General features: G+C 42.6%; 3 protein-coding genes across 10 annotated transcripts; 1 reads left to right on the forward strand and 2 right to left on the reverse strand.

Moving 5' to 3' along the window:
- The first annotated feature begins 9,992 nt into the window (after positions 1 to 9,992).
- On the forward strand, positions 9,993 to 12,344 carry LOC133815098 (disease resistance protein RPV1-like). The gene is made up of 7 exons (XM_062247982.1): positions 9,993 to 10,489; positions 10,588 to 11,158; positions 11,234 to 11,311; positions 11,401 to 11,466; positions 11,568 to 11,636; positions 11,961 to 12,039; positions 12,157 to 12,344. The coding sequence occupies exons 1-7, from the start codon at positions 9,993 to 9,995 to the stop codon at positions 12,342 to 12,344; spliced, it is 1,548 nt and encodes a 515-aa protein (XP_062103966.1).
- An 8,102-nt stretch (positions 12,345 to 20,446) lies between these two features.
- On the reverse strand, positions 20,447 to 116,436 carry LOC133818902 (disease resistance protein RPV1-like). Of its 7 annotated transcripts, none has more exons than XR_009886160.1 (6): positions 115,698 to 116,435; positions 114,352 to 114,922; positions 114,195 to 114,272; positions 113,983 to 114,048; positions 70,722 to 71,331; positions 68,729 to 70,648 (listed from the first exon to the last, which is right to left on the reverse strand). XR_009886160.1 is itself a non-coding variant. In XM_062252015.1 (5 exons), the coding sequence occupies exons 1-5, from the start codon at positions 116,246 to 116,248 to the stop codon at positions 20,586 to 20,588; spliced, it is 1,329 nt and encodes a 442-aa protein (XP_062107999.1). In that variant the 5' UTR covers positions 116,249 to 116,435; the 3' UTR covers positions 20,447 to 20,585. The 7 variants fall into 7 exon arrangements, 5 of the variants coding, with proteins under 5 accessions (XP_062107999.1, XP_062107997.1, XP_062107996.1 ...); XR_009886159.1 differs by lacking the exons at positions 68,729 to 70,648; positions 70,722 to 71,331 and adding exons at positions 95,060 to 95,831; positions 95,916 to 96,514 and having other exon boundaries at positions 115,698 to 116,436; XM_062252015.1 differs by lacking the exons at positions 68,729 to 70,648; positions 70,722 to 71,331 and adding an exon at positions 20,447 to 20,648.
- On the reverse strand, positions 41,757 to 45,820 carry LOC133818901 (uncharacterized). 2 transcript variants are annotated; one of them, XR_009886158.1, is made up of 3 exons: positions 43,994 to 45,820; positions 42,560 to 43,909; positions 41,757 to 42,464 (listed from the first exon to the last, which is right to left on the reverse strand). XR_009886158.1 is itself a non-coding variant. In XM_062252009.1 (2 exons), the coding sequence occupies exons 1-2, from the start codon at positions 42,587 to 42,589 to the stop codon at positions 42,045 to 42,047; spliced, it is 450 nt and encodes a 149-aa protein (XP_062107993.1). In that variant the 5' UTR covers positions 42,590 to 43,092; the 3' UTR covers positions 41,757 to 42,044. The 2 variants fall into 2 exon arrangements, 1 of the variants encoding a protein (XP_062107993.1); XM_062252009.1 differs by lacking the exon at positions 43,994 to 45,820 and having other exon boundaries at positions 42,560 to 43,092.
- Positions 116,437 to 144,179: the final 27,743 nt, after the last annotated feature.

Here is a 144,179-nt window from a genome sequence, read left to right on the forward strand (position 1 = left end):
TAATAGGCGCCCTGCCCACCGGAAAGGGCGGGGTCCGTTACGCCGTGGTAGCCATTGACTACTTCACAAAGTGGGCCGAAGCAGAGCCGTTGGCGACAATAACATCGAAAAAGGTGCTAGACTTCGTGGTTAAAAGCATCGTTTGTTGATTCGGCCTACCCAAAAAGATCGTTTCCGACAATGGCACTCAATTTGACAGCGACCTGTTCACCGAATTTTGCGAAAAGAACGGAATTGTGAAAAGTTTCTCATCCGTGGCCTATCCCCAGGCGAACGGCCAGGTCGAAGCTGTCAATAAAACTCTGAAGGCAAGCCTCAAGAAGAGGTTAGATGAGACAAAGGGGATCTGGCCAGAACAGCTCCCCCAAGTTCTGTGGGCCTATAGGACCTCACATCGGACTCCCACGGGTCACACTCCTTTCTCCCTAACCTTTGGAAGTGAAGCGGTCCTCCCCGTGGAGGTGAAGGTCCTGTCGCACAGGGTCCGGTCCTACGAACAAGACAAGAACCACGAGCTCCTATGCCACTCCTTAGACTTGATGGATGAGAGGCGAGAGGATTCACAACTCCAGCTCGCCCATTATCAACAGAAAATCACTCGCTACTTCAACACTAAGGTCAAAAGACATCCCTTTAGCGTCGGCGATTTGGTCTTGAGGAGAGTTTTCCTGGCCGGGAAAGATCCCAAAGATGGGGTTTTGGGACCAACCTGGGAAGGACCATACCAGGTCATCGAAGTCATCAAAGAAGGGACGTATAAATTAGATCGACTTGGTGGAGGGGCGGTCCCGCGGACTTGGAATGCAATCCACCTAAAGAAATATTATCAATAAACATTTGTAAGACCTAGAAGGTCACCTTCCATGTATAAATAAAAATAAAATGTTTCTCGTTATTTGCAAGGGTAATTTTAAAGTAACAACGAAAGACCCTTTCCCAGTTACTTGGGGGGCATATGGTACCCGGATATATCCAGGTCTCCTTAACGACTTAGGTGTTAATTTTTATCTATGGATAAGAGTTATCAAAAACTAAGTCCTATCCTGGTCTTAACCGGGTCATAAAACTTAGAAGTTGGCTAAAATTTGTTGACCGAGGTTCTTCTTTAAAGAGCCCGGGATACGGATAAAAGTTGACGCGATCTGAGTTTTTTCAAAATAAGTTCCTGGTCTTAACCAGGTCATAAAACTTGGAAGTTAACAAAAATTTGTTGACCGTGGTTCTTCTTTAAAGAGCCCGGGATACGGATAAAAGTTGACGCGATCTGAGTTTTTTCAAAATAAGTTCCTGGTCTTAACCAGGTCATAAAACTTGGAAGTTAACAAAAATTTGTTGACCGTGGTTCTTCTTTAAAGAGCCCGGGATACGGATAAAAGTTGACGCGATCTGAGTTTTTTTTCAAAATAAGCTCCTGGTCTTAACCAGGTCATAAAACTTAGAAGTTAGCTAAAATTTGTTGACCGAGGTTCTTCTTTAAAGAGCCCGGGATACGGATAAAAGTTGACGCGATCTAAGTTTTTTCAAAATAAGTTCCTGGTCTTAACCAGGTCATAAAACTTAGAAGTTAGCTAAAATTTGTTGACCGTGGTTCTTCTTTAGAGAGCCCGGGATACGAATAAAAGTTGACGCGAACTAAGTTTTTTCAAAATAAGTTCCTGGTCTTAACCAGGTCAGAAAACTTAGGAGTGAACTAAAAATTTGTTGAACGCGGATCTTATTTAAAGAGCCCGGGATACGGATAAAGTTAACTCGAACTACGTTCATAAAAATAAAGAGATAAATTATGACCAAATGCATAAAAATATATATGTAAAACTGGTTGAGCAAATTGTCTCGAGGCGGAAACGCCTCACATAAAAAAGAGAATTACAATAAAAAAAGTGTTCAAAATACGAAAACGAGAAGCGTCCTAAGCCCCATCAGCTGGCCCTTTGGAGGTCGCGGTCTCACCCTGCTCCGCCGCGGAAGAGGCCTCTCCAGTCTCCGATGGAGGAGCCTCCTTATTCAGGCGGGCTTGAAGCCGCGGCAACAGGAATGCCCAGAGGTCCGGCGGCATGAAGGAGAAGTCCGCGTCCGGATTGTGGGACCAGCAGTGATAGAATAGGTCCTGTAAGGACTGCTCCGACACGACCCGCTCGTCTTTCAGGGCGGCCTGGGAGGTCTGGACTTCGGCCTTCGCCACCTCAAGGTCTGCCCGCGATGCGGCCAGGGAGTTTTTAAGCTCTAGGTTCTCGGAGCGAAGCTTCTCTAGCTCGGATGCGGCCAGGGAGCGTTTAAGCTCTTGGTTCTCCAAGCGGACCTTCTCTAGCTCGGCTTTGGAGGCCGCCAGGGCGTCTCTCGCCTCCTGAGACTCCTGGAGGGCAGTCTGGCGATCTGCTTTCAAACCCTCGAGCTGGGCCTTGGTCCTAACGATGCCTCTATAGGCGGCAGCCATGCTCTGCAAGAAAAGAATGATAAATTAGCAAACTGGAAGGAGAAAGGCGGCGTGTGAGTGTCAAAGCCTTAGAAGAAGGGGGCACTTTACCGTTAAAGTCATGTCCATAGCAGATTCTATAACTCGGACCGGGCTCGTTGTTTCGATGGCCCGGAGCTCCTTCTCCCTGATATTGTAATAGTGGCTGACGGCGTAGCTGGCCGACTCGTACACCGTACCCCGGAATGCTTCGTGCATCTTCTCCAGAGCCCGGGGGTCGACCAGGATACGCACGTCCGGGGCTGCCGCGGCCAGATTCCCGACCTCTATTACCCCGTCCTGGGCGGCCAGTGGAGATCGTTGGGGTGGCGAATGCATGAGTCCTGTCCTGGCGACAGGGAGGTTCGCCCTCGCGACCTGGGATGACGGGTCTCTCTCCTTCTCCGTAGCTGGGGATTTGGTGGAGACCCCGGTCGAGCTCTTGGACTCGCGAAGCCTCTTTAACCTCGGCCCCGCTGGGGGATTCCCACCAAACACAACGCCCCGCAGACTATTCCCGGGCTGAGACATCTCTTCTGCCAAAGAGCAAAAAACACGGTTATCAGCAATCATATAGAAATAAAGGCAATAAGAAAGCAAATACTAAGGGAGCCCTACCCCCCGAGCTGGAAGAGCCTAGGACGATTATCTCACGAACTGGCGAAGGTTCTAGGTCCGGTTCTGAATCGGGGCTGGACTCTTCTACGTACTGCCTAATCCCCGGAGCGTAGACGCCCCTCTGGAGCGCAGGCCACGTGCGTAAATTGGTCCCGTACTCCTAAAAAATGGCCGACCTAAAGGCTAGGGTATTATCTACTACTACGGTACCCTTGGGCCGACTCTCTTGGTTGTCCAGCACGAGCTGGTCAACGCAGTGGAGCAGAAGCATGTCCAGGTTCGGATTCCTTGGGTGACGATGGACGAGCTGCCTAGGGTTGAACCTAACCAGCCGGGGGTCTGCAGTGGCCCTATCTACGTTCTTAAATAAGTAAGAGTTACCTTGACCGGAAGGACCCGCGGCTGCTCCGGATTGGGCCCTCTCCTCGCTCATCCCCTGGGCGACCTCCAAGCTCCTCTTCCTATTCCTCACCAGAGGAACTTCCTCACCTTCTTCCTCGCCTTCGTCATCTGCGACCTCCTCCGCGACGGTCGGCCTGTTGTCGCGGGCTGGGGGAGGACCCCGGGGCCTTTTCAAATTCAAAGTCTGATTTGGGAAAATCAGCTTGCAGAATACCATCGCCTCGTCTGTCACGAGCACGCGGTAGTCTTTCTCACTGGGGGGCAGGTTCGCCAGTGTATCGTATTGACCTCCGAGGGTCACTGACTTTTCGGTCCTCGAGTAGATGGCTGCAAGGTTGGTTGAAATCAGAATTGGAATAAGGGACGAGCTAAAATAAGATAACCGTTAAAAGGCGAGCTATATGGAGGATTACTTACGAGGGCGGTTGAAATAATGATGATCGCAGTTTCGGAACCCAGTAGACATAAAAAACTGGTCTTTGAAGTCGTTTGGATGGCTCGGCAGCTCGATCACTGCTGCTGTGTTAGGGAAGCGGGTTAAGTAATAGAACCCGTCGCCTCGCCCCCGCTGGTCCGGGCTGGCTTTGAGGCAGAAGAAATATAGGATATCAGCAGGAGTGGGGACCTCCCACTCATGCTTTTGGAACAAATACCTCAGTCCCGCCAGCAGACGGTAGGAATTGGGGGGGAGCTGAAATGGGGCCAACCCCACATAGTTCAGAAAATCAGCAAAATACTGATCCAGGGGGAGGAAGGCCCCTGCCTTGAAGTGTTCCCCGCTCCAGGCCGCGAACGACTCGTCGAGCGGCGTGCAGCTCCTCTCCCCATCCGCATCAGGTCGGGCGATCACGGAGGTCTTCCCCAGAGGAATGTTGTGGTTAAGGAAGATTTTGGTGATCTTTGCCTGGCTGGTTATCTTCGAGACGATTCTCTCCGCCTCGAAAAACGCGTCAGGAGCCACCTCGGCCTGCTTCTCCACCGCCGGCCCAAAGTGAGGAATTGGCGAGCTGGTCACCACCGCCTTTCCTTTATCCTTCTGGGAGGCCGAACTTCCCACATTCTTCTGTGGCAGATTTCTCTTTGGAGCCATCTGGTCGCCTATCGAACCAAAGAAAACACTTTAGAAAAGGCGACCCAAGCAGGAGAGTGAGGCAAGTATTAAGTACACGAGCTGGGGTAAGCCCAGCCCGTGGAGAGTGGTGCCACGCGTTCCAAGGAACACGCGCCTATGCCCTCAACAGATCCCAGATTACTCGGAATTCGTGTGTCAAATGGCTCAGAGTAAAAAAAAAATTGCCTTGGGGGGAAAGTTTCAACAGGCAAGGCGTGGCAAAACCGCTTTTAAGGCGTATTCCCTAAGCTACCCGGTTTTTGCACCCAAAGTTCCTAAGGATCCTACCCAGAAATTGTTCCTAAGAGAGAATCATGGAACCCATGTTCTAAGGAGATGTCCCATGGCAAGTGTGCCCTAATCAAAGAAGGGCCATCACCCTCCATATCCGCGCGACCCAGAAAACCTCTGCATGTGGCTACAGTAAAATTTTTTACCTAGGCTACAGTGGCATGCTTTCAAAAATAAACAGGGACAGAAGACTTACAGTATAGGGTTGGATGGTGAGCGAGGTTGCTGCGCTGGTAGGAGCTTCGTTGGCACAGTAGTCTCCAAGGCCTTGAAGGAACTCGCACGCTTAAGCTTCGTGAACGGAGAAGATGAGAGCAATGGAAATGAGGGTTTTGTTCTTCGGAAGGTCAGAGAGAAAAGAAGGAAATTTGAGAGGTTCTGAATGGTAAGGTGGCCCGTGCGTGGGATGACCACCTCTTTTTTATACAAGGGGGGATCACGTGTAAAAGGCTCCTGGGAGACCCTCCACTCGAAATGTGAAACGACGGCTGGACAGTAGGCTAGGCCATTTAATGCGGTTCTCGTAGAGTGTACCGTCGCCACCCACGGCGTTCCACGTATCAGACGCATGCGAAAAGCATGGAATGCGAAGGGTTGTGGGAGAAGTCTAAAAACTCCTACTGTGGTCTCCCATATCTGACGTCATGGACCACGAGCAGGAGCTTGGGGGGCAGATGTACGCCCTGGCTTTCCCACGGGCTGTTTAGCAGGACGATCCTCGGACTAAACATGATTTAGCCCGAGGCTCCCACAGGCCAGAGGCTTTATCTTCAGGACGGGCCCTTTCTAGCTCGAGGGGATGGAGTTTCCTGCTCCCTCTTGTGGTCCCAGGAGCTGGGAGCAACATCCGGCGACCACTGACGGGTCAGCTCGGGTTATGGATTGTTCCGGCAGCGAGCTTCTCAGGAAGCTCTGACCCTATGGGAAGTCAACACGCAAGATAAACGTGCATAATCCTGCCATCACGTGTCCGATATCCCCCTGACTTCTCGGACACGCAGCAGGAACGTGCGTATTCAGACACCCACGGACGGGTTGGGCCGTGCGGCCCATTTTTTCCTTCCATACTGATTAGACCGCACTTGTGTGTCAGGTTTAGGAATTAATCATGAATATCACAGACTTGATATGACAAATGGAAAGGTCACGGGATGACCTCCCTACCAATTTCCAGGTGCCTTCTCCTATAAATATGGAGACCCTGGGAATTGATAGGGGTTGGAAAAAATAGTCTTGTAAGAACTATATATTTGGTAAACCAATTACCCAGAAAAGATCAATAATATTGACTAGTGGAGTAGAAGGATTTTTAACCTTCGAACCACTTAAAAACGTGTTTAAGGTCACCTAGTTCTTTTCACAAAGATTTCATATCTGCGGCGGTTCTACTTTTAAGTACTAATCTCTTTCTCTTCTTCTCTTAATTACCTGTTGCCGAAGAACCGCGTCAACAGTACCCATACCAAGAATATTACCTTCAATTCCATTGCCAAAAGTAACAGACCCACAATGCATAGGTTTTATGTCTGTAAGAATAGACTTGTCACCTGTCAATGTCTTGAACAACCACTGTCAAAATACCAAAAATATGAAGAAGCAGATCTATCATATTCACTAGTAAAACCAGCAAAACAACTATTTTTTTTATCCATATTTTTTTTATTGAACATTTTCCTTTTTTACTCTTTTGAAATTATCAAAATAATTGAATTTTTCAAAATATTCATTTTTGGCAAAATTCATAAGAGTAAAACACTTGGGATGAATATGACCCTTCCTACCACAAAAATGACAGATTGGAATGAATTTTTCGAACTTACCATTGGATTTACCTGCTGACTGTGTCCTTTCTGTTTGAACAATTCGAGTACCGGATACAACAGATTTCAGTGAGGATGACACAGGAACATCAGACGATAGCATCCCAGCCGAGATAAACACAGTTTTCTTTGATTTTTGAGAACTTGAAGCACCAAGTCCCACATGACTTCTTTGACCTGCATTCTGTATATTCTCAAAAACAGTTGAACCGGGGTTAAGCATTCTAACATTTTTCTCAAGAGTATCCAAATCTTTAGACAACTTATTAATTTCAACATTTTTTGAAATTATTTCTTTTTCAAAATTTTCATTTAAATCAGTAAGTTGTTTAATTTCAAAGGATAATTCTTTATTTTTGCTTACCAATGACCGATTTTCATAACACACTTTCACCCATGAACCATACATCTTTTTGTAAGATTCACTCAAGGACTCATCATTCAATTCAGATTCATCACTATCAGAATTTTCTTCATCTTTTTGAAACATTATTCAAGCAAACAATTTTTTCATTTTCAGATTTAGAAACAGGTAAAATAGAGGTGAGAGCGACATTACCTTCCTCATCTTCACTACTTTCAGAGTCATTATCACTCCAAGTAGCAATCATACCTTTTTTGTTCTTTTTCAAGGTGTTTGCACACTCAGACTGGATATGACCAAATCCCTCACATTCCCTGCACCGAATACCCTTTTTATTAGTTTGAAACGGTTTAAGAGAAGAAGGATTCCCTTTTGACATCTTGCCATTGAATTTCTTGTTTCCTATCTTATTCATATATTTTCGAAAATTCTTTGGAAGCATTGCCATTTCATTATCACCATCTTCATCATCTGAAACTTCCTTTTCAGTGCTCTTGAAAGCTATGGTTTTCTCCTTTTCTTTGGAAGTACTTGGCTTGTCTTTTTGACGAATCTTTTGATTTAACTCAAAGGTACGAAGTGACCCCATCAATTCTTCTACCTTCATAGTACTGAGGTTTTTTGCCTCTTCCATAGCAGTGAGCTTAACATTGAACCTGTCAGGGAGAACTCGAACGATTTTTCTAACAAGAACAGAATCATCAAGTTTCTCACCAAGTGCAAAATACTCATTAGAAATATTAGATAATCTCTCATAAAATTCAGATAGTGTTTCAGAATCAGACATTCTAAGGTCATCAAACCTAGTTTGTAACATAATAAATCTAGACCTTTTAACATCTACAGTTCCTTCAAACTGAGTTTGAAGAATTGTCCAAGCATCTTTAGCCGAGACACATGTGGAAACAAGTTTTATAAAACTTTCTCCAACACCATTAAATATGGCGTGAAGAGCTTTATTATTATAGCTGGATAATTTTTCTTCTTCTGTATCCCAAATAAGTTCAGATTTTACAATTGTGCTTCCATCTTCACCTTTTTCAGTAGGAGGTGACCATCCAAACAAAATTGCTCTCCATGCTTTCTCATCTTGAGCTTTTATGAAAGCTCTCATCGTAACTTTTCAATATGGATAGTTTGAGTCATTTAGCAATGGAGGTCGAGACACCGAACTACCTTCTGCAAAGAAAGACATTTCACACAAAACAAATCAAACGGAAAATAACCACAAGATCTCACTAAGAGTTTAGTGAACCGCTCTGATACCAATTGAAATTCCGTTTTTTATGATTACCAACTTAATTATTCAAATTAAATAATTAATTGTTGAACTGTTACAGAAATGTTTAAAACAGACACAAAGACTGTTTGAACTGAAACCAGATATGTTTAAACAATTTGTGACCAGAAGATAAAAACGAACATAAGGTAAAGAATACACGAAATTTTACGTGGTATCAGCAATCTTTGCAGATTGCTACTAGTCCACGAGGCCACGCCCAGAGAATGAAATTTATTAGAAGAATATCTAAACGATTACAAAACCAAATTGACCTATACAAATAAAGACTCCCTCTTGAATTTGTCGCAACTGTTGTAATCTAAACTCCTAATCAAATTTCTGAAGTGCTAAGATCTTGAACTCCCTTCAAATCATAACACTTGCACTTTTCCTCCCGAAAAGTGACTCACGAACAAGACTTCTCCCGAAGCTTGATGAATAATGTCCAAGTGTGTTCAACCTGCATAATTAACACAAAGACAACAATACAGAAGTACACTGTAATAAACCACTAAGAACTTGCTGGACTCAAGTTCTTCACATAACAAAAAGTCTCTCTAAAACTTGAAAATATTTGGAAAATAATATGGCAAGAGAGATAATCAAAAACCAACGACCTAAGGATGATTATATACCCTTTAGAATCCCTTTAGGTCGTGGAAACCAAATCAGAAACCAATCAGTCAATAAATGGAAAATCTTCCAAATCAGGAAAGTCAGAATTTGTTCAAACAGACTGGCAATTCGTTCAAACAGATTCATTGAACCTGGACAATTTTTTAAACCAGTTTCCCTAGATAAATAAGGAAACTATATATACTTTATCTCTGCAAGCTGTACACGATTTCTGGACAAAATAAATCAGATCAAAAAATAAAATAAATACCAATAATTTCCAATTCAAGAAAAGATATTCTTTTATATATAATAATCTGATTATAAAAAGACACATTTTAACAAAACAGGAAACTACCAATTTCAAAAAAATCTTCTTTAATTAATTTTGTTAATATTGTCAAATATGCCAATAAAAGATTTTACAAATATCAAATACTTAAACTTGCAGACGCACTCCATATCCAACCAACTGATTCACCTGACACTTTTGCACTAGTTTGCAAATAAGATCAAATGAAGTCCAATTCATGATCAAATGTGTGACTAATAATCTTAGTCCTCTTTTGGAATGAGACCAAGTAGGCCTCGTCATGATGCCTACTAATTTTGCAAAAATTATTTGTCGCATAATAATAATAATAATAATAAAAATAAATAAGTATATAGTGATTGCTCAAACGAGAATGAGTAAAAGCTAATTGAGCAATGTGGCTACACAAGTCTAACTATGTAACCAACATAACTAACTTTGGCACGTGGCACAGTTTTGTGAAGCATTATTAACATTGCATCTGAGTCCCAATTTTAGTATATTGCTAAAGAAACAATTACATCTGCCTCTAGTTTCCTATCACAGAATTAGGAGTCAAATTGATATTAGCATTGGTTGATTTACAATTTGTGGATATGCGCCATTGAGGATAGGGTACGTGCATGTGTGTATGATCCATGTTGATTTTTGTTGTTGTAAATTCTTACATTGTGATCCTCATCACCTAAAACAATTGTTGTTTGTGGATATGCAGGGAATGAATATGGTGAATCCCACTTTCACTTCCTCTTCCTCTTCTGATCTCTCTGATTTGATCGAAACTACGCATGATGTCTTCCTTAGTTTCAGAGACGGAGATGATACCATTACTGGGGATCTTCATGCTGGTTTATGCCGTGAACACATCAAATCCTACTTTGATGAGGAATCACGTGAGAGAAGTGACGACGAAATTGGATCTCAACTCATGAGAGTAATTAAATCATCGAAGATCGCAATAATTGTTTTATCACAAAATTATGTATCTTCCAAATGGTGTTTGGATGAACTTGTTCATGCACTCCAATGCAGGGAAATAAATAGACAGATTGTTGTACCTGTTTTCCTCAAAACACCATCAGATGTGCCTGGAAGTTATGACACTGCATTTGCTCAACTCAAAAATAGATTTAAAGGTAAGATGGATAATAAGGTGCAGGCATGGAGGGCTGCTTTGAAAGTAGTCACCAGTCTATCTGGATGGGATTCATGTAGCATAAGGTAATATCTCAATTTGTATTGATTATCATTTGATCTTCTTTTTTGCTGTCGAAATTTATGTATGTTTCTTGACATTCTGTTATGGTGACGAATTTTAGGCTCGAGTCTAAACTTGTCAAAATGATTATTGATGATGTTTTGCATACTAGAATTCCGTCGAATCTGAATGTTTCAATCTATTCGCTTCGACACGATGTTTTCCATGAATATGTAAGTATCTTAGGGTCAGATGATGTTGTGATGGTGGGGATTGTTGGGGAGGCTAAAATGGGGAAGACGATGATGGCGAAAGCCATTTACGATGGACTTGTTGAGCCTTTTGATGGCAGTAGCTTTCTTATAGGTGTGAGAAAGAAATCAAAAGAATTAAATGGCATGGTTCAGTTACAAGAGAAGCTTCTTTTTGATATACTTGGAGAGAGAATTACCTTAGCTAGTGAAACACGAGGTGTGGATGCAATAAGAGAAAGACTATATCAAAAGAAGGTTCTAATTGTTCTCGATGATGTGGATGACTTGTCCCAATTGTTTGCTCTAGTTGGAAGCAGAAAATGGTTTGGTTTGGGAAGCAAAATCATCATAACATCTACTAATTTGCCTCTGCTTTGTATCTTTGAAGTGGATCAATTGTTTTTGGCTCAAGGCCTTCCTCTACCGCTTGATATACAGGTAAATCATCAGTAGTTTTTGGCTAGTGAGATATTTTGGCTACCCAACTAAACTAAATCATTTCTTTTTGGGTAGGAAATCTGCGAGCCGTTCCAACAATGTTGTCGAAAGATTCCTGGACTAAAAGAGTATATAAAGAGGCTCTCTTACTTGGTAAGCAGCAGAATAAAACTGGCTTGCGTAGTGTGCGACTTAACTGATCTCATTCTAGTAAGAACAACTTTTATCTATCTTGAATGTAGACCAATAAGAAGGTGAAGTATCTTGAAGAATGTTTGATCAGTGAGCATCAAAACGACACTCTTCAGGTGTTGGTTCTCATGCATTGAACTAGTCCCAGCAAGAACTTTACGTTCAACAAATAATAATAATAATAATAATAATAATGTCTATATATTATGAGTTGCAGCATGGTCAGGGAGATGGACATGCCTTTAATTCATGCACAATGCTTGAGGAAGATGGAACCGCATCAAGTGTAACTATTTCTAAATTTTACTTGACTTTAATATAATTCTTGCTCTAGTTTGATGTGGGTAAATATTGGAAATACATGGTCTCAAGGCTTTGGTTTCATCCATTATGTAATGTTGTTATTCTCAAAGTCTAATATGATGCACTAGCTTAAACTACTTTGGTTGGCTACATATATAGGATTTTCACTTGACATAGTTTTAACTATAGCAGTACTTTCCTATATATTTTTAAATTCCAATGTGTAGAGCAGATATTATATTTTTACTGTGTCATTGTTCCTTTGGTCAACTATAACTTCTTTTGTTACCTTAATTTGGTTTTTCAGGTTGCAATGAGTTCTTCCTTTGTTGAGTCTTCACCAAAATCCTTGTTAAGATCTCTCTCAGGTGACTTAGAGAATAATGGTAAGTGAAGTCTGGCTTGCAATTGAAGGCAATGAAAAATAGTAAAAATAAGAATATTAACATGAAAATTTAGATGAAGGCCAAGAATCTAATTTGCCAACACTATACTATTAACAGGTTTAAATGGAACCATCACAGATTCAAACGCAGACAAAGGAAGAGTTTCACAAGATGTCGATTTTAACACCATCGCAGTGGATCTTGAAGAAATGGAGGAAGCAATGTCAGTGGACAGTTCAAGAAACACTCTAAAGGAGTCTAATGGCACGTTTAGCCATGTTCTTTGTTGTTTCTGCGCAAAGTAGAAGTTGTGCTTTTAGAAATTAATACTTGTTGTTCACAGAGCATGAAAAATTGTTTGACAAGTTATTTTGTGAACAGTTTTTTCAAAGAGGAAAAGTTGGAGATGATTTTGTGAAGATACTACAACCATCAAATCTGAGATTTTTTTTGTTTTTTATTTCCATAGTTAGAAATGTATCTTCTCTAAGTTGCGACATTTCCATAGATTCATTCCTAGTATGAGAACATGATGATGTCAGACAACCCTCCTAATTACCTGAATCTTTGTCCAACTAATTAATTTTAGATGCACAACAATGAAATTGTTGTTGAAGGATTTTAGTAACAATACAAATATAATGAGAGTTTGAGTTGAATAATGCAAGCACTCAATTAATATAGCATGGTTTATAAAAAGAGAATTGCTAAAGGGCACGAGGGGGGCCAACACCACATAACTGTGTCATACTGTTATTGGTGCAATTAATTATCAGGTCCCACATATTTTGATTTAATAAACAATATAGAAAACCGCTAATCACTTATAAGGCGTCACCTCATGTGTTGTTGGACACCTTATGGTGCCTAATAACAATGCTATTACAAAAATAGGGAAAATACTTAAGTAAAATGTGTGAGCACATTCAAATAAACACAAGAATTTAGAGTGATTCGAGCCAAGTAAATTTTATGTCCTTTGATAAGACTTTGTTCTACCTATTTATAGGATTATAGGTCACTATAACACTGAATTAGCCATCAATGTAGCTCTTACAACGTTTTCTTATGGATTAAATAGTTACAAAAATGAATATAAATGAACATGCATTTATTGTGAAATAACGCTCTAGACATTTCAAACCATGATCGAGCCATTTTTGGCCAGGTCGCAAATGTGTGTTGTTGCTCGCCAAAGCAAGCATGTCACACATTTCCCCTAACATTGCCTCAGATATGTGTGTTGAGATTGATTAAATATAATGGTTAAGTAGTCTTATACGAGGTAGTGTACAACACTTAACGATTCACTTAAGTTAAACTAAAAATATGAGTTTTTTGTTGTATTCATCTATAATTGACGTTCTCGGGTCTAAAGTGGGATAATTAGGTATCCAACCATTCCCTAAAAGTTTGGAATCATTTGGAGGTGTTTGAGGGTGATTTTGGCCACCCTAAGTAGTGGAGAGGCAAGATGTCGCAACCTTGTGGTGACATGTCGCCAGAAGGCTTATAAGCCTTATGCTGAAAAACACACAAGTGACATGTCATCTGGAGCCTTTCGGAAAAGGATAAAATGACTCAATTTGAAGTGCTTAAGTGACCTATTCCTATTGGTTTAACCTAACGAAAAATGGGATTTTTAGAGTTGTAAATCTTTGATCACATTTTTCAACTCTCTCTAGCTTTCTAAGAACATTTATTCTCTTCAAGAAACTCACCAAGAATCGCTTAAGTGTGAGTTTCAAAGGCTTGTTAAATCCACTTCTCATTCCATCTTGGTGAAACTTCAAGCAACTTTGCGAAGGCTTGGAATAGAGATTTTGGATAGTGATACCCCTCGTGTATAAGCCTTTTGATGTTCTCTCAAGTTTGAAGACTCAATTGTTCAATTCAAATGTTGTATCTCTCTAAAATCCCAACTCTTTAAGATAGACTATTTTGATTTTGTTTTTGAGTTTCCCATTATATTTTTTTATTTTATTTTTTATATTTCTATTAAATTTTATGTGAGGATTCCATTTATCTAGGAGGTATAGTTCCACTCTCTATTTTACATCATTTTCTAGATTTTGCTTTAATCATTGAATTTTCAAGATTTGTCTTCATACTATGCATGTGATTCTTGATTAGTCTCTAGGGTTTGTATTATTGAGTTTATTCATATTATTCATTATTCATTTAGAGTGTGTAAGCCATAAATTCCCAACAATGAATGGACTCTACTTTGAGACTACGTTGAGGTTGTTCTCGCTATGTGAGTTAAAAATACCTTATAACAATTGCCCCCAGTTCTTCACATTTTTTTGCACTATCCTGGAGAACTATACATCGATGTCCATTATAGAGAGAACTATGATGAATTTTAATCAATGCATTGATTCTCAAGGCAGCGTGTGATAACTGAGATCGTTCTTTTGCTTTGCATGATACATCGCTCCTAGTTCTTCTAAATGCCTCAAGTTCTTCACAATTGTTTGCACTATCCTAGAGAACTATACAACGTGTCCATTCTAGTGAGAACTATGGCAAATTGTAATCAATGCATTGATTCTCAAGGCGATGTGTGATAGCTGAGATCGTCCTTTTTCTTTGCCTGGTGCGATACTTCAACATGTATGTTCACTTTGCACGTTCCCTAATTTGACATTTACCTTAACAATCACCCCCAATTATTCACAATTGTTTGCATTATCCTGGAGAACTATACATCGATGCTCATTCCAATGAGAACAATGATTAATTGTAATAAATGCATTGATTCTCAAGGCGGTGTGTGACAGTTGAGATCGTCCTTTTGCGTGGCCTGATGCGACACATCAATAGGTCTATTCACTTTGCATGTTCCCTAATTGGACATTTACCTGCCCACATGTTGGGCATCGGATGGAGAAACTTTCGATCTTTTACTGCCACGTGTCCAACGATGTATGAGATGTATCTTATTATAAATAAAACCCTTTGTTTTTTTTTTTTTACATTTCCCTCTCAAAAAGGTCAAATATCTTCCCAAATTTCATCCAAAAGTTCTAGAAAAAGTTACACCAATCTTGCTCCAATTTCTTGCAAACTAAAGGTTTCTAGAGTGTGAGAACTAATTTTCGTGCATGATCAATAACTTCCATAATCGTGAGTCCGCTTTTTTGTTTACTTTCTAACTTCAAAAGTAAGTTAATGTAATTTAAGGTACATTTTAGGTATCTCCTATAGCTTAATAATGCAAATTCTTGTATTTTTGTTGCTTTCTTTTGCATGCTCGACTTTTGGTGATGGAAAACTAGGAATTTAGGCATTTTTGTGAATGTGTGGGAACTTTATCTTGAATGCTCGCAAGTTTCTGTATGAACAATTTGAATGCTTACACCTTAGGATACAAACTGCTTTGAATGATCACAGTTCTTACGATATTAACTATTTTAATGCTGACATGTTGACCTTATGTATTGAGTTTGTATAACAACCTTAGGCTTCACACAAGTACTTGAAATTTAAACTTAGATTTTCAAATCATTACATTGTGGATGAGAACACTTTGTACCTTTTGAGTATACACTGAAGTTATGTTTATCATTTTAAATTTCGAGTGACAATAGCTAGAACCTTAACATAGAAGGTGAAGCCTTCGAGAATCAATCCTCTCAAATCAGTGAGGAAGAGGAGAGGATTACTAGAAGTGTTCCACATGTTCAAATTGATGAAAATGCAAAATGGGATTTGGTTGTCGACCTCCTAGACTGTGGCCTGAGCCATTTTACAACCTCCGAATTTTACATTTCCCCACAAAAACGTCCCAACTCATCCCATTTTAATTTTGTAACTTCCATACACCTAATGACAATCAAAGTCACATCTCCAACAACTATTCAACATTATAGCTCATGAAATACAATTTAGAAATGTGTAACTTTTATTTTACACATTAATAGGTGATCTTTTGAAAGTTACAAATGATTATTGATTTGTAAGATGTGTAACTCCCAAAAGTATGTTACGAATTTGGACAAACACATTTGTCCCACGTGTTTGTAACTCCCAAAATATGTTACAAAATATGACAAAGTCATTTGTCACACTTATCTCTTTATTATTTAATCTATCATTATATTATTTTATAATAATATAACATTCCCCCACTAGACTAAATAATATTTCTTTTGTAACACTTATTTAATCAATCAAACATTATATTAATAATATAATATTACCACACTTGATTAAATAATTACTCTCTCCATAGAAGCCATTGCACTAGCACATAAAGTAAAGTGTTTTTCAACTTGAATTTTATTATAGTGTAATTACGACAAAGTTTGTTGAAAATTTGGTTGCACTAGGCATTGAACCAACTTTCCTTAGTAACAAACTGATGGTAACACACACACTTTTGCTATGTTCACTTGAGAACTCAATGTCTCGTTCTGCACCATTAATGGCCATGTGCACATTCTATTCATAGAATTTCTTGGGAATGACTCCCAATTCTCATAAGGGGTGACACCAACCCTAAGTCTATATAGGTAGAGCTCTTATAGTATTTTGTTACCCTAAAATACTTGTCTTTTCAAGAATGAGCTCTATTAAAAAAACCATTCGGTTTTAACCCTCAATTTGGTAACACATTATGTTGATGCGGTTTTTTTGCCAACCATAGATTTAGAAATCCAATAAGAGTATTAGTGCTTATTTGCAAACCATAATGAACTTATAAGAACCCTTTCGTACACACAATTTTACGTGGTTCAGTGGTTAAAATACACCTAGTCCACGAGACAATATTATTGTTATTCTCTCACAATTTTTTCAGAGTTTCAGTAATTAAAAAAAGACCTCCTTTTCCCTGTCCATTATCCCTAATGTTTATAGTGGATTTTTCGGGACAGGTTTGGGTAACCGTGTGCATAAATATGGTATACATTTAATACATACAATTCTCATTTACATTGGGATATGACCGCATAACATTATGCTCCTACTATCTTGGATAATAAATGATAAATGTGCAATACAACTTAGGTATTAATAAGCGTATAAAGAACTTCCAAGTCTCTCGGTATCCTTCAGTATGCATCATAATCAGGTTTCCACGAGTTGAATATCTTCATCGAGCTGGTGATAAAAGATTATCCGAAGATTATCCTAACCTTAGTTCGGATCAACTAGATGTTCTATTCGTCTGCTTTTACCATATGTTCATCTGTCAACTGTACCCCTAGCTGAGTGACTAAACTCGTGCTAATTTTTAGGTACAACACACTAGTACTCTTATATCAGATGAGATACTTTTGAGTTATACTAATATTCACTTGATTGACTTTTTATTACCTATTAAAACTAATATTAGTCTAATACTAGTTAAGTAACTAGTATTGAGATAGATTACCATCAACCATGAATCTCTTTAGGGAGTTTGAGACCAATCCCTCAAGATGTATGAACCACTAAATCTCTTGTTAGTGACTTAGTAAAAGGATCCACTAAGTTTTCACTTGTTCTCATATAGGATATTGAGATGACTCCTCTTTGAATCAATTCACTTACATATCCATGTCTTAGACTAATGTGTCTGGACTTTCCATTATACACACTATATGTTGAGCCAAGTTGCTTGGCTATCACAATGTATCGATATGGTGGATACATTTTCTTTGATGAGAGGATTATCTATCAAGAGATCTCTTAACCATTCGACCCCCTTTCTAGTGGCAGCTAGAGCTATGAGCTTTGCTTCCATGGTAGAGTAAGATATACATGTTTGTTTCTTAAAACCCCAAGAAATTGCACCTGTCCAAGTTTAAATACCCAACCAGCGGTGGACAAAGTGTCCCCTTGATTGGATATCAAACTTGCTTTTATACACCCTTCAAAGATTGAAGGAAAGCTGGAGTAGTGAAGGCTTAGGTCCTTGGTTTTCTTAAGATAACCTAGGACTCGCCCAATTGCCTTCCAATGACTCACACTTAGATTACTTGTAAACCTACTAAGTTTACTTACTGCAAATACTATTGTAACGCCTTGGATAACTAAGATTGTTACACTGTGTATTTGAAATAGTGCAAGACTTGCGAATCAAGTCATTTGAATAAAAATGTGCTCCTAAGGTCAATCATCAAGTTAGGGTTAAAATATTTTGAACATAAACAGTTAATTTTCAATAAAACGGATGTTTAATACATGGGATCCCAAAAACAAGGTATAAGTGATAATGTACAACTCTCAAGAGTTTTATACAACCAAAAGCCACTCTAATGACAAAATACAAATTTTAAGGCTCTGTCCCTATACTTTCCCTTGACTGTGACAGACGAGCAGCTGGCAATGTACACCTCGCCTTCAGAGCTCTCCAAATCATGGCTGGTCCAACTTCCCTTTACCTGCACCATGTAGCACCCGTGAGCCAAGGCTCAGCAAGAAAACCAAAGAAAAAAGCAGACACATGTAGCAATAGTGGTATTCGATCAAGCTTAACTCATTCAATTCAACCATAAAACATAGTACATATATTCAACTAATCAATGATAAACACATAATCTCAAGTTAAAAAATATTTAGGGTTGGCACACTTAGGCCAAGCCCCCTATTGATCTTGCTGACCCCGGCTCGCTTAGGCCGAGCTGTGTTCAGTACGCTTATCGTCAGCCCAGGGTCTCTTAGGTCGTTCATTCTCGTACATCGCATCAATCTTACAAACACACAATACACGCATTCAATAATTGGGAACCTCACTCCCGTTCACAACCATACAGGGGTGCAGTTTGTTACCTCGAATCTCGAGCGGAGGATACAGAACGATCTCGAGCACAATCCTTAGTCTTGAGCTTTCACAATAAACCTAGTCATAGTATCAACAGGCAATCATCAATTCTAAATCCAAATAAATACTTAGAAAACAATAGCTAGCCTCTGGGACCTCGATTTCTACTAAACCGGGTAGTAGAAATCGTCCCGAGCACTTAGGATCGAATTCCCGAGCCTCCCCGAGCCTTAAACCCCATTTCCCCTTAATTCCCCATTTAGGGCCGCGACTTGCCCTTGACGACCGTGACTTGTCCCTTGGACAGAGGCTCAATCCTCACTGATGGGGGACACAAGCCGCCACTTGCCCTCCTCTGAGTCGCGACACACCTAACAAACAAAGGGTCCCAGCCTAAACAATTCATGCGGGTCGTGACGCCTGAAGAACAAGGCCGCGACTCGAGCCCCTAAACCCAAAAAAACAAACTTTTCCTCAGCATTTTTCCCTAGTTAACTCCTACTAATTCAACCCCAATCACATTCCCAAACCCAAACCAAGCCTAGCAATGAGTCTAGGACCCTTAGTCAAGCATCTTAAGCATAATATATCCTAGAAATTTCTACTGAAACCACCAAACCAACCATCAACAAGTCACCACTAGAGGACCTAAACCAATGGATCATAACACCTGAATTCTTAATAGAAATCAAACAAAATTCTTACCTCAATGGAATCTAAACCCTTAGCTTCAAACCTTCAATTTCTGAGCTTAAATTCCCAAGTTTTCCAGCTGAAGCTCAGCAAAATTCTTAGCTTGATCTCCTTCTATTTCTTCAAGTTCCCTTGGCTTTTCTAGAGAGAGTGAGAAAGAGAATGTGAATTAGAGAGAAAGGGTGAGTGTGGGAAGTTTTCCTAGAGTTTCTGATTACTTTCTACACCTCTAAGTATATCTCTTAACCCCTAAAAGACTTTTTTGCCCTCAAGTTAATTCAACCTTCTAATGATTTCTAAGGGTAGAATAGGCTTTTCCCAAATTCGCGCTAACACATCAAGTGTTCCTAATGTTAACCAATTAACCCTGTCACATATAATTAATTACCAAATATGTATTCATTACTCAATAAATCCCAAAACATTCCCTAAATTCCCAAAAATACCCCTAGGCTTCCCCCGAGCCTGGTATTAAACCCCGCTGTGACTATTTCGCTAATCTGCTCACTAGGGCTGTCTTGAGCCATATACTGCAAATATATCCACATAATAATGTGGTCTCAACCATTTATCACATACAATCACATTTATGCCCTCAACGGGCCAAAATTACAAATATGCCCTTATGAACAGTAAAGGGCCGACATGCATATTCAATAATCATAACACATGCATATAATATACTCACATAATAACATGAATCATGCATGCTACAAAGTCACACATTTAACCAATTAAACACATATATAAACCAATTATGCCCTCCCGACACGCTAATCAAGGTGCTAAACCCTATTAGCAATTTTGGGTCGTTACAGCTATATTGTAGTGACCCAACTAATTCTAAGACTTTGGACCATTAAAACTACTATACATAGACACTTTAAGAAAACATACATACGAAACATTCATAACTTTATTAAAAACTATAATGTTGAAATTCATAAATTTAGAGTATGGGATCCCATTGTCTAAAAAATAAAACATGACTGAAACTTAACTAAAATTTCTTACAAAACCAAGTGCGGAAAAATACATAGAAACATAATTAAAAATACTGAAAATAACTTCGTCCTCGAATCGTTCACGCATTCCATCGAATTCATTCTTCCTCAATACATAACCCCAAGTTGCCATGAATCCTTCCGCCGCCATAACTATTTTTCTGCATACATAAAAATAAAGGAATGAGTCTAATGCCCAACAAGGAAAATCTACTAAAAACATAAAACATACACATAAACTATATCATAAACATAAACATATACTATAACATATGTAATATACTACTACAATGGCCATTATACTACTTGGGGCTTGTAAACTAAACAAGTCATATGCCCAATAGATTGGTGGGGTCTTGCTAGCTAAGCAAGTCATATGCCCATAATTTATTGGGGATTGTTAGCTATACAAGTCATATGCCCAAGGTCTATCCACATACATAATATAACATTACATAGCATAACATAACATAAGATAACATATAAACATATCATATAAACATATAAAATTCTATCCAATTTTCCTTACCAATACCGGGATATGAGAACAAGGATGAAATTCGGAACACTCCTAAAAACCAACAATGAGAAGGTGAGTATTTCTAAAAGAAGGAGATGAAAAAGAAATTAATCTAAACCACTAAGAAGAAGAGCTTACCGAAAGGAAACCTTAAGTTCAAAGAACTTAAATACCTAACCATGAATGGAAAAATAATGAGTTAGGATCTGAATGGAAACTAAAGAAACTAAAGAATTAAACTAAAATGAACTTAAGATTAGGAATACCTTTGAATGTATTAGAAATGAACTACACCTTGATATAGAAAAACACACTATTTATCTTACTTCCCATGTGTTTAATAAGCTTAAGATGATAAAGCTTATAACCCAACCCAAGTGTTTATCACTCTAAAGTAAACCTAGCAACTTGAAGGCTCTGAACACAGCTTGAAGAATGAGAGAAATGGCTAGGTACTAGGTCCTATTTATAGAGTTCCAAGAGTGAAAAGATATTCTTTTAGCTTGAATAAAAATAATGAATATTTAATTGAAAAACATTTGAATATTCGTTCAGCAGAGGCCTAAGACTCGGTCAAAAGGTTTAGAGACTTGCTAAGAGGTTGAGTGTTGAATTGAGCTCGGTTTCAAAAATATTTGAAATATTTTCCCTAGAGCTGATATATCGCCCATAGTAGGCGATATATCGCCTGGGCTTATATCCCGAGGCTCTTCGATGCGTTTGTGCGAAGTTTACATATTTTCGTATTCCCCATGTGGCGATATATCGCCCCTATAGCTGCGATATATCGACATATGCTGAAATATTATACACGTAATTGCACTTTTTCAGCTTAATTTGAATTAGGTAAACAACTTTGATTGAGTCATATAAGGATTTCAAAGCTGCTGGCAGGCTTTGGGGTTTTCAAATATTTCTCTTATAAAACTATTCATCAAAAATGCTTAATTTCTCAATAAACATGCACCCGACAAGTGTCATGATCTTATTGGTCCTATCTAAACCTTATAGTATAATAAATGACATCTTTATGATCAGCTATATTAATCAAACCTTATGTTATAATTAATATTCTTAAACTATAGGTTAAACTTATAAAATCTATAAGTGTTGCTACGAGTGTTCAACTAAGTCCCGACTTGAACCAAAATCCACAGTAATAAACATACTATAACTACTACTAGCGATTATTATATCTAACTAGCTAAGTAAAATTCTGGGACTCTACAATTCTCCCCTACTAAAAAGAATTATTTCCCCGAAATTTACTTACCAAACAAATCCGGATAACGATCTTGCATGTCCTCCTCCAATTCCCACGTCGCCTCTCGTTCAGAACTATTGCTCCATAGGACTTTGACTATCAGAATACTTTTGGACCGTAACTGCTTCATCCCTATATCTAGGATGCTAACCGGTCGTTCCTCATAACTCAAGTCTTTCTGGAGTGCTATTGTATCGTACTTGAGGACGTGAGATGGGTCTGACACATATCTATGTAGCATCGAGATGTGGAACATATTGTGGCTATCTGCTAGAGCTGGCGGTAGGGCTAATCTATATGCAACTACTCCCACTTTGTCCAATATCTCAAAAGGACCTATAAAACAGGGACTAAGCTTGCCTTTCTTTCCAAACCGCTTCACACCTTTCATAGGAGATATCTTTAGGAAGACTTGATCTCCGACTTTGAATTCCACATCCTGCCGCTTGGCATCCGCATAGCTTTTTTGACGACTTTGAGCAGCGAGCATACACATTCTAATTAGCGCTACTGCTTCTTGAGCTTTTCTAACAGCTTCTGGACCAAGAATCTTCCTTTCTCCTACCTCGCCCCAATGTAACAGCGATCGACACCTTCTTCCATAAAGTAACTCATAAAGCGCCATCCCGATCATTGACTGGTAGCTATTGTTGTAGGAGAATTCTATCAGTGGTAAGTACTTAGTCCATGATCCTTCGAAATCAAGTACACAAGTGCGCAACATATCTTCTAAAATCTGTATGGTACGCTCGGATTGACCATCTGTCTGAGGATGAAAAGCCGTACTAAGACTTAGCTTAGTACCCATGGCTTGCTGTAAACTTCCCCAAAATCTCGATGTAAATACCAATCCTTTATTGGATACTATTGTCTGAGGGATTCAATGCAACCGTACTATCTCTTGGACATAGATGTCTGCTTATTGATCTGCTGTGTATGAAGTCTTAACAGGCAGGAAGTGAGTTGACTTGGTTAGTCTATCTATTACTACCCAAGCTGAATCATGCTGCTTACTTGTTCGTGGCAAACCCGTCACAAAATCCATGGCTATATCGTCCCATTTCTATTCTGGTATGCTAAGTGGTTGTAATAAACCTGCAGGCCGCTGATGTTCTACTTTCACTTGCTGACATACTAAACACTTAGACACAAATTCAGCTATATCCTTCTTCATTCCTGGCCACCAATATATTTCCTTGATGTCGTGAGTCATCTTGGTTGACCCTGGGTGAACTGAGTATGGGGTACTTTGCGCTTCTTCTAAGATCGTCCTCTTAATCCTTTGATCATTTGGCACACATACCCGATCTTTATATCTCAATAACCCTTGACCTTATATTGAGAAATCTGTTGCCTTTCCTTCTCTAACTGCATCCATATGTGCTACTAAAGTATCATCATGCCCTTGCCCGATCCGTATATCTTCTAATAGACTTGACTGGATAGACAGGTTAGCCAGCTTACCAATGACTACTTCTATTCCGGCACTGATCAACTCCTGCTATAGTGGCTTTTCTATTCTGGCTAGTGTTGCTATATCTCTATAACTCTTCCTACTTAGTGCATCAGCAACTACGTTTGCCTTTCCCGGGTGGTATAGGATTTCGCAGTCATAGTCCTTCACTAGTTCTAACCACCTGCGCTGCCTCATGTTGAGCTCCTTATGAGTGAAGAAATACTTTAAGCATTTGTGGTCCGTATAAATCTCACACCGTTCTCCGTAAAGATAATGGTGCCAGATTTTCAACACAAATACCACCGCTGCCAACTCCATATCGTGAGTTGGATAGCGTTGCTCGTACTCCTTCAACTGCCTTGAGGCGTCGGCTATTACCTTATCATTCTGCATTAGCACGCATCCCAACCCTTGCTTCGACGCATCGCAGTAGACTACAAACTTTTCGCTGGGTGTCGGTACACAGAGTACTTGTGCTGAGCACAACTTATCTTTAAGCAACTAGAAGCTCTTTTCACACTTATCTGTCCAGTTGAACCTTTGCTGTTTTTTGGTCAGATTGGTGAGCGGAGTGGCTATTTTAGAAAATCCTTCTACAAACCTCCGATAATAACCTGCTAATCCCAGAAAGCTCCTTACCTCTGATGCGTTCTTTGGTCTTGACCAATCCTTCACAGCCTCTACCTTAGATGGGTCTACTGCAACTCCGTCCTTGGATACAATATACCCGAGGAATGCGACTTGCGAAAGCCAAAATTTGCACTTCTTGAACTTGGTGTAGAGTTGATGCTCCTTTAGTTGCAGCAAAACCAACCTTAAATGCTCCTCATGCTCGTTTGCGTCCTTTGAGTATACCAAGATATCGTCGATGAACACTACGATGAATTTATCCAAGTAGTCCTTAAAGACCCTATTCATTAAGTCCATAAATGCGGCTAAAGCGTTGGTAAGACCAAATGACATAACTAAGAACTCGCAATGCCCATAACGAGTTCTAAAAGTTGTCTTGGGAATATCCTCTTCCCGTACCATGAGTTGATGATACCAGGACCATAAATTGATCTTTGAGAACAGGGTCGCTCCTCGGAGTTTATCAAACAAGTTGCCAATCCGGGGCAACGGGTACTTATTCTTAATCGTCACTTTATTTACCTCGCGATAATCTATGCACATCCGCATACTTCCGTCCTTCTTCTTTACAAATAGGACCAGTGCTCCCCATGATGAATGGCTTGGTCTAATGAAACCCAAGTCTAGTAGTTCTTGTAGCTGCGTCTTTAACTCCTTGAGTTTGGTAGGTGCCATCCGGTATGGTGCCTTGGAGATAGGCTCGGTGCTCGATACTAATTCGATTGTGAAGTCAATTTCCCAAGTCGGCGGCAATCCTGGCAAGTCGTTGGGAAATACTTCTGGAAATTCATTCACAATGCGGACGTCTCAAACCTTAAGTGGTGTTTCCTTTTCCACATCTGTGACGCTGGCTAAGTATGCTTAACATCCTTTTTCTATCATCCGCTGGGCTTTGAGAGATGATATAAGCGGTGTGCGTAGTCCTGAAACTGGTCCCAAAAAGCACAATCTCTGGCCGTCAGGAATCTCGAACGTCACTTTCTTGCATTTGCAGTTGATGGTTGCGCCATGCCTTGCTAGCCAGTCCATTCCTAGTATCACGCCGAAGTCTTTGATCTCTAGTTCTATTAGGTCTCCTTCTAGTTCTACGTCCTCAGTCTTGATTGGTACACCTCGTACTATCCGTGATGATAGAACTACTTTCCCCGAAGGAAACTCTGTTACAAACCTAGTTCTAATCTTTCACAAGGTTTGTCTAGTTTTTCTATCATTCCTAACGAGATATACGAATGAGTGGCTCCGGAATCAAATAATACAGAACATATATTATTGAGGATAGAAACCTGACCTGTAACCACTTTATTGCTAGCATCAGCTTCTCCTTGGGTTAAGGCAAATACCCTGGTAGGAACCATCTTGTCTTCCTTTTTCCCCTCTAACTTGAGCTAGGGACAATCTCTCTTCCGGTTTCCTTCTTGACCACAGTTGTAGCATCCCTTGGTGTTTGCCTGGCATTCCCCAGGATGTTTCTTCTGGAATTTAGCACATTGCGGGTATTCTACATAACCCGGTCTATTACTTCCATTATTTGTCCATGCCCTTTTATCGCTATCGGACTGCTTATTGTCAGGATGCCTTCTTTTCTAACCGTTATTGTTGTTTGACTGATTGTTGTTGTTGTTGTGGTTGTTCCGACCATTATGAGGTTGACTTGGCTATTTAGGCTCAGGCTTACTGGTGTAGAGTCCAAGAACTTTACTTAGCTAAGTTAGATAGTAGTATAATAGTAATAATAGTATTATCTTTATGACTGTGGATTTTTGGTTCAGACTGTGATTTATTTGTACACTCATAGTAGTACTTGTAGATTTTCTAAGTTTAACCTATAGTTTAGGAATATTAATTTTAACCTAAGGTTTGATTAATATGACTGATATTGAGGATAATATTTATTATACTATAAAGTTTAGATAAGAACCAATAGGATAATAGCACATGTCATGTATAGGTTTAATGATGATTAAGTATTTTGAGGATTAAATTTATTAAGGTTAAAATTTGAATACCCTAAGGTCAGTCAGCAGCTTTGAAAACGTTAGAGGGCTTAGTCAAGGCTGTTTACTCAATTCAAATTAAGATAAAAATGTGTAATTTCGTGTTTAAATAATCAGCGTATGCCGATATATCGTAGCTATAGGGGGCGATATACGCAGCACGAAGATACGAAAAACACGAAACGTTGCACGATTGCCTCGGGCATACTGGCCCAGGCGATATATCGCCTACAGGGGCGATATATCGCCTCTCTCAGCATATTTTGAAAGTTTTCAAAAATGTTCTCCATTCAAACCTTCAACCTCTTAATAAGTCCAACATCTTTTTGAACGAGTCTTTAGTCTCTGCTGAACTATAATTCTAATGTTTTTCACTTAAAAAGCCATTATTTTTATTCAAGTTAAATGAAGATCTTTTCATTCCTAAACTCTATAAATAGGACCTAGTACCCAACCATTTATTCATCTATTTCTCTAAGTTCAGAGGCTGCAAGTTGCTAGGATAGTGTGAGAGTGTAAACACTTGGGTTGGGAATTATAAGCTTGATCACTACAAGCTTACTAAACACTTGGGAAGTAAGGTTCTATACACATTTCAGTGTAAGGTTTAGATTGATCATAGAAGTACTCAAGGTACCCCAAACTCTAGTCCATTTCTGTATTATATTCTTTAAAGTTCTCATAGTCTTCTACTCATTCTAACCTTATTCCTATTCTTGGTTAGGAAATCCAAGTTCTTAAGCACAAGGTTTTTTGTAAGTATATTTTGATAGTATAGTTCCTTCTTCACTTTCATCCCTTTTCTTCAATATACTCATCATATTATAAATGGCTTTTAGGAGTGTTCCAAGGTCCCAAATCAGTTCTCATATCCCGGTTGATTTGGTAAGGAAAATAGGATAGGATTTATGTGTTATATGATTCTATATGTTATCTTATGATTTTATGTTATGTAATATGCTATGTAAAGTATGTTTGTAGACTTGGGCATATGACCTATACAACTAACAAGCCCCAAATAGATTATGGGCATATGACTTGCTTAGCTAGCAAGCCCCACTAATTTAATGGGAATATGACTTGTTTAGTTTATGGGACCCCAAGTAATAATGGCCATTATAGTATGAATGTGACATAAGTGTTATAGTATGTTTTATGTTACCTTAGGAATTTTATGTATATGGTTATATGTTAGATTTTCCTTGCTGGGCATTAGGCTCACTCCTTTTTGTTTATATGTGCAGGAAAATAGCTTTAGTGGCAGGAAAGATTCTTGGAAGCTTGGGGAATGTGTATTGAGGCGGAATGGATTCATGGAGTCGAGAGTTTCAGTTTCGAGGATGAAGTCTTTATTTATGGTTTATGTGTATTTTTTCCGCACCTATTTATGTAATCTCTTTTCATTACAATTAAGTTATGTTTTTTTAAAACAATGGGATCCCATATCCTGCTTTGAGTTTATGTAAGTATTAACATTTGTTTTTACAAGTTTTAAATAAAGTTATGATCTTTTCACTTGTAAGTTCTATTAAGGATTAGGGTCTATGTGTAGTTTTCATTAATGGTCCAAAGTCTAGAGTAGTTGGGTCATTACAACTGGCATCCTCTTTACTAAAATTCGTGTGTAGCCTTTCTACTTCTATTGTCATTTCCAGAACATTAGCATAGGTTGTATTTCCTGGGTTTGCTAGCTTAACCCCTAGTTCAATCTTCGATCGAAGTCCTCTAACGAACTTGGTCACCCTCAGGAGATCAGTTGGAACCATTTCCGGTGCAAACTTGGCTAATAGGTCGAACTGCCGAACATATTTTGCCACTGATAAACTCCCTTGCTTCAGACAAACGAACTCCTCAACTCTTGAAGCGATGACTGCTGAATTATAGTACTTTTTGTGTAACAGCTCCACAAATCTGGTCCAATTCATGGTGGCAACATCGTGAGTCTACTGAACTAAGTCCCACCATATTCTAGCATCTTTCTTCAGCAAAGACGAAACACAGGATATGCGGTCTGCATTGCCGAGATTCATGTGCATTAGGATTGGCTCCACATTTCTAAGCCATTCTTCCGCCTCGAAGGGGTCTGTTGTCCCTTCAAAGTTCGAAGCGTGTTGCTTATGAAACTGCTCATAAACTGGCTCCATGTGCTGAGCTGGGTATGGCGCATAGTTCGCCATTGGCCATCCCCCATATGGACCAACTTGTTGGGGGTGTTGGAGCCATTTGTTGTGGTTGTGGTTGCAGCGGAGGCGGAGGCTGAGTTTGAGGCTGAGCCTGTTGTCGCTGTTGCTGCAGTAATTCCTCAACTTGCTGTCGCAGTCTGGCAATTTCCGCAGTGTTGTCAACCGTCGGCGGCGGTGCATTGCGGTTGGTAGTAGCACGCACTCCCCTTCAGCGAACCGGAGGGGCTTCATTGCTCTCAGTATTAGCGTTGGAGGCATTAGCATTGGTGCGAGCGGACCTTCTGAGCAACATCTTAGCAGAGTTCTAACAGTTAAGAAAAATATGTTAGAACTTTACCCTAATAGGCTCTAAGGCAAAAACTTAATCTAAACAAACATAACTCTGACCTATTTATTATGATTTCTTATGAAAATTAAATAAGCCTTCTTTATCATTAGAGTGGGTTTCTATACTTAGAAAAATAATCCATCTTTATTATTTTCTAAGTCTATTTCTAATCATCCTATATGACTAAATTCTTAGGCTCGAAACTCATCATTGTTCCAAAGTTAACCATATTGAGGGAGGGCTGGGATCAGTAAAATCGTTCCCACTACTATGGCCCCCTAACTCTCAATATAGAAAGCCTGGTTCATTGATTTATATCCACCCTCACCGAACTTAGTCATTATTCATTAAATTTATTATTTAATATGATTGCAAAATAAAAATCAAACTCATACATGTCATCAAAATAACATTGATATTTATTTGGAAAAAGTATTTTCGCTATGTACAATCATAAAAGAAAACCAATAATAAATAAAATAAATAAAGAAACTAATCTATTCTAAAAATTGGGATCTTCTACATCCGATCCTTCATCTAACATGTCATTGTCTATTTCTTCATAGTCATCATTGTCTTGAGCCTCAAAATACCCCCGAGGAAGGTTCGTAAAAATTCTATGTTTTTGCTCATTGGTAAATTGGAATTCCATCTTAGAGGTGAACCTAAGTATGAGAAAATAATATCTCATAGCTACTGGTAACTCATCTTCATCATCTATCGTCTCCCATATATCTTCTAAGGCTGCAATCATGGTTGGATAGTCTTTAAAAAGTCTAATCACTAAAACGTATTGCTCCGTTGATCTCATCATAGTTTGCTTAGTTTCTTGGAGGTGACCTATCTCCCTGTGAAATAGAAGTAGTCTTCGAGTGATTCTTTCTATTGCTCCTACGAGGTTTGTTGGTTCTCTAATCCTTTTTAAGACCTTAATGGCTCGGATATCCTCATAAGTTAATGCTCCATTCATTCTTAACTGAAAACATAAAGGCTAAAATCGTTAGCTATACATATAAACATAATAACTATAACATAAACACTTACTTGGCGGTTAGATTCGGAGCTTAAGCGTGTGTATCAAGGAGAACTTCATGCGAGTGAACCGTGTCTCTGAATCCAACTATAATCACCCAACTAATTCTAAGACTTTGGACCATTAAAACTAATATGCATAGACACTTTAAGAAAACATACATACGAAACATTCATAACTTTATTAAAAACTATAATGTTGAAATTCATAAATTCAGAGTATGGGATCCCATTGTTTGAAAAATAAAACATGACTGTAACTTAATTAAAATTTCTTACAAAACCAAGTGCGGAAAAATACATAGAAACATAATTAAAATGACTGATAATAACTTCATCCTCGAATCGTTCACGCAGTCCATCGAATCCATTCTTCCTCAATACACAACCCCAAGCTGCCATGAATCCTTTCGCCACCATAACTATTTTCCTGCATACATAAAAATAAAGGAATGAGCCTAATGCCCAGCAAGGAAAATCTACTAAAGACATAAAACATACACATAAACTATATCATAAACATAAACATATACTATAACATATGTCATATACTACTACAATGACCATTATACTACTTGGGGCTTGTAAACTAAACAAGTCATATGCCTAATAGATTGGTGGGGTCTTGCTAGCTAAGCAAGTCATATGCCCATAATTTATTGGGGCTTGTTAGCTATACAAGTCATATGCCCAAGGTCTAACATAGCATAATATAACATAAGATAACATATAAACATATAAAATTCTATCCTATTTTCCTTACCAATACCGGGATATGAGAACAAGGATGAAATTTGGAACACTCCTAAAAACCAACAATGAGAAGGTGAGTATTTCTAAAAGAATGAGATGAAAAAGAAATGAATCTAAACCACTAACAAGAAGAGCTTACCGAAAGGAAACCTTAAGTTCAAAGAACTTAAATACCTAACCATGAATGGAAAAATAATGAGTTAGGATCTGAATGGAAACTAAAGAAACTAAAGAATTAAACTAAAATGAACTTAAGATTAGGAATACCTTTGAATGTATTAGAATTGAACTACACCTTGATATAGAAAAACACACTATTTATCTTACTTCCCATGTGTTTAATAAGCTTAAGATGATAAAACTTATAACCCAACCCAAGTGTTTATCACTCTAAAGTAAACCTAGCAACTTGAAGGCTCTGAACACAGCTTGAAGAATGAGAGAAATGGTTAGGTACTAGGTCCTATTTATAGAGTTCCAAGAGTGAAAAGATATTCTTTTAGCTTGAATAAAAATAATGAATATTTAATTGAAAAACATTTGAATATTCGTTCAGCAGAGGCTTAAGACTCGTTCAAAAGGTTCTGAGACTTGCTAAGAGGTTGAGTGTTGAATTGATCTCGGTTTCAAAAATAGTTGAAATATTTTCCCTAGAGCCGATATATCGCCTGGGCTTATATCCCGAGGCTCGTCGATGCGTTTGTGCGAAGTTTACATATTTTCGTATTCCCCGTGTGGCGATATATCGCCCCTATAGCTGCAATATATCGGCATACACTGAAATATTATACACGTAATTGCACTTTTTCAACTTAATTTGAATTGGGTAAACAACTTTGACTGAGTCATATAACGAGTTCAAAGCTGCTAGCAAGTTCTGGGGTTTTCAAATATTTCTCTTATAAAACTATTCATCAAAAATGCTTAATTTCTCAATAAACATGCACCCGACAAGTGTCATGATCTTATTGGTTCTATCTAAACCTTATAGTATAATAAATGACATCTTTATGATCAGCTATATTAATCAAACTTTATGTTATAATTAATATTCTTAAACTATAGGTTAAACTTATAAAATCTATAAGTGTTGCTACGAGTGTTCAACTAAGTCCCGACTTGAACCAAAATCCACAGTAATAAACATAGTATAACTACTACTAGTTATTATTATATCTAACTAGCTAAGTAAAGTTCTGGGACTCTACATATATTAGGTTTAGTACACTAGGCAACATACATAAGACTCTATAGCACTTGCATACTCTAATTGAGTCACCGCTCTTCCTTCATCGTTCTCTAGTTTTACACTATGATCGAATGGAGCATTAACTTATTTATTCTTAAGATGATTAAATTTTTCCAATACTTTCTCAATATAATGGGCTTGTCCCAAAGCAAAACCCCCCACTATTTTTATCCACTTTTATACCAAGTATGGTATTAACTTCTCCAAGATCTTTCATCTTGGAGGTTGATGATGATAACCTCTTTATTTCTACTATCCCTTTCATGTTATCACTCAAGATTAGCATGTCATCCACATATAGACAAACAATGATCACATAACTCTTTCAAGTTTTTGAATACAAACACTTATCTCCATTGTTATGTCTAAATCCATTAGATAGAATGACTTGATCAAATTTTTCATGCGATTGCCTTAAAGCTTGTTTTAATCCATACAAGGAATTTACAAGTCTACGCACTTTATGTTCATTATTTGGTAGGACAAACCCTTCGAGTTGTTCCATGTAGAACTCCTCATTGAGGTTACCATTAAGGAATACATTTTTGCATCCATTTGATGAACATATAAGCTGTGTGTAGAAGTCAAAATGATCAAAATACTAATTGAAGTTTTTCTTGCAACAAGCGCATAGGTATCAAAATAATTAATACTCTCTTTTTGCCTAAAACTTTAAACTACTAATCTAGCTTTAAAGGTTTGGATAATGCCATCTGTGTGGTATTTCCTCCTAAATAACCACTTAAAGACAATTGGCTTAGGCTCCGGTGGAAGGTCTACCAATTTCCAAGTGTTATTGGAAAGAATAGAGTCCATCTCATCATTGATGACTTCCTTCTAAAATGCACTATCTCTTGATTGCATCCTCAATAAGAATTACAATTGGAATTTTCCTAATATCTTCTCTATTTCCTAGACTTTTATCTTTTCTAATTCTTAGACTTTTTCTAAGTTCAATGAGTTTTTCTAAAATCCTTTGAGTTTTCTCCTCTTAAGAATCTCTTTGGGATGTAGATGCTTGAGAATTATTCTGATATAACAAATTTTGTTATAGAAAGGTAGAAGTTTGAGAATTGTTATCACATAACCCATTCTCAAAAAATTCAACTTCTCACAACATTAGACTCTAGTTCTAATATCCTATAAGCTTTGTTAATGTCGGCATAACCAACAAAAGCACACCATATGGCTCTTGAACCTAACTTTGTTCTATTATGTTCATTTTTCTTGCAATATGCAAGACAACCCCACACTTTGAAGTACCCTATGTTGGGTTTTCTTCCTTTCCATAACTCATATGGAGATATCTCATTTTTCGTCATTGGTATCCGATTAAGAATGTGACAAGTGGTTAACAATGCCTCATCCCATAAGTTAAAATTAAACTTAGAAAACATAAACATAGAATTTATATTCTCTACATAAGTTCAATTTTTTTTTCTTTCGGTAACACCATTGTGTTGTAGTGTATATGGTGCGGTGCATTCAAGAATTATGTCATTTTCTCCACAAAATGCATTAAATTCATTAGAGAAGTACTCACCTCCTCTATCACTTCTTAGCACCTTAATCTTTTTATTAAGTTGATTTTCAACTTTCGATTTATACACTTAAAAAGCATAAAAAGTCTCATCTTTATGCTTTAAAAGAAACACATAGGTATATATATATACTATAATCATCTATAAATGAAAGAAAATACATCTTACCGCCTCTAGTTAGAATACCATTTAACTCACAAAGATCACAATGAACTAACTCAAGTAGATTAGATGATCTTTCTACACGAGGAAATGGTTTCTTTATCATCTTGGCCTCAAGACATATTTCATATTTCCATAATTTTTAATAGGAAAATTTACATGTGGTATTTTTTTAAGATTTTATTCCAAAAATACTGTGTAACATTATTGTACGCCTTGATTTTCCCACGGGCTATTAGCGAGCTGAGATACGGCCTAATCATGTCTACCACGTGGACATCCCCAAGACCGGAGCTGCCATCGTAGGATCCTACCTCCTTAGCTCGAGGTAACCTAAGGGTTCGCCAAGATTACTTAAGGACTGAGTCTGGACTCTGAAGGCCACAGGTCGAGGGAAGCATCTAGCTCGTTATACGAGCTAGAGTTGGAGGCTATGACCTTTTATAAAGTCAACCACGCAAGGTAAACATGCATATATCAGACATCACGTGTCTGATATATCCCTGACTTCTCGGACATGTAGCATGAACATGTGTATTCTGGCACCCACGACTGGGTTGGGTCGTGCGGCCCATTATCCCCCTTACCTATTGATTAGACCACACTTCATGTGTCAGGTTTTAGGAATTAATCATGAATGTCACAGAGTTGACATGATAGGTAAGAAGGTCACGGGATGACCTTCTTACCAACTCCCAGGTGCCCTCTCCTATAAATATGGAGACCGTGGGAGTTGCAAAGGGTTGGATTCTATTGTGTAAGGAAATACCCTGTAAAAGAATACCAAGCATATAGCAATAATATTGACTGGTGGAGTAGAAGGATTTTAACCTTTGAACCACCTAAAAAACGTGATTGTGTCACTTGTCCATTTACAAAGATCATTCATCTCTTTCGGTTCAACATAAGCACTAATCCTTTCCTCTTATTTTCTTAATTACCTGTTGGCGAAGAACCGCGTCAACAGTTTGGTGCTTTCATTGAGAGCTAGTTAGATTGGTGCTATCGCAAACATCCAACTATGGTGACCACTCGATCCAGACACGGTAACGAGACAGAACAGCATGATGGGCAGGAGGCTCATCATATCGCCATCCCCGGTGAACAAATTCCTGAGGTCCAACAGCGGTCGGGCAAACAGCCGGTGGGCCAAGATGACACTGGAAGTTCAGCGCCCTGGCCACATAATCCAAACCCAGATTTTTACACTGCGGTAGAGATGGAAAACGCTCAGCTGAGGAGCCAACTAGTGAAAGCTAATCAGCAGATTAAGGAGGTGTTGGCCCGACTACCCCCTCTTACAACCGACGCTAACGTCGGAAAGAGGCAAGGTGAGACTCATAAGTCCCGCCGGGGTAATCGGTCTAGGCCTAGCTGCTCGAACAGACCGCCGACATCCAAATCTATTCCCTCATCGTACCGTCGAGAGGCAAACTTCGAAGAAATGCCTAGAGCCGAACAACAGTATAGCCGTTCGGTCCGAACTTCAACTCCCAGCTCCCAACCAGCCTCGAGCGCGCCCAGGAGAGCTCTAGGAAATTCCAGAAGGAGATCAGGGTAGGGCTCACAGCATCAGCCCGTCCCCACCAGCCGTCCTGCACCTCGTCCAGATCGCCAGGCGCGGGACTTGCAAGTTGGTAGGGCCGAAAGGCCCCCACCTAACTTGATCCGCCCTGATGGAACCAGGATCGCATCTCCGGTCAGGCATCCTTAGTCTCCAATAAGATATCCGTCTCCTCCTCGGCCCATCCGAGATATTCCAGCCTACGGAAGTAGCAGGAGAAATCCGCTGTCCGCAGGACCTTCCCGACGCAGCAGGGCGCCGAGAGATAGCCCGGATCCTCACCCCCAAAGGCGGACTTCGAGCCTCTCTAACAGGAGCTACTAGACCGGCAGTCACTGGAGTGACCTTTCTGGCGGAGACCTGCATCAGCATTTAAGCTCGGCACGAGGTCCTCCAACCACCCAGGGGGCGACTTGCGAGATCGCCTTAACTCTCATAGAGGGGAACTAGTAGGAGGTGACCGCCATGCTCGCTCAGGGGGAGACCTGTCCGAAGTATGTAACGGCGAGAATGCCCCAAATAACCTATCTCAAGATATGAGGGGCAATAACCCACCAAATATGTACAGTGGATCCGGAGCTGTTGAGCAGCCTCGGAATAACCAAGGAAATCAGGACAAAACCCTTGAGCGCATGGCTCATATGGAGGAGCTAATGAGGAAGCTCCTGTCGGAAAAAGAGAAAGACGAGTATGATTCGGGGGACGAGCTGGAGCTCTTCGCCCCCAGCATAGCAGCAACGACATACCCACCAAGTTTCCGTATGCCGCACCTGTCCAAATTCAACGGAGATGGAGACTCGTTGGATCATCTGGGGATGTTCAACACCCTGATGATGGCCCGCAACATTGGCCCTGAGCTAAGGTGTCTGATCTTTCCCTCCACACTGACTGGACCAGCCAGGCAGTGGTTTAAGCAAAGCAAAAGACAATCAATCAACTCTTGGAAAACTTTCTCGGCTGACTTCAAAAGGGCATTCCGAGCCTCCCAGGCTGCCTGCGTCAAGGCCGACTCTCTGGCTAACGTGAGGCAGCAGCCCGACGAGCCTCTGAAGGCTTACCTGAGCAGGTTCGCAAACGTCACTGCTTGGGCCAGAGACGCAGATGACAGCTCCAAGCTCATGGCCTTGAGAACTGGAATCCTCGTCGGAGGGGGACTCTGGAAAGATATACAAATGAAGGGAGTTAGCTCAGTAAACGAGTTCCTAAATAGGGCCTAGGAATGGATCAACTTGGAGGAGGCTGAAGCCTTAGCTGTAAGAACTAGCCAGGTCCCTGAGCAGCCCGCTGGAGTGGGGACGGAGGTCGCGACTGCGACCCAGAACGTCACACAGAATAACCAATTCGGGGGAGGCAAAAGAAAGGGGAACGGCGAGGGCAACCAGCACAGCCCAAAGAAGAATAAATCCGTAGACAAATTTCAGCCGGTCTACGCGACTTATACAGAGCTCACCCACTCTATGGAGAAAATCTTCCTGGCGAATTCTACTTGCCTCCCCTAGAAGAGGTCGGAGCCGTTGAAGCACCAAAAGGGGAAGAGAGACACCTCCAAGTTTTGTCATTTTCACAACGACGTTGGGCACAATACTGATGATTGTAGGCATTTGAAAGATGAGATAGAGACTTTCATTAGAGGCGGCCCCTTGGCTCAGTACGCGCGGAACAGGGTTCCAGCAAGTCGACCTACTCCAGAAGTCCCGGTCAGTCAGCCGGGTCTCGGATAGATCAAGACGTCCCTCCTCCCGTGATAGGAGGAGAGATATCCACAATATCTGGAGGTCCGCATTTAGCTGGCGCGAGCAGGGGTGCCCAGAAGAGGTACGTAAACGAACTTAAGGCGCATAATGGAGTAGAGTTCGTCCCGGAGCAGCGTCTGCCAAAGCAGCAGCGATTGGATAGGCAACTGATCATTTTTACGGAAGAAGATGCGGGCCATGTCTAGTTCCCTCATAACGACCCTCTGGTCATAGCAGTTCAGCTCGCTAATCGGAGGGTTAGGAGGGTGCTGATCGATAATGGGAGCTCGGTAAACCTTCTATTCCGGTCCACACTGGAGAAGATGGGTTTGACTGTCGCCGAGCTGAAGGTGACCTCCATGATGCTGTATGGTTTTTTGGGAGAAGGATCAGCAGCTATAGGGACAATCGAGCTGGTGATCACCTTAGGAGAAGGACCTCAGACAGTCTCAAAACTCCTCGAGTTCGTGGTCATCGACTTCCCCGCTGCGTACAATGCTATTTTGGGTCAGCCCACACTTGTAGCTTTTGAGGCCATCACTTCTGTTCGCCACCTCGCGATGAAATTCCCTACTTCCACGGGCATATGCACAGTCCGTGGCGATTAGCTCGCTGCCAGGGAATGCTACAACATTTCCATGAAGGGAAAATCGAAACCCGGGAAGCTAGCAATGGCCATCCAAGGTGGTGGAGAGGAATCTCAGGAACCCTTAGCTGATCCTGAGATTGAAAAACCTCAAAGCGCCGAAGGGGAAAATATCGTCTTAAGTGAGGATATTGACCCCCGAATAGGTGAGGACAGGTCCGAGCTCTAGGCTATTGAGGAGCTCGAGGAAGTAAACATCGATCCGCAGAACCCTTCAAGGATGGTCAAGCTCGGGAAAAACCTCGGTAACAAGAGGAAAGCGGAGCTGATCATATTTCTGTGGGATAACCTGGATGTGTTTGCGTGGTCACACGAGGACATGGTGGGAATCAGCCCGAGTGTCATCATGCACACCCTTCATTTGGATAAAAGCGTTCCTGCAAAGTCCCAGAAGCAAAGGCGCCTGGGAACAACCCGGGCTGAGGACTTAGAGGAAGAAGTAGCCTGGCTCAAGAAATGCGGCTTTATCCGTGAAGCCAAGTTTCCAATTTGGGTCGCCAACCTCGTGCTGGTCCCGAAGCCCAACGGGAAATGGCGGACCTGCATCGACTTCTCCGACCTGAATAAAGCCTGCCCCAAAGATTGTTTTCCCTTGCCGAGGATTGACCAATTGGTGGATGCCACGGCGAGGCACGAGCTCATGTCCTTTATGGACGCGTCCTCAGGCTACAATCAAATCACCATGAATCCGGCGGACCAGGAGCACACTAGCTTCATGACCCCGACTAACGTTTATTGTTACAAGGTCATGCCTTTTGGGCTGAAGAACGCCGACGCTACATACCAGAGGTTAGTAAATAGAATGTTCGCCAACCAGATCGGGAAGAACATGGAAGTGTACGTTGATGACATGCTAGTCAAGTCAAAGACTGCCAATAACCATGTTTCCGACCTGGAGGAGTGCTTCAAGATTCTACGGGAGTATGGCATGAGGCTTAATCCACAGAAGTGCACTTTTGGAGTCGCATCTGGAAAGTTCCTGGGTTTCATCGTCAATACCCGAGGAATCGAGGCAAACCCCGACAAGATCAGATCATTGCTCGAGCTTCCCTCACCTAGGTCGCGCAAAGACGTCCAAGGCCTGACAAGAAGGGTGGCAGCCTTCAATCGGTTTATTTCAAAATCCACCGATAAGTGCCTGCCATTCTACAACCTGCTCCGAGGAAATAAGAAGTTCGAATGGACAGAAGAGTGCGAAAGCGCTTTCCTCGACCTGAAGGCACATCTGGCCGAGCCACTCGTATTATCCAAACCAAAAGTAGGAGAGCCCCTTTTTCTCTACCTAGCTGTCACAGAGGATGCAGCCAGTGCCGTATTAGTCCGAGAAGAAGACCGGGTTCAGAAACTTGTCTATTACATCAGCAAGAGACTTCTCGGGGTTGAATCCTGATACCCTTTGATGGAAAAATTGGCGTTCTGCCTCATCACGGCCTACCGAAAGCTCAAGCCGTACTTCCAGTCCCACTCAATACACGTCATGACCGATCAGCCTTTAAGGCAGGTTTGGCAAAAACCTGATGCATCGGGACGTCTGTTAAAGTGGGCTATCAAACTCAGTCAGTTCGAGATTTTATACACCCCACGAACTACTATAAAAAGTCAGGCCCTGGCCGATTTTGTGGCAGAGTGCACAGGATTCCGGGAAGACCCTGTAGAAGACTCACCCCAGCTCACCTCGGCCCGGGCGTCGTGGAGGATCTTCGTGGATGGTTCATCCAATGAGAATGGCTCCGTGGCTGGAATCATTTTAATATCCCCTGAGGGACATAGATTCCACTTGGCGCTGAGATTCGGATTCAAGGCCTCCAACAATGAGGCCGAATACAAAGCTTTGTTGGCCGGGCTAAGAATAGCCGAGGAGCTGAAGGCGAGCTCCGTTCAGTGCTTCAGTGATTCCCAGCTCGTGGTAAACCAGGTGCTGGGCGAATATCAAGCACGAGGACCCAAGATGGCTACCTACCTGGCAAAGGTAAGAGTTGAGCTGTTTGCGTTTGGGCGAGGCTCAATCGAGCAGATACCTCGGGAGCAGAACGCTAACGCAGACGCTCTTGCCAAGCTCGCCACCTCCGGGGAGATGGAGGCGTAGGGGTTAGTTCTAATAGAGTTCTTGGAAAAACCAAGTATAGAAGAAGTCAGGACGGAGGTCGAGATGATCGACGCTAGGCCAACCTGGATGACCCCCATCCTTGAGTATCTCGTCGAAGGGAAGCTACCTGAAGGGCGTAATGATGCGCGGTGGGTACTGTATCAAGCTCCCAGGTTTACAATAGTGGACGGGGTGCTGTACCGACGTGGGCACTCCCTACCTCTCCTACGATGTGTTCTTCCAGGCGAAGCAAAGACCATCCTGCAGGAAGTGCATGAGGGTTTTTGCGGAGATCACACTGGGGGGCAAAGCTTGGCCCTAAAGGTCCTGATGCAAGGATATTACTGGCCCACTCTGTCCAAGGACTCGATCTCGTATGTCAAGAAGTGCGACAAGTGCCAGCGATTCGCCACCGTTGCCCGAGCTCCCCCGGTCAAGCTGAAGATGATCTCTTCCCCATGGCCATTTGCGGTCTGGGGAATCGACTTGGTTGGCGCCCTCCCTACTGGAAAAGGCGGGGTCTGCTACGCCGTGGTGGCCATCAACTACTTTACGAAGTGGGCTGAGGCAGAACCTTTGGCAACGATAACCTCCAAAAAAGTCCTCGACTTCGTGGTTAAGAGCATTATCTGCCGATTCGGGCTGCCCAAGAAGATCGTTTTTGACAATGGGACTCAGTTCGACAGCAAACTCTTCACCGAATTTTGCGAAAGGAACAGAATTGTGAAAAGTTTCTCCTCTGTGGCCTATCCTCAGGCGAATGGCCAGGTCGAGGCTGTCAACAAGACGTTAAAGGCAAGCCTCAAGAAGAGACTAGATGAAGCCAAGGGGGTCTGGCCAGAACAGCTCCCCCAGGTTCTGTGGGCATATCGGACCTCACACCAGACTCCTACGGGTCATACTCCTTTCTCCCTGACTTTTGGGAGTGAGGCGGTACTCCCCGTGGAGATTAAGGTACATTCACATAGAGTCCAGGCATATGACCAGGACCGCAACCACGAGCTACTTTGCGCTTCCCTTGACTTGGTTGACGAACGACGAGAAGATTCGCAACTCCAGCTCACACATTACTAGCAAAAAATCACTCGTTATTTCAACTCAAAAGTCAAAAAGCGCGCCTTTACCATTGGCGACGTGGTCCTCAGGAGGGTTTTCTTAGCCGGTAAGGATCCCAAAGACGGAGTATTGGGACCGAACTGGGAAGGGCCATATCAAGTCATCGAGGTCATTAAAGAGGGAACTTAAAAATTAGCTCGGCTCGATGGAGGGGCAGTCCCACGAGCTTGGAACGCCATCCATTTGAAGAGATATTATCAATGACCCCCCTTGTAAGGCCTAAGGGCCATTTTTTATGTATTAAGAAATGAGAATTAACTTTTCTTTTATGATTGTACATATTTACAAGTGTAATCTAAAGTAACCACGGAAGACCCTTTCCCAGTTACTTGGGGGGCATATGGTACCTGGATATAACCAGGTCGCCTTAAAGACTTAGAAGTTAATTCAAATCGATTGATCGTTGTTTTTCTTAAAAGACACGAGATAATTGATAAAAATTAACGTGAACTAAGTCCTATCCTGGATTTAACCAGGTCGCCTTAAAACTTAGAAGTTAATTTAAATCAATTGATCGTTGTTTTTCTTAAAGAGCATGAGATATTGATAAAAATTAATGCGAACTAAGTTTTCAAACTAAGTTCCTGGACATAACCAGGTCATAAAACTTAGAAGTTAATTTAAATCGACTGATCGTTGCTTTTCTTAAAGAGCACGAGATATTGATAAAAATTAACGCGAACTAAGTTTTCAAACTAAGTTCCTGGACATAACCAGGTCATAAAACTTAGAAGTTAATTTAAATCGATTGATCGTTGCTTTTCTTAAAGAGCACGAGATGTTGATAAAAATTAATGCGAACTAAGTTTTCAAACTAAGCTCCTGAACATAACCAGGTCATAAAACTTAGAAGTTAATTTGAATCGATTGATCGTTGTTTTTCTTAAAGAGCACGAGATATTGATAAAAATTAACACGAACTAAGTTTTCAAATTAAGTTCCTGGATATAACCAGGTCATAAAACTTAGAAGTTAATTTAAATCGATTGATCGTTGTTTTTCTTAAAGAACACGAGATATTGATAAAAATTAACGCGAACTAAGTTTTTCAAAATAGTAACTAAAATGCGTAAAGGCAAAAGGAAATAAACCAATCAAAGGAAAAAATTGATAAAATTGATTGTCTCGAGGTAGAAAAACCTCATGCAAAGTTACACAAAAAAAAAAAAGAATGATAATAAAAGAGTGGGTGCAAAATGGAAAGGCCCTAGGCTCCACCAATCGGCCCCGTGGAGGTCGCCGTCTCGCCCTCCTGCTCGGCTATGACGGAGACTTCCCCGGTCTTAGAAGGTGCCTCTTTCTAGAGGCGAGCTTTAAACCCCTCTAGCAAGGGCTCGCAGACGTCCGCTCCCAAGAAGGAGAAATCATCGTCCGAGTTGTAGACCCAGCAGTGGTAGAGCATGTCCTCCATGGCGGAGTTGGAGGCTGCCTTCTCGGCTTCCAGGGCGGCCTTGGCCTCCTCGGCCCCAGCCTTCGCAGTGTCTAGCTCTGCCTGCGCAGTGGCGAGGGCGTCTTTGGTGGCATCGACCTCTTGAAGCTTAGGACGGGCTTCAGCCAGCTCGGCCTGCACGGCCGCCAAGGCATCCTTGGCTTCCTTTTCCTTCTGTTGGGCCGTCTGCAAGGAAGTCTGATGGGTGGCCAAAGTCGTCTGATGCTCACCCCTCATATCCTCGAGCTGGGCCTTGGCCCTGGCTAAGCTCCGGTGAAGGGCCAAGACGTTCTGCAAAAACAAAGAGGACCCTGCCTTAGAAAAAAAAAGGAGAGGAAAAACGGGGCAAGGCATGATAATCAAAATTAAGGGTAAAGTCAGCTTACCGTTAAGGCCATGCCCAATGACAATTCCATTACGCCCACCGGGCTCCTAGTTTCGATGGCCCGCAACTCCCTCTCATTAAAGCGGTAGAAGTGGCTGACGGCGTAGCTCGCCGTCTCATACACCGTCCCTCGAAAGATATCTGGAATCTTCTCCAGGTCCTGGGGTCCACCGGGATGCGCACCTCGGGAGGCGCAGTTGCCGAAGCCCCGGGCTCCGCTCCTGTGTCCCGGACAAAGGCCGGAGCTCGCGGAGGGGGTGGGGGCATAATCTCCACCCCAGCAGGAGGTGTAGTTTCCTCGGCCTGGGCAGCTGGGGTCTGCTCTTTCCCCTTTGCAGGGGACTTGGTGGGGGTCCCAGCGGCCTTCTTCGCCACCCAGAGCTTCTTCATTTTGGGCCCAGAGGCCCCAGCTGAGGATTTCCCTCCAGTGAACATAGCTCGCAGATTTTTTCCCCCAGGCTGAGACATCTCCTCTGGCAAAACAAAGACAACAACAATATGTCAGTAAGCAGTCATGCAAAAACAAAAACAAAGGGGAAAAAAGAGAAACTCAAGTATATACATATAATAATAGGAATCCTACCCCCCGAGCTAGAGGAGGAATCTATGGTCACGACCATCGGCCCTGGAGCTTCTGCGGGGGAATCTAAGACAATTACTTCTCGAGCTGGTGCGGGTTATGGATCCGAGGCTATCTCAGGACTAGACTCTTCTACGTATTGCCTAAGACCCGGAGCTACGACACCCTCCCAGAGTGATGGCCATGACCGAAGGTTAGTCCCATACTCCTCGAATAGGACCGAACTAAAGACTAGGGTGTTGTCTACAACTATGGTACCCCTAGGGTGGCTACTTTCGTAATCCAACACGAGCTGGTCGACGCAATGAAGCAGGGTTTCGTCAAAGTCTGGGTCACTTCGATGGCGTCGGACGAGCTGTTTGGGATTGAAGCTAGCTAGCCGGGGGTCTGCAGTGGCCCTATCTAAGTTCCTAAACATGTATGGGTTACCTTGGCCGGAGGGACCTGCAGCTGCTCCGGACCAGATCCTCTCCTCGTCCGTTCTTTGGGCGACCTCCAACGCCCGCTTCCTCGTTCTCACGAGGGGCACCTCGTCCTCCTCATCCTCATCCCCCGCTACCTCCTCCACGAGGATAGGCCTCATATCGCGAGCTGGGGGAGGCACCCGGGGCCTCCTCAGGTTCAGAGTCTGGCCTGGGGAGATCAGCTTGCAGGCCAGCATCGTCTCGTCTGTCACGAGCTGGCGATAATCCTTTTCACTGGGGGACAAACCCAACAGTGTCTCGTACTGGCTCCCGAGGATCACATACTTCTCTGTCCTCGCGAAGATAGCTGCAGAATTAATCTAAGTCAGAAATGGATACAGGGGGAGCTAACCGATACTTAACTTACGAGCTAAGGTTGAAAGGTACTTACAAGGACGGTCGAAGTAGTGCAGCTCGCAGTTTCGGAACCCCGTCGACATAAAGAATTGGTCTTTTAAGTCGTTGGGGTGGCTGGGCAGCTCGATGACCGCAGCCGTGTTGGGGAACCGAGTCAAGCAATAGAACCCGTCGCCTTGCCCCCGCTGCTCCGGGCTGGCCTTGAGGCAGAAAAAATACAGAATGTCTGCAGGAGTGGGGACCTCCCACTCCTGTTTCAAGAACAGGTATCTTAACCCCGCCAACAAATGGTAAGAGTTGGGGGGAGCTGGAATGGGGCCAACCTCACATAGTTGAGGAAATCGGTGAAGTACTAGTCTAGCGAGAGGAAGGCCCCCTCCTTGAAATGTTCGTCGCTCCAGGCCGAGAACACCTCATCAAGCGACGCGCAGCTCCGCTCGCCTTCTAAGGGAGGTCAGGCAATCATGGTTCCTCTCCCCAGCTCGATGTTATGGGAGAGGAATATTTTTTTTACCCTCGCCTGGTCAGTGATCTTTGAGACGATCTTCTCCGCCTCGAAGAACGCGTCGGGGGCCACCTCGAGCTCCCATTCCACTGCTGGCCCGAAGTTGGGAATCGGGGATTCAGCCATCACCTCCTTACCCTTGTTTTGTTGGGAGGAGGAGCTGCCTACGGACTTCCTGGGAGCGTTCTTCTTGGGTCCCATCTGGTCGCCTAGCGAACAAAAAGAAGAAATTTTAGAAAAATGCGACCTAAAAATGGAGAAGAATATGAATGTGTTTCATTGGCACGAGCTGAGGTAAGCCCAACCCGTGGAGAGTGAGACCACGCGGTTCTTCTAACACGTGCCTATGCTCCCAACAGATCCCCGATTACTCGGAATTCGTGTGTCAGGAGGGTCAGGATAGAAATTTTCCTTGGAAGGAAAGTTTCAGTAGACGAGAGGTGCAAAACTACCTGTGAAGCGTGTCCCCTAAGCTACCCGGTTTTGCACCCAAAGTACTGGATACTTTAAACCAGCATACCTAAAATCCTACCCAGAAAATCTCCCCAGAAAATGCACCCTATAAACCATGCTCCTAAATGGTTTTCTACTGCAAACGATACCCTAACCTAAAGGGCTTTCACCCTTCATGCCCACAAGAAACCAATAAAACATTGCATGCGACTACAGTAAATATTTACCTAGGCTACAGTGAAAAATAATTTCAAAACATGCACAGTCAGGAGACTTACAAAGTGTTCTGGTTGAGAAGAGGATGAATGGGTCGTCTGGGTTGGGGCTTCGCTGGAGTGGTTGATTCCAAAGCTTCAAGGGAGCCCTTACACCTGAACTTCTTGAGTGCTGGGAATGGCGGTCGAAAAGAAGAGGTTTTTTCTTTTTGAAGATGAAAAAGAGAGAAGAAGAAGAAAAATTATGAAAATTTTCAAATGAACGGGTGGCCCATGCATAAGGTGGCCACCCCTTTTATATACATGAAGGGCCACGTGAGGAGGGCCGTTGGATTGCCCTGATGTGGGATCCAAGTCTCTCCACTCGAAAGTCGAAACGACGGCTGAGTATAGGCTAGGCCATTTAATGCAGTTCTCGGAAGACGTACCGTCACCAACCACGATGTTCCACGTATTTGGCGCCTGCGTAAAATGTGGAATATGAAGAGTTCATGGGGAAGCCTAAAAGCCCCTACTGTGGCCCTACGCGGCATCGTGTACCACGAGCAGGGGCTTGGGGGCAAATGTACGCCCTGATTTTCCCACGGGCTATTAGCGAGCTGAGATACGGCCTAATCATGTCTACCACGTGGACATCCCCAAGACCGGAGCTACCATCGTAGGATCCTACCTCCTTAGCTCGAGGTAACCTAAGGGTTTGCCAAGATTACTTAAGGACTGAATCTGGACTCTGAAGGCCACAGGTCGAGGGAAGCATCCAGCTCGTTGTACGAGCTAGAGTTGGAGGCTATGACCTTTTATAAAGTCAACCACGCAAGGTAAACGTGCATATATCAGACATCACGTGTCTGATATATCCCTGACTTCTCGGACATGCAGCATGAACATGCGTATTCTGGCACCCACGACTGGGTTGGGTCGTGCGGCCCATTATCCCCCTTACCTATTGATTAGACCACACTTCATGTGTCAGGTTTTAGGAATTAATCATGAATGTCACAGAGTTGACATGATAGGTAAGAAGGTCACGGGATGACCTTCTTACCAACTCCCAGGTGCCCTCTCCTATAAATATGGAGACCGTGGGAGTTGCAAATGGTTGGATTCTATTGTGTAAGGAAATACCCTGTAAAAGAATACCAAGCATATAGCAATAATATTGACTGGTGGAGTAGAAGGATTTTAACCTTTGAACCACCTAAAAAACGTGATTGTGTCACCAGTCCATTTACAAAGATCATTCATCTCTTTCGGTTCAACATAAGCACTAATCCTTTCCTCTTATTTTCTTAATTACCTGTTGGCGAAGAACCGCGTCAACAATTATATTTACAAAAATACTGTTTTTTAATACTTTTTTTTTGCATACCGTTGTTTGTGATGCAATTGTACAACTTTATTTTTTTAATTTTATCTTTTAACCACTGTGTAATAAAAGGAATTCTAGACATTTTTTTAACTGATTCTCTCTCCTTTCTCTCTCTTCTTTGTGACTTTAAACAAATTTTTCGGCCACACCGCTAGTCATTTGGTCTCAAGTGGGGTACCATTGCGATCTAGTCTTTGAGGTGGTCATTTTAATATTTGAGAAACATATGTTTTTTCGCCTTCGCTGGAGAAGATGACCGAAGTTAAAAGTAACATTTTAGTTTCTTTTATATTTGGTTTACCAAAAAATTCTTTTTTGCTTTGTTGTATTTAAAAAGTAACTGCGTAGTTGTTTTCTAATTTGGTTAAACAAAAGTTTATAATAAAAAACTAAAATGTGTATTTTTTTATTATAATCTGAAAGTAACTTTTAAGTTTCTTTTTTGTTTGCATAATAAAAGAAACACTATTATTTACATGTAAATAACATTAGTGACTAAAAAATGAATTAAAAATTTTCATGAAAAAAAGTTACTATATAGTATACTACAAATAACTTTTGATGATAAGTTATATAAGAATTTGTTATACTTTATTGTAACTCATTAATTCTTAAAACTAATTTTGAATGTAACATAAATATATCTTAAATAATAAGATACTATAATACATCCTAAAAAATTTAATCAGTATTTTAAGATAAAAAAGTTTCAATAAATTTTTTTTGGAGGTAATCCAAATGTATATGAAATAATATGCTCTAAAAATAAACATTTTTGTGAAAAAGTAACCAATTGGCAACTTATCACCATTATAAGTAACCAAAAGATTACTTTTGAAAACCCATAAAAATGATAAATTCAGGATTTCGGGAATGTTTCCAATTCAAGTATGTTATTTTTGAAATCTGGTATTTTTTGATGATGTGGCAAGGCATTTTGTAAATAAAATTTTGTAGGTAATTTTTGTAATTATTTTATGTTATATGTATATAATTGTAAATATCATTTTTTTATATTGCATGTAGTTATACCACATTTAGCTACTATTTTCATAGTGGAGAAACCTATATGTGCTAGTCTAAGATGCCTTAAAAATAAGGAATCATACTCAACAATATAAGCGGAATGAACATTTTTATTGATAACATTGAAGTTACATCATTGGTGCATGATTTCACCATACCATCACAAGAATAACCATTTCCCAAAAAATACATTGGATTTGGTAAGTATAAGTTTAAAGGACTCAAAAACGGTTTTAATGCCGGGTTTACCTAGTGAATCTCCACTCACCAAATTTCTACTCATTTTGATAATATAAAGCACATTTGTTAATGTGATTTTCTTGCCAGAGGTGAAAAAAACTTCAATGATACATTTTCCAAGTACCTTGGATTTGCTCTCATTGCCCATTTGAATCTCATGGATACCCTTTGACTCTTCAAATGTTTTGAACAATGATTTTCCATAAGTGACATGGACGGTGACACACAAGTGTCATACCACCATCCCTTCACTTTGCCTTGGACTGCATTCACCTCACTAAGGGTTACAACAATATTTTCCTCCTCAGTTGCATTTACCTTAGGTCCTGATTGGTATTTTCTATGTCTACACTCTTTAGCATAGTGACCATTTTTCCAACATACAAAGCAGTGAACTTTCTCGCCCTTACACTTGTTTAGGTTGGTTTTTTGACCAAAAGGATTTACCACACCGTTTTTGGCTTTCCCTTTCTTTTTGGGATGTTTTGGTTGTGACATTGTATTTGTTGTGGAAGTTTTTCCATTAGAACCCTCCACAAGTTTATCTCTACAAATCCATTCCTCCTCGATTCGAATATGTTTTTCAATTTCCTCCAATAAATAATCCTAATTTTTATGAAGGATTCTTTTCCTGTAGCTCTTCCAAGTTAGTGGTAATTTTTCCACTATTGCACCAACTTGAAAGGCCTCGAGAAGCTTAATCTTTAGTACTTTCAATTTGTTAACAATTATTTGAAGCTCATGTATTTGAGAAAGAATAGGATTATCACCAAAAATTTTGAAATAAAAAATTTGTTGGTACATTCCTTTTTCGCCTTGAACTTACTCTCAAAGGCATCCCATATCTCTTTTGCCAATTAGTTTTGGTATAAAGGTCATAGTGTTAGGATTAATGCCCTAAAAACATGTAGAGACATTTTATTGAGTTTGAATAAAATGACAATTTTATTATATTGAATGTTATAATTATTGTTTGAATTAATTATATGCTAATATCAAGAAAATTTCTTATTCATTCATGAGAATATGATATTGTATTAGTACGAGAGAATTAAGAGTATATATATAATGAATAAAATAGTCAGTAACATATTAAAGTATGGAGTTTTTAATGAATAGTTACTAGTACGGTTTGCTAAGCATAATTACTTAGTAAATGTGTTGTATATAATAGAGATTATATATGACAGGACCAATGAGAATTAATTATCTTTATAAACTTGTCATTTGACATAAAGATTTAATTATTGTCATAATAGATGATCATTTGTAGATCAGTCTAAATCATGAGTAATCATGAACTCCTGCTTGTGTTGATTGGATATTTTGATTCACTCGTTAAGGTCTCTTAGTATAATGAGACTAGTGAGTTTTGTTTTGGAGATTCAATATCATGGATGACTGGAAACATGAAATACAAAATGGAATCCATACTTTCCTAACAGATTGGATATTGGTTCCCTTAAGGGTTAATTCTAGAATTGAATAGTTATTGAGCTCAAATCTATAATTTGATTAATTATAAATTAATTAATTAATTAACTATATAGTTTATTTTGAAAAACTATAGGTTAAAATTAATATCAATCTTGTTTGAATTAATATATATAGAGAGAATAATAAATATCTTATTTAGAATATGATATATATTTATTTAATTTAAAACTGATATTTTAAGATAATGTTAATTTTGAATTAACTAATATTTATATTGGGATAAATGTAGTGTCTTAAAAGTTGATTAAACAAACAAATGAGAAAAATTAAGGAAACCTTAATTGATATGGGCAACACACTCACTGTACAGTGAGTGTGTGGCGCCATACACAAGGATTCCCCATCCCTGAGATTTGAATTTTGAATTTCAAAATATTTGTTTAATCAATTATTTAATTATTCTTTTAAAATATGATTTAAATAAATAATTAAATATAAATGTTAGATCAGTTTTAATTTGAATTTTATTTTTCATAAAATAAATATTAATTAATTAGATTAATTTTTTTTTATAAATTTGATAGTACGATACTTTCAGATTAAGGAATTTTTAAGCGATTAAAATTAGACTCTCTCTAAGAAAATCGATAGTTTTCTCAAACCTGAAAACTATTCAATATCTCTTCTCTCGGTCAAACCTCTCTAGATCTCACGTGTTGAGTATATCTAGAGAGTCACATAAATCAACCTTTTGAATCCTACGTGCTCACGCACGTCATTGTGTGTTTGAAGATTGGTTTGAAAGATCAAGGTGTGAGCTTTTAGAACACTTGATAGGGAGATCGTTGATTTTATACAAAAAGATTCAAGGACACTTGATAGACTACAAGATATAATCCCAGATTTTTTTTGTATGTGATTTAATATGTATATATGTGTATGATTCTGGTTGGTATTAATAATTATTAAAAATGGTCCATAGATTCCGCTGCGTACCTCTGATTTGATCATTTAATACCAACACATAGTGTCTTTCAGATAAGGCATTGCGGATATGACATCTACATAGAAGATTGTCCTCCTCCCTCTTGTTCCTAGCTGCCTTCACCTTGGGAGTCTTTGTCAGTTAGCTCCAGTGGAGGCTCTAAGGTGGACTCAAGGATATAGACAATTTTGAGTGTTATCAAGAGGAATCTCACCTTGACTTGCCACCTTGTGAAATTGGATCTATTAAACCTATCCAACCTCACTTGGTCTTGGCTCGTGATTTTGATAGTCTCTCCCTCCATTAAAACAAATAAGGGTTAAGCTTTTAAATATTAGAGAAATATATATTTCAATGGAATATAAAAGAAACCAAGATATTGTTGGTATTGATTGTGTAAATCAGAGTGTGCAGCGGAAGTGTGACAATAAAAATTTAACCAATACCATATCCAAGATCACACATACACCCATACATTAAATCAAGATTAAAAAACATAAAATCATACATTTCGTAGCCTATCAAGATTCTTCTCTATCTTTACATAAATCAACAATGATCATTCAATCCAATGAGATATCTTTGAGATCCACACCAATATCTTTTAAGCCAATCCTCAACACATAAGGATGTGTGTGAGCACGTATGATATAGATGAAATTTTTAGACTCTCTTGATGTACTCAACACATGAGATCAAGAGAGGTTTGGAGAAGACAAAGGCTCTAAGAGTATCGTAGTTTTTCAGGTTTTCTTAAAAGCTGATAAGTCTATCGTTTCTTTTTACGATCTATGATTTAATCTTGTATAAACATGAAATTAATATAACAAACTTAGACTTAGTCAAAACTGATTAGGTTTGTAAAATTTTAAATTATTTCATAAATATTTTAATCAAATTAAAATAAATATTTAATAAATAAATAATTCAAATTCTTAACAATTAAAATTTGAATTGAACAAACTGTGTTGTGACTTGTATCACACGCCACAGTGTTGGGCGTGTAGCACACATGTGCCTACCCAATTTTATATCGTTTATTATTCAATTAATAAGACAATATATTTATGCATTACAATGATATAATATTTCACAAATGCATAAATATGAGTTAGTTCAAAATTAACTTTATCTTATAATTTAAATAATTTATTATCATATAATAATTTAATATTTTTCTCTATCATAATTAATTAAATGAAAGTTAATTAATACAACTAATATATAGTTTTCAAATAAAATATATTAATTTATTTAATTAATTAACTACGCATAATTACAACTTAGCCTCAGAAAATCAATTCTTTGCAACTAAGTTCTTTTCTTCGTTTAATTTGTCAAGTATATCCTTACCGTTGACAATATAGTATAGAGGTGATTTGTAGATCATGGACCTATAATAAATGTGACTTGGGGACCATGGACCTATAATATTAAGCTCCAATAAACAAGAATATTAATTAAATTTTTTAATTAAATAATCTTATTTATTAATTTCATTATTACTCCACTATAGATATGAAATTGCATTCTTAGTAATCATAGAGTTATATTTACAAAATTATATCTATTTGTCAATTGATATAATCACTTCATGTAGGTCTGTCCTCCAATTTATTGGTTCGTTAATTAAAACTAGTCAAAATTATTGTTACCCTTCTATTACCTCTTGTTCCTTAAGTATCATTAACTCACCGGTGAACGGTTAATTTATAATCATATTATAAATTTGAGCTCAATAGCTATTCAGTTCCATAATTAACTCTTAAGAGAACCAAAATTCGATTCGTTAGGAAAGCTAGGATTCAACTATTGTAAGAGCATGTTCCAAGTCATTTATACTATTGAATATCCAAAAGAAAAGTCACCAGTCTCATTATATTAAGAGAGTTTAACGAGTAAATCAAAAGACCCAATAGACATGAACATGAGTTCATGATCACTCAGGATTTATACTAATATACATATGATCATCTTTTGTTAGATGAATTAAATCTTTATGGCAAATGGTATGTTTATAAAAAAAAAATTAATTCACATTGGACTAGTCATATATAATCTAATTATATAAAATACATTTATTAAGATGTCTATCCACATCAGTAATCCAGATTGAGATCACATGCATCATAAAAAATACTTGGTTAACCGTACTAGCAACCATTGACGAAAAATTCTATAATTTAATATGTTGCTAACAATTTTATTTATTATCTATGATCTTAATCCTCTCGTACTCATACAAGATCACACTTTCATTAATGAATATGGAGTTTTATGATATTTATAACTATTCAATAATAATTCATTAAATTATAAAAAATGTACTTTTATTTAATTCTAATAAAAAAATGTCTTTGTTGTTTGTGTTTTAACCCAAGGACACGTGATCATCTGAGTAGGACATGTACTTCTTTTGAAGAGGCCACACCCCGAGGATAAGTCCTTGGGAGGACAGTTCTACAGTCAGAGATCATTCTCCTCAGATAGAGGGAGGACGTCGACATCTCTCCTGGGCCATGTCCCGAGAGCTATGAACGTCTTCCCAAGGTTATATCCCGAGGATGCTTGGCAGTCCGTGGGTTTCCTTGCCATCAGTTATATTCCAGGCTGAGGACCTAGTCCTCGGGATCTAAAGGATAAGCTAGGTGTTAGCCAATGCGGGTTAGCTGCATTAGAGGAAGACCTGACAACCTTTTTTGGGCGATCCACCTACAGTGTTGTCGATGGTACGACTCGACAATTCGCACTCCCACTACGCTGCCTGACACGAAAATACGTACAACATGCCCTGACAACGCCAGGGGTATGTTCCCCATAAAGTGTTTATCTTTCTGCAGTGGGCCCCGCGGATCTCACTTGGGACGTGGTCCTTGTTCAGAGCAGCCCAATGCATTAAATTGGTGTTAATCCCCCACTAACAGGAAGAATGAATATTAATGACGAAGGATTAGCATTAATTACCTCGACCTCTATAAATAGAGTTGGGAGTCTCCTTGTAAAAGGTTGGGTTTTTTAGAGAGAAAAATACCTTGTACTCAGAGCAACCTAAAAACTGCCTAAGAATAGTCCATTGAAGCTTGCCCTCATAAGTTTCCAAACCTTTTAATACTAGAGACCCGTGGACTAGGGTTCTTTTATAACCTGAAGCACGTAAAAATTCTTGTGTTCTATTCGCTTATTTCTTTAATCTTTCTTCTTAGGGTTGATTGCGAAAAAGGCAGTCAAAATTTTGGTGCTTTCATTAAGAGCTTGAAGAAAGCATTCGAAACACTCACAACCATGGTAACTACACAAAGAAATGTTACAGATGACATGCTCCCTCCTACTGGAGTTGAAGGAGGAGAACCCAGTAGGCAACCACCTCAGGACGTGCCTGAGATGATGGAGGACTATGACGAATACGCCAAATATGACGGCGAGGATAATGGTGTCGACCAGAGGTATTATGAGAAATAATACCATCAGCCCATGGTTGCGGAAGAGACACTGGAGGTGGTGGTGCTCCATGAGCAGGTGGCCACCCAGCAACAAAAGATTGATACTCAAGAGGGTAACATCGCCGCACTTCATGAGATGGTACTTGCCATTAAGGCCACTCTTGCAGCCCAGGGGTTGTGAGTGGACCCCAATGATAACGTACCATCTAGGCATCCAACTGGCGTGCCACCTGCGCACCCCGCTGGAGAGTCACCTGTTAATGTGGCTAGGGTGCCTCCCGAGCACCCAGCCACAGAGGCGCGAGATCCACCAGCTGAGATGCCCGCCGGGCACCCGGCAGGAGTTGGAGCCTCGATGCCACCACAGGACTGTGGCAAGGGAAAGGTTGACGATAATCTTGCCCCAAACTAGAAGAAGGCTCGTCAAGAACGCAAGCGCCACTAGGTTCCTTAGTAGGCTAGCAAAGGTAACGACACAGGGGCCCAGGGACACCACTAGGCAATCAGCGCCCATGGGGCTCGGGGCGTTTCGCCCCGATGCACCCATATGGATCGCACGAGCCATGGAGCTGGTGTCCCCTCAGAACTCAACTAGCCCCGTAGGAATAATGGTACAGGGACCTGCCTGAGGAACGCCCCACAAAATTGAGAACGTGGCATCAGTATCTCGGTAAACGAAAACGTCGAGCCTGATGGAGAGACCGAAGTGGCTCATCCAGAGGATAACAGTGTGTTTCGGGGACAGGCCAATCTATGAGACAATCTCAATGCCCAGAGGAGCAATAAGGGAGGAAGACGCGAGCCTGTTGGGAGAGGCCCGTCAGATCTCCAAGATAATCTCAACGCTTGGAGAAGAGATAACCCGGCTCAGTGCGTCAACTGTGATCGCGACTGGCTCTGTGCAGAGTTGGAAGGTTTGAAGCAGATAATGCTCAAGATGGCGTGGCGGCATGGCCATGAGTCTGACTCGAAGGATGAAGAAGTGGAGCTATGTGCCCCTCATCTTGTTGAGGCCCCGCTACCTATAGGCTTCAAAATGCCATTCATACCATCCTATGATGGTGGTTGGGATCCCACGGACTACCTGTCTAAGTTCAACAGGTTAATGTCGGTGCATCGTGTCTCCGACGACACTAAGTGTCATGTGTTCCTGCTTACCCTGACGGGGCCAGCAGAAGAATGGTTTAAAAAGCTCCGACAAGGGTCCATTCAGTCATGGCACCAGTTATCGTCCACCTACCAAAGATAGATCATAGAAGTTTGGAAGGTAAGCTCTGAGGTCAACGATTTGGCCAACATAAAGCAAGGGCCCTTCGAGACCCTTAAGGCCTACATCAAGCGCTTCAAAGAAGAAGCGACTAGAACCAAGAGGGTTGATGATGGCTAGCAATTGATGGCATTACAGACTGGCATCCGCGCGGGGTCCCTACTTTAGGATGATCTCCAACGAAGGGGATACCGGCGTCTCGATGACTTCATTCGTCGAGTACAAGAATACATCAGCTGAGAGGATGCACAGATCGGGGCATTCGGAGCGTCAGCCCTCTTCCCCACATCGGCTGCACCTGGCCCCGTGACCTTGGGGGTCCAATATTCCCCCTATTTTCCCATCCAACTGGGCTCGAGAGGAGTCCAACCCATCCAAAGCGTCACCCCTTCCGGTTACAGCGTCATGTCTGCTCCTGGATTTGGTATGGCTCCGGTAGGGTTCAGGGAAACGCCCACTGGATACAACCTTTTTCAGCCTGCATTCAGTGCTAGAGTTGTTGCCCCCTCACAACCTTTTGAATCCAGTAGAGCTCCCAACGACACAAGGCGCGAAGGGAAGGGTAAAGGCCGCAAACCCAGAGGAAGTGAAACCACACAGCCCGAGCAGGGAGTCACATCAGGCGAGAAGTACGTCTCGCAGTATTCTGAGTACATTGACTTGGTAGACTCCTGAGAGAAAATCTTCGTGGCCATGGCACAGCACGTTCATTACAGGAAGCTACAACCCATTTGAAGAGACAGGGATAGGTGGGACCCTGACAAATTTTTTCGTTTCCACAACGACATAGGGCACCACACAAATGAGTGCCACCAACTCAAGGATGAGATTGAGAATCTCATCAAGCTGGGACACCTCCATCAATATGCTAAGGGAGGAGCGTGTCCAACACATCCTCTCGTGGCAGGAGCGGTGGTACCACCAATTACACCACAGGCTCCAGCAGCAGCTCCAGTAGCCCCCAATATCTAGTGGCCCAAGGACCTCCCCCAGTAAACGGGCGGGTAGGAACCATCTCAGGAGGGCCTCACTTGGGAGAATTCTCGAGGCTCGTAGAATAGGTATGCACGGACTTTGAATCATGATGATGAGGTCATGGATTTGGCCCAGCTACATGCCCAAATGCCACGAATGACTGACCAAGTCATAATATTCTCCGAATACATGGAACAAATTCTAGTAGACAACGGGAGTTTAGTGAATATCCTGTTTAAGTCAGCCTTCGAGATGATAGGGCTGACTATGACAGACTTGTCCTCGTGCGCCTCGACACTCTATGGATTCTCCGGAGAAGCCCTCATCCCGATGGGGCAGATAAAGCTCCCTGTGACGCTTGGAGAGGTACCTCGCCAAACATTCAAATGCTGCACCTTCGTGGTGGTGGATTGTTCCTCGGCATACAACGCCATCTTGGGATGACCTGCATTGGTGGAGTTTGGGGCCATCACCTCCATCTGTCATCTGTGTATGAAGTTCCCCATGGATGCAGGTGTTGCCATAGTCCGTGGTAACTAGAAAGAGGCGAGACAGCGCTACAATGTCTCTCTTAAGGCTCCAATGATGATGGTAAGGAAGGAAGGTCTCGAGAAGTTCGAGGCCTCGCAGGTACAAGTTGTCCAGGAGTCGGGGCCCGACGAGTTAGACCCAAGGGTTCAATATGAGAGGTCCATTTAACCAATAGAGGAGGTGGAGGAGGTAGTTTTTGATGCCTCCAGCCCTGACAGGAAAGAAAAAGTTGGGGGGAAGTTTGAAAACGGAAGTCCGTGAGACATTGGTGAGCTTCCTCCGAGAAAACCAAGACGTGTTCATGTGGTCACATTTCGACATGACTGGTATTGATCCGAATATCATATGCCATGCCTTGAATATCGATCCTAGTTTTGCTTTTGTCCAGCAGAAGCAACGTGCATTTGATCAAACTCGGAAAGAGACCCTCAAGGCTGAAGTGGACAAGCACCTCTCCAACGGGTTTATCCAAAAATCCCAATATCCCAAGTGGCTATCCAACCCTGTCCTCGTGCCAAAGCCGAATGGCATTTGGAGGACATGCATCGATTTCTCGAACCTTGTTAAGGTTTGTCCGAAGGACTGCTTTCCGCTCCCCAAGATAAATGATTGATACCACCTCTGGTTACGAGTTGCTGTCGTTCATGGACACATACTTAGGATATAACTAGATATCCATGCACATCGTCGATCAGGAGTACACTATCTTTCGAACCAACAAGGGTGTCTATTGTTACATTGTGATGCCTTTCGGGTTGAAAAATGTTGGCGCCACCTACCAGAGGCTAGTTACAAGATGTTCAAAAACCAATTGGGTCGGAACATGGAGATCTATGTGGAAGATAGGTTGGTAAAGTCTAGGACCGCCCTAGACCACGTGGGCAACCTGACTGAAGTCTTTGTGGTGCTACGCCAGTTCGGGATGAAGCTCAACCCCCAAAAGTACACATTTGGGGTTGCCTCCTGTAAGTTCCTAGGTTTCATCATAAGTGCTCGGGGGATTGAGGCGAACCCCAAGAAGATCAAGGCTCTAATAAAAATGTCATCTCCCCGGAAACATAAATAAGTTCAAAGTCTGACAGGAAGGATCACAACTTTGAGCCGTTTTGTCCCCAAGGCAACAGACAAGTGCTTCTCTTTCTTCAATGTTCTTTGAGTATGTCAGAGGTTTGAATGGATAGAAGAGTGCAAACAGGCGTACCAAAAGCTCAAGGCACACATTGCATGTAACGCCTTAAACTCCAGGGACCGTTACAGTGCACATTGCAAACGGTGCTAAACTCGCTAATCGAGTCATTTGGCCATAAACGTGTAACTAAGTATGATTAGCGGTTTAGGGATTAAAAATTTCGGTTAAGATATAACGTTTCACTAGAACGTTTACTGTATACATTGGGATCTCAAAAATATAATTTAAAGGTCTATTACAAGAAAATATTTACAACCAGCCGATCTAAGCGGCAAAACAGGATTTAGCCCTAGTTCCTCTCCTTCAAACCTTGGCCATGGCAGTCGAGCAGCTACATATGTACACATCGTCACCTAAGCTCTCCAACTCAAGGATGGTCCAGCTTTCTTTTTCCTTTACCAGCACCACATAGCACCCGTGAGCCGAAGCCCAGCAAGAAAACTTAATATGCTCATGAACATTAATAACATGTCATCAAATCATAAGTTACACGCCTAGCAGATATAGCCCTAGTCAAGCAGGCAAATGAGTCCACGTAATGTTGAGTATAACACATCAACCAATGATCATAATAATCATACAGGGCTTTTAGCCCTAAATAGAAGAGTGACAGTTGTAATAGTCACTTAGGTGGGTTTATTCCCAACAGCCATGTGACGATAGGGTCACCAGGGCTTTATAGATAAGTGAGTCTTTCACTAGCTTAAATAGGATAGGTGCATGATGACTAGTCACCAACATAACCTTCCTCATGACCATAGAGTCATAACCATGGAACTCTATTCCCTAGCCATGTGACAAGCAGTCACCTAGGCCTTAGGCCCTGGCTCTAGTAACTAGTCTTAGACTAGGCAAGCGCTTATAGGATTCATCGACCTTAGGGTCGGTCCAGCGTTAATGCTCCTAGAGTCATTCAACGCTGATATCAGTTAGATCTGATCTTCATTTGGCCCTGCGTTCATGACGCTATGCCATTTCTGACTCTTAGGCCAGTATCCCTGACTAGTCAGTACCATATACAAGTAAGCAATGCCACCAAACATATATCATATGTCAAATATCCAAATAAAGGGCATTCAACATGCTTACTCAATAATTACTAGCACAATTAGGATCATGCATAAACACAGAGGCTCAAGCTCTGAACAATCCCATACCCAAGACTCATGGCATGCCCTAATCACATGTTTCTCGTGCATTACATGTATCACATTTAAACATCCAACATGCATCAAGAATAGCCATGCATGTCACATTTACACAGGGTGAAGTTTTCTTACCTCAGGTCCAAGCACAGGTTACCAATAAATAAGCCACAAGCATGATCCTGATCCCAAGCCCCTAGCGAAAACCTAGTCACAACCATGATATAAAACCTCATCAAAATGGGTAAATAAATACTTCCAAACCCAACCCAAGCCTCTGAGACGTCGAATCCCACTCAACTAGGTAGTAGGATCCATCCTAGGCTCTTAGAGTCAAGTTTCCATCACAAAAACACAATTCTGGGCAACTTTTTCCTTAAGGGCTGCAGCCCTCCATGGACCATGTCGCGACCCGCCCCCTGGCAGAGCCTCCTCCACCTTCATCAAGCTAGGGCCACGGCGCCCTAGAACAAGGCCGCGGCCCAACCTCGCACCAGCCACTTTTCCTCGTTTTTCCACTTTTAAAACCTTCCAAAAACCTATCCAAACATCTCCAAATCCCAAAATCAAAGTTCCCAAACATCCCCATGATCCAAAACCCATAAAACCCAAGTCTCAATTCAATCAAAAACTCATCAAAACACAAAATCCAATTCAAGCTTAAAAACTTTAAAACTTAAAACATAAAACTTGAATTACCTCCAATTGAGTTGTTTCCAACTAAATCCTTCGGCTAATAAGCTTCTAATCTTTCCTAAGATCGCTATGCCTCGATCCTCGCTTAAATCCGAGTCCTAGAACTCAAGTTACCTTCGAAAATACGATCGGGAGACGAAAAGGAAACTTAGAGGGAGAGAGAACGTACATAATGTTCTTTTATTCTTTTAAAATGTTACTTCAAGCTTAAGTAGCCTCAACCAAATCTTAACACTCGGGGTCCCAAAAACACCCCCGGGGACAAAATAGTCAAAACCTCTAGAATTTCCCCCTGATCTTACTAACTCCCAATTTATCACCAAATATTCATTCCCATTACCCAATAACCCGGTAATGCTCTAAATACCCCTTGACTCACTCCGAGTCAAGAATAAATCCCGTTGTGACTTTCCCACTAGCTTACCTCCTAGGATCGTCTTGTACTGAGTAACCCTGGCATAACCAAATAATAATAAAGCACCACACACATATCACATATATGTCAAATATGCCTGAAATGACCAAAATATGTAAATCACCCAATTACTCAAAAATGAGTTCACATGCATATTTAATACACCTAAACATGCATATTATCATTTAATAACATAATAAAGCAATTATGGTCCTCCCGGCCTCCTAATCAAGGTCCTAAACCTTATTAGGAAATTTGGGGCATTACAACTATCCCCTCCTTACAGAAATTTCGTTCTCGAAATTTATCTGAACTGCCGGAATGTCAATTCTGTACAACTGATTCCAGTTTCCCAGGTCGTTCCCTCGACCTTAATGTTTCTGTAACATACCTTAACTCATGGTACACTTTGTTCTTCAGAACCTTTTTCTTTCTATCTCATATCTGGACTAGCTATTCTTTATATGATAACTTAGCCTCAATCCCTTGATTCTCATAACTCAACTCATGAGTTTCTTTCAACCCATGTCCTCAGCATGAAAATACAAAATACACTGTATATACCTGATAGTGCCAAAGATAAGGTCAAACCAAAATCAACCTAACCAGTCCTATCCAGGGTTCAAACTGTCATAACAATACAGGGCTCAACTTGCCCTTAACTCCTCTCCCCTTTCCACGGTGATACTTCTAAGGAAGATACAATCTTCTACCTGGAACTCTATGTTCCTACTTTTCAATTCAACAAAACTTTTCCATTTATTCTGAGAAGTGAGCATCCAAGCTTCACCCTCTAATAATCCCAATAGTCCCTGAATCACCTCAGGATCCAGATATATAACATCTCACCCATCTTATTCCAATGAATGAGTGGCGGACACGCTCTACCATACCTTATCTCATAAGGTACCTTTTCAACACTGGATAACTCTCTTCCTCTCTCGAAGAGATCTGAATACTGATCAGTTGTGTTACTTATCCTTACTGACAAAAATAAACTCACTTGGACTGCTGGTCCATAATGACTCAATGCCAACTCATACTGGCCCACTAACTTGGCAATCCCACCGCGAAACCCATTGCGATACTTTCTTATTTCCATTATAAAATACTCAAAGGCTACAATGGCCTTGCTAATTCCTGATACTCTGTCTTGACCTGCTAACAGGTTAAGAACTTTACCACTTATTCCATTACATCCCTCTCCATCTCAGGCCACCACTATAAAGCTTTCATATCCTGTTACATTTCCATGATGCCTGAATAACATAAGATTCGTCCAAAATTTCCCAATTAATCCCAATGTCCATCGAATTTCAAATCTGATCCTTATACCATAATAAGTTCATACCTGACATTGTACAACTCTTAGCTAATCCAGCTAAGACTTTCCGTTCAATCTTTCTTATTTATGGTTCACTGAGTTATTTTCCTTTTGATCTTCTCTGAGATAATAATCTCAAACATAACACTGGTCACCTGGCCCACCAGAAACTCTACTCTAGTTCTGGTCAGATGCTTTAACCAACATATTGCTTAGGCAATTACTTTTCTCTGTCACTGAGATGTCATAACGACCTACAAACTGATTCTGATCTGTAAGAAGACTCAAAACTCTTTACCAAGGCACCTGTAATATCCTTACCACCCAAGGACACTCCTGCCCCTAAGGCGTTCCTTAGCCTTGGCAAATTTCCGCTGAGAAAACACCACAATACCATCGTCCAAGATGATCACAAATTCCCATTCAAATAAACCTTTGAATGCTCTGCTCATCTGACTTATAAACACTTGGCATTAAACTAATTTTCAAGACATATTCAGCACTCTCAATGCTCGTATCTGATACAAACACAATCTTTTATATAACTTCCTCTCTGATCTCTAACTGGTACTAACCAGATCCAAGATCCACCTTAGAGAATTCCATCTTACTCAATAATTGAACCTTTAATTCTTACAACTCCGCTGGGCCATTCAAAATAGTGCTTACATCTAATTTCATCCCTGGCACTGATCCAATCACCATTCTAGTCTCCTTTCATATAAAATAAACCCTGATAAGTCCCCTGGAAACACATCCAGAAACTCACAGATTAGTCTAGTCTGTCCAGATCTCACTGGCACAATCTAAGTGGTATCCACCACACTAGCTAAGAGTTTCATGCATCTCCCTGCAATAAAACTCCAGCTCTCACTACAGATATCATAAGCATACAGAATCCACGCACATTGTCAACTGCCACAAGGCTTCCCACTCTCAATCTCAAGAGTTACTATACTTTCCTTGCCATTTTAAAATTGCCCCACACTTGGTTAATCAATCCATATCCCAGAATCATACCAAGCCAGTCATAACCAGCTTTACCAAAACCACTGATGAGTCTTTTTTATCATAACCCAACTCATCTCTTAAGTCACCAATACGGTATTGCCTTCCCATCACAACATAACCATGCCATCTACATAATGACTCTATGCTTCTATATACGCAACAAACAAAGGAATAACATGGCACCAAAATCAATCAACATAACTCAAAACTCAGAACTAGAAAACTGACCTGCCACCCCTGAAGAACTAGTCTTAGTCTCAGACTCTAACTGCCCCGGAATAAACACTCGAGTTGGAACCGAGCTGTCTATCCCATTTTGCTCTTCCTCTCTTTGCCTTGGGCAATCCTTCTTGAAGTGCCCAACCATGTCACATAAGAAACATGCCCTTACTCGGCATTCTCCCAAATGATGCCTCCAGCACCGAGCGCATTCTGGGTAAGTCTTCCAGCTCTTCTTCTTGCTTGCTCCAATAAGTGGAGATACCACTATCTGAGCTCCGTGCTCCCTAGCACTCTTCTTCTCATTTCTTATGCTCTCAACAACAAGAGCCTTTTCCACTACCTGGGCATAGGTAGAGACTTCATGCACTGGGGCAACTCTAATGCCCTGAGCTATTCCAAGATTCAATCCCTGAACAAACTTTTCCTTCCGAGCTATATCTGTGGGTACCATGTCCAAAGCGAACTTGGCTAACCCATCAAATTTGCTAACATACTCGGCTACTGTTGCCTCTCCTTGAACGAGATTCAGAAACTCATTCATCTTAGCGGTCTTAGCTGCATCACAGTAATAGTTCTCATTAAACAGCTGCCTAAATTCTTTCCAATCCACCACAGCTGTGTCTCGTGTCTGGGATACTACTTCCCACCACGTCCGGGCATTATCCCGCAGTACATATGTCGTACAAGCCACCCTATCGTGACCTACCAGCCCCATACTATCAAGAATGGAACTGATCATGGCCATCCATTGCTCAGCTCCGAATGGATCAAGACCTCCCTCGAAGACTGGAGGGTAATATTCCTGGAAAATTCCACAGAGAAATTCTCATCTGTTCTCAACCCTAGGCTGAGCCAAAGCTGGTGCTACTCCTGGCATAACAAAGGAAGAAGTGCTCCCCAACAGATTCCGCTGTTGCTTCAAACACCTAATCTCTTCCTCATGCCTCTGCAATCTTGATTGCAAATCTGTGATCATCTGCTGAAAATTCATAGGAGCAGATGAAGAACTGATACCCTGGCTGTAACTCCCAGCCTCTGTATAACCACCACCAGGCCTCATTATCTGCCTTGGCTATAAAACTGCTGATTGAATCTGCAGTCAATAACTTGACTCATTAATCATTATGAGCATATCAAGAGCTTTCCCCACAGGAACAATCTTACCACACCATAACCACAAACCACTTGCAGTGCTAAAAACATGCCCATGGCATTCATACATCAATCATAATCCCTGCTCTTCCAACATTCATACCATGCCTCCAACTCCAGCATGCAAATATTACAATTATATATTCATGGAGCAGGTAATCATATGATCACAATCATATACATAATCACTGAGCATATAATCATATAGTCAAGAGCCATGCTCTATCAAAATCTCATGCTCCCTAATACAATGTGCAGGTAAAGCATTTACATTCTATTTAAGCAGTTAAGCACATAACTACAGAAATAGTTACCATACCCTGAGTGAAGCTATCTTCAGTGACAAGTGTACATGCCCAGCTTGTCTTCAGGAACCATAAACCTTGGCTCACTCTGATACCAAATTGAAATGCCCTAAACTCCAGGAACCGTTACGGTGCACATTGCAAACAGTGCAAAACTCGCTAGTCGAGTCATTTGGCCATAAACGTGTAACTAAGTATAATTAGCAGTTTAGGGATTACAAATTTTGGTTAAGATTTACTGTATACATTGGGATCCCAAAAATATAATTTAAAGGTCTATTACAAGAAAATATTTACAACCAGTCGATCTAAGCGGCAAAACATGATTTAGCCCTAGTTCCTCTCATTCAAACCTCGGTCATGGTGGTCGAGTAGCTACATATGTACACATCGTCACCTAAGCTCTCCAACTCAAGGATGGTCCAACTTTCTTTTGCCTTTACCTGCACCACATAGCACCCGTGAGCCGAAGCCCAGCAAGAAAACTTAATATTCTCATGAACAGTAATAACATGTCATCAAATAAGGCACACGCCTAGCAGATATAGCCTTAGTCAAGCAGGCAAATGAGTCCACGTAATGTTAAGTATAACACATAAACCAATGATCATAATAATCATACAGACTTTTAGCCATAAATAGAAGAGTGACAGTTGTAATAGTCACTAAGGTGGGTTTATTCCCAACAGCCATGTGACGATAGGGTCACCAGGGCTTTATAAATAAGTGAGCCTTTCACTAGCTTAAACAGGATAGGTGCATGATGACTAGTCACCAACATAACCTTCCTCATGACCATAGAGTCATAACAATGGAACCCTGTTCCCTAGCCATGTGACAAGCAGTCACCTAGGCCCTGGCTCTAGTAACTAGTCTTAGACTAGGCAAGTGATTATAAGATTCATCGACCTTAGGGTCGGTCCAGCGTTAATGCTCCTAAAGTCATTCAAGGCTGATATCGATTAGATCTAATCTTCATTTGGCCCTGCGTTCATGACGCTATGCCATTTCTGACTCTTAGGCCAGTATCCCTACTAGTCAGTACCATATACAAGTAAGCAATGCCACCAAACATATATCATATGTCAAATATCCAAATAAAGGGCATTCAACATGCTTACTAAATAATTACTAGCACAATTAGGATCATGCATAAACACAGAGGCTCAAGCTTTGAACAATCCCATACCCAAGACTCGTGGCATGCCCTAATCACATGTTTCTCGTGCATTACATGTATCACATTTAAACATCCAACATGCATCAAGAATAGCCATGCATGTCACATATACACAGGGTGCAGTTTTCTTACCTCGGGTCCAAGCACAGGTTACCAATAAATAAGAAACAAGCACGATCCTGATCCCAAGCCCCTAGTGAAAACCTAGTCACAACCATGATATAAAACCTCATCAAAATGGGTAAATAAATACTTCCAAACCCAACCCAAGCCTCCGGGATGTCGAATCCCACTCAACTAGGTAGTAGGATCGATCTGAGGCTCTTAGAGTCAAGTTTCCATCACAAAAACACAATTCTGGGAAACTTTTTCCTTAAGGGCCGCAGCCCTCCATGGACCATGCCGCGGCCCGCCCCCCTGGCAGAGCCTCCTCCACCTTCATCAAGCTAGGGCCGCGGTGCCCTAGAACAAGGCCGCGGCCCAACCTCGCACCAGCCACTTTTCCTCGTTTTTCCACTTTTAAAACCTTCCAAAAACCTATCCAAACATCTCCAAATCCCAAAATCAAAGTTCCCAAACATCCCTATGATCCAAAACCCATAAAACTCATGTCTCAATTCAATCAAAAACTCATCAAAACACAAAATCCAATTCAAGCTTAAAAGTTTTAAAAACTTAAAACATAAAACTTGAATTACCTCCAATTGAGTTGTTTCTAACTAAATCCTTCGGCTAATAAGCTTCTAATCTTTCCTAGGATCGCTATGCCTCGATCCTCGCTTGAGTTCAAGTCCTAGAACTTAAGTTACCTTCGAAAAGACGATCGGGAGGCGAAAAGGAAACTTAGAGGGAGAGAGAACTTACAGAATGTTCTTTTATTCTTTTAAAAGGTTACTTCAAGCTTAAGTAGCCTCAACCAAATCCTAACACTCGGGGTTCCAAAAACACCCCCGGGGACAAAATAGTCAAAACCTCTAGAATTTCCCCCTGATCTTACTAACTCCCAATTTATCACCAAATATTCATTCCCATTACCCAATAACCCGGTAATGCTCTAAATACCCCTTGACTCACTCCGAGTCAAGAATAAATCTTGTTGTGACTTTCTCACTAGCTTACCTCCTAGGATCGTCTTGTACTGAGTAACCCTGGCATAACCAAATAATAATAAAGCACCACACACATATCACATATGCCAAATATGCCCAAAATGGCCAAAATATGAAAATCACCCAATTACTCAAAAATGAGTTCACATGCATATTTAATACACCTAAACATGAATATTATCATTTAATAACATAATAAAGCAATTATGGTCCTCCCGGCCTCCTAATCAAGGTCCTAAACCTTATTAGGAAATTTGGGGCATTACATTGCAAACCCTCCGATCCTATCCATGCCAGTAGACAGAGAACCTTTCATGCTCTACATGGCTGTTTCGGAAGACGCCATCAGTACCGCGTTGGTAAGGGAAGAAAGTCGTGTTCAGCACCCCGTCTATTATGTCAGCAAAAGACTCCTCAGGGCAGAGTCTAGGTACTCGCTGATGGAGAAGTTAATCTTTTGCTTAGTGGTTGCCTCTCGGAAGCTAAGACCCTACTTCCAGGCGCATCTGATTAAGGTGCTCACAAACCATCCCCTCCGACAAGTCCTTCAGAAGTCTCTTGAAGTGTTCGGTGGAGCTAAGTCAGTTTGACATCACCTATCATTCGATGACTGCCATAAAAGGTCAAGCACTCGCTGATTTCATTATTGAGTGCATCAGAAATTAGGAGAGGACCAAGTTCACCCCAGTGGTCGGACCATCATGGAAGTTGTTCGTGGATGGATCTTCGAACGAAAATGGCATTGGAGCAGGACTTATTTTGGTTTCCCTCGAGGGGCATAGGGTGCATAGTGTTCTCCGCTTTGGGTTTAGCGACTAATAACGATGCGGAATACAAAACCTTAATCGCTGGGCTCCGCGTGGCACTGGAGCTCAAGGCCGAAAGACTCGAAATATTTAGTGATTCCCAACTCGTGGTGAACCAAGTTCTCGGAGAGTACTAGGCCCGGAGAACAAAGATGGCAGCGTACTTGGCAAGAGTTCAAGAAATGTTGCATAACTTTCGAAGATTTACTATTCGGCAAGTACCATGGGAGCAAAATTCTAATGCAGACGCCCTGGCTAAACTTGTCACGACCAAAGATGATGAATTAATCAATGTGGTCCCCATTGACTACTTGGAGTCTCCGAGTATCTCGACTCTAGGTGAGGTGGAGTCAGTACAACCCGGAGATGGGTGGATGAAGCCAATAGTTAAATATCTCATCTTCGGGGAGTTTCCCCAAGAAAAGAAAGCAGCTCAAAAGTTGTTGTACCAAGTACCGAGGTACATAATCATGGATAGTAGGCTTTATAGACGAGGTTATTCTTTGCCCTTGCTTCGGTGTGTGTCCAAGCAAGAAGCCGGTTTAATACTACGAGAGGTACACGAAGGTTTCTGCGGAGATCACGCTGGGAGGCAGAGCCTCTCCAAGAAGATCACGAAGGTTTTTGGCCCACCGTGAACGGAGACACAATGGATCACGTTAAAAAATGTGACAAATGGCAGCACTTCGCCAATATCCCCCAAGCACCTCCAAATGAGCTTACGCAGATTACCAGCCTATGGCCTTTTACTGTCTGGGGCATCGACCTTAATGGGTCCTTGCCTACAGGGAAGGGAGGGGTGAAATATGCCATAGTGGTCATTGACTACTTCATGAAATGGGTTGAGGCTGAGCCGCTCACTACAATCACCTCCAAAAAGACTTTGGATTTCGTCATTAAAAACATCATTTGCCAGTATGGGCTTCCGAGGAAGATAGGCTCTGATAATGGATTGCAGTTTGACAGTGAAGTGTTCACGGACTTTTGTCAATGACATGGTGTCATTAAGAGCTTCTCTTCCATGGCCCATCCGCAAGCCAATGGCCAAGTGGCAGAAGTTAACAAAACACTCAAGTCCACTTTGAAAAAAAAGTTGGAGCATGCAAAATGAGTGTGGCCCGACGAGCTGTCTAGGGCACTATGGAGCTACCGCACCACTGCTCAGACCTCCACCGACCATTCTCTCTTCTCGATGGCCTACGGGTATGAGGCTATGCTCCCGGTTGAAGTAGCAATCTCCACACCGACGGGATACATATGATTCGACCACGAAACATGCTTTACTTTGGGAGTCCCTGGACCTCATGGAGGAGCTACGCGAAGCTTCTTAGCTTTGAGTAGCATCCTACCAGCAGAAGGTGGCCAGATGTTTTAACTCCAAAGTGAAAGATAGGAAATTTGGGGTCGGAGATATGGTGTTGCGAAGCGTCTTCTTAGCCACTCGAGACCTCGGTGCAGGAATGTTGGGACCCAACTGGGAGGGCCCATACCAAGTCGAGAGTGTTGTATGTCCTGGAACATACAAATTAGCCAGACTTAGTGGGGAGCTAATTCCTCACGCCTGGAATGCTGAGCATCTTCGTTGGTATTACCAATAATATGAGCAGTAAACAGTCTATTTCTGTAATACCCCTTGTGGCCTTCGGGTACATGTAATGGAAACCGTGTATATAAAACGCAGTAAGAAATTTATTTTTGTTTTTCTTATGTTCTTTGGTTTCCTTTATATTCTATTAATGTTGTGTAAGAGCACCCGCTTGCTTGGACAAGTGATCGCAGACTAGTCTCCGATCACTTGGGGGGCACGGAGTTAGGGCAGCACTATGCCTCACAAAGAAAATCCTGGGAAACTAGTTGAGTCTAGCCTAGAAGGCAGCTTGTTCTTGGAAGAACTAAGCTTAGCATCTAGGAGCTAGATAACCCAGGTAGCGCGAGAATAGACTATTGTCACCTCCCGTGGACACCGGGCCCTTAGAGCTCTGACCAAGTCTCTTGGTCTCGAGATGCGAACAGAAGGTCGAGTACCCCATACTTGGCCTCGGGAAATCCGTTAGATGGGGAGCTTGGCTAGTCGACGAGCAAATCATCCCTAATGTCACTATCCCATATCTAGAAAACACAGTATAATGCAGACTTAAGAATTTAGGTTACCTCCCGAGGACAGCGCGCACCCGGAGAGTAATAACCAAATTTTGATCTGTGCGATATGGACGAATACCCAGGCAGCCTACGACTAGGCACCTCATTAACATCACCTCCTGAGGGGTTGTAAGATTGTATGGAAGTGATGAGAAGTGCACTCGGAGAGCAGTGTCGAAACACCTGGCCGACCTTCCGAGTTGTGCATACTCGGGGGGCAGGCAGCTTCACATGCTAGGACCCCTGACAGCCTAAATATTTGGATTTTAAGGGTATAGGACGCCGAGTGAGGACCAACAGTAAATTTCACGTCAAAGTCAATTCTAAGACTATGAGCCTACAAGGGACCAACTGTATAAAACAGTTTGAGTTCTTGATCGCGTGACATTCGTGCTACGTTGAATTTACAAAACCAACTAGTTAAAATGGTTTGAGTTCTTGTTCTCGTGACATTCGTGTTACTTTGAATTTGCAGAACCAACTGTATAAAAAGGTTTGAGTTCTTGTTCGCGTGACATTCGTGTTACGTTGAATTTACAAAACCAACTGGTTAAAACAGTTTGAGTTCTTATTCGTGTGACATTCCTATTACGTTGAATTTATAGAACCAGCTGGTTAAAACGGTTTGAGTTCTTGTTCTAGTGACATTCATGTCGCGTTGAAGTTATAGAACCAGCTGGTTAAAATGTTTAAAGTTCTTATTCTCGTGATCATTAAGTTACGTTGAATTTATAGAACCAAGCGTCTAAGATGGTTTGAGTGCTTATTATCATGATCATTAAGTTATGTTGAATTCAGAGAACCAAATCAAGTGAAAGTAAGGAAAGATGCATGGTTAAACAGGAAAATAAGTACAAGTGTGCTCGGGGGCTCGAGCATTGAGTGTTTATACCCCTAAAAATTATGGCACGTAGGTCTGTTCTACCTAAGGATTTACTTGGGGCCTTCGCCTGATGGCACCTATGTCACCAGCTCGACCACTGGGTTGTGCTCAGGAATTCGGCCCGTCGCCGAGCCTTCTCTCTCTTGAGTCGCAAGGGCAATGTCTGCCTCGAGACGCGCCTCAAGTTTGGTCTTCATGTCAGGATCCTCTGTGAAAGAGAGGTCCATGTCCTTGTTGCTCTGCCATGCAATAAAGAGCATGTCCTCAGCCATCACGTCGAGGTCTTTGGCCAATTCCCCGTTTTTTTTTCTAGCTCACCGACACGGGTTTCAAGTTCCACTCGGCTCATCCAAAACTCTTCGCGGACTCGGGCCATTTCCTCCTCCACGGTCCGTGTTTGGACTGCGGCATATTTAAATAACTTGGCGGATGTTTCCTCCAAGGCGGACAACTTTGACATCTTCGTGACCAGTTGATCTTCCACCTCTCGGACGCGGCCCCTGGTGTCCTCCACCTCTTTCTGAAGCCGTGAATGTCCTTCCAAAGGAACTACAGTCTCTTGGGTTTGAGAAAGCTCCACCTAGACACGAGCCAGCTCCTCTCGAGTCTTCTTCAGCTCAAGGGACCGCGTCAGCACCAGGTCCCCAAGTCGTTGATTTAAGGCAGCAACCTGTAAATTCAGGATTACGAATCAACCAAGAAGACAAGATATTCATCAAACTTAAATAGAAATCAGGACTTACCCTAGTGGCAGCATGACGGCTGGTTGCCACCAGAGCCACCTAATTGTCACCACCGCAACGGGTGAAACTGCCTGCGGTCATCTCGCACAAGGAGGTCATTAATCCCTTCAGGAGTTCCGCGCTGAGTGGTATGGCGCTCTCTTCTATTCTCCCCACGAGGAGAGGTTCAAGTTCTTCGTGGGGAGGAGCAGAGACAGGTTCCTTCGGCCAGTCCTCGCGCATAAACTCAGTCAGCAGTCAAACACTCTCGTTGCCTTCACCGATGCGAGCATTGTAGTGTTCAGTGACCTCCCTATGTAGACCTGAGTCGTCGTCATTGTAATACTCTAGAAAGATAACCAACCAGGGATCCTTGGCTTGGGAGGGGTTGGGAGGAATTTCTTTGCCTTTCCCAGAGAACCCCAAATCTTGGGAAGAGGAGGGCTCAAGGTCTATGACCTCGCCGACTACTGTTGCGCTAGAGGTAAGGCCATTGGAGCAGTGACTAAGGGTGCTGGAACAGACGATGAGGGCGTGGGCACTTGTGTCAGGGTCGTCAAGAGGTCGATCTCAGAAGGGTCCAACACCAATTGGCGTTTCGAGCGCACCGAATCTGAAAGACCCATGTTATCTGCACAAAGGAAACACCCTGGTTAGTCCCGATAAATGAAAATAAAACCATAACAGGATAATACATGCATAAAAAAAAAGATAAAACTCCTCGGGAGCCCCCCTACGATCAGGCTCCTCAGAATGGAGGATGGTACTAGCAAATTTGCGTACGAGACGACCCATCTCCCGTGTTAAATTGGTTTCGTACTGACAAAACCAAGATGCATGCATGGCTGTCAATTCGTCAAGAGGTACGAACTCGGGAGGGTGCCTTTTTCTCTTTGGGTTATGGAGGAACGCGTCGGCGAGGTCCTGGTAATCTTGGTACTCTTCCGCAGACTAGCAACGCTCCGAAACTTGGCCACATTCGAGAAGGGAGGAAGAAAACAAGATATGGTTAGGACTAGTTCTCTCCCCTCGCACCTAGCATACTGAAGAATGATCAGAGATTTACCTTGATGGGCGGAGGATGATTTGATCCCCGCTTCTAGCTCCGTCTCAAGCTCCTCGTCTTCTTTCTCCTTCGCGACGACTTTGATAGCAAGAACACTCTCCGCGCGCTACTCACGAAGACACTGTTGGTATTGCTGGAGCGCCTTGGCCGCCATAAAATTCGTGTGTAGCTTCGCTTCCATCCGAGATCTCTTCGAGTCCTGAAACTAGGTAAGGACCTCCGGATTTACACTTTGCCCCACCTGCAGCAGCCCACACTGTCGAAGACGGGCATCAGTGACGAGACGGGGGAGCTTTAGCTCCTCATTGGGGAGAGAGCCTATCGCCCGAAGCCTTTCATCGAAGGAATCAACGAATGGGGTCTGGTGGTACGGACCTGATTAGGACAATATGTACAGAGATCAGTTACGAGCTAAGGGCCATCAGGTTAACTTACGCGAGTTCGATGCTTACCGACGATGGTGAAGTCCAGGAGTAAGATGGGATTAGTCCTCTAGGAGAAACCATCCACCAAAAAGAATTGATTTTTATAAGCCCGAGCATGGTTCTCGTTGCCCCACGGAGCTTTATTGCCTTTCCCCGAACTCGTGTGTTTCATCAGGGTGTAATATCCCCTTTTCACCCCCTTCTTCGAGCATTGCCGAAAACTGTAGATATACAGTATTTCAGTGGGGAACGGAGTAGGCCATTTTTGGGTCTTGTATAAGACGTAGAGTCCGGCCAATATCTGTTAGGAGATAGTTGAAACAGGGCTATGTCGACGTATTTGAAGAAGTCGACATAGCATTGATGCAGCGGCAGGGCTGCACCCGCTTGAAGATGTGAAGCACTCCAAGGCCCGAGCCCGTGAACACTTTCGTGCGCCCTCTCATCCTCCTGAGCCAAGCGCACTAGCATCTTGTTGTCGTCTACCCTGTAGTTGGCGAGTATTTTATTCAAGGCACCCCGATGTCGTAGCTTGCTTGGAAGGTCTTCTGCTTCGAATCCTATGGCGGGATACGGGGTACCTGATAGCATCAGACTAGCGTTGGCCTCCTCCTTCGAGAGGCCAGCTTTGCGAGGTCTCACCGCAGTCAATTCTGAATTCTCCCATACGGTAAGAGCCTAGCTACTGCCAGCCACTTGTTTCCCCTTCTCGGAGCGTTGTTCTACCTATCAGGCCATCTGGAGGATTTCGTTGTCAAAGGTGAGAATCCTTGTTGGTGGAGCTGATAAAGCTCCTCGGACATCTGAAAACAAACACCAAGCAATTAGCACCTCGACCCGAAGGAAGTTGGGCCAAAACGAGAGCCCCTAAGACAACTGCTCGGGGAAGGAGAAAGAAATAGACTAATGGCTCTGGGATGTCCTTGGAGCCAAGTACTTGACACCGGAGAGACCACCGAAAAATATGAACACCATCAAAGATGATGAACATCGTCGAAATCTAGAAATTTTCTAGATTTCGGCCGAGGATGCAGACTAAGGAAAAATGCCTCAGAACACTACAAAACGGTTAAATGGGCTTATGATCGCAAATAAGGAAAAAACAGCCTCAGAAATGCTCAAGAAACAACTCCTAAGCATGCATCCTAAACTCTTAAATACGCATGAAAACGGGAAATCACAATTTAGGGATACTTACTCAAAATGAAGCGTCGGATTGTGCTGAACCGAGTCCGAACTTTGAAGAACAATTGGCCATTCACCCAGAAGTATGAAGCCTTGCGCTAGTCATCCAAAGTGACAAAAAGAACTGGAGAGAAGGCAATGCCAGAAAGTGGTTTAAGAGGTTGAGGGAAGTTGAAAAAGTTTGACGGCACGAGAAATTTGAAATGAGCTAAAGTAACGATGGGGATTTGATTCTCGACCTTTTATAGACCCGGTGCTTGGGGGAGAAGTAGGTTCACCCCAACCGTCGGATTATCTAGGACATGGGTACTCAAGAACGATCCAAGGGCATAAGATCAGAGCGGTGCGGATTATGATTATTAGCATTGTACATGGGTAAATTGTAAGGACGCCTAGGGTACGGAAAAGACGTTTCGGGCCGCGAAATTGACCTTTTATTAATTGCATGGATTGATGGGCCCAACAATGGGGTTGTAGCACGTGGCAGAAAATCTCATAGTGATGTCAGCAGAAGTCCAAACGTTTCCTATCCGATGACCTTTTGAAGTCTTCCTCAGTTATAAGTCTCCACTGTCCAAGTAGGATGTGTGCTTCTTTTGACGAGGCCACGCCCTGATGATAAGTCCTCAGGAGGATGATTACTCGCCATGGGGTGCTCCAGTTTTGTTTGTGAAGAAGAAGGATGGGACATTGAGGATATGTATAGACTACCGGGAATTGAACAAGTTGACTATCAAGAATAAGTATCCCCTACCAAGGATTGACGACTTGTTCGATCAGCTGCAGGGTAAGATGGTGTTCTCGAAGATTGATCTTCAATCTGGTTATCACCAGCTAAGGATCAAGGACGAGGACATACCGAAGACAGCCTTCCGAACGAGGTATGGGCACTATGAATTTCAGGTCATGTCATTTGGTTTGACCAATGCCCCAGCAACCTTTATGGACCTAATGAAAATAGTGTTCAAGGACTCTCTGGATCAGTTCTGTTTACCGAGGTTTTCGGAAACCACACTAATGGATATTAGATAAGAATAATGATATGGAAAGTAGAGGATTAACACAGGACTTTTACGTGGTTGGGGCGTTAATGAACCTTAGTCCACGAGTCAGTTGTATTAGAGCTTGGAAAGTCTTTTACAATGGAGTTTCTCTCTATGTTTTGACACAGTAACTGTATACAAGTCGAAGAGAGGGTCCTTTTTTCAGTGTTCTATCGCCTGTATTTATAGGCTCATGGGAACACTGGGTCTGGGCCGGGTATGACCCAGGCCCATCAAAGATGCGAATGCTCTTGGCTTCTCTGGTGGAAGCCCAATATAAAAGATAAAACATACATAAATTCAAGACTAATTAAGGCCCAACAGGGCAGCCCAAGAACTAGGTTTTGCCTGAAAAAACGGTGCTTTTGGTCTAGACACTTCGAGTTACGAGCCTGATTCAGGGGACTACACCAGTCAGAGTACGTGTCAGTACAGGTCTGAAACAGCGGCGTGCAATCCCGAGGTGGCCTTTTCCGCAGGTGAAAAGTGGGGACAACCCCCACGCGTCGTGGGGCGGCTTCAGGGTCACGGATGCTTTTCCTTACCAACGGGGGACGACTTGATCCGGGTTCGTTTACCTTTGCCCCTCTTCGTTTACCACAGGCCCGGACCGTTTACCAGACTCCGAGACCGTTTTACGTATACTTCAACGGGATTCTGGGCTGTCTGTATGTCTCCCAGACAACTGTCCTAGATCACCATCCCGGACACTGTCCGGGCCCAGAACCGCACTAGGGCCGGGCCCCTTGGATATTCCTGTATCAAGCGGGCTTGGCCCGGGCCCACATTTGAACGCCCAGACCATGGGCCTAGACCACCGTCCCGGGCCCACGTCAGGAAATGGGGATAACAAGTTCGTTATTTTCTTCAACGACGACATCTTAGTGTACTCTAATTCAGAGGCAGAGCACGAGATTCATCTTCGGCAAGTTTTGCAAAGGTTGAGGGAGCATCAGTTGTACGCCAAGTTTAAGAAATGTGAATTTTGGCTACCAGAAGTGACATTCCTTGGGCATATTGTTGGTGCAGATGGGATTAAAGTGGATCCATCTAAGGTGGAGGCAGTTAGGGATTGGCTGAGGCCAAGGAATGCCTCAGAGGTGCGGAGTTTTCTTGGTCAAGCGGGTTACTACAGGCGGTTTGTGGAAGGCTTCTCGAAGATAGCGACACCGATGACAGAATTGACGCGGAAGAACTTGAAATTTATCTAGTCAGACAAGTGTGAGAACAGTTTCCAAGAGTTGAAGCGACGACTTATTACTGTGCCTGTGTTAAGTCTTCCTTCGGGGGAAGGGAAGTTTGTTGTCTACTGCGATGCGTCGAGGTTGGGTTTAGGCTGTGTGTTGATGCAGAACGAGAAGGTCATAGCTTATGCATCACGACATCTGAAGGAGTATGAGCAGTGGTATCCTACCCATGATTTGGAGTTGGCCACAGTGATATTTGCACTGAAGGTTTGGTGGCATAATCTATATGGGGAGAAGTGTGAGATATACATCGATCACAAGAGCTTGAAGTACTTTTTCACACATAAGGACTTGAACATGAGGCAAAGATGTTGGCTAGAGTTGGTGAAAGACTATGATTATGATATTCTTTACCATCCAGGGAAAGCCAATGTAGTCGCGGATGCATTGAGCCGGAGAGGCCCAGGTTAGTTATATAGTTCCACCCAAACTCGAGAGAGTTGGCGGGTAAGATGGTCAGAGCGGGGATATAATTGGTGGTGGGCCGGTTGGCCAATATTACTCTGCAGTCTACCCTGCTAGAGCGGATTAAAGAATGCCAATTGGTAGACGTTCAGTTACAGGAGGTTAGAGAGAATGTCTTAGCGGAAGTAACTAAGGACTATTCTATTTCTGAGGTTGGTTTACTTCGGTATCAGGAGCAGATTTGTGTTCCAGCTGATGCGGGGATCAGACGAGAGATATTGGATGAGTCACATACGACGTCATACTCACTTCATCCGGGTACCACAAAGATGTACCAGGATCTACGGACGTTATATTGGTGGCCCGAGATGAAGAAGGATGTGGTGGAGTACGTAGCCAGATGTTTAACCTGTCAGCAGGTGAAGGCTGATCATTAGCGACCAGTAGGGTTGCTTCAGCCTTTGGGTATTCCTGAGTGGAAATGGGAGGATATTACGATGGATTTTGTGGGAGGTTTATCCAAAACAGTAGGGCTTCATGACTCGGTGTGGGTGATAGTGGACAGATACACCAAGTCGGACCATTTTCTTCCAGTGAGGTCGACATATACTGTGGATCAGTATGCAGAGTTGTATGTGAGGGAGATCGTACGTCTTCATGGGGTTCCTAAGTCTATAGTGTCAGACCGGGATCCTATCTTTTCCTCCAAGTTTTGGGGTAGTTTGCAGAAGGCTATGGGGATGAAGTTCAACACAGCCTTTCATCCTTAGACTGATGGACAGTATGAGAGGACGATTCAGGTATTGGAGGATATACTCAGAGCGTGTGTGATAGACTTTGAGGGATCATGGAGTAAGTATCTCCCGTTGATTGAGTTTTCATATAACAATAGTTATCAATCAACGATTAGAGTGGCTCCCTACGAGATGTTATATGGGAGGAAGTGTAGATCACCCATTCATTGGGATGAGATGGGCGAGAGGAAGTATTTGGGGCCAGATATGGTTCAGAAGAAAATTGAAGCTATAGAGAAGATTCGAGCTAGGATGCTCGCCTCACAGAGTAGACAAAAGAGCTACGTTGATCCCAACCGTAGGGATGTGGAGTTCCAGGTTGGGGATCATGTGTTTCTACGAGTTTCACCATTACGAGGGGTGAGGAGGTTTGGAAAGAAGGGCCAGCTAAGCCCTAGGTTCATCGGACCTTTTTGAGATCCTGGAAAGGATCGGCCAGGTGGCTTGCAGGTTAGCCTTGCCACCATCGTTGTCGGGAGTCCATGACGTATTCCATGTTTCCATGCTCCGGAAGTACGTCTCAGATGCGACACATGTGTTGAGGTATGAAGACTTAGAATTGCAGACAGATCTAGCCTATGAGGAGCAACTGGTTCATATTTTGGATCGAAAGGATAAAGTACTACAGAATAAGACGATTCCTCTTGTTAAAGTGTTGTGGAGGAATAGTAGGGTCGAGGAGGCGACCTGGGAGCTTGAGACAGCGATGCGGGATCAGTATCCTGAAATATTCAGGTAAATTTCGAGGACAAAATTCTCATTAGGAGGGGATAGTTGTAACGACCCAAATTTACTAATAAGGCTTAAGGGCCTTGATTAGTGTGCCGGGAGGGCACAACTGGATTATATGTGATTTAAATGATTAAACGCATGTTATATGATTATTTGGATATCTGTGAAGCATGACTATGTGTATTAGTATGCATGTAGGCCCTGATTAGGTTAGAATGGCATATTCGTAATTTTGGCCCGTTGAGGGCATAAATGTAAATAACTGTGATAAATTGTTGAGACCACATTATTATGTGGATATATTTGTAATCTGTGACTCAAGGCGATCCTAGTGAGCGGTTTAGCGAAAAAATCACGGCGGGGATTTATACCCGGCTCGGGGCGAGCCTTGAGGTATTTATGGGGATTTAGGAAATATATTGGAGTCTATTTTGATATTGAAGAGTATAATTGGTGATTAGTTAGGTGTCAGGAAGTAAGTGGTAAATATTAGAGACATTCGAGGAATTAGCGAGAATTGAGTGTAATGACCAAAATGCCCTTAATATGTTTAAAAGCTTAGTTTTAAGTAGGAGGGCAATATGGTCTTTTGGTGTTTAGAATCAAAGATAAGGGACATGTTGCTTTATGCATTAGTGGATTATGTAGAAAGTTTTAGAAGTCTGAAGAAAAGTAAAGGAGAAGGAAAAGTGGGAGTCTCTTCTCTCTCTCTCGGTTTGGGGTTCCATCTTCAATTCTTGGGGTCTTTTGGAGCTAAAATTCAGAGGAGCTCTTGGCTAAGGCTTTGTACTTGAGACTTTGATCAAGTTTGAGAGTACAACAGGGGTTATTCATCCATTTGAGGTAAGTTTCTAGGTTCTACTCTTGTGTTTCTAGTTTTGGCTGAGATGATTTTCTAACTTGAGTTTTGGATGGAAACAAGGGGGATAAGCTTGAGGAAGTGAAGGGCTTGAGGCTGAGAGGACACTAGGGATAATTTAGGTTGAGAATCTCCACTGAAGGTATGAAATTCTAGCTCTAAAGTCCTGAGGTTTTAGTTGTTTTCTGTTGAGTTTTTGAGCTCTAAGCTCAGCCATGGTGATTTCTGAATTTTGGGGTGCATGTGATTGAATTTCATATGGTTAGGTCACTTGGGGTGAGTTGGAGATGTTGGTAGGCTTGTTTTGATGTTTGGTTGAAGTTTGGACGAGTTTTGGAAAGGTTTGGCTTGCGGAAAATTGAAGAAAGAAAAAATAGGGTTGGCTGTGCTGTGACTAGCACTGTAGCGCTAGTCTTTGGGTGCTATAGCGCTAGGCCTTGTGGTCTGGGGCGTTTATGGCTTTGGTTGTAGCGCTGTAGCGCCCACTTTAGGGCGCTAAGCGCTACCCTGTTCCCAGAAGGGGATTATTGGGTATTTCTTAGGGTTTTTGCCTGGGGGCTCGGGGTTTGATTCCACCACCCCGTTTGGTGGAATTAAAGCTCCCCGAGGGCTCGTGATTGGTCCCGAGGCTAGGTTTTGGATTTGAAGTTTGGTATGGTTCTAACTTGTGGTCGTGACTAGGTGTACGCTAGGGCTCGGACGGGATCGTGCTTGAGGATTGAATTGAACAAAGCTATTGGAATCTAAAGGTAAGAAAACTGCACCCGGTTATGTGATTGTGTTGGGACTAAGAGCTCCCCATATCTGTATGATGTCATAGATGGTACTAAGCCATGGAACATGTGATAAACGGCCTAAGAGTGCCGTAAATTATATTAGCGCACATGGCGCGGCTCGGCCACTGGTAGCTGAGGACAGCTTAATATTCACTGAGCTCGGTTTAAGCGGGTCGGAGTCAATGGGATAAATAGAGGGTGCGGCCTAAGGACGTTGACCCTGGTTATCATGTGTGAATTGGTTGTTAGTATGAGATGATGTACTTGGTATGATGAATACTTGATTAACGTGAATATTTGGAATGTTGAGTATATGATTATACTGCATGAGTTATCTGGTTGTTTGCTTGATGATTATGCTCTGTTATTGTGTTTTCTTGCTGGGCCTTGGCTCACGAGTGCTACGTGGTGCAGGTAAAGGCAAGGGCAAAGTGGACCAGTCCTGAGATGGAGAGCTTTGGGGCTGAATGTACATAGTCAGCTGATCGGCCGCCACGACCGAGGAGTGGTACAGGATGAGAAGAGCCTAATTGTCTGTTCTGTGGCTAGTAACTGTATTTTAATCCTGAAATTTTGTAAACTCTCTTTTAACATCGCTACTTTTGGGATCCCATGTAAAAATGTTTGATTATGACTAAATAAAACTTTTGTGACCCAAAATCTTTTAACCCTAGTTCAACTGTAGGTTCAATAACACATTTCTAACTAAACGACTTGATTAGCAAGTCTTGCACCTTTATAAACACACAGTGTAGCAGTCTTGGCTATCTAGGGCATTACAACATCTTTCCTGGGCCATGTCCCGAGAGCTACGAACGTCTTCCCAAGATTATATCCCGAGGATGCTTGGCAGTCCAAGGGTTTCCTTGCCATCAGTTATATTCCAGGTCGATGACCTATTCCTCGGGATCTAAAGGATAAGTCAGGTGTCAACCAATGCGGGTTAGCCACCTCAGAGGAATACCTGACAACCTTTTTTGGGCAATCCGCCTACAGTGTTGTCGATGGTACGACTCAACAATTTGCACTCCCACTACGCCGCCTGACATGGAAATACGTACAGCATGCCCTAACAGCGCCAGGGGTATGTTCCCCATAAAGTGGTTATCTTTTTGCAGTGGGCCCATGGATCTCGATTGGGTCGTGATCCCTGTTCAATGCAACCTAATGCATTAAATTGGTGTTAATCCCCCAATAACGGGAAGAATGTATATTAATGACAAATGATTAGTATTAATTACCCGACCTCTATAAATAGAGCTGGGAGTCTCCTTATAAAAAGTTGGGTTTTTGAGAGAGAAAAATACCTTCTCAGAGCAACCTAAACACTGCCTAAGAATATTCCATTGAAGCTTGCCCTCACAAGCTTCCAAATATTATAATACCAGAGACTCGTGGACTAGGATTCTTTTATGACCTGAACCACGAAAAAATTCTCGTGTTCTATTCGCTTATTTATTTAATCTCTCTTCTTAGGGTTAATTGCGAAAAAGGCAGTCAACAGTCTTATTCCATGTTTTTAGGGCACCAACCCTAACGAATACAACTATAGCCAAGTGGATACAAGGGCAATATGATTGATTAAATAAAATTACAACTCTATTGCGAAAATACAAGTAACTAAGAATAAAAGATCATATAGTGAAGAAAATATACAACTCAAAACAATAACAATATAAGAAAGAAAAAATACTAGAAAAAAAAATGAGAATAAAGAAGAAAAGATAGAACACTCTTAAATTTACACAACCTTAAGTGTAGAGTAGTGGGGATCACCAACTTGAACAAGGTTCAAGACCTTTGTCCAAAACTTTATTTCCCCATTATTCTCTAAGCACTAAGAGAACTCTCAAATGGAAATATCTATCTAGAATTATCAAGTCTTTTGGTGAATTTCTAGCCAAGTGCATTAGTAGATAGAAATTGTGTGTCTTACAAGTGAGCACTAGACTTTTATTTATAGAATTTTGAGACACATTTTGCATTCAAATTTCACAAACCCTCTTGGTTGTTACTATTGGTAAATTAGGTGTTTATGGAATTAAAATGAAGATTTAAGAGTTACTAGAAGTGTTCCACACATTCAAATTGATGAAAATGCAAAATGAGATTTGGATGTCATCCTCCTAGGTTGTAGCCTAGAGGCTCTATCTCCCAGGCCACGACCTGAGACTTTCTAGGTCGTGGCTTAAGCCACTTTGTAACCTCCTAATTTTGCATTTAGCCACAAAAATGTATGAACTCATCCCCTTTTGATTTTGTAACTTCCATACACATAATGGCAGTCAAAATCACATCTCCAACAACTATTAGAGGTAATAGCTGATGAAATTCAATTTAGAAATGTGTAACTCTTATTTGACACATTAATATGTGATCTTTGGGAAGTTACAAATTATTACTGCTTTGTAAGATGTGTAACTTCCAAAAGTATGTTACAAATTTGGACAAACATATCTGTCTCACTTATTTGTAACTCACAAAATATGTTACAAAATATTACAAACTCATATGTCACACTTATTTATCTCTTTATTATTTAATCTAACATTATGTTATTTTATAAATAATTTAACACCTAGTGCTTTGAGCAACTCTGGAGGCTTTGGGGAGTTGGATCAGATCATCAAGGACTCTACGAGAGTAATGCGAATAATGGAGGCATTTGAAGCAACTGGCGAGACAACTCTACTTAGGAATTACCCTTAGCTTGTAGATTGGATGTTCTCCATAATAAATATCTAATGGCACGTTTAATAATTAAAGTGTAACTGAAATCAGAATAATTCAATGGATGAATGAATGAAAATAAAATATGAAATAATTGAAATCATTATTTATATTATGTTGTTTACTAAAATTATTCGTAAATGAAATCATAAAGTCAACAATTTGGTGGCTTCGTCAAATGGCCAAGTCAACGACTTGATGGTCTTGTCAAACAACTCTAACTTAGTACAATTTTGTGATGGCATCTCTAGCAGTTTCTTTTTATTTTTTGTTTACAAAAGTGATGAGGTGTTTGACTAATATTTTTTAAAATAATGTTTTATTTTTAAAAAATCCTTGAATAGAAAAAAATAATAAATGTATTTATAAAGAGAACAATTGTGAAAGTCTAATAAATAATAAGATAAAGTAATGTGATTCATAAAGTAATGAAAAAATGTGGAAGAGAAAAAGTGAGAAAAAAATAAAGAAAGAAAACAAGAAAAAAAGTGTTAAGAAAAAAACATGAGGAAAAAAATTAAAAGAGAGTATTGTGTAAGAATGTATAGTGATAAGATAAAAAATAATAATAAAAAATGAGTGAAAAAAAGAGAAAATAAGGAAGAGAAAGTGCAAAGTGCAAAGTGGTGAGAGAGAAAATAGTGTAAGAAAGTGTTATATGGGAGAAAATGATATAAATAATTGAGAAAAGGATAGTTTTTGAAAAACATAGGAAACAACCTTGTGATATTCTTAATTTTTTTTTTTTTTAAACAACTTAATAAAAAATTATCAGACCACTTTTGCGGCGTTTTGTTTGCATCGCCGAAATCTTTAGTTTCATTTGCAATGGTGATATTTAGTTTCCATATTGCTGTCCTAGAACTCTCCCACTCCCACTCTCTCTCTTGATTTTGTTCTCTTTAAATTCTTACGTATGATTGCTTTTGCTATATCTTGTCAAGGCTTTTATTTCCTGCCTTGTCTCCTCTGTTTCTTGCAAATCCTCCATTTTCGACACACAAACTACTTTCCTTTTTTTTTTCATCATCATCGTCATCATCCACAAAGCTCTCGCAATCCCATTTCGCAATTTCGTTTTGAAGCTCAGTATCCAGCCACATCCCATAATTAGTACCAACATCACAATCATAACTTTCAGTTGATCCATTCGGGACTACATCCCTTGTTGCGGTGAGTGTGTATGAAGGAAGAAGCTGATTTTGGCTGTGCTGTAAGTCGGCTAGAATTTGGGCCTAAGAAGCAGAACAAGTGAATTTTGGTATTTTATGTTAGAATAGTAAGAATTAATTGATATAATCAAAGTCACAAAATATTTAATATTAAATGTTCAATATTTATTTGTTACTCAATTTTAATTTCCTAATTAAATTGAGGGAATATCTTAATTAAGTTAAGAGAATACCTTAACCTTTGTAACTGTGACAAGGACTCTGATGAAATGTCTCACTCTATAAATATAGAGTACCGGTCTCCAAGCTCACTGCTCATTCTGACTTTCAGTAACTCTATCTAAAAGAGTTAGTGAGAGCTTGGAAGTCCGTGTACTCGTTCTAATTTCTGTTTTTTTTTTTTTTTTTGTAGATTTAGAGTTGTAGATCGAGATTATCAATATCAATGGCTAGAGACATATATTTTCGATCCTCTAAATTTTATGTAACAATCTGTTTATTCCGCATTAAGATTGTTATGCATCTAGATTAATTTTTAATCTAACAGTTGGTATCTCAATCCCCTTTTCTATGCCTCGTCTTTGATTTATATTGTTTGTCATGAATTATATATATCTATATATATACGTGTGTGTTTAATTTACTGTGCGTGTATATATACATATATATATAATTTTCAGATTTTGTTTTGGTGGTATATCTAAAAAATTTCTTTGCAATTTAATTGTGTTTGTATTGCTTTTGTGTTTAAGTATATATTATTTTGTTCAGACCCAACATCTTTTTGACAATATAAACATAATAATCTGGTCATATATACACACATATATATATATTCATTTGAGTTATGGCCGAGAGTTTTTTTTTTAACGCCTCTAAGTTTTGGTTTTTTTTTTTTTCAAAAGCATTTTTCAATCTAAATGCTATTAGAAATCCTTTAGCTTATCTTTCCTAATGATTTTATGCATTAAAAATGAGTTTTCAAACTCATCACATTGACTGAAAGTTTCATGAACCCGTTTATTGTCGATTTTTTTTTTAAATTTAAAGTTCAATTTTAGTTGTTTTTCATGCAAACAAACACCATGAATCTCTTTAGAAACGATTTTCTAATTGATATGGGCAAAAAGAACTCGAAAATCGACGTCAAAATGGTGTTTTTCATGCAGGTTTGGAACCGAGTCCGAATGACCCACATGAAGAAAACCGAGTCAAATTTGACTCGGCTGAAGGTTGAAGACGGGGAAACAAAACGACATGTCGTTTCCCTGCTGCAACAGACAAAACGACCCGTCGTTTGACGGGTCATACAGCAACATATAAGGTTTTCCCTAAACAGAATTTAAAAAAAAATTGAAGAAAAATTCTGAAAATTACCTTTTTTGATTTATTTTTGGAATTTTATTATTTTCTTGATTTTAATGCTTATTTAGACTATAAATTTCATTTTTTAATAATGGCCAATTTAATTAAAAAAATAATAATTTTGGTAATTTATATGTTATTTGGAAATTAATTAAAATGTGCAAATATTTGATTTTGGTGTATGATATATTTCTTATATTCGTGCTATATTAAATAATTGTGTTATTTTAATAATGTAATTACACTTTGTTTTACAATTAAATTTGTGCAATTATTTTATTAATTCACTAAATCAATAAATGATTTTATTGTCTTATCTAGCATATATTTTTTCTGCCATTAAGTGTATATATGGAATTATTGTATTTATTTTCCTACATTTAATTAATTATGCTAATTTGTATGATTATTTTGTTATTATTCATGCAAAATTTATTCTTAGTATAATTATATTTAATTTTATATGTATGGCTTTATAAATTTAAATACGTTTTATATTCCATTATTGTGCTAGATATAAGATTATATATAAACATTAAGATAGGTTGAATAATGTTTAGCACATTTATATTCATAAAACTATTTAAAGTGAATAGAATTATGAATAATACATAAACAATTTTGTGGTTGATATAAGAAAGCATGAAACTGAGACAAATGCTCAATCTAGAACAATTTTTAATGATCTTCAAGCGGCCACACTAGGAGTACTACTCTCTGTGATTGCCTATTATGTTATAACAAAATTGTTCTTAGGTATTCATAGAGCCTAAACCATAATGTCTAGTGAACCATATAATTTTAAATAATTAGAAAATAGCTATAACATCTTTAATTATATAAAATTATATATTAAGTTAATTAGGTTCACATAATGGACACTATTTACCCAAAAAAGATTTACCTGATGACGTGGAAGAATTAACATGCATGTGGGATACACGTGACCGTTTAAGTGAGTACACTATGTTCAATCATCGACCAGAAGAGAATTCACTCAGCAGACAACATATTTTATGGGCGACCAATCTGGTTGCAGCATTTCAGATATTTTCTACAGATATGTAATTTCGCATTTATGTAATAATTGTGATTTCCATTATTATTTAAATACACTTGTATTAAATGTAATTAAGGTCTATCTGCCCATGAAGAACTCATTGAGCCTATAAATAAGACTCAAATGACTCAAGAGATGGGACTTTTGGGGGATTTTTAAAAGAGAAATATAGTGTTTTTATCCACCAAATTTGTATTCATCTCCAAGCTTGTGAAACTCGTGAACCATAGTTCATTGATCACAATTTTTGGAATTCTACATTAATAAGAATACTAAGTGGACGTATGTTATTACCATTACTTGGGGTCGAACCACTCTAAAACTTTGGTGTAATTTATATTTTTTGCTTGAATTCATCTTGTTTTTATCATTTTACTTGACTCCGTGTCATTGACCAAATCAATGGTCAACATTTTTGTGCTTTCATTGAGAGCTGAACTCAAGACCTCCAAGAAGATCAAATGGCGATAACAGCTAGGAAGACTGGGCAAACCTCTGGTACTGCGCCAACCCAACCTCCTCCACAAAATGTGGTTGAGGATGAGCCACAAGTGGAATTGGAAGATGAGGAGATGGATTCTAAAACTTTGAGGACGACCATGATTGTGTTGCAAGAGGAATTAGCCGAGTGCTAATCAAGAAAATGTGGCTGAAACAATGGCATTATAGCATAGGGAGATTGATAGGCAACGCCAAGAATTGAATGAGCGGTAAGCCGACATGGACCGCCGGCAGAGGGATGCCACTGCCGCTCTAGAGGCGGCCATTCGGTTAGCCCGAGGACAGCATGCACCGGTTTCCCAGTTGGATCATCTACTTAGTACGCAACCACAGTAAGGTCCATAATCAAATCATCCCCAGCATTACCACAATCCACCTTAGCCGACAAACCCTCAGAGGTCGAAGCAACCTCTTGTTGCTCAACAGGATAGGTCGTTCCAGGATCCTGAACAGCCACCACCTTCTCACGCTGGTTGAGATAATCCCCAGCAGCAAAGGCAGAATAGAGTTGGGCAGCATCCTCGGAGCCCTAGACACCAGACTACCGAGGAGTCAAACCCACCAAACAGGGAACAACGTCCTTCTGCAAGCAGAAGGCAGGTTAAATCAGGCTCTGCGGTCAGGGATCCTCCACGACATAATAATGCCCGAGAACCTACCGACCAACGCAGGTCTCCACCTGTCAGTCGGGACATGCCAGCAAGGGGAGGGGAAATAGTGTGAACAGCGGGTCGCACCGTAATCGGTTATATTTTAGAGATGACCATGACTATAATGAGGCGGATTCGGGCAGAGGAAATCTGGTCGGCAGCAAGAAGAGAAGGGTGAATAACAGAACCATCTGCCAAGAGAGAACCGACCGATGAGCCAGAATGCTAGGGGCAGCCTAGACAACCCAACGTCTTTGATCGACTGGGCGTGAGCGAGCAAAGACATAGAGAGGAAGATTTGATGGATGTTTTCAATGATAGAAGAGAAAGACACGACGAGTATGCACCTCCAGCACTAGTTTCTCCAATAATGTTAGACGATGTACAGGCCTAGCTCAATACTTCAAATCAGGCCGTCCAGGAATTAGTGGGGAACCGGACATCCCATATTGAATTTGACCGGAGAAAGGGCACTCCGTTTGTGCAAAGAATCGCGATGGCCGAGACTCCAAGCAAATTTAAAATGTTGGTCTTGCCTAACTTCACTGGATTAGAAGATATTGTATCTCACGTGAACAAATTCGAGATACAAATGGACATCCAAAAAGTGTCAGACGACGCTCGGTCCAGAATCTTTCCAGCCACTTTGTCCGAGACTGCTCAGGATTGGTTTTTCAAATTCCCTCCGACTAGCATAGTGTCTTGGGAAATATTTGTGAAGGATTTCTACGGACACTTTTATGCTGGTCGAGTACATCCGACCAAGGCCAATCAGTTGGTTGAGATACACCAAAAGGAGGGAGAAACCTTGAAAGGGTATGCTCAACGATTCATGCGAGCCGCTGATTAGAGGTGAAAAGTGCACATTTATTGATCTTAAATGTCAAAATAAATTAAGTTTTGATTATTATTTTCATTTAATTAATATGATATATTTTATGAATGAAAATATTTAATTATGATTTAATATATTATTATTTTGTAGGAATTAAAGATGCATTTTGTCAAAAAGAAAAGAAAGAAGAAATAAATAAATAAATAAAATTGAAGAAAGGAGGAAAAGTTGGCATTTTTGCAACATAAAGTCAAAAATTTGGCCCAAAAGACCCCAAGCCCAATCCACCTCTTCTCTCCTTCCACCTGCAGCGCCAAGTGGCGTCTTCTCCCACGCGACATGTGTCCAGCAATACATGACTTTTCCTCCAACGTGACCAGCCTCCTTCAGCACACATCAACCAAGCTTCAGCCAAAGCCAATCTTCAGCCTTTTTCCTTTAACACAGCTAAAGGAAACACATGACCAGCCGAAAGCCCAATAGAAGCTTCCTCCACAGGCCCAGTTCTCCAAGCCCAACACCTTGCATCAACTCTCCAGCAGCCTCTCACGCCCAAACCCCAAATGAAGGCCCAATTCGCCCCAGCCAGCTGCCTACGTGTCACATTCCCATTGGCTGGAAATTGGTCAATGGACCAGCTGCCACTAGCCACCTTCAACCCATATTTTGTGGGTATTGGGCCTTGCAAAATTGTCATATTGAACTCTAAAGCTCATCTTTTTTTGGTGTTTTAGAAAAAGGGTATTTTGACCATACACCAAAATAACTAGGTTAATATTTATAATAAGATTTGATTTTTCAAAATCATATTTTATTATTAATATTTCAGATTTATTTTGTAAACCTCATTTTGTTGTTTAATTTCTTTTTAGTAAGGGTGAACATTTGACCCGAAAAACCCGCAAACCCACCTGACCCGCAGCCCGAAAACCCGTTTTTTGGGAAAACCCGTCGAAATCGGGTTAAATCCGACCCGAACCCGACAAAAGTCGGGTCGGGTTCGAGTTTGAAAATTTGTTAGCCTCGGGTTCGAGTTTAAACCCGAAATCTGAAAAAAATGGTATTTTTGAAAAAAAAAAAGTGTAAAAAATGGTATTTTTGCAAAATTTAGCTTTTCAGTCCAAAACCCAATAGGCTCAGCCCAACCCAAAATCAAACCTGAAATCTGAAAACAAATGGTATATTTGAAAAAAAAAGTGTAAAAAATAGTATTTTTGCAAAATTTGGCTTTTCAGCCCAAAACACAAATGGCCCAGCCCAACCCGAATCAAACCCAAACTCGAGTAAAACCCGAAACCCGAAAAAATCTGAAAATTTCGGATCAGTTTCGGTACCATTTTTCTCAACCCGAAACCCGAAAATATGACCAGTGTGCACCCCTACTTTTTAGTCATTTTCTCCCTCTATAAATAGGGACTCTTTCTTCACATTTTCTATGTAATTTTTAGGTAGCAAAACTCTACCAAATTTTAGTCTCATCTCTCATATTTTCTCTCTAGAATTTTATGAGAATGTCTAGTATAATAGGCTAACCTTCTTGGGAAGGTTAGGATGATCCTATATGCACTATGACTTTGTTTGGTATTTTTGATTCACCATGTGCTTAAAGTTTATATATTTGAGTGATTTATTTTCTTTCATCTCTATTTCTTCATCTTGTTATCTATAATTATATTTACTAATAGTATATAGATTTTGTCAAGCACTTTCTATGTATTATCAAATTAGTGAAAATAATATAGATAATATCTTTATCATTTTCTCCATCTCATTCATATATATTCACTTTTGCTAAAATCTATATAGAATTAGTCATGCTCTTTCTATGTATTTTATAAATAGTAAAAGTAATATTAGTGTTAGGTTTTATGTCCAATCTTTTATTGCATTATTGCCAATGGTATAATGTCATTTTTAGATTTCTCATAAGATTTATCTCATCTTTCCATGGTAAAGAATAATAATCACTTGAATACATTTTTATAAAATATATTTGTGCTTCAATGTTAAATCTTCCAAATGAATAGTTGGGATATGAACTTCTCATTTGTGTAACTTTTGTGAATCAAAGATCTAAATAAATAAATATGCATATTAGTGACTCTTGATCCTTCCTACTTGTTACCTATTGTTACATCACACTTTATTCTATCTTTATTTCTAATCTTTAAATTTAAAAAACAACAAAAATATCACTTGTTCTATTTTCCTCACATTATTTATCTCTAACATTTATTTATTTATTAACTTTATTTCTTTGCCTCCTTGTGGAATCGACCGCCCGATCTATACTACAACAACCGCTAAGTGGAAGTCACGTTTGGGCGTTAAACAGCCGCTGCTGGGGCTAAGACGGTTGGCAATGAAGGAAAGATAATGGCTCTTACTACTGGAGTACGGCGCCATTCATCCCTTTGGAATAGTTTGCAGAAGAATGGGGTCAAGAGCACCCAAGAATTTCTGGACCGAGCAGACAGGTACGTCAAGCTCGAGTAGGCCATTGCCAACGAAGGGAAGTCACCCACAGATGACTAGGGTCCAAAAGAAGATCCTGCCAAAGTCGCCAATGGGTCTGGGAAACCCAATGGCAACGACAAAAATAATGGGACAAACGGAGGAAAAATGGCGAACCACGAGCCAACAACGTCTGAGAATAAGCGCCCTAAAAGTGACAGATACGAGTCAAGGTTCACCAATTACATGACCGTAATCGATAGCAGAGCAGAAGTGTACCAGACCACTAACACCACTATTCCTTTCAGGCGACTAGCACCAATCAGGAAAGATATCTCCAAGAGAGACACTACTAAGTTTTGTCGTTTTCGTAACGACTATGGTCATGACACCAACGAGTGCAACCAGATTAAAGATGAGATTAAGTTCTTTATCAGCCAAGGACACCTGAGGAGATATGTGCGAGCCGCTAGAGTTTCTCAGCGAGAAACTAAAGGAGGCAATGAGCAGGCACCTGTACGCCAACGCTCGCCCCTTTACAGCCAGCTCTAGTTGCTGGTACATTGCTGACCATCTGCGGTGGCCCACACCTAGCGGGTGAGAGTGGAAAGGCGAGAGAGAGATATGTTAGGACCTTATGCCACGACCAAGATATTGAAATGCTAAACGTAGAGGAGTGAACTCCCAAAAAAGCTCGAACATATGAAGAATCGATAACTTTCTCTGAGCTTGACGCTCAACATGTTCGATTCCCCCATTCAGATCCTCTGGTTGTGGATGTCCAGATCGCTAATATGATGGTCAAGCGAGTATTGGTGGATACAGGAAGCTTAGTCAACATTCTGTATAAATCTTCGCTGGAGAGGATGAAGTTATCAGTGCAAGATTTGGAACCATACAACCAAACCATTTATTGTTTTTTCGACGAAAGGCTCGCACCAACTGGATCGATCAGACTTCCAGTCACATCAGGAGTGGCACATGCGAATAGGACATTACTCGCTACTTTCATAGTAGTTGATTGTCCTTCTGCATATAATGCTGTGATTGGAAGACCTATTCTAGTCGACCTGCGAGCCGTAACCTCGGTCTGGCATTTGGCCATGAAATTTCCAACTGATGCAGGAGTGGGATGTGTGTTGGGAAACCAACGTGAAGCGCGGGAATGTTATAATTCCTCGATTACCAAGGCAAAAAGAGGCAGATCGGGGGGAAAAGTCAAAAAAGGTTGTTGTTGACAAATGAAGTACAAGCCCAATCAGGTGAACATGTCACCAAATACGGTGTTGCCCAAAGTGAGGATAGGGACTTAGATCCTCGCTGTGGGGATTTTGAAGAAAATGTGGGACCCGTGGAGGACCTCGGGGAGGTCCAACTAGAAGAGGCAGATCCGACCAAGGTTGTGAAAGTCGGTAAAAACTTAGAGACAACAACAAAGAAAAAACTGGTGGAATTTTTTAAGGAGAATTGGGAGGTGTTTTCCTGGTCGCATAAAGATATGGTTGTGATTGATCCAGCAGTTATCAGCCATGTCTTAAATATAGACAAAAAATTTCCCCCAATGCAACAAAAATGAAGGTTGCTCGACAAAGACAGATCGAAGGCGTTAAAAGATGAAGTCAAGAAGCAGAAGGAGAACGGATTCATCAGGGGTAGCATTTTATCCATCTTGGGTCTCTAATCCTATACTGGTTCCCAAGCCGAATGGCAAGTGGAGGAAGTGCGTGGATTTTACACACCTTAATAAAGTCTGCCCGAAAGATTGTTTCCCACTCCTAATGATCGACCAGCTGGTCGATGCTACATCAGGGCATGAGATTTTATCATTTATGGATGCATACTCCGGGTACAATCAAATCAATATGTATCCACCTGATGAGGATCACACTAGCTTTCGAACAGATACAAGGCTCTACTGTTACAAAGTAATGTCCTTCGGTTTGAAAAAACCTGGTGCGACTTACTAGCGACTGGTCAACCATATGTTCAAAGAGTTGATCGGCGTTAATATAGAGGTATATGTCGATGACATGTTGGTTAAGTCGAAGAAGGCTGAAGAGCACATCGAGGACCTGCGAGAATGCTTCAACATCTTGAACAAATATCAGATGAAACTAAATCCCCTCAAGTGTTCCTTTGGTGTTGGATCAGGAAATTTTTTTGGGATTCATAGTAAACTCACGAGGAATCGAAGCTAATCCCGAAAAGATCAAGGCCCTGATCGAGATGCAGCCGCCTACCAAAATTAAAGATGTTCAAAGCCTAACTGTGAGGATTGCTACTTTGAGTAGATTCATTTCTAAGTCAACGGACAAGTGCGTTCCATTTTTTAATCTACCTAGGGGCAACAAGAAGTTCAAGTGGACAGAAGAGTGCGAGCAAGCTTTTTGGGCGCTAAAGTCTCATATGTCACAACCAACAATCTTGTCCAAGCTGGTCGAAAAATAAACTTTGTTCATCTACTTGGCAGTCACGGAGTATGCTGCTAGCACTGTTTTGATCAAAGAGGAGGATCATGTACAAAAAGTAGTGTATTATATAAGCAAGAGATTAGTGGGAGCAGAATTGCGATATCCACCCATTGAAAAGTTAGCCTATTGCTTGATTTTGGCCTTCAGAAAGCTGCGACCATACTTTCAAGCTCACCCAATCGTGGTACTCACCGACCAGCCATTACGATAAGTCCTGCAGAAACCAGAGGCCACTGGACGATTATTAAAATGGGCAGTTGAACTTGGGCAGTTCGACATTTCTTATTCTCCACGAGCAGTTGTGAAAGGACAGGCTCTAGCAGACTTTGTCACAGAATTCACTGGGATCCCAATTAGCGAGTCGATGGAAGGAGCTGAAAGTAAAGATCAAGCTCCTTCGTGGAAATTGTTCGTAGATGGCTTTTCCAACGGGCGCAATGCTGGAGCAGGACTGATCTTGATTACCCCAGAAGGACATCGGCCCCATTGTGCAATCAGATTTGACTTTACAGCATCCAATAATGAAACTGAATACGAAGCTCTGCTCATGGGTTTAAGACTAGCCAAGGACATGGATATAAAGTCACTAGAAATTTATAGCGATTCCAAACTAGTGGTCAATCAGATTATGGGAGAGTATCAGGCTAGGGGTCTCAAGATGGTTACTTATTTGAACAAAGCAAATGACTTATTGGCACAGTTCGAAAGGTATACCCTCCAGCAAGTAACTCGCGATAAGAACTCAAATGATGATGCCTTGGCCAAACTAGCAAGCACGAAGGATGCTGACACCTTGAACATAGTACCAGTTGAGCATTTGTCAGCACCAAGCACTCAAGTAGAGGAGTCTTCACTGGTGATCCAAGCGACAGACACATGGATGACGCCCTTCATTAAATACCTTGAGCAAGGAGTGCTGCCAGCAGAAAGAAACAAAGCAAGGACTCTCCAGAGGCAGTCGGCTCGATTCATTCTGGTCGATGGAATTTTATATAGAAGAGGGTACTCAATGCCGTTGTTAAGGTGTGTTTCTAATGAAAAGGCCAAAAAACTGATGCAACAAGTCTATAAAGGTTTCTGCGGAGATCACGCTGGGGGGCAAAGTTTGTCGAAAAAGATCCTAAGGCAAGGATATTTCTGGCCTACCATGAATGAGGACTCAATGGATTTCATTCAAAAATGTAACAAGTGTCAAAGATTTTCTAATATACCTCGAGCAGCCCTAAATGAGCTTAAACATATGCAAAGCCCTTGGCCATTGGCAGTATGGGGGATTGATTTTATCGGGTCTTTACCCACAAGAAAAGGGAATGTCAGGTATGCAGTAGTAGTTGTTGACTATTTTACGAAGTGGGCCAAGTCTAAGCTACTTGCAACAATAACGACCAAGAAGGTATTAGACATTGTTGTCAAGAACATCGTGTGTCGATATGAGTTGCTAAGGAAAGTTGTCTCTAGTAATGGCACACAATTTGACAGTGATCTTTTCACTGATTTTTGCGAGAGGCACGGGATAATCATTGATAGCTCATCCGCAAGCAAACAGACAGGTTGAAGCTGTCAATAAGACCCTAAAGGACACCCTGAAGAAAAGGCTTGAAGAAGCAAATGGGGCATGACCAGAACAACTACCCGAAGTCCTTTGGTCGTATAGAACATCCAATTGAACAGCAACAGGCCATACTCCATTTTCTTTTGCCTATGGGTATGAGGCCATGCTGCCTGTTGAGCTAGACCCACCATCACATAGAAGGTTGGCATACGATCAAAGTACTAACAATCAGTTATTGATGGAGTCTTTGGACTTGGTCAATGAAAGGCGCGAGCAAGCTCAACTTCGAGCGGCAGCTTATCAGCAAAAGGTGGCTCGATATTTTAACTCTAAAGTACGAGAAAGAAAGTTTAACGTGGGAGATTTGGTACTTAGAAGAGCTTTTCTCAACATACGCGATCAAGTTGCCGGAGTGCTCGGATCAAATTGGGAGGGTCCATATCAGATTGAAGAAGTTCTTCAACCGGGTCCATATAAACTTGCTCGCTTAAATGGAGATCCCATTCCTCGCTATTGGAATGGAGAACACCTGCGCAAGTATTATCAATAAACAATTATTTTTAAAGAATTGGCTTGTATTAATTTCACTTTTCACAAGTTTATGAATAAGGGCTTGTCAATTATATGACTAGTCGCTTACAAGTGTAAAATCAATTTGTGGTCACTTGTACAGACACGATTTTGTCCATTTACTACGAGAAATAAAAGGAATTGTGTGCAGCCAGTTATTCTTGCCAATTATTGTATTTATTACAAGTATTTGCTCATTAGGTGTGTTGTTTTGCTATATTGTCGTTTTAATTACTAGTGTGCGAGCAGTAATGTTCGAACATGACATGATCATGGCAAGTGACCGAGGACCTTAAGCTCCTCGATCACTTGGGGGGCATATAAGATACTAAGCGAGCAAAGTATATCAACTAGCATATATAAACACACGAGAAAAATAAGGGAAAGCATACTACGACACTTAGAGTATTTTTCAAAAAAATTGGATTTGGTAAGAAGAAAACAAAGTACTTTGCTAAGTTCGGTCATATGAGCAAATGTTATAATAAAAGCAAATATTATAATATCAAAAAGAAATGTTTCACACCGCGAGCAGTTGTTGCTTGGAAGTTGCCCTGCGTAGCAAAAAATTGTCTCGACAATACGAACCGTAGTTCATATGTCCCAGTTACAAAAAAATAATAATAAATAAAAAATAAAGGGAAAAATCACTAAGCAACAGGAGCAGCAGGAGGATTTGGCTGCGATTGCTGGTCAACCGTGGTCCCTGCCTCCTCTTCAACACCCTCAATGCATGTTGCCAAGGAGATTTCAGGAGATTCCCGAGCTTTCTCCTCTTCTAGGCGAGCAGCGCATCTCGTCAGCTCGAGTTGCCTTGCATGCTCAGGAAGGTAGTCGAAGTTCGCTTCTGGATTGTTTTTCCAGAAGAGGTAGAAGCAGTTGAAAGCATGCCCCTTTGAACTTCTCCAAGTTCCAAGCATTTGTTTCCTCGAGCAGCTTTACTCGCCCCTCCAGCTCGGTGACTTCTTGCCGACATGCCACCAGCTTATTCTGAAGTTTGGACGCTTCTTTGAAATTAATCTCCGAAGCTTCCTTAAACTGGTTTTTGCTAGAAGTAATCTTAACCACCGCTTCCTGGCTCTTTCTTAGCTCCTCGCTCAGACAGGCGACCTGCTCTTCGCATGCTTTGGCCTTTTCTTCGCCCACTTTAGCCCTCTCCTTGCATGCTTTGATCTCCTCAGCATGCTTGGCATCAGTCTCCTCAGAGCGACGCCAACCAGTACTCATGGTCAATACACCCTGCGATCAGAGAGGAAGTAACGTTATTAGTATAAGTGAGAGGGCGAGCTAGTCAGTTAAAACACAACAAAGGTTGTATCTTACACTGAGTATTTCATTCAGCGCGCGGATGAGAATCCAGTTGGTCTTCATGGTGGGGATGTTGCTGAAAGCTTCCTGGCTACAACGGTGTCTTGACAGTTTCTTCAGCTTGTCGTTAGCCGAGCTATATGCAGTGTTCAAGATAGCCTCAGCTTGAGTTTTTCCTGACTACTCAGGAGGAGTTGTGTCGCGAAGAGCTGGAGGAGTCGTGTTGAGGGGAGCTAGAGGAGTCGTGTTGAGGGATTGGTCTTCATGGTGGAGATGTTGATTAGCTTCCTGGCTACGACGGTGTCTTGATAGTTTCTTCAACTTGTCGTAAGCTGAGCTATATGCAGTGTTCAAGATAGCCTCAGTCTGAGTTTTTCTTGACTACTCAGGAGGAGTTGTGTCGCGAGGAGCTGGAGGAGTCGTGTTGAGGGGAGCTGGAGGAGGGGTCGTGTCCTTGGAGGGTTGTGGTGATGGAGGATCCTCTGTTCGAGCCATTTTTTTGGAGGGGTCGCTACTGCTCTCCCCAGGGTGTCGTCTGCTTCCTCTCTTCTTGCTCGCAGGAGCTTCGGTATCGATTGTTGTATAGATGTCGAAGGCATCTTTTGAAGGCATGACTACAAAACATAAATAAACGATCAGATATAGAAGTTAAAGAAGCAATAAAATAATAGAAAGGGAAATTCTAAGTAGTATACCCGAACAATTATTACTGGTCGCTATACTATCTATAGAACTACAGCTACACTCACTCTTTGCCTTGAAGAAGTCTGAATTAAAGTTTCTGGTTGCAAAATTAAAGTTGTCATCCCTATCGAATAGATGATAAGGGATGGGCAAGCTATCTAAAAGCAAGAGATCTATACCGTTCTCGTCAGAGGATTCGAATATAGTGTCGATGTATTCAAGCAATTTTTGTTTCCCCTCCCATGTTGTGCATGGGCAGCATCAGCTCGAGCCTTCCTGGACGACTCTCAGATGGTCACTCCCGTTGGTCATCGCCTTTGGGGTTGTGACACATCTTGCTGCTGCTTGGGGATTTCTGGTCCGATACCCTCTCCAGTGGTACTCCCCGCGGTGGACTCACTCATTTCCTGGTGAGGTGCCAGAAGGCCTACCAGCCTAAGATTGCTTTCAATAACCAGCTCTTTGACACTTTTTTCGATGTTCGTCATGTTGGCCAGTGCTGCAGCCATGATCTCCATATCTGGAGTGGGGTCTAGTCGACATGATGGGCCTAGATACAACACTAATACTCTAAGGATAGTGATGGAAAAACCAATAAGAAAACACACGACAAGCAATTGAGAAATTTACCTCTTCGCGCGAAGGTCAGATTGTTAGTGACTAGGTCTGTCGTGAGGAAGTACTACTGGAAGTATTTTCCCACGTTGGATTTATGGGTAACGTCACTCAGGAATACTCAACCGATTTACTGGTGGCAGAAGTGGAAGAACCCCGTATTATTCTAGTTGGGGTTAGATTTGAGATCAAAGAGGTAATTGATCTCGTGGGGTGTTGGCACATGCCATTTTTTGTGGTTGTAGAGGATATAGAGTGCTGATAGCACTCAATATCCATTGGGTGTTATTTGGAAAGTGGCAACCTCGAAGTAGTTGGCCACCCCTCGGAAATAGTCATGTAAGGGCAAGATTGCCCCTGTCTCAATATGAAACTTCGATCAGGCGCTGAAGGCGCCTCCAAGCAAGTTTGCCCTCTGGTCGGGTGAAGCCTAACTAATGTAATCCTAGGAGGGTCGTACTTCCTGAGATATTTTGTGACTGTCCTAGCTGATATGACACTAAGAGGTGCAAGATACCACTCGACTTTGTCTTCAGCTCGAGGGTCGTCGCAAGGCCTGACTTTGGGTTGAATGTCAGGCAGTGCGCAGTTTACAATCTGAGGATTAGTTGAAGGGTCCTCGGCGCGAGTGGCAGGTTGATTAGAAGGCGAGTTAGTTGTTCTCTTCTTTCTACGGGGACTGTATTTCACGCAACCCATGTTAGGTTGACTGGTCGGAAGGCTGGTCGGAGGGTTTTGCTGTGAAGATGGGAATTCAGAGAACAAAAGTGACGGCGGTTCTTGATCCTCGAATAGCAGCGTAAGAAGGTCGTCTTCTATTGGCCTCTCACCTCCCCAAGGATCGTGCATGAAGATCTGAGAAGAATAAAAGAGAAGTGAGAATCTACGACCAATAGGTAGAAGAAGAAATATGGGGATAACGTTGCTCGTGTATAAAAGTTAAGCTTTTATATGACCAACAGCATCCTAATATAAACAATCTAAAAATGCGAGCAGTTTGGAAAAACAGATTAAAAAGCGGAAGTGAGAAAAACTTTTCGACTCCGAAAACAGGCGGGAAAAACCTAATTTTTTCCGAAAGCATAAAAATCGAAGTTTCACTTCGATTTTGGGCCTTAAAACAGTACTCCTACTTCCCACACTGATTTCTAAGCCTTACTTAATATTTTCATTACTTACAATCCCTATCCTATCATGTTTCTGCATATGAGCCCGATTACCCAAAAAAAAAATCTCAAGAACATTAAAAAACTCACACTAGAAAACTCGTGAAATTCATTTTTAATTGTATAACAGAGACAAGGAGTTCAAAAACTTACTTAGATTGCAGATTGCGAAGGAGCCACGGGTGTCATTGCTCGGGGTTGATCGAACACGTCTTAGATCACCGAAGTTTTCTGGGTTTCCCTTCAGAGTTCTTCCGAGTTCTTGAGAGAGAATGATTTGGTAAAAGGTAAAAAGTGGGAAAAGTGACTTATTTATACTGATCGTGGCGCAGTTAAAGAGGTAATGATCAAGGTAAGTTTTCGATGAGAAGGAAATCGTGTTAGCCGTCGAAATATTTTTGGGAAACTGTAACGATCATGATTGTTTACTTTTTCCAAAAGGTGCTGACAGACGTGACAGGTCAAACAGAAAGCTGGTCGATTAAGTTTATTATATGCTGGTCGCAGTAAAATAAACTTGGGAGGCAAATGTTTACCCAAAAAAGATTTATCTGATGACGTGGCAGAATTAACATGCACGTGGGATACACGTGACCGTTTAAGTGAGTACGTTCTGTTCGACCATCGACCAGAAGAGAATTCACTCAGCAGACAACATATTTTATGGGCGACCAGTCTGGTCGCAGCATTTCAGATATTTTCTGTAATTTCACATTTATGTAATAATTGTGATTTCCATTATTATTTAGATACGCTTGTATTAAATGTTGTACGCCCTGATTTTCCCACGGGCTGATGAGCAGGCCGAGTCTCGGACTAATCATGGTTAGTCCATAAACATCCCCCAGACTGGAGCTCCTGTCTTGAGGTCGTACCCCCTTAGCTCGAGGAATCCTCAAGGACTCGCCAAGACTCCCCAAGATTGGAGCAAGGAATCGGAAGGCCGAAGGTCGGGTCAGATGCGCAGCTCGTGGTACGAGCTAGATATGGAGGCTATGACCCCTTGTAAAGTCAACACACGCAAGATAAACGTGCATATATCTGACATCACGTGTCCGATATCTCCCTGACTTCTCGGACACGCAGCAGGAACATGCGTGTTCAGACACCCACGGCTGGGTTGGGCCGTGCGGCCCATGATCTCCTTACCTATCTATTTGACCATACTTATGTGTCAGGTTTAGGAATTAATCATGAATGTCACAGAGTTGATATGACAAATAAGAAGGTCACGGGATGACCTCCTTACCAACTTCCAGGTGCTTTCTCCTATAAATATGGAGACCCTGGGAGTTGATAAGGGTTGGAAAATATAATCTCTGGAAAGATATATATGCTTTGTAACCAAATACCCAGAATACATCAATAATATTGACTAGTGGAGTAAAATGATTTTAACCTTTGAACCACTTAAAAACGTGTCTTGAGTCACCCATTTCACCCTCTAAGATCTTATATCTGTTACGATTCGATATTCAGCACTAATCCCTTTCTCTTCTTCTCTTAATTACCTGTTGGCGAAGAACCGCGTCAACAGTTTGGTGCTTTCATTGAGAGCAAGTTCGATTAGTGCTGCTGCAAACATCCAACTATGGTGACTACTCGATCCAGGCATGGCAACGAAACAGAACAACATGATGGGCAGGAGGCTCATCATACTGCCATCTCTGATGAACAAATTCTTGAAGTCCAGCAGCGACCAGGAAAGGATCGCCTCCCCAGTCAGGCATCCTCCTTCTCCAATCAGATATCCGTCTCCTCCTCGGCCCGTCCAAGACATCCCAGCTTACGGGAGTAGTAGGAGAAACCCACCATCAGCGGGACCTTCCCGGCGTAGCAGGGCGCCGGAAGAAAGCTCAGGTCCTCGCCACCAAAGACGGACCCCAAGCCTATCCAGCAGGAGTCATTGAACCGGAAGTTGCCGGAGTGATCTCTCTGGAGGAGATCTGCGTCAGCGACTAAGTTCAGCACAAAGTCACCAGACCACCCAGGGAGGCGACCTTCGAGATCGCCTCAACTCTCACAGAGAGGATCGAGCTAGAGATGGTAGTCAGGCTCGCTCGAGGGGGGCCCGATCCGAAGTACGTAACGGAGGGAATGTCCCAAATAACCTATCTCAAGATAGGAGGGGCAATAACCCACCTAATATGTACAATGGATCCGGAGCTGTTGAGCAGCCCCGGAATAACCAAGGATCTCAGGACCAAACCCTCGAGCGCCTAACTCAGATGGAGGAACTGATGAGGAAGCTCCTATCAGAAAAAGAAAAAGACGAATATGATTCGGGAGACGAGATGGAACTCTTCGCCCCCAACATAGCAGCGACGGCATACCCATCTGGTTTCCGTATGCCTCACTTGTCAAAGTTCAACGGGGACGGAGACCCGTCGGACCATTTAGGGATGTTCAACACCCTAATGATGGCCCATAACATTGGCCCGGAGCTACGATGCTTAATCTTCCCTTCCACACTGACCGGACCTGTCAGGCAGTGGTTCAAGCAGAGTAAAAGGCAGTCAATCAGCTCCTGGAAGACTTTCTCAGCTGACTTCAAAAGGGCGTTCCGCGCCTCCCAGGCCGCCCGAGTCCAATCCGACTCCCTAGCTAACGTGAGTCAGCAGCCCGGTGAGACGCTGAAAGCCTACTTGAGCAGATTTGCGAATGTCGCTGCTCGAGCCAGGGACGCAGATGATAGCTCCAAACTCATGGCCATGAGAACCGGAATCCTTGTCGGAGGAGACCTGTGGAAGGATATACAGAGGAAGGGAGTCAGCTCGGTTAACGAATTCCTTAACAAAGCCCAAGAATGGATAAATTTGGAAGAAGCCGAAGCCTCAGCCGCGGGAACCAGCCAAGTTCCTGAGCAGCCCGCTGGAGTAGGGACGGAGGTCGTGGTAGCGACCCCAGACGTCACACAGAATAACCAGCCCGGCGGAAGCAAAAGAAAGGGGAATGGTGAAAACAATCAGCACGGCCAAAAGAAGAATAAGTCTGTAGACAAGTTTAAGCCCGTGTTCGCGACATATACCGAGCTCACCCAGTCCAGGGAAAGTATCTTCCTGGCCAACTCTACTCGGGTCCCCTGGAAGAGGCCGGAACCATTGAAACACCACAAGGGAAAGAGAGACACTTCCAAATTCTGTCGTTTTCATAACGACGTCGGCCACAATACCGACGATTGCAGGCATCTCAAAGATGAGATCGAGACTCTCATCCGAGCAGGCCCCTTGGCTCAATACTCACGGAACAGGGTCCCAGCGAGTCGACTTGCTCCAGAAGCCCCAGCCAGTCAGCCCGGGTCTCGGATATATCAGGACGTCCCTCCTCCCGTGGTCGGAGGAGAGATATCCACCATCTCTGAAGGTCCGCACATGGCTGGCAGGAGCAAAGGTACCCAGAAGAGATACGTGAATGAACTAAAGGCTCACAACGAAGTGGAGTTCGTCCCGGAGCAGCGTCAGTCAAAACAGCAGCGATTAGAGAAACAACCGATCACTTTTACGGAGGAATACGCAGGCCATGTCCAATTCCCTCATAATGATCCCTTGGTTGTAGCAGTCCAGCTCGCCAACCGGAAAGTAAGGAGAGTGTCGGTAGACAATGGAAGCTCGGTGAACCTCCTATTCCGATCCACCCTAGGAAAGATGGGATTGACCGTCGCCGAGCTAAAGGCGACCTCCATGATGCTGTATGGCTTTTCGGGAGAAGGAACGGCAGCGATAGGAACGATCGAGCTGGTGATCACCCTAGGAGAAGAGTCTCGGACAGTCTCTAAACTACTCGAGTTTGTGGTCATTGACTGCTCCGCTGCCTACAACGCCATTTTGGGCAGACCTACGCTCATAGCTTTCGATGCAATCACTTCCATTCGACACATCGCCATGAAATTCCCTACTTCAACAGGAATCTGCACCATCAAGGGCGATCAGCTCGCTGCCAGGGAATGCTACAGCATTTCCATGAAGGGAAAGTCTAAACCCGGGCAGCTGGCAATGGCCATTCAGGGCGAGGAGGAATCTCAGGGACCCTTGGTGGATCCTGAGATTGAAAAACCTCAGAGCGCCGAAGAGGAAAAGGTCGCCTTGAATGAGGACATTGACCCCCGAGTAGGTGAAGACAGATCCGAGCTCCAGGCTATTGAGGAGCTCGAGGAGGTGAACCTTGATCCACAAAATCCATCACGGACGATCAAGCTCGGGAAGAACCTCTGCGGCAATAGGAAGGCGGAGTTAACAACGTTTCTGCGGGCTAACTTAGATGTATTTGCCTGGTCCCACGAGGACATGGTGGGAATTAGCCCAAGTGTCATTATGCACACGCTCCATCTGGATAAAAGCGTTCCTGCCAAGTCTCAGAAGCAAAGACGTTTAGGAACAACCCGACCTGAAGCCCTTGAAGAAGAAGTGGCCCGGCTCAAAAAATGTGGATTTATCCGTGAAGCCAAATTTCCAATTTGGGTCGCCAACCCCGTGCTAGTTCCAAAGCCCAACGGGAAATGGCGGATCTGCATTGACTTCTCCGACCTGAATAAAGCCTGCCCCAAGGATTGTTTTCCATTGCCAAGGATCGATCAGCTGGTGGATGCCACGGCGGGGCACGAGCTCATGTCCTTTATGGACGCGTACTCAGGCTACGATCAGATCGCGATGAATCCGGCGGACCAAGAACACACCAGCTTCATGACCCCGACTAATGTCTATTGCTACAAGGTCATGCCGTTTGGTCTGAAGAATGCCGGAGCTACCTACCAAAGGCTAGTAAATAGAATGTTCGCGGACCAGATCGGAAAAAACGTGGAAGTATACGTCAATGACATGCTGGTCAAGTCAAAGACTGCCGACAACCATGTTTCCGACCTGGAAGAATGTTTTAACATACTACGAGAATATGGCATGAGGCTCAATCCTCATAAATGCACTTTTGGTGTCGCATCGGGGAAATTTCTGGGTTTCATAGTCAATACCCGAGGAATCGAGGCAAACCCCGACAAGATCAGGTCACTGCTCGAGCTTCCTTCCCCCAAGTCGCGGAAAGATGTCCAAGGCCTCACAGGAAGAGTGGCAGCACTCAACCGGTTCATTTCCAAATCAACCGATAAGTGTTTGCCCTTCTACAACCTGCTCCGGGGAAATAAGAAGTTTGAATGGACAGTAGAATGTGAAAGCGCATTCCTCGACCTGAAGGCACATCTGGCTGAACCACCTGTGCTATCCAAACCCAAAGCAGGAGAGCCTATTTTCCTCTACCTGGCCGTCACTGAGGACGCAGCTAGCGCCGTACTAGTACGAGAAGAGGACCAAGTTCAGAAGCCAGTCTACTACATCAGCAAGAGACTCCTCGGGGCAGAATCACGATACCCATTGATGGAAAAACTGGCGTTCTGCCTAATCATGGCCTCGCGAAAGCTCAGGCCGTACTTCCAATCTCACTCGGTACACGTCATGACCGATCAGCCTCTAAGGCAGGTTTTGCAAAAGCCTGAAGCATCGGGACGTTTGTTAAAGTGGGCGGTCGAACTCAGTCAGTTCGAGATTTTCTATACTCCACGAACTGCCATAAAAAGTCAGGCCTTGGCCGACTTCGTGGCAGAGTGCACGGGATTCCAGGAGGATCCGTCAGAAGGCCTACCTCAGGTCGCCTCGCCCCATTCGTTGTCGAGGATCTTTGTGGATGGTTCATCCAACGAGAACGGCTCCGGGGCCGGAATCATTTTGATATCCCCCGAGGGACATAGATTCCACTCAGCGCTAAGGTTCGGTTTCAAGGCGTCTAACAACGAGGCAGAGTACGAAGCTTTATTGGCTGGGCTGAGGATAGCCAACGAGTTAAGGGCGAGCTCCATCCAGTGCTTCAGTGACTCCCAGCTCGTGGTAAACCAGGTTCTGGGAGAATATCAGGCGCGGGGACCCAAGATGGCCGCCTATTTGGCGAAAGTAAAAGCCGAGCTGTCCGCGTTTGAGCGAGGATCGATCGAACAGATACCTCGAGAACAGAATGCCAATGCAGATGCTCTTGCCAAGCTCGCCACCTCGGGAGAGACAGAGACCCTAGGGTTGGTGCCAATAGAATTCTTGGAAAAACCAAGTATAGAAGGAGATCGGGCAGAGGTCGAGATGATTGACGCTAGGCCGACCTGGATGACCCCCATTCTTGAGTATCTCGTCGAGGGCAAGCTGCCTGAAGGACGTAACGACGTGCGGCGAGTCCTATATCAAGTTCCTAGATATATGATAGTCGATGGAGTATTGTACCGACGTGGGCACTCCCTACCTCTCCTCCGGTGCGTTCTTCCAGGTGAGGCGAAGGCCATCCTGCAGGAAATTCACGAAGGATTCTGCGAAGACCACACTGGGGGGCAAAGCTTGGCCTTAAAGGTTCTCAGGCAAGGTTATTACTGGCCGACTCTGTCCAAAGACTCGATCTCATATGTGAAAAAGTGCGACAAATGCCAGCGATTCGCTGCAGTTGTCCGAGCTCCTCCAGTCGAGCTGAAGATGATCTCGGCCCCTTGGCCGTTCGCCGTTTGAGGGATAGACTTAGTAGGCGCCCTGCCTACCGAAAAGGGCGGGGTCCGTTACGCCGTGGTAGCCATCGACTACTTCACTAAGTGGGCCGAGGCAGAGCCGTTGGCAACGATAACATCGAAAAAGGTACTCGACTTCGTGGTTAAAAGCATCATCTGTCGATTCGGCCTGCCGAAGAAAATCGTCTCCGATAACGGCACTCAGTTCGACAGCGACCTGTTCACCGAGTTTTGTGAAAGGCACGGAATTGTGAAAAGCTTCTCCTCCGTGGCCTATCCTCAAGTGAACGGCCAGGTCGAGGCTGTCAACAAGACTCTAAAGGCGAGCCTCAAGAAAAGATTAGATGAAGCGAAGGGGATCTGGCCGGAACAGCTCCCCCAGGTCCTATGGGCATACCGGACCTCGCATCGGACTCCTACAGGTCATACTCCTTTCTCCCTAACCTTCGGGAGTGAAGCAGTCCTCCCCGTGGAAGTTAAGGTTCTGTCGCATAGAGTCCAGTCCTACGACCAAGATCGGAACCATGAGTTCCTATGCCATTCCCTAGACCTAGTTGATGAAAGGGGAGAGGATTCGCAACTCCAGCTCGCCCATTATCAGCAGAAGATCACTCGCTACTTCAACTCTAAAGTCAAAAAATGCGCCTTTAGCGTTGGCGACTTAGTCCTAAGGAGAGTTTTCCTGGCCGGGAAGGATCCCAAAGATGGAGTTTTGGGACCAAACTGGGAAGGACCATACCAGGTCATCGAAGTCATCAAGGAGGGAACTTACAAATTAGCTCGACCTGATGGAGGGGCGGTCCCGCGGACTTGGAACGCCATCCACTTAAAGAAATATTATCAATGATCCACTTGTAAGGCCTGGAAGGCCACCTTTTATGTATTAATAACAATCAGTTTTTTACGCATATTTGTAAGTGTAATCTTAAAGTAACCACGAAAGACCCTTTCCCAGTTACTTGGGGGGCATATGGTACCTGGATATAACCAGGTCTCCTTAACGACTTAGATGTTGACTCCTATCGATTGACCGTTGTTTTATTAAAAACACGAGATATTGATAAGGGTTAACGCTAACTAAGTCCTATCCTAGTTTTAACCGGGTCGTAAAACTTAGGAGTTGATTTAAATCTATTTTTCGTTGTTCTTCTTAAAGAGCTCGAGATATGGATAAAAGTTAACACGAACTAAGTTTTCTAAATAAGTTCCTGGTTTTAACCGGGTCGTAAAACTTAGGAGTTGATTTAAATCTATTTTTCGTTGTTCTTCTTAAAGAGCTCGAGATATGGATAAAAGTTAACACAAACTAAGTTTTCTAAATAAGTTCCTGGTTTTAACCGGGTCATAAAACTTAGGAGTTGATTTAAATCTATTTTTCGTTGTTCTTCTTAAAGAGCTCGAGATATGGATAAAAGTTAACACGAACTAAGTTTTCTAAATAAGTTCCTGGTTTTAACCGGGTCATAAAACTTAGGAGTTGATTTAAACCTATTTTTCGTTGTTCTTCTTAAAGAGCTCGAGATATGGATGACGGTTAACGCGAACTAAGTTTTTCAAAAATATAAATATTGTAGCCAAAAGCATGAAAAAAGCGTAAGTTAAAGGCGTAAGGCAAATTGTCTCGAGGTGAAAACACCTCATGCAAATGTTACATAAAATACTTCAAAATATTCAAAGGCAAAAAAAAGAAAAAGCGCCCTAAGCTCCGTCAGTCGGCCCTTTGGAGGTCGCTGTTTCACCCTGCTCCGCCGCACCAGAGGCTTCCCCAGTCTCCGAAGGCGGCGCCTCTTTGTCGAGGCGAGCTTGGAACTTCACCAGCAAGCGCGCCCAGAGACTCGGTGGCATGAAAGAGAAGTCAACCTCCGGATTGTAGACCCAACAGTGATAGAACAGATCCTGCATGGACTGCTCCGAGGTGGTCCGTTCGGCCTCCAGGGCGGCCTGGGCGGCCTGGATCTCAGTCTTCGCTGCCTCGAGGTCTGCCTACGAGGTGGCAAGGGAGGTCTCGAGCTCCTGGACCTTCAAGCGGGTCTTCTCCAACTCGACCTTCGAGGTCGCCAAGGCATCCTTAGTCACCTTAACCTTCTGAAGGGTGGCCTGGTGCTCGGTCCTCATGTCATCGAGCTGAGTTGTGGCCCTGATGATGCTCCGGTGAAGGGCGACGACACCCTGCGAGAAATGAAAGATAAATTGGCTCAGAGGAAAAATAAGGCAGAGTGTAATGGTAAAAGCTTTAAAAGAATAGGGCAGCTTACCGTTAAGGTCATGCTCATTGAAGAGTCCATGACGTCAACCGGGTTCATTGTCTCAATAGAGTCGAGGGTTTCGTTCTTCTGAAATATGGAGAGGGAAGAAGAAAAGAGATTTGGAAAATTTTGAATGAAGGGGTGGCCCGTGCGTAGGGTGGCCACCCCCTTTTTATATGCGTGAAGGATCACGTGTAGAAGGCTCTTGGATGGCCCTGATGAGGGATCCGAGGCCTTTCACTCGAAATACGAAACGACGGCTGGGCATAGGCTAGGCCATTAAATGCGGTTCTTGTAAGACGTACCGTCACCACCCACGATGTTCCACGTATCAGGCGTCTGCATAAAGAGTGGAATGCGAAGAGTTTGTGGGGAAGTCTAAAAGCCCCTACTGTGGTCTTATATACGACGTCATATACCACGAGCAAGAGCTTGGGGGCAGATGTACGCCCTGATTTTCCCACGGGCTGATCAGCAGGCCGAGCTTCGGACTAATCATGGTTAGTCCATAAACATCCCCCAGACCGGAGCTCCTGTCTTGAGGTCGTACCCCCTTAGCTCGAGGAATCCTCAAGGACTCGCCAAGACTCCCCAAGACTGGAGCAAGGAATCAGAAGGCCGAAGGTCGGGTCAGATGCGCAGCTCGTGGTACGAGCTAGATATGGAGGCTATGACCCCTTGTAAAGTCAACACACGCAAGATAAACGTGCATATATCTGACATCACGTGTCCGATATCTCCCTGACTTCTCGAACACGTAGCAGGAACATGCGTGTTCAGACACCCACGGCTGGGTTGGGCCGTGCGGCCCATTATCTCCTTACCTATCGATTTGACCATACTTATGTGTCAGGTTTAGGAATTAATCATGAATGTCACAGAGTTGATATAACAAATAAGAAGGTCACGGGATGACCTCCTTACCAACTTCCAGGTACCTTCTCCTATAAATATGGAGACCCTGGGAGTTGATAAGGGTTGGAAAATATAATCTCTGGAAAGATATATATGCTTTGTAACCAAATACCAGAATACATCAATAATATTGACTAGTGGAGTAGAATGATTTTAACCTTTGAACCACTTAAAAACGTGTCTTGAGTCACCCATTTCACCCTCTAAGATCTTATATCTGTTACGGTTCTATATTCAGCACTAATCCCTTTCTCTTCTTCTCTTAATTACCTGTTGGCGAAGAACCGCGTCAACAAATGTAATTAAGGCCCGTCAGCCCATGAAGAACTCCTTGAGCCTATAAATAAGACTCAAATGGCTCAAGAGAGAGGACTTTTGGGGGATTTTTAAGAGAGAAATATAGTGTTTTTATCCGCCAAATTTGCATTCATCTCTAAGCTTGTGAAACTCATGAACCCTAGTTCATTAATCACAATTTTTAGAGTTCTACATTAATAAGAACATTAAGTAGGCGTAGGTTATTACCATTACTTGGGGTCGAACCACTCTAAAACTTTGGTGTCATTTATCTTTTTGGCTTGAATTTATTTTGTTTTTATCGTTTTACTTAACTCCGTGTCGTTGACCAAATCAAGGGTCAACATACGCAAATTATGATTGATTATATAAGTATAATAATTTTACCCCATAGAGATTTTATTGTATTTATATAATTAATTAGGATAATATAATCAATTAATTTTCTTCATTTATCCATAGGAGTTATGATAATTAATTTAATAGTATTATCATAAAATTTAATTAGATACAAAATCAAACATTAATTTATCCCAAACAATTTTTTTGAATAATTTATTATAATGTACATCCAATTTTATTAAATTAAAAATTTAGCCCACAAGCAATTTTGTTTAATAAAATTTCATCTTTCAACATGTTATACATTGGTATAACATGACTTCATTAAGCCTCATTCTTGGAAATCTAAGTTTGTAATCCAATTCTTGCAACTTCTTCATCTTCCTCTAGTTTCACTAAAATCTTTACCAATATTCCTGAACTTAGGGGTGATAATTTCAAAATCTGGAAGGAACGAGTTTTTCTTCATTTAGGTTGCGCCGACATGGACTACGCAATAAGGAAGGACAAACCTACTGCAATCACTGCAACTAGCACCGTTGTTGAGATCGTACTATATGAAAAATGGGAGCGATCCAATCGTCTCAGCATCATGTTCATTATGTCCAAGATCCATATGGGAATGCGTGGATCGGTGGAACAACCTGAGAAAGTCAAAGACTTGATCAAAATGACCGATGAGCAGTTTGACACTTCAAACAAGCTACTCTACAACAACCTCATCCACCAGCTCTCATCAACAAAGCTCACTGGTATCAAAGGAGTTAGAGAACATATCTCAAAGATAATGGACATTTCTGCTCAACTGAAGAAGCTCGATGTAGTTATTCTTGAAACTTTCCTAGTTCACTACATCCTTAACAATCTTCCACCTCAATATGGGCCTTTCAAAATTTCATACAACACACATAAGGACAAATGAAGTATGAATGAACTGATAATCATGTATGCTCAAGAAGAAACAAGGCTCTTACAAGAACAAGGTAAGAGTGCTCACATGACCACCCAAGAAAAGAAACGCAAACCATCCAAGAAGGACAAGGGGAAAAATAAAGTGTCTCCCCAAGGCGAAATTAAGAAGGATTCTGTCAAGTGTTTTTCATTCTGCAAAAAGAAGGGACATGCGAAAAAGGAATGCTTCAAGTTCAAAAAATGGATGGACGACAAAGTAATCCAATTTCCTTCGTGTGTTATGAATCTAATACGGTTAATGTTAATATTAACACATGGTGGATTGATTTTGGATCAATAATTCACATTTCAAATTCCTTGCAGGAATTACAAAACCTAAGGAAGTTAGTGGGAAGTGAGCAAACATCTTATCCGGAAACAAGATGGGCTCACATGTGGAAGCTATTGGAACGTCTCATTTAATTTTAAGTAGTAGTTTTATTTTAAAGTTAGAAAAGACATTCTATGTACCAAAAACTTGATTTCAGTTTCAAGACTTGTACATTTTGGATTTTCTTTTACATTTTCAAACAAATCTTTTAATTTATATAATAAATCTGAATGTGTTGGAATGATATTTTGTCTTATAGTCTTTACTGCCTTAATTTACAAAACCATACCGCTTATAATATTGTGCATGTTCACGCTGACAATAAAATATGTGTTATGAATGAGATTTCATCTACATTATGGCACCAAAGATTGGGGCATATCTCCATTGATAGAATTAAAATGTTAGTGAAAGATGGGATACTCAATACCTTAGACTTTACTAACTTTGATACTAGTGTAGATTACATTGAGGGAAAGCATACATCCAAGTCTAAGAAAGATGGTGTCCATAGGAGTTTCGAACTATTAGAAATCATACATACTGATATATGTAGTCCAGACATGGACTTATATGGTCATAAATACTTCATCTCCTTCATAAATGATTACTCACACTACATGTGTATCTATTTACTTCGTAACAAAAGCGAAGCTTTAGATGTCTTTAAGATATTTAAAGCTGAAGTAGGGAAACAATGCAACAAGCAAATTAAGATAGTGGGATCACATAGAGGTAGAGAATATTATGGCAGATACACTGAAGATGGACAAGCACCTAGCCCTTTTGCAAAGTTTCTTCAAGAACATGGGATTGTTGCCCAATATACCATGCCCAGTACACCTGAGCAAAATGGTATTGCAAAAAGGAGAAACCGAACATTAATGGACATGATGCATAGTATGCTTAGCAGCAACCCTAATCTTCCTAAATCATTGTGGATTGAAGCTCTAAATACATCCGTGTACATATTAAATTGGGTTCCTACAAAGGCAGTCTCAAAACTCATTTTGAATTATGGAAAGGTTCGAAATCGAGTTTGCAACATGTACACATTTGGGGATGTCCATCTGAAATTAGGAGATATAATCCACAATATAAGAAACTGAACCTAAGGAACATAAGTGGATACTTTATTGGATACGCTGAAAGGTCTAAATGTTACAAGTTTTATTGTCCATCTCATAGCAGTCGGATTGTGGAATCAAGGAATGCCAAATTTCTTAAAAATGGCTTGAGTAGTGGGAGTGATCAATCAAATGACTTAGGTTCTGAGAAAGGTCCTTCAAAACCCTTCACCTCAAGAGCAAGATTTATTGTGGTTCATAACACCCCTAAAGTCCAAATGAATGTTGAATCGCCACAATCAATTGTTGAAGATCCACAAGTCAATGTTGAAGTTCAAATGGATCAAGTTGTTCAGGAGTTGCCTATAATTGTTGAACAACAAGCTGAATCACATGCTCCCCAAGAGCCTGCTGGTGTAGCCATAAGAAGATCCACTAGGACAACAAAATCGGCAATACCTAGTGACTACGTTGTGTATTTGCAAGAATCTGACTACAACATTGGAGCCAAAAATGATCCAGAAACGTTTTCACAAGCTATGAATAGCAAAAAATCGGAATTGTGGTACAATGTCATGAATGAAGAAATGAATTATGTGAAGATCAATGAAGTATGAGATCTTGTTGAGTTGCCTAATGAGGCGAGTGCTATTGAGTGTAAATGAGTCTTAAAAACCAAGAAAGACTCATTAGGCAATATTGAGAGACACAAAGCGAGACTCGTTGCTAAAGGATTCACTCAAAAAGAATGAATTGACTACACGGAAACCTTTTCTCCGGTATCTAAGAAAGATTCCCTCAGAGTTATCCTGGCATTAGTTGCTCATTTCAATTTAGAGCTACAATAGATGGATGTGAAAATTGCTTTCCTGAATGGTGACCTAAAGGAGAAGGTATACGTGAAACAACCAGAAAGATTCTCACATAATGATAGTGAGCATTTGGGCGTGCAAGCTTAAAAAGTCCATTAATGGTTTAAAACAAGCGTCTCACCAATGATATTTAAAATTCCATGATGTCATATCTTCTTTTGGATTTGAAGAGAATGTCATGGAATAGTGTATATACCAAAAGGTCAATTGGAGTAAGATTTGTTTTCTTGTTTTATATGTGGATGACATTCTCATTGCAACCAATAATAAGGGCATGCTACATGAGGTGAAGCAATTTCTCTCAAAGAACTTTGAGATGAAGAATATGGGTGATGCGTCGTATGTCATTGACATTAAGATCCATCAAGATAGATTCAAAGGTATCTTAGGTCTATCTTAAGAGGAATACATTAACAAAGTTTTAAAAAGATTTCAAATGAAAGATTATTCACCAAGTGTTTCTCCTATTGTTGAGGGTGATAAATTAAATTTGAGTCAATGCCCAAAGAATGATTTTGAAAATGAAGAAATGAAGAACATCCCATATGCTTCTGTTGTTGGAAGCTTAATGTATGCTCAAGTGTGCACAAGACCCGACACTGCCTTTGTTTTCAGAATGCTAGGAAGATTTCAGAGTAACATGGGGTTAGACCACGAAAAGTTGTAAAGAAAGTTATGAGGTACATTCAGGGTACTAAGGATTACAAACTCATGTTCAAACGATCCAACAACCTGGAAGTAGTTGGCTACTCAGATTCAGACTTTGCTGGTTGTACTGATTCACGTAAATCAACCTCTGGTTACATGTTTATGCTTGTCGGTGGAGTTATATCATGGAGGAGTAACAAACAGACCTTAACTGCTACTTTTATTATGAAAGCGGAGTTCGTTTCATGTTTTGAGGCTACACTGCATGGTGTATGGCTAGAGTTTCATTTCAAGCCTTAGAATTGTAGATTCCATATATAGGCCACTGAGAATGTTATGTGACAATTCAGTTGTTGTATTCATGGCTAAAAACAACATCGACATAAAGTACTTAGTCGTGAGAGAACGCATTAAAAAAATAAAGTGGTCATTCAACACATATCACTGAATTGATGATTGATGATCCTATGACGAAAGACTTGCCACCTCATAAATTCAAGGATCATGTAGTAAACATGGGACTTGGTTCCCTAATGTAAATTTATTGTACAAATTGAAGTAATTATCAATAAAACTCTTATTTTGATATTTTCTCAAATTTATGTGCATTTTAATTTTATTTGAGAAAATTTGATCTTCGTAGGACCTGAATAAACATAGGTTTTATTCGTTTAAGTACATAGCCACATAAAGTACATTGTTATGTAATAAATATATTGCAATACATGGAAGATAATACTCACCATAAAAAGATGACCTATCACTATGATTCATGTGTTTGTTATTTAACAAGGATAATCATTGGGATTAAGTAATACATTAAATACTGACCAAGTGGGAGAATGTTAGAATATTTTTTAATTTACACGGTATATATAAAACAAATAAGTTAGAACTAGTTGACTTAATATATATATATATATATATATATCAAAGTCACAAAATATTCAATATTAAATGGTCAACATTTAGTTGGTTATCCAATTTTAAATTCATAATTAAATTGAGAGAATATCCCAATTAAGTTGAGAGAATATCTCAACCTCTGTAACTGTGGCAGAGACTTTGATGAAATGTCTCACTCTATAAATAATGAGTATCAGTCCCCAAGCTCACTGCTCATTCTGACTTTCAGTTGCTCTATCTAAAAGAGTTAGTGAGAGTTTAGAAACTCGTGTACTCGTTCTAATTTCTGTTCTTTTTCTTTTGTAGATCTAGAGTTATACATCAAGATTATCAAGATCAATGGCTGGAGGTATATATTTTCGATCATCTAAATTTTATGTAACAATCTATTTATTCTGCATTAGGATTGTTATGCATCTAAATTAATTTTTAATCTAACATTTTATTAATCTAGATTGATCCTGAAAATGTAAAATCCAAACTTTTTTTTTTTTTGGATAATGGATGTAAAATCCATACCTGATATGCAGTCTGCCTCCTCTCTCTTTCTATTTCAGCCAAAAGGAATCTCTCTTTTCTTTTACCCTGAATTAGAAAGCAAAAAGTTGGATCCTCTTTAGGAGAAAAAGAAAACTGTCTATTCTGTTGTGTACTATGTTTAAACTGGTAATAGCTAAAGAGAATCCAACTATAATATCTCATGCAGATAGCCAAGTTTTTTTGCTGCATACCTGAAATGTTATCTTTTGAATAAGTTCCTCAAGTTCCTTAATTGTTTCAAGATTTTTTTCATACTTGTCCCTAATAACCTGCATGATCAGAAATGCATTGGTGTAAAACAATGGAAATTTCATTTTTTCATTAAACACACACACAAGCAAAGTTCACCTGAATGCCTTGTGGCCCATATACATCACCTGCTTCGAGAACGCTCAACAATTTTGCATCTCTTGTGGTAATAATAACTCTACTTCCTGGGCCAAACCAATCACGCTTCCTGGCTAACGCATTTAATTGCTCCAGCGAATCCACATCATCGAGAACGACAAGAACTCTTCTTCGTTGTAATTCAGTTTGAATCATCTTAATTCCTTCGCTAACATCTTCTATTTGAATATCATCATCACTCTCAATTAAGATATCAGAAAGTAATCGTTCTTGTAAATGTACAAGTCCATTTGGTTTTTTTGAAACTGCACTCACATTTGCCAAGTAACAGCTACCCTTAAAGCGAAGAAAATTCTTATTATATGCAGCTTTCGCAATGTCTGTCTTTCCTAAATTGTTGGTTCCATGTAGGCCTATAACAAGAACATCATCTGACATTGCACTTAGCAAGAGGTTTAGATAGTCTTTGCCATAATCGTCAGTTTGAGGTCGAAGATGGAGACACATGTGCGCTTCTTGGCGTCTACATGAAATTTGGCTCACAATCTCCTCTAAAAACTTTGATACATGCCTGCAAAATATGTTCAAAAGGCAATCGAGTAATTAATCTCATAAATATTGTTATTATTATTCTCAACTTACAATGTCCAAATATTGGATTAGCAACTCAAAATTTATTTCAAACAATCAAATGAAGAATAAATAATGCAAGTGAGATGCCCATAAGTTCAATTTTCTTACTTGTAACCAGAGCTCAATAGATGATTCTTGAAAACCATTTACCTAATAGACCTTAACAGAACCACATCTATAGGTAAATGAAGCAGAAACTTTTTGTTGGGGCTCATAAGAGCAGAAACTGTAGTTTGCATTTCTAGAGATTTGTTTGAGCAGACCAAACTAGAACCGTGTTTTTTATTCAATATACCATTTCCAGCATTAGATTTATTTAAATTCAACTCTCACTTTTATCTCTTGTTTCACCCTCCAAAGTGGCAATACATAATCCGGGCTTCACTAAACCTTGTTTCAGACATCAGTATATTGGATATGAAGACTGTTACTGTGGAAAATTGGCACTCAAATTTGTCTCATATTCAACAAAAAAGGAATACTATCCGCATGTGAAACAGTACTTTTGTTAAGTCTCTTACTAGAACATGTGAGTCAACTTGGTGATTTATATATCTACAAAATATTACCAAAATATACCATTGCAACCAAACATAGACTATTTTGAAACATGTTATAGACTATGCATTATGTCTTGGCAAATAGAGTAACTGGGTTCGAAAATTAAAAGTTAATACCAAAATATGACTATTCAGATTATAGTAAATAATTACCACTGAGAGACATCATTAGTCTGCAAATCCCAAACAGGCGAGCTAGAAGCAGCTTCAGTCAACGCAGCTCTCCATTTACCAATCTTGTTCTCCATACCAGAATCCATTGCAAACCGCTCTTCGTGGCTAGCAAAAGCCTTGGCAAAGCTTCCCATCTGGTGGAAAACATCATCTGGGCTAACATCACAGAACACCGGGATCACGATCTGACCGTCTACGTGTTTGCACTCGATGATCTTCACCAGCTCATCAAGGCACCACCCAGAAGTGGCGTAGTTTCTGGAGAAAACGACAACCGCAATTCTGGAGGCTTGGATGGCTTTGAAAAGCTCTGAAGCGATCTCTCTGCCCTTCTCGAGATTAATGTCGTCTTTGAAAGTGGCAATGTTAGCCTCGGTTAAAGCTTGGTGGAGGTCTTTGGTGAGGCCGTGGCGGGTGTCTTCGCCTCTGAAACTCAAGAACACGTCGTGCCTTTGGTGGGTTATGGCTGACCAGAAGGAAAACGACGACGTACTGCAAATCCCATCGCCGGGGGAGGAGTCCATATTCATGGTTGGGTAATGGGTGGCTTTGGCAAAGATGATTCATTCAAACTTCAAAGTCTTCCGACTCTTCGATGGGACATTCTGTTCACCGAAAGGAAACTTCCGAAAGCTTGCGTCATTTCTCACAAAACTCTCCAACCCAAAGAATGACGTAATTATTCATTCAAGCTTTATTTCTAACACTATGGTGACGTTGCCATCAAAAAAACACTGGTGACGAGCTATGGTGGTCGTTTCGTTAAAGATAAGGGCAAATGTCTTTTTATCTAAATACAACTTGTTACCCTTTTGGGATAATGACCTGCAAGTAGGACCATTATATTTCGGATTAAAATACCTATTTTTATTAAATATTAATATGTAAAATATATATTTTCAACAACTTATACTCATACTTTTCTAAATTTTTTTCTTTTTTATATTCTTAAAAATACATATAAATAATATAGAAAATTTCAATGATAGGGGCTTCAAAAAGAGCTATATTGGTAGGGGTTCTTTTGTGTTCTCAACCCGTGAACAATTTTCGGCACAATTTTTTGTATAAACGTATATATTGTAGTTATTTAGAGCATCCTGCAAATTTTCAGAAAATTTCGAATAACTTACAGTACCGAAAACTAGTTTAAAAACAAATTGTTTCACACGTGACTAATTTTTTATGAGCGTGGAAAATAATATGTTTGAACATAGTTTTCGGTACTGTAAATTATTTATAATTTTCAAAAAATTTGCAAGATACTCTAAATAACTACTATTGACGCGGTTCTTCGGCAACAGATAATTATATGAATAAGGAGAGGGATTAGTGATAAATGATGAACCGTAATAGATGAATGATCTCAAAGGTAGATTATAACTCGAATACTTTTTTAGGTTATTCAAAGGTTAAAATCATTCTAGTCCACCAGCCAATATTATTGATATATCTCTGATATTCCTTACAGGGTATTTCTTTACAAATTAGAAGTCAACCCTTTGCAACTCCCAGGGTCTCCAAATTTATAGGGAGAGGACACCTGGGTGTTGGCAAAGGAGGTCATCCTGTGACCTTCTTACCCATCATGTCATTTCTGCAACATTCATGATTAATTCCTAAAACTTGGCAATGAAGTGTGGTTTAATCAATATGTAAGGGGGATAATGGGTCGCATGGCCCAAACCAGTCGTGGGGTGTCTGAACACGCACGTTTATGCTGCGTGTCCAAGAATTTAGGAATGGAGTAGACACGTGATGTCTGATATATGCACGTTTACATTGCGTGGTTGACTTTATAAAGAGTCGGAGGTGTCAGCTCAAGCTCGTTCCCCGAGCTTGATGTAGTCTCAGCTTGTGGTGCCCACACTGCTGACCCGATGCCTTAGTACTCAACAGCAGCTCCGGGTAGGTGGCTTCCACGTGGCTGATAGAATTAAGCCCTTTTCCAACTCGCTAATAACCCGTGGAAGTTTAGGGCGTACATTTTCCCCCCAAGCCCCTGCTCGTGGCATGTGACGTCACCTGGGGCCACAGTGGGGGCTTTTAGGCTTCTTTATGGACTCTTCATATCCCGCTCATTACGCTGGTATCGAATACGTGGAGCATCGTAGTTGGTGACGGTCCGTCTTCCGAGAACCGCATTAAATGGCCTAGCCTATCTTCGGCCGTCATTTCGTCTTTCAAGTAGTGATCCTCGTATCCTACATCAAGACAATCGAACGGCCCTCATCCTTTGGCCTTTTACGTATATATAAGACTGGTCACCTTTCGCATGAGCCACCCTTTTATTTGAAATTTTTCTCCTCTTCTTCTTTCTTCTCAGTCTCAAAACCCTTTCCTTCTTCCGGTCATTATTCCCAACGTTCCAAAGGTTCAGGCACGAGGGCTCTTCCATGACTCCGGTACCAGCGATTCCAACAGGACTTCAACCCATACGCTCCTTTCATCCTTCATACAGCAAAAAAAATCTGTAAGTCCTCCGTTTATTGCATGCTTTAAATGTTTTCCCTCTCTTGCTTAGGTAAACTTTCTTCTTAGACGCATGCAGTAGGGTGTTTGTCTTTTGTTTTTCTTTGCTGGTATTTTGTGCGTAGGCTTTTATCCTAGGGGTATCGACCGTAGGAAAGAGGATGCTTAGGAACATGACTCATACGACAAAGTTCTGGGGTGCTTTTCTGGGTAAAAATTTTTATGCCTATTTGGAACAACTAGTTTATAGGGTGAAAAAACCGGGTAGCTTAGGGGACACGCTTCACAGGCGGTTTTGCCTTTCGAAACTTTCCTTCCAAGGAAAAAATTATCCTGACCTTCTTGACACACGGATCCAGAGCAATCGGGGACCCGTTGGGAGCACAGGCGCGTGTTCATAGAACCGCGTGGTCTCACTCGCCGCGGGCTGGGATTTCCTCAGCCCGTGTAAAGGAAACCCTTCGCGCTAGATTCTTTCTTATGCTTAGGTCGCCTTTTCTAAACTTTCTTCTTTGTCCGTTAGGCGACCAAATGGCACCCAAGAAGAGCGCATCCAAGAAGAATGCTGGCAGCTCGTCTTCCCAGCAAGCCAGCAAAGGGAAAGAGGTGGCCACAGACTCCCTGATCCCCAACTTTGGACCCACCATGGAGAAGGAAGTCAAGGTGGGCCCGACGCCTTTTTCGAGGCCGAGAGGATCGCCTCGAAGGTCACCACCCAGGGGAAAGTTAACAAAATTATGCTTTCCCATAATACTGAGATAGGGAGGGGCGCTCTAGATGCCCGACCTCCCCTTGAGGGCGAGCGGAGCTGCGCACCGCTCGACAAGGAGTACGCCGCCTGGAGCGATGAGCATCTTAAGGCTGGGGCCTTCCTTCCATTGGACCAGTACTTCGCGGATTTTTTAAATTACGTGAAGCTGGCCCCCTTCCAGCTCCCCCCTAACTCCTACCATTTGTTAGCGGGGTTGAAGTATTTGTTCCTAAAGCAGGAATGGGAGGTCCCCATGCCGGCGGACATCCTTTAGTTCTTTTGCCTCAAAGCCAGCCCAGACCAACGGGGGCGAGGTGACGGGTTCTACTACCTGAACCGTTTTCCCAATTCGACTGCGATCATCGAGCTGCCCAGCCACCCCAATGACTTCAAGGATCAATTCTTCATGTCATAGGGGTTTCACAACTGCGAATACCATTACTTCAACTGTCCTCGTAAGTTCCCTTTAACTTTAGCTCGCTAGCTTGTCGCTGACTAGTCTCTTTCCATTCTTTGCTGACTTAAAAACTATCATGCAACTATCTTCGCAAGGACGGCTAAGTCAGTGACCCTTGGGGGTCAATACGAAACCTTGGTGGGGCTCCCCCCAAGTGAAAAAGATTATCGCCAGCTCGTGTCTGATGAGACGATGCTGGCGTGTAAGTTAATTTCCCTAGGCCAGACTCTGGCCTTGAGGGGGCCGCGGACCATACCCGCTGCTCGCGAGATAGCGCCCATCCCCGAGGAAGGGGTCGCAGATGAGGACGAGGTGCCCCTCGTGTGCCGGAAGCGGGCTCTGGAGGTCGCCCAGGAGATCAATGCAGAGAGGACCCAGTCCGGGGCAGCAGCTGACCCATCCGGCCAAGGTAACCCTTACTTATTTAGGGACTTAGACAGGGCTGCCGCAGACCTACGACTTGCTAGGTTTAACCCCAGCCAACTTGTTCACCGCCACCAAAACAACCCAGACCTCAACATCACTCTACTCCAGTGTGTTGACCAGCTCGTGTTGTGTTATGATATGGGCCGCCCTAGGGGTACTGTAGTAGTAGATAATACCCTGGCCTTTAGGTCGGCCTTTTTTGAGGAGTACGGGACCAATATTAGGTCGTGGCCCTCCCTTCGGGAGGGTGTAGTAGCTCCAGGTCTTAGGAAGTACGTAGAGGAGACTAGTCCTGAGGCAGATCCAGACCCAGAGCCTCTTCTCACCCGTGAAGTCATCATCTTAGACTCCCCCGTAGAAGCCCCGGGACTGGAGGTCGTGACAATAGAATCCTCCTCTAGCTCGGAGGGTAGGACCCTTTTTCAATACATATTTTAGCTTCTGCAATCATATTTTTACATGTGTACTGACAACTTATTATCCTTGTTTCAGGTGAGGAAATGTCGCAGCTCGGGGGTAACGATCTGAGATCTATGTTCCAGAGGGGAAACCCTTCCTCCGAGTCGTCCGGGCCCTTGGTGAAGAGGCTCCGGTTGGCGAAGAAAGCTATCGAGACTACCTCCAAGTCCCTGGCCAAGGGGAAAAACCAGGGTCCCTCTGCCACGGAGAAAGTGCCTCCACCCCCTTCTGCAGTAGAGAAGATGGCTCCACCTCCCCCGCGACCTCCTGTACCTGGTCGGGAAAAGGAGGTTTCAACCGAGACCTTGGCAGCTCCAGCTCCCACTGTGCGCATCCCGGTCAACACTCAGGCCTTGGAGAAAATCCTCGAGGCCTTTCAAGGGATGGTTTACGAAACTGCGAGCTATACGATGGATCATTATTATAATGCCACCCCAAGGGACTTGCGGGAGATCGAGACGAGGAGCCCCGAGAACGTGATGGAGTCTTCACTGGGGATGACCCTCACGATAAGTTCGCTTTACCACTAGTTCTTTCTACTTAATTTCTAAGCCACTCGCCTCACATCTTTTCGTCTTGCAGGCGGTTTTGGCCCTCCACTGGAGCATATCTCGGTCCAGGGCCAAGCTTGCAGAGATCAGGGGCGAGCATCAGGCTGTCCAAGTCGCCCTCGCGTCCGCTCAGCAATGGGAGCAGGATGCGAAAGCTTCCCTGGCGACTGTGCAGGCCGAGCTGGAGGCATCTCGGACCAAACTGCTGGAGGCCGAGGCTATCAAGGTCGCCCTGGACGCTGCGAAGGTGGGGCTTGAAGAAGCGAAGGCTGCCCTTGAGGCAGAGAGGGCATCCTCCAGCTCTTCCATGGAGGCCATGTTGTACCATTGCTGGGTCTTCAACCCGGATGGTGACTTCTCCTTTCTGGGGCCAGACGTGTGGGATTCCTTCCTGGAGAAGTTCAAAGCTCGCCTTCAACAAGAGGCGCCCTCCGAGACCAGGGAGACTTCCACCGCAACCTAGCAGGATGCCGAGGGGGTGACTTCATCGGAGCAGCCTGGCGGGGCTTAGGATTTTTGCTCCTTTCCCTTTTATTTTCATTTGTAACTTTATATTATGAGGTTTTTTAACCTCGAAACAATTGATTTCCTTGGATTTATTTCAATCTATTTACATATTTTTGCCTCGACCTTACTGTTACTTCTCTTTAGTGCATTTGGTGAGAACTTAGTTATTGTTGGTTGTGATTGACATCTTATGCTTTTTAGGAAAAAACATGTTAATCAATTTGAACCAACTTCTAAATCTAGGACCTAGTTGTATCCAGGATATTAATTTAAAATTTTAGTTCACGTCAATTCCTTATCGATATCTCGTGCTTTTTAAGAAAAACATCGATCAATTAATTTAAACTGACATCTAAATTTTTGGACCTGGTTATATCCAGGATATTAATTTAATAAACTTAGTTCGCGTCAATTCTTTATCGATATCTCTTGCTTTTTAAGAAAAACATCGATCAATCAATTTGAACTAACTTCTAAGCTTTAGGACTTGGTTATATCCAAGATATTAATTTGAAAACTTAGTTCGCATCAATTCTTTATCGATATCTCGTGCTTTTTAAGAAAAACATCGATCAATCAATTTGAACTAACTTCTAAGTTTTAAGACCTGGTTATATCCAGGATATATGCCCCCCAAGTAAGCAGGAAAGGGTCTTTCATGGTTGCTTGAGTTTACACCCACAAACATATACAATAATGTAAAAGATTAGCTGTTATTACTTAATAAACAAAAGATGGCTTTGCCGATTAAGCCTTACAAAGATATTATTGGTAATATTTCTTCAAGTGTATAGCATTCCAAGTCCTTAGGACTACTTCTCCATTGAGCCGAGCTAGCTTATAAGTTCCTTCTTTTATGACCTCGGTTATCTGGTAGGGCCCTTCCTTGGGATCCTTACTGGCTAGGAAGGCTCTTCTGAGGACCAGGTCGCCAACGCTAAAGGTGCGTTTCCTGACCTTTGAGTTGAAATAACGAGTGATCTATTGTTGATAATGCGCGAGCTGCAGCTATGAATCTTCTCGTTTTTCGTCAATCAGGTCGAGGGAAGCGCAGAGCAATTCGTCATTGCGGTCTTGATCAAATGCATGGACTCTATGCAAGGCTACCTTTACTTCGATAGGAAGGACTACCTCACTCCCGAAAGCTAGGGAGAAAGGAGTATGACCCGTCGGCGTTCGATGCGAGGCCCGGTATGCCCACAATACCTGGGGGAGCTATTTTGGCCAGACTCCCTTGGCTTTGTCTAGTCTTTTCTTAAGGCTTGTCTTTAGTGTCTTATTGACGGCCTCGACCTGCCCATTGGTCTGGGGATAGGCCATGGAGGAGAAGCTTTTAACTATGCCGTGCCTCTCGCAAAATTCGGTGAAGAGGTCTCTATTGAACTGCGTTCCATTATCTGACACGATCTTCTTTGGCAGCCCGAATCGACAGATAATGCTTTTGACCACGAAGTCGAGGACTCTTTTTGAAGTGATCGTTGCCAGGGACTCTTCTTCTGCCCACTTGGTGAAGTAGTCGATAGCCACTACCGCGTAGCGAACTCCTCCCTTTCCAGTAGGGAGGGCACCAACCAAGTAAATCCCCCAGATTGCGAATGGCCACGGGGACGAGATCATCTTCAGCTCGACCGGGGGAGCTCAGGCAACTGTCGCAAATCACTGGCACTTGTCACATTTTTTGATGTAGGAGATCGAGTCCTTTGACAGATTGGGCCAGTAATACCTTTGCCTTAATATCTTCAGGGCCAGGCTTTGCTCCCCAGTGTGATCTTCGCATAAACCCTCGTGCACCTCCTGCAAAATGGTCTTCGCCTCGCCTGGCAGAACACACCATAGGAGAGGTAAAGAGTGTCCATGCCGGTATAATATCCCATTTATCACTGTAAACCTTGGAGCCTGGTAAAGTACCTGCCTTGCGTCATTTCTCTCTTCAGGTAACTTTCCTACTGTGAGATATTCGAGGATGGGGGTTATCCAGGTCAGTCTGGCGTCGATCATCTCGACCTCCGGCCCGACTTCCTCTATGCTTGGTTTTTCCAAGAACTCTACCGGCACTAACCCCAAAGTCTTCGTCTCCCCAGAGGTAGCAAGCTTTGCCAGGGCATCTGCGTTGGCATTCTATTCCCGAGGTATCTGCTCGATTGATCCGCGCTCGAATGCAGATAGTTCTTTCTTTACCTCGGCCAGGTAAGCAGCCATCTTGGTTCCTCATGCTTGGTATTCCCCTAACACTTGGTTGACCACAAGCTGGGAATCACTGTAACACTGGATGGAGCTGGCCTTCAGCTCCTGGGCCACCCTTAGCCCAGCTAGTAAAGATAAGTATTCAGCCTCGTTGTTGGACGCTTTGAATCCGAATCGCAACATCGAGTGGAATCGATGTCCTTCCGGGGATATCAATATGATTCCAGCCCCGGAGTCGTTCTCATTAGACGAGCCATCTACGAAGACCTTCCATGAGGCCTGGGCTAAGGAGGCCGGGGCTGACTCTTCTACAGGATCTTCTCAGAATCCTGTGCACTCTACCACAAAATCAGCCAGGGCCTACTTTTTATTACAGTTCGCGGTATGTACAAAATCTCAAATTGGCTGAGTTCAATAGCCCACTTCAACAGACGTCTCGATGCTTCAGGTTTTTGCAAAACCTTCCTTAAAGGCTGATCGGTTATGACGTGTATTGAGTGGGACTGGAAATACAGCCTGAGCTTTCGGGAGGCCGTAATGAGACAGAAAGCCATCTACTCCATCAACGGATATCGGGATTTAGCTCTGAGAAGCCTCTTGCTGATGTAATAGATTGGCTTTTGAGATCGGTCCTCTTCTCGGACTAATACGGCGCTAGCTGCGTCTTCCATGACAGCTAGGTAAAGGAAAAAAGGCTCTCCTGCCGTGGGTTTGGATAATACAGGCGGCTCAGCCAAATGTGCTTTCAGGTCGAGGAAAGCACGTTCGCATTCTTCGATCCACTCGAATTTCTTATTCCCCCGGAGCAGGTTGTAGAAAGGAAGACACTTGTCGATAGATTTAGAAATAAACCAATTACAGGCCGCCACCCTTCTTGTCAGACTTTGAACGTCCTTTCGCGACCAAGGTGAGGGCATCTCGAGTAGCGACCTGATCTTATCGGGGTTTGCTTCTATTCCCCTGGTATTGACAATGAAACCCAGGAATTTTCCTGACGCGACCCCGAAAGTACATTTTTGGGGGTTAAGCCTCATGCCATATTCTCTCAACATCTTAAAGCATTCCTCCAGATTGGAAACATGGTTATTGGCAGTTTTCGACTTGACCAGCATGTCGTCAACATACACTTCCATGTTCTTCTCGATCTGGTTGGCAAACATCCTATTTACCAACCTCTGGTATGTAGCTCTGGCGTTCTTCAACCCGAAGGGCATGACCCTGTAACAATAAACGTTAGTTGGGGTGATGAAGCTAGTGTGTTCCTGGTCTGTTGGATTCATGGCGATCTGATTATAGCCCGAGTATGCATCCATAAAAGACATGAGCTCGTGCCCCGCCGTGGCGTCTACCAATTGGTCGATCATTGGCAAGGGGAAGCAATCTTTGGGGCAGGCTTTGTTCAGATCGGAGAAGTCGATGCAAGTCTGCATTTCCCATTGGGCTTTGGGACCAATACAAGATTGGCGACCCAGATCGGGAACTTTGCCTCACGAAAAAAGCCGCACTTTAGGAGCCTGGCTACTTCCTCTTCTAGGGCCTCAGCTCGGGTTGTTCCTAGGCGCCTTTGCTTCTGGGATTTTGCAGGCACGCTTTTATCCAAGTGGAGGGTGTGCATGATGACGCTCGGACTGATCCCTACCATGTCTTCATGAGATCAGGCGAACACGTCTAGATTCTCCTACAGACACTTAATCAGCTCTGCCTTCCTTTCGCTACATAGATTTTTCCCGAGCTTCACCACCCTCAAGGGATCTTGTGGATTGATGCTTACCTCCTTGAGCTCCTAGATGGCCTGGAGCTCGGATCTATCCACGCCTACTCTAGGGTCGATATCATTATTTAAGATGATATTCTCCCCTTTGGCACTCTGAGGTTTTTCAATCTTAGGACTAGACACAAGTTCCTGAGATTCCTCATTCCCGTCCTGGACAGTCATTGTTAACTGTCCGGGTTTTAATTTCCCCTTCATAGAAATGCTGTAGCATTCCCTGGCAGCAAGATGATCACCTCGGACCGTGCATATCCCAGAGGAAGAGGGGAATTTTAGCGCGAGGTGGTGGATGGAGGTTATGGCTTCAAACGCTATCAATGTAGGTAGACCAAAAATAGCATTGTACGCGGCGGGACAATCGATGACCACAAACTTGAGGAGTTTTGAGACTGTTCGAGGTCCCTCTCCCAAGGTGATCACCAGCTCAATCGTTCCTATTGCCGCCGACCCTTCTCCAGAGAATCTATATAGCATCATGGAGGTGGCTTTCAGCTCGATGACAGATAAACCCATCTTTTCCAGCGTAGACCGGAATAGTAGGTTTACCAAGCTCCCATTATCGACCATTACTCTCCTAACCCTCCGGTTAGCGAGCTGAACGGCTACGACCAGAGGGTCGTTATGAGGGAACTGGACGTGGCTGGCATCTTCCTCGGTGAATATGATTGGTTGCCTCTACAATCGTTGCTGTTTGGGGAGATGCTGCTCAGGGACAAACTCCACTCCGTTATGAGCCTTAAGTTCGTTGACGTATCTCTTTTGGGCACCTCTGCTCGTGCCATCCAGATGGGGGCCACCGGAGATCGTGGAGATCTCTCCCCCTATCATAGGAGGAGGGACGTCCTGATCTATCCGAGACTCGGGCTGACTTATCGAAACTTCCGGAGCAGGATGGCCGGTGGGAACTCTATTCCGCGCATACTGAGCCAAGGGTCTGGCTCTAATGAGAGTCTCGTTCTCATCCTTCAGGTGCCTACAATCATCGGTGTTGTGGCCAATGTCGTTGTGGAACCGACAAAACTTGGAGGGGTCTCGCTTACCCTTCTGGTGCTTCAACGGTTCCGGCTTCTTCTAGGGGAGGCGAGCAAAGTTTGCTAGGAAAATGTTCTCCCTTGTGTGCGTGAGCTCGGTATAAGTCGCGTAGATTGGCTTAAATTTTTCTACGGACTTGTTCTTCTTTGGGCCGTGCTGGCCGCCCTTGCTGCTCCCTTTTCTCTTGCCTCCACCAAACTGGTTATTCTGCATAACGGTTTGTGTTGCTGCCACGACGTCCGTTCCCACTCCAGGGGGCTGCTCAGGGGCCTGGCTGGTTCCCGCGGCTGATGCTCGCGCCTCCTCCAGGTTTATCCATCCCTGGGACCTATTTAGGAATTCGTTTACGGTGCTGACTCCCTTTCTATGTATCTCTTCCCAGAGTCTGCCTCCGACGAGGATCCCAGTCCTCAAGGCCATGAGCTTGGAGCTGTCGTCTGCGTCCCTGGCTCGAGCAGCGACGTTCGCGAATCTGCTCAAGTAAGCTTTCAAAGGCTCGTCGGGCTACTGTCTTATGTTCGCCAGGGTGTCGGCCTTGACGTGGGCAGCCTGAGAAGCTCGGAATGCCCTCTTAAAGTTGGCAGAAAAGGATTTCCATAAGCTGATGGATTGCTTTTTACTCTGCTTGAACCATTGCCTGGCCGCCCCAGTCAAGGTGGAAGGAAATATTAAACATCTCAGCTTGGGACTGATGTTGTGGGCCATCATCAAGGTGTTGAACATACCCAGATGATCTGACGGGTCCCCGTCTCCGTTGAACTTGGACAAGTGAGGCATACGGAAACCAGGCGGATACGCTGTTGCTGCTATGCTGGGGGTGAAGAGCTCGAGTTCGTCCCCTGAATCATACTCATCTTTTTCTTTTCCCGACAAGAGCTTCCTCATCAGCTCCTCCATGTGAGCCAGACGCTCAAGGGTCTAGTCCTTGCTTCCTTGGTTATTCTGGGGCTGTTCAACAGCTCCAGTTCCATTGTACGTGTTAGGCTAGTCCCTCCTATCTTGAGATAGGTTATGTGGGACATTCCTGCTGTCACGTACTTCAGATAGGCCTTCCCCTTGGCGAGCATGACTGCCATTTTCAACTAGGTCTCCTCTCTGAGAGTTTAGACGATCTCGGAGGTCGCCCCTCGAGACGGCCCGAGGGCTTTGCGTCGAGCTCAAGCGTTGGCGCAGGTCTCCGCCGGAGATGTCACTTCGACGACTCCCGGTCTAGTAACTTCCATTTGAAAAGCTTAGAGCCCGCCGCTGGGGGTAAGGATCCGGGACTTCCCTGGGCGCTCGGCTATGATGGGAAGGTCCGACAGAAGGAGGATTTCTCCTGCTACTCCCATGAGCCGGAATGTCTCAGACTGGATGGGGAGGAGATGGGTATCTTATTGGTGAAGGAGGATGCCTGACTGGGGACGCGATCCTAGTCCCGTCAGGGTGGATCAAGCTAGGTCGCAGTCGCTCTGCTCTACCATCCTCCACGTCCTGTGTTCGGCGGTCTAAGCGGGGTACAGGACGGCTGGCCGGGGCGGGCTGTCATCACGAGCCCTCCCTGGATCTTCTTCGTGAGCTTCCTCGAGCCCTCCTGGGCGCGCTCGAGGGTAGAAGTGAGCTAGGAGTTGAGGTCCGGGGAGCCGAACTTCCAGTGTCGTCTTGGCCCATTGGCTGCTTTCCCGGCCGCTGCTGAACCTCAGGGTTCTGATCATCGGATATGGCGGCATGGTGGGCCTCCTGCCCATCACGTTGGTCCGCCTCGTTACCATGTCTTGAGCGAGTGACTACCATGGCTGGGTATTTGTGATAGCACCAATCTAATAGCTCTCAATGAAAGCACCAAACTGTTGACGCGGTTCTTCGGCAACAGATAATTATATGAATAAGGAGAGGGATTAGTGCTAAATGATGAACCGTAATAGATGAATGATCTCAAAGGTAGATTATAACTCAAATACTTTTTTAGGTGGTTTAAAGGTTAAAATCCTTTTAGTCCACCAGCCAATATTATTGATATATCTCTGATATTCCTTACAGGGTATTTCTTTACAAATTAGAAGCCAACCCTTTGTAACTCCCAGGGTCTCCATATTTATAGGGAGAGGACACTTGGGTGTTAGCAAATGAGGTCATCCCGTGACCTTCTTACCCATCATGTCACTTCTGCGACATTCATGATTAATTCCTAAAACCTGGCAATGAAGTATGGTCTAATCAATAGGTAAGGGGGATAATGGGCCGCATGGCCCAAACCAGTCGTGGGGTGTCTGAACACGCACGTTTATGCTGCGTGTCCGAGAATTCAGGAATGGAGTAGACACGTGATGTCTGATATATGCGCGTTTACATTGCGTGGTTGACTTTATAAAGAGTCGGAGGTGTCAGCTCAAGCTCGTTCCCCGAGCTTGATGTAGTCTCAGCTCATGGTGTCTACACTGCTGACCCGATGCCTTAGTACTCACTAAACCTTTGGCTATCTCGAGCTAGAGAGGTAGAGACCCATAACAGCAGCTCCGGGTAGGTGGCTTCCACGTGGCTGATATAATTAAGCCATTTTCCAGCTCGCTTATAACCCGTGGAAGTTTAGGGCGTAAAACTACAATATACACGATCACAAAAGAATCGCGCCGAAAATTATTCACTAGTCGGAAATACAAAAAAACTCCAATAATATATATTTTAAATATTTAAATAAAAAATTAAAACAAAAAATATAAAATTTTGTTAAAGTAAGAACTATTTTTAAAAATTATACATTATTTAAAAAAAACTATGAAAATAATATAAAATATAATTATTGAAATTAATAAAAAAGAAATTAAAGAATATAAAAAATATTAAGAAAAAGTGTTAAAAATTATTGTTTTTAATTAATGAGGTAACTATAAATATTTTTGGGAGTAAATATAATGTATCAATATTATTTGGTACCCTAAATTTGAATTTGGTCAACATATTTTTTTTAAAAAATGATTATTCTACCCTTACTTAAATAATTAACATTAATTTGAAAACATATTTTAATTAGGGGTTTATATTTTTTGGATTCTATATTTTGTCTCATTGTTTGTTTAGAATTTGTGTTTTGACAAATTAATTTTTAGACTGTGTTTTATAAAATTATTTAAATATGACCCTAAACTTAATTTTGGTCAAAGTTTTTTTGAACTAAAATAACAAATAATTCATCAAACTAACAATTCAAAACAAAATCAAAATCATTATACTTAACAATTGCGTTATTATATTCAATTTTTTCTTTATCAAAATTGAGTTTAACAATTTATTTAAAATATTTTAAAAGACAAAAGATTCAAAAAGTAATTTGTCAAAACATAAAATCCAAACAATAATGAGACATACAAAAAAAAATATAAACCCTTTACTTAAAAAATATATTTTAATAAAGAAATGAAAATGAGTTATAATACGAAAATAAAAAAGCAAGTAAATAAGATGATAATTTATTAATGTTATTTGGTAAAAATCACTAGCTTGCGACTATTATAGTTTTTTGCTGAAAGAGAAAATTCTCTTATTGATCAACATACAAACCTTCCATTCAAACCCAGATTGTTTAGGGGCTGATTGGTAGTTAATTCAAAAATATAGTTTTAGAAAATTATTTTCAAATCAAATGATTTGAAAATATTGAATTTAAAAATAAACTATAAATTTTTGAGATCTTGAATGGTTTAGTGTTTTTTAAATTTGAAATTCATGAAATACAAAGAAAACAACAATTTATTGTTTTCTCTTTTGCTGAAGGATTTTAACTCAGTTTTCAAAAATAGTTTTTTTTTATTTTCTAAAACAAGTGTGCCAATCAAGTTTTCATGGGGGTTTTCATTTTTTAAGTTTTGAAAATGATAAAATCATTTTTTAATCTCTTACCAATCAAACCTCTCCTCTCTCATTGTCCCTCCTCTCTTACTATTCTATCCATTCCTCTTAGATTAAAGGAATTCATAAATTAAAAAAAAAAACATCAAGAACATTCAAGAATAGATTTCAAAACCATAAAAATCTATATAAACAATCAAGAATAACATATTCTAAAAGTTTTATTGCCCAACCTTTGACCCACGTTTCTCCCTAGTCGTCCTTCATTCTTCCATTCCTTTAATCACAAATATCATCTTCAAAACAAAATTCTAGATCTGAACAATTATTACTAAAAAAAATATACAAATCTGATGAAACCCATCGCCATTGCAAAGCATGCACATCACGAAGCCCCATCATCTCTCCCATCGCCAAGCACACTTATCACGAAGCCACAGTGCCGAAGCTTCCTTCGTGAATTTCGTCGGGAAGCCCATCGCTCGCCTTGTTGGTGATACTTCTATATAGGAGTTGCGTAGTTCAATCGAACGGGCCTCGAGGATCGAACTGGGTTGCTTTATTTTTCTAGAGTTTTTTTACGTACTAGAGTTTGTTCTTTGAAGAACAACTGGGGAGAGAGATATATGTAGTAGTTGGAGAGAGAGAGAGGGGAGAAGGAAGGAGAGAGAGAAATAAGAATTCATTTTATTTTTATTGAAATATGTTTTTTAATAGTTTTTTATTAAAATATGTTTTCAAATTAATGTTAATTATTTAAGTAAGGGCAGTTTGGTCATTTAAAAAAACTTTGACCAAATTCCAATTTAGTGTAACGAACCAAAAATACCAATACCGATTTTGTGGAAATTAAAAAAAAATTGTAATTTAAAAGGTCTAAAAAATCATATAAAGAAAAATTGTTGAATGTAATGTGTACACATACTAAAAATATTTATATTTTAACTTAAAAGTCTCGCAGTGAACCAAATTAGTTTAAAACATAATTTAAAGAGTGACTCAAAAGTGAAATCCTCCCAGAGCTCGAACCACATGACATCCTTGCAAGAAGACCCCATTGCTCAATGTCTCAGCTTATCCTTGCCCTTACCTACAATATGAACAATTAGGTAAGCGATAACGCTTAATAAAGTCAATCTCACAACACAAAGCATAATAAATACAACAAGGATCAATGACCAAGTCATTGTCCACACAATAGATATCTTACCACACTTATGGTTCCGGATAAATTCGGGCTGTAAACAAACAATCCAAGAATGCCTAAGCGTCTTGGCAGTATATCAAAATTCATACTCAGAAACAACAAATCACATAACCCTGCTGAAATCCAAACCCGAGCAGCTATAGAATAATGATGATGATGATGACTCTAGAAACCAACTCAGGAGTAGCCAAAGTTACCCCTTAGTATATCCTTCAAGACCATAGTGGAGACTCGAGTCTCCGCACTGGTATCCAAACCATTAATCCCTCTTGATGGTAACTAACGGTTACCTAGGACATTCATACTAACACACGGGGTAGGTATGTTCTCACCGGCTCATTGAGACTCCTAGGTTTTATTGGTATACTTATCTCCTGGCCAATTGTCACGGTATCTAACCGGACAAATAAATAACAGTGTCACGTAATTGAACCGAACCAAATAACATATCACAATGGAGCATAAGCACCCCTAGGAACATTCAGGCTCCTAAGTTTTACTGGTATACTTATCTCTTGGGGAAAGGTGAGGGGCGCGACCTGAACCGTAAATATCTCACGTGGAGCATAAGCACCCCTACTCATTATCTCTAAATGAGTCATCTCTCACTAGTGTATAAGTCCTATTTCTAGCCAAAAATACAATGGTTATTTCATGTTGTAGACACGTAAATCATAGATTGACTTACAAGTTGTCCTTTGATGTGTGCGGGCAATCCTCCCACGAATAATCCCGTCTCGTTAGCCAATAATGTAGTTGTTGGTATTAAATATGATAAATCGGGATACGCAGCGGAATGGATCTTTTATAAAATTTATTAATACCAGGCAAGATTATACATATATAGGTATATTAAATCAAACATAAATAGATTATATTTTATCTCTTGTAGCCTATCAAAAGTTCACGAATCTTTTTGTATAAATCAACGATCTTCCTATCCTTATTCTGAAAGCTCACACATGGATCTTTCAGACAAATCCTCAAACACATAAGGACGTGTGTGAGTTCGTAGGATTCGAATGGTTGATTAAGGCTCTCTAGATGTACTCAACACATGAGATCTAGAGAGGTTTGAGAAGAGAGAGGCTATTGAAATTAGAATTTCAGGCTTAAGAAATTCTATCGTTTATTTTCTTGAGAGAGATTCTGATAATTAACTGCTTGATTCAACTTCGTAAAAGTATCGCTTCTTTTCAGGTTTAAAAAAACAATTAACTAATATTATTAATCTTTATTTAATTTAAAATAAAATTGATCAGTTACATATATTTAATTATTTAATTTAAATCATATTTAAAAAATAATTAAATAAACAAATTAATGTGAAATTCAAAATTCAATTCCTAGGGATAATTCTATCCATGAGTGGCGCCACACATACTCATTGTACAGTGAGTGTGTCGCGAGCCACATTAGTGTTTTCTCTAATTTTGTCATTTGTTTGTTTAATTAATATTTAAGACAATATATTTATCCTTACTAAAAAAATAACATATTTATCCCAAAATATATATCAATTCAAAATTAACTTTATCTTAAAATATCAGTTTTAAATAAATAAATAAATATCTTATTATAAATAAGATTGTACGCCCTGATATTCAGCCTGGGTCTTTCATGCAGCTCGAGTACAGCTGGCTAGCTAAGAACAGTACTAAAGGACCCAGAAGTTGATATTTCCTCTGTGAAGGCAGTGCAACTCTTCAGGTAATAACACGAGCTGAGGAATACGAAGCATTAAGGCACGAGCTGGAGATGGATATAAAACACAACATCCTGGGAACGAGCTGGCGTTATGTTCAGGTTGTGGTACTCTGACAACCTGCCATGTTCAGGAGTCTTTATAAACCTGGATACGTTATTTATAAACATGCGTGGTCAGACATTACATGTCTGTTATCCCTGAATTCTCGGACACGTAACATAAACGTGCATGATCAAACATCACATGTCCGATTATGCCAGACGACCCATGATCACTTTTACCTAATGATTAGACCATACCTTAATATATATTGTAATATTCATCATTTGTGCAAGACAGGCCACATACAGGATGGGTATCCACGTGATGACCACTGCACCTATCCTGGGATGGTTCTTCTATAAATACCAAGACCTTGGATAGAAAAGGGGTTGGGTTTTATCTGTGTAATGCAAATACTCTGTCAAAATACAGAGAGATATACAGTAATACTATCGACTCGTGGACTAGGAGGATTTTAGCCTCCGAATCACGTAAAAAGGAACGAGTGTTCTTATTATATCATTCTACGCATCCTTAAGAGTTATTATTCTTATTACGGTTTATCCTTAAGCACTAGTTTATTTAAGCTAATTACGTAATACATTGTTGGCGAAAAACTGTTATATTATATTTGTACGCCCTGGTTTTCCCACGGGCTGTTTAGCAGGGCGAGCCTCGGACTAAATCAGGTTTAGTCCGAGGCTCCCACAGGCCGGAGGCTCTATTTCCAGGACGGGCCTTTGTCAGCTTGAGGGGGTCCTGTTTCCAGCTTGCATTTGTTGCCCCAGGAGCTGAGAATGACATCCGAAGGCCACGGACGGAGCAGCTCGGGTTATGAACTGCTTCGGTCGCGAGCTTCTCAGGAAGCTCCGACCCTATGGGAAGTCAACACGCAAGATAAACGTGCATATTCCTGCCATCACGTGTCCGATATCCCCCTGACTTCTCGGACACGCAGCAGGAACGTGCGTATTCAGACACCCGCGGACGGGTTGGGCCGTGCGGCCCATTATCTCCTTCCATACTGATTAGACCACACTTGTGTGTCAGGTTTAGGAATTAATCATGAATGTCACAGATTTGATATGACAAATGGTAAGGTCACGGGATGACCTCCCTACCAACTTCCAGGTGCCCTCTCCTATAAATAAGGAGACCCTGGGAGTTGATAGGGGTTGGAAAAAATAGTCTTTGAAGAACTATATACTTTGTAAACCAAATACCCAGAGAATATCAATAATATTGACTAGTGGAGTAGAGGGATTTTAACCTTCGAACCACTTAAAAACGTGTCTTGAGTCACCTAGTTCTTTCCCAAAGATTTCATATCTATGACGGTTCTACCTTTAGTACTAATCTCTTTCTCTTCTTCTCTTAATTATCTGTTGCCGAAGAACCGCGTCAACAGTTTGGTGCTTTCATTGAGAACAAGTCCGATTAGTACTACCACAAACATACAACTATGGTGACCACTCGATCCAAACATGGCAACGAGACAGAGCAGCATGATGGGTAGGAGGCCCACCATGTTGCCCTCCCTGATGAGCAAATTCCTGAAGTCTAGCAGAGGCCAGGGAAGCAGCCGGCGGGCCAAGACGACACTGGTAGTTCCGCGCCCCGGCCGCCTAATCCGAATCCATGTTATTACACTGCGGTGGAGATGGAGAATGCTCAGCTGAGGAGCCAGTTAGCAGTAGCTGGTCAGCAAATCCAGGATATTCTGAGCCGACTACCCCCTCTCACAACCAACGGTAACGTTGGAGAGAGGCAAGGCGAGGCTCCTAAGTCTCGCCGGAGTAATCGATCCAGGCATAGCCGTTCGGGTAGACCTCCTGCAGTCAACTCCACCCCTTCATCACACCATCAAGAGGCGAACTTCAGGGAAATGCCTCGGACCGAACAGCAGCAATACAGCCGTTCGGTTAGGACGTCAACCCCTAGCTCTCAGCCTTCCTCTAGGACGCCCAGAAGAGATCGGGGAAATTCCCAAAGAAGGGCCGAGGAGATCCGGAGACGTCAGCCCATCCCCGAAGAACGTCCAGTTCCTCGTCCAGCTCGCCCAGCGCGAAACCAACAAGCTGGCAGGGCCGAGAGGCCCCCACCAAATTTAGTCTGACCAGACGGTACCAGGATCGCCTCCCCGGTCAGGCATCCTCCTTCTCCCATCAGATATCCGTCTCCTTAGCCCGTAAGAGACATCCCGACATACGGAAATAGTAGAAGAGACCCGCCATCAGCTGGGCCCTCCCGGCGCAGCAGGATGCCGGGGGAGGGATCAGGTCGGAGTCGCCAAAGACGCACCCCGAGCCTGTCCAGCAGGAGTCACTGGACCGGTAGTACACGGAGTGATCTCTCGGGAGGAGACCTGCGCCAGCGACTAAGTTCAGCACAAAGTCACCATACTACCTAGGGAGGCGACCTTCGAGATCGCTTCAACTCTCACAGAGAGGATCGAGTTAGGGATGGTAGCCAGGCCCGCTCGGTTGGGGTCCGATCCGAAGTACATAACGGCGGGAATGCCCCAAATGACCTATCTCAAGATAGGAGGGGTAACAACCCGCCTAATATGTACAACGGGTCCGGAGCTGTTGAACAGCCCCGGAATAACCCAGGATCTCAGGACAAAACCCTAGAGCGCTTAACTCAGATGGAGGAGCTGATGAAGAAACTCCTATCGGAAAAGGAAAAAGACGAATATGATTCAGGGGATGAGATGGAACTCTTCGCCCCCAATATAGCAGCAACGGCATACCCTTCTGGCTTTCGTATGCCCCACTTGTCAAAGTTCAACGGGGATGGAGACCCGTCTGACCACTTAGGGATGTTCAACACCCTAATGATGGCCCATAACATCGGACCGGAGCTTCGTTGCTTGATCTTTCCTTCCACCCTAACTGGGCCCGCCAGGTAGTGGTTCAAGCAGAGTAAAAGGCAGTCAATCAGCTCCTGGAAGACATTTTCGGCTGACTTCAAAAGGGCATTCCGAGCCTCCCAGGCCGCCCGAGTCCAGGCCGACTCCCTAGCTAATGTGAGACAGCAACCTGGTGAGACACTGAAAGCCTACTTGAGCAGATTTGCAAATGTCGCTACTCGAGCCAGGGATGCTGACGATAGCTCCAAGCTCATGGCCATGAGGACCGGGATCCTAGTCGGCGGAGAGCTGTGGAAGGATATTCAAAGGAGGGGGGTCAGCTCGGTTAGTGAATTCCTTAACAGAGCCCAAGAGTGGATAAACTTGGAAGAAGCTGAAGCTTCAGCCGCGGGGACCGGCCACGTCCTCGAGAAGCCCGCTGGGACGGGAACAGAGACCATAGCGGCGATTCCCGACGTTGCGCAAAATAACCAGCCCGGTGGTAGCAAAAGAAAAGGAAATGGTGAAAACAGCCAGCACGGTCAAAAGAAGAATAAGTCTGTGGATAAATTCAAGCCCGTGTTCACAACGTATACCGAGCTCACTCAGACCAGAGAGAATATTTTCCTGGCCAACGCTACGCGAGTCCCCTGGAAGAGGCCGGAGCCATTAAAACACCCTAAGGGAAAGAGAGACGCTTCCAAATTCTGCCGTTTTCATAACGACGTCGGGCACAATACCGACGACTGCAGGCACCTCAAAGATGAAATCGAAACTCTAATTCGAGCAGGTCCATTGGCGCAATACTCGCGAAACAGGGTCCCGACAAGTCGACCCGCTTCGGAGGTCCCAGCCAATCAGCCCGGACCTCGGGTAGATCAGGATGTCCTTCCCCCCGCGGTCGAGGGGGAGATCTCCACCATCTCTGGAGGACCACACATGGCTGGCACGAGTAAAGGCGCCCAGAAGAGGTATGTTAATGAGTTGAAGGCCCACAATGGAGCGGAGTTCGTCCTGGAACAACGTCAATCAAAACAACAAAGATTAGAAAAACAACCGATTATCTTCGCGGAGGAAGACGCAAGCCATGTCCAATTCCCTCAAAACGATCCCTTGGTCGTAGCAGTCCAGCTCGCCAACCGGAGAGTAAGGAGAGTGTTAGTGGACAATGGGAGCTCGGTGAACCTCCTATTCCGGTCCACCTTAGAAAAAATGGGTCTGAGCGTCTCCGAGCTGAAGGCAACCTCGATGATGCTGTATGGTTTTTCAGGAGAAGGATCAGCAGCGATAGGGACGATTGAGCTGGTGATCACCCTAGGAGATGAGTCCCGAACGGTGTCCAAACTACTCGAATTCGTAGTCATTGACTGCTCCGCTGCTTACAACGCCATTTTGGGCCGACCTACGCTCATTGCTTTCGAGGCTATCACTTCCGTCCGGCACCTCGCCATGAAATTTCCTACTTCGACAGGGATCTGCACTATCAAGGGCGATCAGCTCGCTGCCAGGGAATGCTACAGCATTTCCATGAAGGGAAAATCTAAACCCGGGCAGGTGACGATGGCCGTTCAGGATGAAGAGGAATCTCGAGGACCCAAGGCGGCTCCCGAGATTGAAAAACCTCAGATTTTCGAAGGCGAAAAGCTCACCCTAAGCGAGGACATTGACCCCCGAGTAGGCGAGGACAGGTCCGAGCTCCAAGCTATTGAAGAGCTCGAGGAGGTAAGCATCGATGAGCAAAACCCGTCACGGATGGTTAAGCTCGGAAAGAACCTCTGCGATAGAAGAAAGGCGGAGCTAACTACGTTTCTGAAGAAGAACCTGGACGTATTCGCATGGTCGCACGAGGACATGATAGGGATCAGTCCGAGCATAATCATGCACACGCTCCACCTAGACAAAAGCGTCCCTGCCAAGTCTCAAAAGCAGAGGCGTTTAGGGACAACCCGAGCCGAAGCCCTTGAAGAAGAAGTGGCCCGGCTCAAAAGATGTGGCTTTATCCGCGAAGCCAAATTTCCCATTTGGGTTGCCAATCCCGTGTTAGTTCCAAAGCCCAATGGGAAGTGGCGGACCTGTATCGACTTTTCCGACCTGAATAAAGCCTGCCCCAAGGATTGCTTTCCATTACCGAGGATCGATCAACTGGTGGATGCCACGGCGGGGCACGAGCTCATGTCCTTCATGGACGCGTACTCAGGCTACAATCAGATCGCGATGAATCCAGCAGACCAGGAACATACCAGCTTCATGACCCCGACTAATGTCTATTGCTATAAGGTCATGCCGTTCGGTCTTAAGAATGCCGGGGCTACCTACCAAAGGCTGGTAAATAGAATGTTCGCGGACCAGATCGGGAAAAACATGGAAGTGTACGTTGATGATATGCTTGTCAAGTCAAAGATTGCCAGCAACCACGTCGCCGATCTGGAAGAATGCTTTAACATACTGCGAGAATATGGCATGAGGCTCAATCCTCAAAAGTGCACTTTCGGTGTCGCATCGGGGAAATTCTTGGGTTTCATAGTCAATACCCGAGGAATCGAGGCAAACCCCGACAAGATCAAGTCCCTGCTCGAGCTTCCTTCCCCCCGGTCGCGGAAAGATGTCCAAGGCCTCACAGGAAGAGTGGCAGCACTGAACCGGTTTGTTTCCAAATCGACCGATAAGTGCTTGCCCTTCTACAACCTGCTCCGGGGAAACAAGAAGTTCGAATGGACAGTAGAATGCGAAAGCGCATTCCTCGACCTAAAAGCGCACCTGGCTGAACCGCCTGTGCTATCAAAGCCCAAGGTAGGAGAACCTCTTTTCCTGTACATGGCCATAACTGAGGACGCAGCTAGTGCCGTTCTGGTGCGAGAAGAGGACCAGGCTCAGAAAATGGTTTATTACATCAGCAAGAGACTCCTCGGAGCTGAGTCAAGGTACCCATTGATGGAAAAACTGGCGTTCTGCCTAATCACGGCCTCGCGAAAACTCAGGCCATACTTCCAGTCCCACTCTGTACACATCATGACCGATCAGCCTCTAAGGCAGGTTTTGCAAAAGCCTGAAGCCTCGGGACGCTTGCTAAAGTGGGCGGTCGAACTCAGTTAGTTCGAGATTTTCTATACTCCCCGAACTACCATAAAAAGTCAAGCCTTGGCCGACTTCGTGGCAGAATGCGCGGGATTCCATGAGATCCCATCAGAAGACTCACCTCAGGTCACCTCCTCAAGTTCATCGTGGAAGATCTTCGTTGATGGCTCATCTAACGAGAACGGCTCCGGGGCCGGAATCATTCTGATATCCCCAGAGGGGCATAGATTCCACTCGGCGCTAAGGTTTGGGTTCAAGGCATCTAACAACGAGGCAGAGTACGAGGCCTTGTTAGCTGGACTTAGGATAGCTAGCGAGCTAAAGGCGAGCTCTGTCCAATGCTTCAGCGACTCCCAGCTCGTGGTGAATCAGGTTCTAGGCGAGTATCAGGCGCAGGGTCCCAAGATGGCCGCCTATTTGGCAAAGGTAAAGTCCGAATTGTCTGCATTTGGGCGAGGGTCGATCGAACAGATACCTCGGGAGCAGAATGCCAACGCAGATGCTCTCGCCAAGCTTGCCACCTCGGGAGAGACAGAAACCCTGGGGTTGGTGCCAGTTGAGTTCTTGAAGAAACCTAGCATAGACGGAGGTCAGGCAGATATTGAAATGATTGACATCAGGCCGACCTGGATGACTCCCATTATTGAGTACCTCGTCAAGGGCAAGTTACCCGAAGGACGCAACGACGCACGACGAGTCCTTTATCAAGCTCCGAGGTATACGCTAGTCGAGGGGGTGCTGTACCGACATGGGCATTCATTACCTCTCCTCTGGTGCGTTCTTCCAAGCGAAGCGAAGGCCATCCTGCAAGAAGTTCATGACGGATTCTGCGGAGATCACACTGGGGGGCAAAGCCTGGCCTTGAAGATCCTCCGGCAAGGTTATTACTGGCCGACTCTGTCCAAAGACTCGATCTCATATGTAAAAAAGTGCGACAAGTGTCAGCGGTTCGCTGCGGTTGCCCGAGCTCCTCCGACCGAGCTAAAAATGATTTCATCTCCCTGGCCATTTGCCGTTTGGGGGATAGATCTAATAGGCGCCCTGCCCACCGGAAAGGGCGGGGTCCGTTACGCCGTGGTAGCCATTGACTACTTCACCAAGTGGGCCGAAGCAGAACCGTTGGCGACAATAACATCGAAAAAGGTACTAGACTTCGTGGTTAAAAGCATCGTATGTCGATTTGGCCTACCTAAAAAGATCGTCTCCGACAATGGTACTCAATTTGGCAGCGATCTGTTCACCGAATTTTGCGAAAGGCACGGAATTGTGAAAAGCTTCTCGTCCGTGGCCTATCCCCAGGCGAACGGCCAGGTCGAGGCTGTCAATAAAACTCTGAAGGCGAGCCTCAAGAAGAGGCTAGATGAGGCAAAGGGGATCTGGCCAGAACAGCTCCCCCAAGTTCTGTGGGCCTATAGGACCTCACATCGGACTCCCACGGGTCACACTCCTTTCTCCCTAACCTTTGGAAGTGAAGCAGTCCTCCCCGTGGAGGTGAAGGTCCTGTCACATAGGGTCCAGTCCTACGACCAAGACGGGAACCACGAGCTCCTATGCCATTCCTTAGACTTAGTGGATGAAAGGCGAGAGGATTCACAACTCAAGCTCGCCCATTATCAACAGAAGATCACTCGCTACTTCAACACTAGGGTCAAAAGACGTGCCTTTGGCGTCGGTGATTTGGTCTTGAGGAGAGTTTTCCTGGCCGGGAAGGATCCCAAAGATGGGGTTTTGGGACCAAGCTGGGAAGGACCATACCAGGTCATCGAAGTCATCAAAGAGGGAACTTATAAGTTAGCTCGACTTGGTGGAGGGGCGGTCCCGCGGACTTGGAATGCTATCCACCTAAAGAAATACTATCAATGATCCATTTGTAAGGCCTAGAAGGTCACCTTCCATGTATAAATAAAAATCAAATGTTTCTCTTTATTTGCAAGTGTAATTTTAAAGTAACCACGAAAGACCCTTTCCCAGTTACTTGGGGGGCATATGGTACCTGGATATAACCAGGTCTCCTTAACGACTTAGGTGTTAATTTTTATCTATGGATAAGAGTTATCACAAACTAAGTCCTATCCTGGTCTTAACCAGGTCAGAAAAACTTAGAAGTTAACTAAAATTTGTTGACCGTGGTTCTTCGTTAAAGAGCCCGGGATATGGATAAAAGTTGACGCGAACTAAGTTTTTTAAAAATAAGTTCCTGGTTTTAACCAGGTCAGAAAACTTAGAAGTTAACTAAAATTTATAGATCGTGGCCTTTCTCTAAAAAGCCCGAGATATAGATAACGGTTAACCCGAACTAAGTTCATAAAAATAAAGAGATGAATTGTAACCAAATGCATAAAAATATATATATGTTAAACTGGTTGAGCAAATTGTCTCGAGGTGGAAGCACCTCATAAAAAATCTTATTACAATGTAAAGTAAGAGTTCAAAATGCCCAAAGAGAAGTATCCTAAGCCCCATCAGTTGGCCTTTTGGAGGTCGCGGTATCGTCCTGCCCCGCCGCGGCAAAGGCCTCTCCAGTCTCCGAGGGAGGAGCCTCCTTATTTAGGCGGGCTTGGAGCTTCGGCAACAAAAATGCCCAGAGGTCCGGGGGCATGAAAGAAAAGTCCGCGTATGGATTGTGGGACCAGCAGTGATAGAACAGGTCTTGTAAGGACTGCTCCGAAATGACCCGCTCGGCTTCCAGGGTGGCCTGTGCGGCCTGGGCCTCGATCTTCGCTGCCTCGAGATCCGTCCGCGACGCGGTCAGGGAGTTTTTAAGCTCTTGGTTCTCGGAACGGATCTTCTTCAGTTCGGCTTTGGAGGCCGCCAGCGCGTCTTTTGCCTCCTGGGCCTCCTGAAGCGCGGTCTGGCGCTCAGCCTCCATACCCTAGAGCTGGGCCTTGGTCCTGGCAATGCCTCTGTATGCGGCAGCAATGCCCTGCAAGAAGGGAAGGACAAATTAACTAACTATAAAAAAAAAGGGGGCGGCGTGTGAATGTTAAAAGCTTTAAAGGAATGGAACAGTTTACCGTTAGGGTCATGTCCATCGAAGATTCCATAACTCGGACCGGGCTCGTTGATTCAATTTCCCGGAGTTCCCTCTCCTTGAGCTTGTAGAAATGGCTGACAGCATAGCTCGCCGACTCATATACCATTCCCCGGAATGCTTCCAGCATCCTCTCCAGGTCCTGGTGATCGACCGGGATGCGCACATCCGGGACTGCCGTGGACGGATTCCCGATCTCCATTACCCCGTCCTGAACGGATAGTGGAGATCGTTGGGGTGGCGGGGGCATGGGTCCTGTCCTGGCGACAGGAAGGATCGCCCCCACGCCCTGGGATGGAGGGGCTTTCTCCTTCTCCTTAGCCGGGGATTTGGTGGAGGTCCCAGCCGAGCTCTTGGACTCTCGGAGCCTTTTTAGCCTCGGCCCCGCTGGGGGGTTCCCGCCGAACACCACGCCCCGTAGACTACCTCTGGGCTGAGACATCTCTTCTGTTAAGAACAAAAAACATGGTTATTACAAGGTAGCAATCATGCAGAAAGAGACAAAAGGTTTAAAGGCAGTAAGTAAGCGAATACTAAGGGAGCCCTACCCCCCGAGATGGAGGAGCCTAAGACGATTATCTCGCGAACTGTCGCAGGTTCTAGGTCCGGCTCTGACTCGGGGCTGGACTCTCCTACGTACTGCCTCATCCCCGGAGCATAGATGCCCCTCTGGAGCGCTGGCCACGTGCGTAAGTTGGTCCCGTACTCCTCAAAGAGGACCGACCTAAAAGCTAGGGTGTTATCTACTACTACGGTACCCTTAGGCCGGCTCTCTTGGTTGTCCATCACGAGCTGGTCAACGCAATGGAGTAAGAGCGTATCCAGGTCCGGATTCCTCTGATGACGATGGAAGATCTGCCTAGGATTGAACCTAACCAGCCGGGGGTCTACAGTGGCCCTATCTACGTTCTTAAATAAGTAAGGGTTACCTTGGCCAGAAGGACCCGCGGCTGCTCCGGATTGGACCCTCTCCTCGCCCATACCCTGGGCGACCTCCAAGGTCCTCTTCCTGTTCATCACGAGAGGAACTTCTTCACCTTCCTCCTCGCCTTCGTCGTCTGCGACCTCCTCCGCGACGATCGGTCTGTTGTCGCGAGCTGGGGGAGGCCCCCGGGGCCTTTTCAAATTCAAAGTCTGATTTGGGAAAATCAGCTTGCAGAATACCATCGTCTCGTCCGTCACGAGCACGCGGTAGTCTTTCTCACTGGGGGGCAAGTTCGCCAATGTATCGTATTGACCCCCGAGGGTCACAGACTTTTCGGTCCTCGCGTAGATGGCTGCAAGGTTGGTTGAAGTCAGAAGTGGAATAAGGGAGGAGCTAAAACAAGATAACCTTTAAAAGGCGAACTAAATCAAGGATCACTTACGAGGACGGTTGAAGTAGTGATGGTCGCAATTGCGGAACCCAGTTGACATGAAAAACTGGTCTTTGAAGTCGTTTGGATGGCTCGGCAGCTCGATGACTGCTGCTGTGTTAGGGAAGCGGGTTAAATAATAGAACCCGTCGCCTCGCCCCCGCTGGTCCGGGCTGGCTTTGAGGCAAAAGAAGTATAGAATATCAGCAGGAGTGGGGACCTCCCACTCATGCTTTTGAAACAAATACCTCAATCCCGCCAGCAGACGGTATGAGTTGGGGGGGAGCTGAAATGGGGCCAACCCCACATAGTTCAAGAAATCAGCAAAATACTGATCCAGGGGGAGGAAGGCCCCTGCCTTGAAGTGTTCACCGCTCCAGGCCGCGAACGACTCGTCGAGCGGCGTGCAGCTCCGCTCCCCATCCGCAGCAGGTCGGGCGATCACGGAGGCCATCCCCAGGGGAATGTTGTGGTTGAGGAAGATTTTGGTGACCTTTGCCTGGTCGGTTATCTTCGAGACGATTCTCTCCGCCTCGAAAAATGCGTCAGGGGCCACCTCGGCCTGCTTCTCCACCGCCGGCCCAAAGTGAGGAATTGGCGAGCTTGCAACCACCGCCTTTCCTTTATCCTGCTGGGAAGACGAACTTCCCACGTTCTTCTGTGGCAGATTTCTCTTTGGAGCCATCTGGTCGCCTATCGAACAAAAGAAAACACTTTAGAAGAGGCGACCCAAGCAGGAGAGTGAAGCAAGTATTAA

Source organism: Humulus lupulus, chromosome 2 (genome assembly GCF_963169125.1).
Source record: "Humulus lupulus chromosome 2, drHumLupu1.1, whole genome shotgun sequence".
In the NCBI taxonomy this organism is placed as follows: Eukaryota; Viridiplantae; Streptophyta; class Magnoliopsida; order Rosales; family Cannabaceae; genus Humulus; species Humulus lupulus.

Excerpts from the sequence above, each read along its gene's own strand:
- LOC133815098 (XM_062247982.1), top strand. The coding sequence starts at position 9,993 with ATGGTGAATCCCACTTTCACTTCCTCTTCCTCTTCTGATCTCTCTGAT. Across the intron at positions 11,159-11,233 it reads CTCTACCGCTTGATATACAG|GAAATCTGCGAGCCGTTCCA; the intron begins GTAAATCATCAG and ends CTTTTTGGGTAG. Across the intron at positions 11,312-11,400 it reads TAAAGAGGCTCTCTTACTTG|ACCAATAAGAAGGTGAAGTA; the intron begins GTAAGCAGCAGA and ends TCTTGAATGTAG.
- LOC133818901 (XM_062252009.1), bottom strand. The coding sequence starts at position 42,589 with ATGGAATTGTCATTGGGCATGGCCTTAACG. Across the intron at positions 42,465-42,559 it reads CATTGGGCATGGCCTTAACG|AACGTCTTGGCCCTTCACCG; the intron begins GTAAGCTGACTT and ends TTGTTTTTGCAG.
- LOC133818902 (XM_062252010.1), bottom strand. The coding sequence starts at position 116,248 with ATGAATATGGACTCCTCCCCCGGCGATGGGATTTGCAGTACGTCGTCG. Across the intron at positions 114,273-114,351 it reads ATGGGCCACAAGGCATTCAG|GTTATTAGGGACAAGTATGA; the intron begins GTGAACTTTGCT and ends CTGATCATGCAG. Across the intron at positions 114,049-114,194 it reads TTCAAAAGATAACATTTCAG|GGTAAAAGAAAAGAGAGATT; the intron begins GTATGCAGCAAA and ends TTTCTAATTCAG.